Source organism: Lonchura striata, chromosome 6, assembly GCF_050655825.1.
Source record: "Lonchura striata isolate lonStrDom1 chromosome 6, ASM5065582v1, whole genome shotgun sequence".
In the NCBI taxonomy this organism is placed as follows: domain Eukaryota; kingdom Metazoa; phylum Chordata; class Aves; order Passeriformes; family Estrildidae; genus Lonchura; species Lonchura striata.
In genome coordinates this window covers 5405912-5545578 of record NC_140708.1, presented here as the reverse complement: position 1 = coordinate 5545578, position 139667 = coordinate 5405912, and the positions used below count along the sequence as shown (strand labels likewise).

At 47.7% G+C, this 139667-nt stretch overlaps 4 protein-coding genes across 7 annotated transcripts; 3 read left to right on the top strand and 1 right to left on the bottom strand.

Annotated features, from left to right (window-relative positions):
• Window positions 1–36: 36 nt before the first annotated feature.
• MINPP1 (multiple inositol-polyphosphate phosphatase 1) lies at window positions 37–16409 on the top strand. The gene is made up of 6 exons (XM_021537079.4): window positions 37–121; window positions 427–983; window positions 1563–1751; window positions 2625–2722; window positions 3672–3805; window positions 12741–16409. The coding sequence occupies exons 2-6, from the start codon at window positions 443–445 to the stop codon at window positions 13138–13140; spliced, it is 1362 nt and encodes a 453-aa protein (XP_021392754.1). The 5' UTR covers window positions 37–121; window positions 427–442; the 3' UTR covers window positions 13141–16409.
• A 9962-nt stretch (window positions 16410–26371) lies between these two features.
• PAPSS2 (3'-phosphoadenosine 5'-phosphosulfate synthase 2) lies at window positions 26372–55653 on the top strand. Its single transcript, XM_021537080.3, has 12 exons — window positions 26372–26524; window positions 40804–40909; window positions 42334–42569; window positions 43277–43415; window positions 43680–43798; window positions 43918–44031; window positions 44650–44761; window positions 48461–48666; window positions 50785–50920; window positions 52055–52323; window positions 52778–53007; window positions 53700–55653. The coding sequence occupies exons 1-12, from the start codon at window positions 26504–26506 to the stop codon at window positions 53839–53841; spliced, it is 1830 nt and encodes a 609-aa protein (XP_021392755.2). The 5' UTR covers window positions 26372–26503; the 3' UTR covers window positions 53842–55653.
• Window positions 55654–57137: 1484 nt separating this feature from the next.
• Window positions 57138–71352, bottom strand: ATAD1 (ATPase family AAA domain containing 1). Of its 4 annotated transcripts, none has more exons than XM_021537081.3 (10): window positions 71191–71352; window positions 68805–68978; window positions 67508–67606; window positions 67160–67280; window positions 65123–65323; window positions 64427–64533; window positions 62641–62730; window positions 61042–61092; window positions 59433–59569; window positions 57138–58610 (listed from the first exon to the last, which is right to left on the bottom strand). In XM_021537081.3, the coding sequence occupies exons 2-10, from the start codon at window positions 68964–68966 to the stop codon at window positions 58490–58492; spliced, it is 1089 nt and encodes a 362-aa protein (XP_021392756.1). In that variant the 5' UTR covers window positions 68967–68978; window positions 71191–71352; the 3' UTR covers window positions 57138–58489. The 4 variants fall into 4 exon arrangements, with proteins under 4 accessions (XP_021392756.1, XP_085440097.1, XP_021392757.1 ...); XM_085583971.1 differs by having other exon boundaries at window positions 57177–58610; window positions 59463–59569; XM_021537082.3 differs by having other exon boundaries at window positions 57177–58610; window positions 68805–68973.
• Window positions 71353–74982: 3630 nt separating this feature from the next.
• On the top strand, window positions 74983–119959 carry PTEN (phosphatase and tensin homolog). The gene is made up of 9 exons (XM_021537083.4): window positions 74983–75193; window positions 90766–90850; window positions 95208–95252; window positions 99677–99720; window positions 102861–103099; window positions 108449–108590; window positions 111049–111215; window positions 117927–118151; window positions 119424–119959. The coding sequence occupies exons 1-9, from the start codon at window positions 75115–75117 to the stop codon at window positions 119607–119609; spliced, it is 1212 nt and encodes a 403-aa protein (XP_021392758.1). The 5' UTR covers window positions 74983–75114; the 3' UTR covers window positions 119610–119959.
• The last annotated feature ends 19708 nt before the right edge of the window (window positions 119960–139667 follow it).

The following is a 139667-nucleotide window of genomic DNA, read 5'->3' as shown; positions in this document are numbered from 1 at the left end:
CGGGCGAAGGCGTGAGGGGACGCGAGAAGCCGAGAGGGGTCGGGGGAGGCCGGGATGGAGCGGGCGATGCCGTGAGGAGCTGTGCTGAGCCGAGCGGAGCCGGGGCAGCGCGGACGAAGCGGTGAGGGGCCGAGCGGAGCCGGGTCAATGGGAACGAAGCGGTGAGGGGGGAGCGGAGCCGGGACAGCGCGGACGAAGCGGCTCGGGGGGAGCGGAGCCGGGTCAATGCGGACGAAGCGGCCAGGGGGGAGCGGAGCCGGGTCAATGGGAACGAAGCGGCCAGGGGGGAGCGGAGCCGGGTCAATGGGAACAAAGCAGCCAGGGGCCGAGCGGAGCCGTGAGGGGCCGGGCGGGGCCGGGCTGGGCGGTCCCTGAGGCGGCTGGAGCCCTGAAGAGGCGGCCCCGCTCCGCCTCTTCCTGCGGCAGCCGCGCAGTTGCAGCCATGGCGCCTCGCTGCGAAGCCGGTCTGCTGCTTCTGCTCCTCGCCCTGCCGCCGGCCAGCGCGGGGCTGAGCGACTACTTCGGCACCAAGTCCCGCTACGAGGAGGTGAACCCGTACCTGGTGAGCGACCCGCTGTCCCTGGGGCCCGAGGCGGGCGGCTCGCTGCCCGCCTCCTGCACTCCGCTGCAGCTCCGCGCCGTGCTGCGGCACGGCACCCGCTACCCCACGGCCGGGCAGATCCGCCGGCTGGGCGAGCTGCACTCCCGGCTGCTGCGCCACGCCGCGGCGGCCGCCGCCTGCCCCGCCGCCGTCGCCCTGGCCGACTGGCCCATGTGGTACGAGGAGAGCATGGACGGGCAGCTGGCGCCGCAGGGCCGGCGCGACATGGAGCAGCTGGCGCGGCGCATGGCCGCCCGCTTCCCCGCGCTCTTCGCCGCCCGCCGCCGCCTGGAGCTGGCCAGCAGCTCCAAGCACCGCTGCCTGCAGAGCGGGGCTTCTTTCCGCCAAGGGCTTGGGCCCACCCTCGACTTCGGCGGCGACGGTGAGTGCCGACACGCAGCCCTTCCCTGGGGAGCCCCTGGCTTATCCTGAAGGGCTCCCAGCTGTCCCACGGGGGTGGGGGGCTCCCGTACCTTCCTGAGGGCCACCAGGTGCTCTTTGGGGACCTGCTCCTTGAGGGGGTGAGGGAGATCTGTGCCCTGAGTGAATGACTCCCGTGTCCTCCCTGCGGGGCTGGGACAGCCCCTGGGATTCCTAGCACCGCCGAAGGTCCCTCACACCCTCCCTGCGGGAGCTCCATCCCTCTCCTGAGGGAGCCCTGTGCTGTCCCTGAGCGCTGGGGGAGCCTCGACCCAGCCGAGGGAGCACCCTGACCTCGCTGAGGGGCTGGGGGACTCCTGATGCCTTCATGGGTGACTGGAAGAGTCCCTCCCTGAGGGAGCTCCCAGAGGCATTGGGGATGTACCTCCCTGCCCTCCCTGTGGTTGAGGGCCACCCTGCACCCCCTCCGTGGGGACACGGCTGTGGTGGCTGACGTGTCCCTCGGAGGCTGGCGTGGTGGCCACGTGCTGGGGCCCTTGGGGATGGAGGTGCTCTGCTTGAGGCCCACGTTTGCTTTCAGAGGTGGAGATTGAAGTTAACGACTTCCTGATGCGGTTCTTTGATTACTGCGCCAAGTTTGTAGCCATGGTGGAGGAGAACGACAAGGCCATGTGCCAGGTGACCGCCTTCAAAGAGGGGCCTGAGATGAAGAAGGTTCTGGAGAAGGTGGCCAGTGCCTTGTGTTTGCCAGTGGAGGAGCTAAATGCAGGTAAGGAATTCCTGTTAGAGGTGGCTTTGGCTCCAAGGCTGGCCAAGAACAACTTCCAAGACATATAGTTATGCAGAATAGGTAATTTGAAGTGGCTGTAACTTGGAGATACAGTCTCTAATTAAGTACACAAGTCTGTAAGTCTGTGTTGGTGTTGCAGTAATGAATGATTGTTGGACAGTGGTCAGAAGAAAAAAGATACTTGAAGACATCTTTCCTGTAGATGAAATCAGCTTTACCTGGTTTTGGAGGGATTTGAATGTTTTAATTTTGCTTTTGTGAAACCCATTACAACTCAAGAACATAAATGACCTAAGGAAAAGCAGGCCCTGTGTGTTAACTCACCTGTCCAGGACAGAAGTGCTGGGTTTTCCTGTGTGGTCAAGTGGTGGGAAAAGCTCCCCAAAATAAGTGTTGCTGTTGGGATTGCAGCATCAGGGACATGCTGGAAACAAAGTTCACCCTAGTGCTGCTTGCGCACAGCTCCTGATGTGGAGGGGGAGTTACCCAACCCTCACATCTGCCCTTTATTGACTTTTGACCTGTGTGGCTGACATCTATTTCACATCAGCAGGTGGACAGCATTTAAAGTGAAATGCTCTTGTTTTCCTCTTATAATGATGTAATGTGAAGAGCTTGCAGTCCAAAATTTGGATTTTGCACAATAGTTCTGTTAAACTGTGTATTTTTTGGTGCTTGATCTTTGTCCTGCCAAATATTTATTTTATTTCATTGTTTGTATTGCCAAAGAGTAACTGCAATTCATTTCAGAGGTAAAATGAGGAGAGGAATTTGCCACTTGTGTAGCAATGGTTTATCTCTTGCTTGTGTAGCAGTGGTTTATCTCTTGCTTGTTTGTTGGCTTTATTGTAGATCTTGTTCAAGTGGCTTTTCTCACCTGCTCATACGAGCTGGCCATAAAAAATGTGACCTCCCCATGGTGTTCACTCTTCAGTGAAGAAGATGCCAAGGTATGTGAGTGAGACTTGGAGCAACCTGCTCTAGTGGAAATTACTCCTGCCTGTGGCAGAGGGTTTGGAATGAGGTGATCTTAAATGGCCTTCCATCCCAAACCATTCCATAATGTGTGATTTTCATGTGATACAATCACGTGGCAAAATTCACTCCAGGGTACATCAAATGAGGTCTTCCAGGGCCTCTAAGACTCTGTTCGGTTTTGGGCACTATCAGCTCTCTAAACCAAATAAATGCCTACTGACAGAACCAGATAAATGAGACAAATGTTTGTTCCTCTACTTTCAAAATTGTTTGATATAACTTTTGGTGTTCAGTACGGCTCTTAAGGAAATCTGCACCCCTGGGAAAAGAGGAGACCTTTGCAGAGGTGGGTGTTTGGCTAAAGGGTGGGCAGTTAGGGGCAAGTGATCTCCTGTCTGAGAGCATCAGGCTCACCATGGGCTTCTGCTGAGACCTGCCCTGTTCAGTCTAGTTATTTATACCCAGCAGGGAGGTGGGAAATGACTTGGATGCCAGGAATTGTCAGGAAAGGAACAGAACAAGGAGAGCACAGTGTGCTCTTGAATAATTCCAAGGCACAGTTCTGTCTGCTTGAAATGTGTGCATGTCTCTGGAACATGAAAACAGACACAAAACAAGCTGGACTAAAGGTGTGGAATGGATTCTCTGAGAAGAATGATGAGCCAAAGGCAAAATGAGAAGTGCTAAAAAAGCAGTGGATAGTGGTTGTCTCGTGATGTGCAGTACTTCAGGGGGTTTTTTGGTGATTGTTACCAGATGCTGAATTTGGTCACTCTTTGGTCTGATCTGTTGTCTGGCTTTAGGCTGCAGTGGTTTCAACTGGAGCCCTGATGTTTGGGGTTGTGTTTTTGTCATTGCTCCAGGCTGTGAGCTTTTTGTTTTCCCTTGGTGCAGTAATAAAAAACTGAGCTCTAACTTTAGGTGCTGGAATACCTGAACGACCTGAAGCAATACTGGAAGAGAGGATATGGCTATGACATCAACAGTCGCTCCAGCTGTGTTTTATTCCAAGATATCTTCCAGCACTTGGACAAAGCAGTGGAGGAGAGCAAAAGGTAAATCAAGAGTCTTCAGTGCTTTGGGTGTGAGCTTTCTGTGCTCAATCCTGAGCTGGATTTAATGTGAAAGGAAGTTCAGTACTGTACTTCTGAATGTGGCAACATTTGGAGAGCTGGAGCTAGGAGAGTTTTAACAGTGAGAATACAATTTTTACTGGAGCAGTATTACTTTGTAGAGTATATTTTTTTTTTCTACTTTTGTGCTCAGCTAAAGTATTTCCATCTTTTAACTTGCTGATCCACACAGGCCTTCAGAGGACAGCCAGCTGCTGTCTGAGAGTAGTATTTTCTTACTGCAGTTTGAGGAGATACTGAGTTAAAATAATTCAGCTTTTATAATACAGCTTTTTATAGCTTTTTTATTAAAAATAATTTATTGCTTAAATTAATTTGCAGTCTGTGTTTATGTTGTTATGTAAACTGAACAATTAGAAGTTCATGGTTAATAATCAGTCACAGCAATTAATATCTTAGCAGATTAGTATGAAAATTTTATAGAAGTACAGGATATCAAGTATAGGGCCATAAGATTGTATAATGAAAGGAGAGTGATCAATTCTGTTCCCTTTTAGTGTCATTTCCTCATTGAGCAGCAAGAGCCTTTCAATCCCTATATTACACACACTAGCTGCAGCTGTGTGTCTCACCTGTATATAAAACATCTGTGTGAGTTTAATAATAACAATTTTTTAAAACCCAAGAGCTGTAGTTGGAAGAAACGGATACAGATGGAGATTTCAAATTGATTTGGAGCGGGATCAGCAGTTGCTGAACTGGGAGGTGGGAAGGCAGAGCTCCCAAGCACTGTGGTTTTTCAGCATTGGCTGTGGAAGTAGTTGCACCACCTGGGGCTCTCGTGTTGTTTTGCCATCTCAGTGGGAAGCAGGCAGTGAGTGTAAAGGATCAGGACCCTAAATCTTGTAAAGTTCCAAGCTGGGTGAGCAGTCTTCAGGGTGAGCCTCATCCTAAACAGAAACGGGAAAGCCGAGTGCCGCAGGAATGTGTTACTCCCTTCCTCAACAGAAGGTGGCACTCGTAAAGCACTGGAGACTTGGGAATAAACTGCGCTGGGTAACCCTGGAGAGGATGTGGGAATCTACCAGGGCCGCCTTGTCTCTTGGAATCTAGGCAGCAGAGATGCACCTAATCCTATTTCATCTTCAGAGTGAGATTTATCTCTTTTTCATCTATGGAGAGAGACACCCTCTAGCAGAATAAGAGTAGAAAGAAAACATACAAATTAATAGATACATAAAACTTTCTTTTTATGGTGATGGTCAACTTCAAGGCAGCAGGTTAAACATTTTAGCAGCATTTTCAGAAAATGAACTTTTGTGACAATTAAATGTCATTCAGTGGAATGTTTAAGTTTAACAATGTTTAACATGGATTTATAACTGGCTGCTTGCTCTAAAAATTTAAGAAAAAGTTACTTCCAGGGCATTCTCTTTGCCCCAAAATCTTTTTCTTTTTGGAAGGCTTAGATTGGGCTATCCAGAAGTAAAAAGGGAAGCATTTCTGTTCTGGGAAGAAGCTGAGGGATGTGAATTATCTGTGCTGCTCCAGACTTGACAGTGGAGAGCAGTGTTGGCAAAGCTGTATTTTTGTAGCATGCTTTCTGCCTTTATGTTCAATAGCTTTGTTCTGTTTTCATTCCCAGTTACAGTGAAATTAAAAAGAGAATCTGTTTCTTCCATGAAGTGATTGTTGCCCTTGTAATCTTATCACCAAACTTAGTTGCCTTATCAAAGCTTGGTTTTATTTCTCTGGTGGAAAACCCTTCCTTCTGGTTAGTCTAATCTTAGGAATATGACGGTGGTGGTAATAAATACCTATTGCTAATTAGTCCCACTTTCAGTTTGCAGTGCAAAATCTTCAGATGTTTTTAGGCTCTTCCATCATATGAATTCCAGTATCACTCTGGGGTTTAAACTAGCAATAGTGTCTTCTGTGCAGTCTTGCTGTTAAAAGCTGTGAAAGGGATAGGTTGGGGGCCAGGATTCTCTTTTCTTCTGTAGAAATTTTCTTAGTTACAAAAACATGAGATGTATATAAAATGAAACTATTTGTGCTTAAGAAATAGGCTCTGGTTTAAAGTTTCATTTGTTCCCTATCAAGCCCATGTGATTTTTCTGTACTGAAATGGCATAGTTGGGCAGTGTCTTCACATTTATAAAGAATTGTGTTTTTCCCAAGTCTGCCTTCTAGGGATAGAAAATAGCCAGAGAAGCTGGTGAAGAATTACTTTCCAGTGCTGGTTTTCCCAGCAGTTTAATGAACAGTATTTTGGCCACAGGAAGTCTATGTATGTTGAGAAAATCAGGTATTTTGGTACTTAATGCAATATGAATGTGCTCATCTGATTTTAAAAAGCTTTGCTTCTGCATGCTTGGGCAGAGGTGGATTTGCAAATCAGCTGTGGCACACTTTAAAGCACATCAGGTATTCACTAAAGCTGTTTTAGACTTTCCAATTTTTTTTTTTTTCCTTCTAGCTTCAAATATATAACGTTACTATTTCCTGCTGGTGAAAGAATATGAAATACCTATTATTGCTTGTAGTGACCAAATGGGGTGACCACAAGGCTCTGGAAATTGGGAGGATGCTTTGTGCAGCCATCTCAGCATTTACAGTGTGTACTGATAATACCAGCCTAGCTGCACATATGCATTGCAAAATATTTGGTGATGGTTTCCTCTGAGAGAGTAAGCAGATCCAAAGTATTTTAAAAAGGGCTTATTTGAATATGATTCAAGATCAATTGAAGGTGATCTTTGTGAGTTATGGTAAATGGACCAATTTAGCAATTTATTGGTAGCTTTTATTGTTCCATGTAATTTGCTTTCCTTTTTGCAGGTCACTTCCCAACACAATTGGTAACCTTTCAGGAGTCATTTACTGCCTGTGTCCTAATTGTTCTTTCCAAACCTATGACTCAGTACAAAGTAGTATAATGGATGATCTAAAACCACTTCACAGTTCAAAATAAAGGGAACTGAGCAAAAAGCTTCTACATATGCAGTAGCAATGAAATAATTAGATTGAAAATCCCCTTTTGCTCAGGTTCCAAATGTTCAGTCAGGTTTTTAATGAAAACCCCTTCACTGCTGCTGGGATGACTTTCATTAATAAAGAGTCAGTGTCTCAGTCAGCAGCTGTGTGTGGCTGTCATATCATAGTGTGTGGTTGGCTTTGATTGCTCCATCTTTCAAAGGTGGCGCTTCTGACATGACTAAAGGGAGCTTCTGGGGAAGCCAGAGGTGTGAAATTCACCACAGATGCTTGTGGCACATTCAGCAGCATGCCTGTGTCTGCATTTCTGAAGTGTTTGTGTTTGCTGACTTCTATCTCAGAGAGCTGGGCAGCCTGGAGTCTCTCCCCTGGCACTGTGGCTGTTCATCTGTCTACCCAGAGCCAGAGATGTAAAGCTTCTTGGGCCTTTCAGACTCCCCAGCATGTCCTCAATCTCACATTAATTAGTTAATATGCTTGCTCAGGATTGGTCTGAAAGAGTATCTGAGCAACCCTGATAGTCATATCCTTTTATGTAAGAATGAAAAACCCAAATTAAACAGTATCTAGGCAAATAACAAACAAATTAACTGGTCTGACCAGTGTCAGAACCTTGGGCAGAAAGGGTTTGCCAAGTGCCAGGAGCCTCTTGGTTTGGTTTTGGCCCTTGATGGATCAACACTGAGCATTATTGTGGTGCTGCTGCAGGAATGCATTTCACTCTGAGGTCTGAAACAACGGGAGAGGTGGTATCAGCCAGGAAAGAGCAGTAGCTCTGCAGTGAAACACAAGGCCTAGCCTAATTAGCTCCAGCTGATAAAGTGTTGCAGGACTAGATAAGAGCCTTTTAATCAGGGTTTTTAATGAGTTTTATGTAGTCCAGTCAGCTTTTCAAATTTGCTTTTGTCATGAGGGAGCTTGTTCCTTCTTGCAACAGAAGAAAATTTTCTCCGGTCAGTATTAGTGGTGGCATTCTCTTGTGTTGGTGCTGATTCTGGGAATGATTTGCTGTCTTCTATTTATGGTGGAAGTTTGGGCATATGAGGACTTAATACTGTTTGACAGATATATATTTTTAACTTTCTTTATTCTTCTTCCCACTGGTGAAAACCCTCTGAGCTTTAACACCGTTAAATATTTCTGCTGCCCTGAGTGCCACCACTGCCTTCCCTGATCTCTGCTGTCTCCTGCTATATTTAGGGTTTGTCCAGCTTTTTTTTTTTTTCTTTCCTGAAATAAATCACAGGGGGAAGTGAGAAGGATGAAGAATTCATCCCATAGTTGAAAGCAGGTTTTGGAGTCCTTTGACCTGGCTTTTTTATTAGGGAGAAAAGGAACAAAATGCTTGTTAAACAGGTGTTAAATCTTGCCTTCTGTGCAGTTGTTGGAGGGATTTGTACATGAGGTTTGAAGGTTGGCTGGTTGAGCTTTGCTGCAGGAAATGTTTCATCTTATCCCACTTTTTCCTGGGGTCTGAGTTATTTCTAAGTGAAAATCCAATCAGTGCTTGGGAAATAAACTTTGGTCAAAAGAAAGTTCACTTTTTCTATATGGAAAGTGAACTAGCAGTAGTCCTGGGAAGAGTAGGAATGATCTGCTCTTGAGGATGGGTGAGCTGATGCAGAAGATTCAGAGTTAAACCCAAATCTGCTGAGATCCAGGAGAGCTAGAATTTACCTGGATGATAAATCCCACATCTGTGCTTTTCCCTGATGCCTCTTTTCCCCACCATGGTGAGACTTAGCTTTTGGGCTTGTGCTGCTGAATTGTTCAATACTTTTTTCATTTTCGTCTGTGGTCAGATTTACATAAAAGGTAAAAAAAAAAAACCCATAAAACACCAGTGTGGGCAGTTCAGGAGTTGGCACATCTCCCCAGTGAAACCTGTTTGTTTCCTAGAAGCCACCTTTGTCCCTAGAGACTTCTGAGCTGGAAATTGCAGGAGATCAAAGGCATGGCCTTCTATTTCCTTCCATAGACATCTGTGTCTTGCTGCTGTGACAGGAGGGATGTGAATGTGTCCTAAAACCTCTGCCTACTGGGAGCCCTTTCTGCTCACTTGGAAGTGCCCCATGAAATGAATATGAAACCAATCACTTTCAGACAAGCTCCTAGTATTTTGTGTCAGAGTTTTATGCACAATTCCTTCATCTCCCTTCAAAGGTGGGAATGAGATTTCCTCAGTGGGCTTTCCCAAGCCATGTACTAGTAAATAAAAAGCAGGGGAAAAGTGGATTGAAATGCCATTAATAATTGCCAGAGTACAATGTTTAGAACTTTGACGCTTTCAACAAGACACTGAGTCATTGATAAACAGGCAAATTGAGCAGGGAAGCATCTGGCCTGCCATTTAATATTTTATTAGCCTGTGCTACTGTTTATCACTGTTTTGTTGCTTGTTCTGCCTTTATCAGAAATACAGGGGCAGTGGTAACCTTTGCCTGTGGGTATTCTCTGAAGACAATCTGCTGTCATTCTCCCCACAATTAAAAATATCGCAGTTTAACCTTGATGGCCGTTTCGGTTGTCATTGCTGGGTGATAGGAAACCACATCTGAGCTGGAGTGCTGACCCTGTCCCTGAATAGGGAGTGCTGGAGCAGTTTGGGAAATCACCAGTACTGATGAAAGATCAGGCATTCAAGGGGCTGTGGAGATCTCGGGGTTCTATCAGGAAGCAGTTTTAATCCTCATTATACTAATCCAGTGAGATAGCACTGAGTGGGAGAGGTTTGTTTTGCCTCCCAAGGCTGTTTGGCCTGTTGGCATGAGGATTTCATGAGACTAAAGCAAGTGAAGGAAAAACTCAAGTTACACTGAGAGTGAGCAGCTTGTTCAGTCCTTCTTCCCTTGTTCTTAAAAACTTGTCTGTACCATAAATTGTTTCCTTTGTAAACATATGCCATGCTGGTTTTTTATGATTTCTTTTTTGCCCCATTTTTTTGTGGTTTACTTTGATTTCAGCATTCCTGCTTAGCATCACCTGGAAAGTAAAGCTGAACTTGGCTTAAAGTCAGCACTGATAGCCAGAATGTTAATTTTTTTTTTTCTTAGCAGTTCTGAAGCAATTTTTTGAGTGGTGAAATGTGAAATTCATTCCCTGTGGAGTCTGTAATACCTATGTAAGGTTGTTTTGGAGATTCTAGCAGCATATTTGCATTCCCAGCTTCCCTCATAGTTAACAAAACAAAGACCACTATGTAGCTGGGAAGACATGAAAACACAAATAAATAAGGGAAAAAATTTAAAAAGCAGCTCCAGGAGAGAATTAGAATTCCACGGCAGTCTTGTAGAAATAATGCTCCAGACTAATACTGCTGAGCACCTTGATGAATCTGATACATCTGAGAAGTGTTAGGATGGCTCTTTAAAAGGAAGACATTCCTCTTGGAGCTCTTGGGAGGGATCAGCAAATAGAAAATAGGGTGATATGGTAGCTATGGTCATGATATCCAAACATCCTTCTTATCTAAAGAAATCAAGCAGCAACGGTTAAGGGGAAAGGTCCTTACAGAGGGAAGAAATTGATAAAATTACAAGAAATGGAGGGTAGGGACTCCTGATTGACTTTTCCTAGCAGAGATAGAGCCGGAAAGATCTGACCTGTTTGGAATGTTGAGAAGAGCTGACAAGTTCAATAGTATTGCAAATGTGGCACTTTTATTCAAGATAAATAAGATGAAGTGTTTCTGGTAGGAAGATTGTGAAAGAACCTGGTGAGAATGACTGGGCTGGAAAACTGCAGAGCTGTCAAGTAATCCACGGAAAATTATCTTCTTATCACCTGTTGGATAGAATCTGGGAGAGCTATTGCTCAGGGGCTGTTGTGAGGTTGTAGCTGTCTGAGATATCTCAAACTTCAGGCACATGGAGTTTGGGGCAGCCTGGCCTGTAGAAGGTGTCTCGGACAGGGAGTTGGAATGAGATGATCTTTAAGGTCACTTCCCATCCAAATCATTCCATGTTGGATATCAGGAATTAAGCAGAGAGCTCATGGGTGTAGCATTGATTTCTGTGTAGATTATGGTTCTGGAGCACTGTGCATTGTGATATTCTGATATAAAGGGATATAGCTCATGTGGAAAATTGTGGAAGGACTATGGTAGGAATTCTCAGCTTGGAAAGAACACTATTGTGAAGCTGTGAATAGAATGGATTAAATGGGACATGGCATCTGCAGATAAAAAAAATTAAAAGCAGTCTTTGAAGCTGTGCAGCTCCTTGCCACAGGACATTGTGTGTGCTAGAAATGCATGTGGCTTGAAGGAAAGATTTGGCAAAGCAGTGATTCATTACCTTGAAGCCACCTCTGTGCCTACAGACTTCTGAGCTGGAAATTGCAGGAGATCAAAGGAGCGGCCTTCTGTTTCCTTCCGCAGACATCTGTGTCTTGCTGCTATGACAGGAGGGGTGTGAATGTGTCCTAAAACCTAAAAATACTTCCCTGCAGGTGTGTGTGGATGGGAAGGAGAAGTGTGAATTGGTCAAGTGGGTGAGAGAGGGAAGTGAAGAGAAAGGGACTCGAGAATTCTAAAGTGAGTGGTCATAAATAGCAAGAGGAGAACACAAGCAGGAGCACTGATTTTGGAGGAGCTGGAAGAGTGTGGTGAATGTAAAGATCTTGGTGCAACAAAGGCATAGGTGGGAAAAAATACAGTGTCCTCCACAGAGAACTTTTACATGGTTTGAAGGCTGCTTCTTTTGAGCATAAAACAGAGGCAGGGTTTGGATGTATTTTTTAAGGGGTGTTTTGTCTAAGGGGAGAGGCTGAGGAGTGGGGTCAGAAGGGCTCAGGCTCACCAGCAATGTGGTACAAGGAGTGTGTCAGACTGCACAAACACCATGGTTGCACTGAGCTGGCAGGTCCCATCCTGGCCCAGCACTGAATTCCTGCTGAGCTGATCAGAGTTCCAATCCACAGGCACGTCTCCCAGTTAACCATTTCTCCAGTGCTTTGGGTTGGAGCTTTTCAGACCAGTCAAGATGTGTCTTCTGGAAGCTAAACCTCTATTTACCTGCGCTAGATTTATGTGGACCACTTGGAAATGGTCTCCAAAAGCCATCATCCTTCTCTCTAGAGCAAGGGTCAGATTTTCTTCTTGGCTGGTGCTTCCTGGCACAGCCAGCTGGCTCTTATCTTCCCTTTGGCTAACAGTGTGTAACCTTTTGTTACATAAACTGTCCTAGGTCATGGTATAAGTCAGTGCCTTGATTTGCTGACCTGTTCTGAGGGAGACTCATCTTCTGGAGTGCTTGGTGTCCTCAGGAATTGGTAATAGCAGTATTCTTGCTGGTCATTTGGACTGCTAAACAGGGGAGGGACAACTGTTGCCCTGCATCACTGGATCTGTCTTCAGGCTAAATTTGGTAAATGCTGCTGATGATTTGAGGGAGGCTCTCTCACATCTAATGAAGGGCTTGGCTGTGTGAGCTCCAGCCCCTCCAGGGCCCAGACTGGACACAGCCCTGGGGTCCCTCAGCAGGGCCAGCCCGGGGCACAGACCCTGCCCTGGCCTGTGGCCACCCCATGGCTGGCACAGCCCGGGGCCATTGGCCTCGTGCCCCCCTGGGCACCCCTGGGCTCCTGCCCAGCCCTGGCACAGCCCCCAGAGCCTTTCCCGACGGGCCCTTTCCAGCCCCTCTGCCCAGCCTGGAGCTGCAGGGCCGGGGCTGAGCCCAGGGCAGGACCCGGCACTGGCTGACCCTCACTGCATTGACCTTGGATCAATACTTGGACAAAGTTTAGGAAGCTGCATTTAAAATGTCTGTAACAGACTGAAATTCCCAAAGAGGCTTTTCTCAGGAGTAACACAGGTTCAAGGTGTCCTTCAGCCATGGTTGCTGGCAGCTGTGCTACGTGTTGGTGTTTTGTTTTATAGTACAGCCTCTTGCTCATCCCTTCTGCTTCTTTTCTTTTTTAGCTCCAAACCCATTTCCTCACCTTTGATTGTCCAAGTTGGGCATGCAGAGACCCTCCAGCCCCTGCTTGCCTTGATGGGTTACTTCAAAGATGCTGAGCCTCTCCTGGCCAGCAACTATGCCCAGCAGGCGCAGCGGAAATTCCGCACCGGCCGCATTGTGCCTTACGCAGCCAACCTGGTCTTCGTGCTCTACCACTGTGACCACGTGAACTCCTCCCAGGAGGAGTACCAGGTACAGCTGTTGCTCAACGAGAAGCTGCTGCCCTTCCATCACTCCAACGAGACCATCTCCACCTACACGGATCTCAAGGACTACTACAAGGACATCCTGGAAAACTGCCACTTCAAAGAGGAGTGCGAGTTGTCCCAAGTCAACGTCACTGTTGTCGATGAGCTGTGAGAGAATGAAGTGGAGCGGGTGTTCTTCAAGTTGATCTGGCTTCAGTTCCGCAGGTGTTGGGAACAAGCACTTTGGATGATTTGCTGCTGCTGTGTTGACTTTTTAATCTTGCAGATTTGGGGGGTTGTCTCAGCTCAGTGCACTGGTTCATGGTTGAATAAGCAGAGCTGCATAAACAACTGCTGTCACAGGGAAGTTGTAACAAATGCGTGATGCAAGGCACAAATACCTGTGTGTTTATATTTGCAAATAAGCTGATTTCATTGGTCACTGCTGTTATGAATGGGCCATAGGTGGATTTAAGAGCTGGGGCAGCTTCTATTTTGTTGGATCTGAAGGTGGTTGGACTGATTCAGTGTTGCTTTCTGCTGCCTGTGTTTCTAGCTACTGTTTTCCTGTGCCACGCATGAAATACTTCAGACCTTTTTTTGATCCTTTTCTCAAGCTTCTAGAAGGGAGAGGGTACATAGTTCTTCTCCACAGCTGAACAACTTCTGCCTGGACAGCACCATTTCTATTTTGGGCATTTTAAAGCAGGAGGAGTTCCTGCATGCATCACCTGCTTGAAAAGGGGCAAGGAATTAAAAGTCTTAAGGTCGTCATCGACCAATCCTGCATAGTAAGTTAGTCTCCAGGGTAAGTAAATTATCTTTAAAAAGTAGGGGAAAAAAGTGAAGGTGTGGAGACTAGCCACTCTTCCTTTTATATGCTCTGGGAAATGCAGCAGTTATTGTCTAAATATTCTGGAGTGTCCTTTCACTAACACCATCTATTTCTGGTGTTTTTTGGGCCAGGGCATTCAGATTAGGCTGTGCCATGGCTCTGAATGTCTTGGTCTTGGCCAGGTACTGACAGTTTTCCTACCAGCTCTGGCTGGAAAACACCTCTGATGTCTCCAGCCTCCTGCTTGAAATGGAATTGTTGCCAACTCTAAATCCGGGTTTTTGAACTGTATAAAGATTGGACTGAGGCTTGACTTTGTTAACTTTAAGGCACCAAAAAAGCTGCCACTTATGTAGGCATTACACATTTGATGTGCCACCTTGCTTTTGAAATGAAGCTGATTTTAAAGAGGTGAATGGCATAGAAGGACTGATGGCATTTTAAAGGAAGTGCACTTTAGGTAAGTTCCATTATGCCTGAAACATGGGAAGTATTTTAGAGCTCTGCAGTGTGACAGTAAAAGGAAAACTGAAGATAGCTAATGAGAAATGTCTGAATTAAGTCAGAAAAAGATTCCTTTGTCACCTGCAAGGGAATGGATGATTGACCAAGTTGGCCCAAAGCAAATGAGGATAAGGATTTATGATGCTGGTAGCTCTTGAAGTGTGTTCTCACACTATCTAATGAGCATTCAGAGCTCACCTTGTAAAGTGGAGTTGATTTTGCTGTTTTTCCTGGGCAGGAGGTGAAGACGGGGAATAAGTGATTACCACAGCATAGCCTGCAGCAGTTGAGGGTATAAATGTCTATAGTGCACCTGATAAGTCCTTTTTGTAGGTTCACCCCCAGAACTGGGAACTTAACTACTGCAAAAACAGAAAAAAGCCAAACTTCAAGTTGAGAAGTTGCACTTAGTGCATGTGGATTTTAAAAATGTTTTTCTTGAGGACTCAGTCTTTGGTCACTTTTTTCTTAATATAACTGGTATAAAAGCACTTTGTGTTTACATAAGTTAAGGAGCAATTGAACACCTGGTTTTTGCTGCTGTTCTCCGAGTTAAGGGCATTTCCCTACCTATGTTTGTTTGATTAGTGTTCCACTTGCTGCAGAGATCACTGAAGATACTGATTCAAGTATTTCAGCATTTGCCTGTGTAAAATCCACAGCTCTTTCTGAAGTTGAGGAAATAGGGAGGAGTTCAGTGCTGCAACAACCAGAGGAATATAGGTCAAGATAATTGTCAGCCCCTGCATATGACTACTGCTCAATCACCTTTGCATGTCTCCTTTTTCACATGATCCTACCTGGAGACTAAGGCAACTGATGGAAATGGTTGTGACAGAGCCCAGTTAAGAGCTTTATTGCAACATTTGAGTCAGGCTATAAAGAAATGAGCCTTTGTTTAAAGGCAGTTAAGTTTGGAAACAGCAGATAGGAGAGTGAGAAAATCCACCTTTGAACAAATATTTTTTTTCTGAGTCAGTGATGATTCATGAACAGAAGGGATAAAAGCCTCACTATGTGAGATGAATGGAGGATTCTGTTGTCAGTTCAGCAAGACTGATTTTAAGACCTCACATTTGTTAAAAGATACATCCTTCTTCCTTATGGAGGGAGGAATGCATTGCACTTGACTGCTTTTTTGTTTGTGTGCCAGGTGAGGTGCAGGAACCAAAAACCTCCTGCTGTGGAGTACCCTTTGTGCATTAGCAGGTTGATTGTATGTTTAAATTCTGTGAGTGATGCCTCAGAAGCTGTTCTGTTTCACCTTGGAGCCTGGGTCCCTCATACCACCAGTGTAACAGATCTCCAGTGCCTGTCAGCAGTTAACTGGAGAGGAAAATGTGCTGCTGGGGCTCTGATCTGTGTTTAGAGGATGCTCTGACTCACTCCTTTGGCAGAATTAGAGGCTCAGCGTGGAAATCTTACACCATTGTAGCACTATGGAAGTGTTGGGACATGTAAATACTCCAGGCACTTACTCTGGTTTTTAGCACTGGGGAGGTGACTTCACTCTCATCCTTTTGTCTAATAAACAAAGACATTTGTTTAGCTACTTACAAAAAAAAACCAACTAAAATGGATCAAAACACTTCTCCAAAGTTGTGCACTAGCTCAGTATGTAGTGTTTGATCAGGCTGCCACATCTCCTGGCAGAGCACATTCCCACATCCTGCAAAAGTCCTGTAAGACAAATAATGCTTTCTCCTCCTTCCTGTGGCTCTGGAGGCCTCATCTCGGACATCTGTCAAGGACTCTCTCTGCAACTGGAAGCTTTCACTGATGGGAAATACCAACAGTGTTCTTGTATGCTGGCCTTCAATATGTGTGAAGTACATTTTAATTTGTGAAATGGTTAATCTTTCTGGCAAATGATTTTTTTTTCTGTCAATTAAGAGCTGCTGTTATGGTTAGTTTGGAGCTGTCAAATGCAGATTTGTAATGATCTGGTAGTAACTGGATGAATTTGGAGAACTTGAAATGTGGATTTTTAGCGCTGTGCAATAAAACTGCACACTTTCTTCATCTGTTTTCTGAGCAGCAATAATATGATCTTTAGAATCATGGTTTTGTTTTTCTTCAAAATACAATTGAGGTTGCTGTTACCTGTGTTGGTGTCTCTGATTATTTTAAGTCATCAGCTTTCTCAGTGGTTAATAGAAAATGCCTTAGTTATGGAAAAACCTAACTTTAATTAAGTTTTTATGCTCACATTTTGAGGGGACTAAAGATTTACTCTTGTTTCCAGGAACCCTGGTATAAAAAGCAGCAACAATTTCCTGACAAGGTTTTTGCAGGTGCAAAAAGGGTGTGGTGGCTGGGATGGCATCATCTTCTATTAGGGGCTGTTTCTGCATTTTCTGTGAAGGTGTATTAGTCTGTAAGATGGCTGGAAATGGAAAACCCAGAGAGGGTGCTTTGTTTAAAGCAGGGAAAAGCCCCCCAAACTGCAGTCACTGGCAAAGAGGGAAATGCCTCTCAAATTAAGACACCACATAGAACCCTGGGGGAAGGAACATGATCAGCATTGCCCATTTTTGGGTCTTTAATACATTAAAGAGTTGTGTTTATTGTCTAACTCTTCAAAAGGACAGTCATATTGTCAGGTGCTGCTGAGGCAGGAATAGTGGCTTATCTTTAAAGTGCTACATTCTTGCTTTCCTGGGCTTTAAATTATAGATTTTCTCCTGACCTGAGTGGCCTGGAGTGAAGGTCAGGGATGGGGAGGTTCAGGCTAACTGTGTTTATGATGGTGGACTCATTTATTTAATTCAACTATTCCTTTGAGTTGCAAGGGACCATTGTTTCTCGGACAGTCTGCTGGAAGGTTAGAGCACGCCTGTGACTGTGTTCAGTTAACAGAAACAAATCCCTTATCTTCAGGGAAGGGATTACTTTGAAGGAACTGTATGGAGGAAGCAAGGTGAATTTTGCATTATTTATTTAGGGGTCAGAAAAGCTCTGCAGGCTTGTCCACATTAGGGATCTCTAGCTCTCAAATGCTTCCCTGGCTGTGATAACAGATCCTGAAACTCTTACAGAAGTAGAAGGTGCCCAGGTGGTCTGGGAACCACTCCAGAAAAGAGGATCCAGGTGGGATCAGGCTCAAGGTCCTTTTGCTTGGTGCCCCCTGACTTTTGGTGGGACGTGCTGCCTTGAGCATAGGGACAGAGCAAACATTGTCCATCCACTCCTGATTGTGCCTACAGGGTTTTATTGAGCTAAGGACACTGGATGTGTGTTTAGCTTTATATATTTCTCTTAAGGAATTTATCTTCTACACAACTTTTCAGGATTTCCTAACCCAAAGGCAGGATTCTGCCCCTTTGCTCTGCTCAGGTGAGACCCCACCTGCAGAGCTGCCCCAGCACAGGAGGGACCTGGAGCTGCTGGAGAGAGCCCAGGGCAGGCACCAGGATGAGCAGAGGGATGGAGCAGCTCTGCTGGGATGAAAGGCTGCACAGCTGGGATTGTTCACCTGGAGAGGAGAAGCTCTGGGGTGACCAAATTGTGGCCTTGCAGGGCCTGAAGGAGCTACAGAGGAGATGGAGAGAGATTTTGGTCAAGGGCCTGCAGTGGCAGGATGAGGGAGAATGGTTTCCCACTGCCAGAGGGCAGGGATGGATGGGATATTGGGAAGGAATTGTTCCCTGGGAGGGTGGGCAGGCCCTGGCACAGGGTGCCCAGAGCAGCTGGGGCTGCCCCTGGATCCCTGGCAGTGTCCAAGGCCAGGTTGGACAGGGCTAGGAGCAGCCTGGGATGGTGGAAGGTATCCATGGCAGGGGTGGGGTTGGATGGGCTTTGAGGTCCCTTCCAACCCAAACTAGTCTGGGATTCCATGCCTTGCTTTGCAGTGGGGTGTGGTGGATGCTGGAGCTCAGCTGGAGCTTTGGGAAGGTCCAGCTCCTCTCATTTGAGTCTCCTGCTAGACTGAAATTTCAGCCACATTTCCAGGAGCTGTGATTTGAAAACAGTGAGAGCTTCCAGCATTCTTAGCTAGCAGAGTTAGTTACCATATGCAAATGGTGAGGCTTGGCATGTGTTCTGCAGCAGCTCTTGTGATACTGATCTTGTTTCAGTGTTGTTTTTCTCAACACCAGCAATTCATCCATTCCTTGTAGCACTTCTATTGGGAGAGGAGTTAAACACTTGACCTCTTTCCATTGCACTTGTGCTACTTGTGACTTTGATTTTCCTTTCCCCACATGGAAGGGGCTCATCTTGCTTCTTTATTCCTTGTGCTGAATATTGTGTTCTTATTGCTACTTTGACTTTTGGCTTGGTTTTACCCTGTGCCTATAAATACATTTCCTGGGCCACACTTGCACACACTGTTCAAGGTGAGGCTGTGCTGTTGACTTGAAAAGGAGTGAAATGATAATTCTTGTGAATTTTTCTAGGTTTTTATTTCACACTTCCCCCACATAAAACAGCATCCCAAAGATGTCCTCTGTGTATGATGTATTGCTCCTTCTTGCCATTAATGCTATTTTGTTGCTCTCTGAGGGCTTTGGTTGCCTAAAAATACTACTGAAAATTGGAACAACTTTCTAATATTTATGCATGTACAATATCCTGTGTTTTTTAAATTATGGTAGTTTGAAATGAATCATTAGTTTGTGAGAATAAATATACAAGGGATGAGGTAGATGAAATGTTTTCAAACAATCAGATAGTTCTGTCCTAAGCACAGGGAGGTGGCTCTTGGTCCTCTGTGATCCCACCTTTGTGCTGGATCAGCCAGGACAGAGTTGCCTTTCTGGGCTGCCAGGTCATGTCCAGCCTCTCATTCACCTATCAAATTAAAAACCCTGAGCTCCAGTTCCTGGTTTATGTGCCAGAAGGGAGATTTGAAGTCCTTAGGGGTTTGGTTTGCAGCCTGTAATGTTACACTCACCCTTTGTCTCCCTGTTGTGTCCTGACACAGCCATTGACCTGATCCCTCTGGAGGTGCCAGTTGCATCTCATTTCAGTCTTTGCTTTTCCAGATCCAGTAAGTTGGTCCCTCTTCATCTCTCCTCCTCACCTGACTTACTTCATGTGTATGCTGGCTGGTTTCACTTCAGTTCTTTTGAACTTCAGTGACCACCATTGTACTTGGTTTTCCACACGAGGTCCAGCAAACAGCTCACTGCTGGCAGGGAGATCTCCCTACCTTTTTTTGTCAGGAAGGTTAATCATTAGGCCAGTGAGGTTTTTATATTTATTTGGTTGGTCAAGGGGTGTTTTCTGTGGCCCTATGGAGGTTTTGTGCTCTGGTTCCCATCTTCTGCTACAGAACTTTCTCACCAGATGCCACAGGTCATGTCTTGCACATGGATTTATGTAGAACAAATTTCATTTTTTTGCATTATAAATTGTTGCTAACTATGTCCTGCATTTCCCTGTTTGCCTGCATGCCTGCTGCTTGTATTATCTAGGACCTGCTTCCTTGTGCTCCCAGCCCTCTCAACCATGAAGTATATGCAAAATCCTGCTGGGTCTTGGCCTTGCAGGAAAGCCTTTGGGGTTCAGATTTCATCTCCCATAAGCCAGAATTATCAGGCTGTTCTTCAGCTCTGCTGGGCCTTGGTGTGGCAAAGAACAGCACATCTTTCCTCTGTAGGGAATGCAGCTCTGCCCTGACCCCACCAGTGAGGATGTTTGGGTTTACAGGGGTTGATTATCCCTGGGGATAATCATGAGGTTCCCCTTTGCCTTTCTTCTCTTGGCTTTGAGGTCAGGTGAGATGGATCCTCCAGTGTTCCCATGGAGCTGATCTCCCATCTCCATCTGCATCCTTTCCAGGCAGAACTGGGAAAAAATGCCACTCCCAGTTCTGCCTGGAACCATCATGCCATGGCCTGACTGCCCTGTGCCCCTGTGCTCCACGTCCCTGCCCAGGCAGGAACCAGGTGGTGACTCAAGGGGGTTCATGATAGGTTCAAATTCTTCCTTATCTTTTTCTTTTCCCCCAGGAGATGCTGCATGTGTTGATCAACCCAGCTTTGGGCACAGGGCTGGAGTTGGGTGTCAAAGCCAAATCTGGGGGTGTGCTTGGAGCTTCCAGCTGGATGAGGCAAGACAAGGAGCAGCAGAGGCTTGTGTGACCTACTTGTTCAGCTTTCACACACAGCCTGCAGAGCAGAGACCTGGGCTGCAGGAGACAGCTCTGCTGGGAAATGAGGAATTGTTTTCATCCTGTGAGGCAATGGAGAGCTTTCAGGAGCTTTGAGCTCCATCATGGTTATTGGGCCACTTTGTCCAGAGCAGCTGTGGCTGCCTCTGGATCTCTGGCAGTGCCCAAGGCCAGGCTGGATGGGGCTTGGAGCAGCCTGGGACAGTGGAAGGTGTCCCTGCCCATGGCAGGGGTGGGATGGGATGGGCTTTTAGGTCACTTCCAAATAATTGCTTGAATAAAGCACCTAACGCCTGTCACAAACAGTAAATAACACCCTGATATTTTAAAGCTTATCACCTCTACCTAAGAGTGGCTTTTCTGTAATAGTGGTAAAAAGGCTTCTCTGGATTATTCTAAAAATAGTGAAGTTGAGATTGAGTTTAGCAAAGCAGAAGAAGTTTCCCTTCACATGGTTTCCTGCGAGAACAGTCACTTAGTTGGTGGCAGCACACATCGGTCATGGTTGACAGCTTGTCTGGAAATCTGTGTGACAAATCCCACTAGGGAATGGCACAGGGGGGAAGGTACTACAATCCAGTCATTTATTGCAGATCCTAAATCTGCTTCTGCACAGGAGTGAAAACAGGTGAGGACTGTGGGGTTTTCCCTGTGCTACCTGGAAAAGTGCTTGGTGCTCCTCACAAGTGTCGGGAGATGGAGGGAGTGACAGGTAGGAGCTGCTGTCACAGCCGGCTGCTTTGTAAAAGGATTAGGATGAAGTTACACTTCAAAATGTGGTAGGAGCTGACATCCCTACCTGTCTGGGCTTATCTAGCTCCAGCACTGCCTGGCCCTGGAGAGGCTGGGTTTTAAATTGGCCCTTCCTTAACTCATTCTGCTTCAATCACCAGTTGTCCTGGTGGCAGTTTTAGCCAGCCTGGTATCTCTGTAGATGTCTTTGGCCTTTTTTTCTGCCAGCCTGCTTTTGGAAGAAGACATACATGGCTTCTGATCTGACTTCCTGAGTTCCCAGATTACTATAGGGAAAGTGAGTCTGAAAAAATTTCAGGAGCTGGCATTTTTATTCTGGCATTGTAAAAGGAACAAGGTAGGGATACAGGTCAAAGTCTGTGATAGGGATAAGAAATCACATAGGGCAAAGGCAACAGGCCAGTAGCAGATAATTACGCTCAATAAATAAATATCTTTACTGCAATATGACACACCGCAAAAGGATAAGAATCCTTGTTTTGCTTCCGAGCAAAGATACTTGAAAAATCAATAGTCCCTTCCTTGTAGAGTGTTGTCCAGGCCCTGGTAGGGATATATATTTTATATATTTTTTATCATGGAGCTGTGGTGTGCAATCAGAAGGAGAGCATGAGGTCTGTCTGCAGGTGGGAGCTGGGATTGCTCTAGGTGCTGTGGGATTGGCTGGAAAATCTCAAAGGCACTGCAAGTTTATGGACAGGCAAAGGGAAAAAGAGAAATAATGAATACCAAAAAAAAAAAAAAAAAAAAAAAAAAAAAAAAAAAAAAAGGTGAGTGAGAAAAATCAAGGACTCCTGAGAGAACTTAGTTTACAGATCTGGTGGGCAGAAGCTGAGCCCAGCAATTCCCCCTGCACAGGAGGCACAACTTCTTCCCTGGGCAGTGCCAGCCCTGAGCACATTGTGCACAGAGCCTGGGGGCTCTCCTCCCTGGGGCTGGGGCAGAGCTGTGTGCACACAATGCTGTGCCCTGGGATGGCCCTGCTGGAGCAGAGAGGTGCCACCAGCTGCCCACTCCGCTCCTCCAGCCTCGCCCACCCTGGGGTGCTGTCCTGAGCAGAGCTCAGAGGACAGGAGGTATTTGTACCCCCATCCTAAAAAAGAAAGTGACAGAAGCAGCTGTGGGAATTTATTGTTTTGCATTTTTACCATTTCCCTAATGATTATGGGGATTTGGTATGTGTGAGATGCCATCCCCAAGGCTGGACCAGTTGCACTGGGAACCTTCAGAACTGCCAGTGCAGCCCAGAGGGTGTGTGGGAAAACAAGATACTGCTGGGAGCAGGAGTGGTTGTGTCACTGGGGCATTAAAAACCTGGCCTGGGTTGTTTAAAGTGAGCTCTGCAGCACTTTGAGAAAACCCAGATAGGTGTAGAGCTTGTTCCTGGCTTGGGCTCCTCTCTCTATTGTGAAATCCTGGCAAACTGGTTTGGAACTCAGTTTCTGGCTGTAGCAGTCCCCAGCTGCAGTGGGTGTTGCCAGTGCTGGAGGCTTCAGTGGCTGATTTCCTGTCACTTCTGGCGCTCTTGTTCTCTCAACCAGCTTTCTGAAAGTTGGGGATGATCCCATTTGAATTATAGAAATAGGAAAGGAAAAATGTTTCCTGTTCTCATTAAGGTCCTGATTGCTGACTCCAGGAGATAATGCCCTAACCTGGGATCTCTGGTGCTTCCAGCAATCTGTGCTTTACTTTCATAGCTTATTTCTGATTTGACATTTCACAAGTGAGGCTTTAGGGCTGCAGATCCACCCTTGACTTATGCACAGAATTCAACCCCCTTTGTGCAGAGGGTGAAAGGTGAGGTGGATAAGCTGGAAGTGCTTGTTGGGGCAGTTCAGTATCTCTGGTATCTCTGCAGGCTGATGCCAGAGGAGTTGCGTGTGTTCATTTGGGGAACATTCAGATTTCAAAGGTACCTAATGCACTGGGGACATGATGAACACAATTTGTCCCACTCCCAGTGACTGCAGGATGCTCCATTAACTGAGTGACAGCTCCTCCTGGCACTTTGCAAAAACAAAGCCAGAGAATCTGAGAAGAAATGGTGCTGAAGGCAGCAACGGTGTCTCCATCACTTGAAAAAATAAGCAAGGGACTGAACCTTGACCTGCAGGTTCCCCAGTGCTAGGAAAGCAAATTAACAAAAGCAGAGGCAGCAGCAGAGGAGTAGCTTGAGTGCAGGAAGTAGTGGAGTGCTTTTCCACCTAGCAGTCATCAAATAAGGGAATTCCTGCAAGGATCTCCAAGGATAGTTGTGCAGCTTCAGAGACAGTGAGCTCCCCCTGTACCTTCCATGTGGGAGAGCTCTGCCAGGCACAGCCCTCTCCTTCCATGGCCCTTGCCCAGAGGCTGCAGCACTGCTGGGGCTGATGGCTCAGAGCAGGAGGGATGTGGCCTCTTCATCTCCACCTCTGCTGCCTGGCAGGTGGCAGAAGGTGTTGGTGAAGGTATCCCACTGGTTGTGGCCAGCTCGCAAACACTGACGTGAGCGTCGGTGCTTTGGGGCAATTTCTGGGATAGGAATTTGGGCTAAGAAGGTGATTTGGAATGGGGAAGATGGATGGAGCAAATGCCTCACAAGCAGCTGCTTGCTGGGCCTGTTTGGGGGTGTTATATATAGATTCTGCTCTCTGTTAGTGTAGCAGGTTGCACAATGGGCTTCTGAGAGAGCTTTTTCTCTAGGGATTTATTGTTTCTTTGAGATCAGGGTGTCAGGGCAGTACAGACTTTGCAGGAAAATGCTAAATCCCAGTGCACAAGGGCATGACTTTCTTTTGTCTTTCCCAGGAAGGAGAGGAACAACAGTCTCCTGTGAACAGATTGAGAATCCTCACAAATAAAAATATTCCTCATAATCATAAAATCACTGAATGGTTTGAGTTGAAAGGGATCTTAAAGGTCATCCAATTCCACCCTGTGCCATGGGCAGGGACACCTTCCACTGTCCCAGGTTGCTCCAAATCCCATCCAACCTGGCCTTGGGCACTTCCTGGGATCCAGGGGCAGCCCCTGCCTGCTTTGCTGGGATGCTGCTGCTTTCCCTGATTGTGTGAGGCTGAAGCTCTTGTTCAATAGCCCAAGAAGTTATTTGATGAAAATTGAGAGTCACTAATTTTCGTGTCTCTTGAAGTAAGCAGCTAGATTTATTTTTTTGCTTGCTTTGTTTGCTCAGTTACTTCTTTGAAAAGCCACATAAAATTAAAACTTGTGACAATGGCCAAATATAATTAGTTATTATAGCTTAATGTAATGAAAGTTCACACCATTCTTTCCATTGTGCTTGGGAAAAATGAGTGAAAAATAGGTGGAAAACCCTTGGATGTCTTATACACAAAATGTTATTTGCTTGAATTCTCAGGAAGGTTATGAGTAGTCAGTTTAATTCCTAGAAGGGACATAACTTTGATGAAGTTAGCAGTGAAGAATGATGCAACAAATGGAGATAATGTTGACTCATTTTGTCTCCCTGATGGGTATCTATGGGAAACATGGAGGTGTTACATGCTCTGGATGCTAATTTTTCTGTTACATTGTAGCACTAGTTTTCTGTTTTCCCCCTTTCTTTCTATAGCTCACTTTTAATGGAAAAAATATGTTCACCTTCAAAAATGCCCTCTCTAGAACCACCTGTGTGTCAGGCCAGTGTGGTTTAGAGTGGTCTGTTGTTACAGAATCCCCTCTTTGTGCCTCTTCTTCTTCACAATCCCCTTTGTGCTGCTCCTTGTTCTTCAGTAAATGTGTTTCCCTGCTGGCCTTGCTCTGTTGGGCACCTTTTCCACCCTTCTGCTTTACTGAAGGTTCAGAAAGGCAAGGTAATTCACAAATATGTGAATTTAAATGTACCACAATGGACTTTTCCAATGGATATTGTGTTCAGCCTTCTTTCCCTGTTCTTCCAACCTTGCTCTGTTGTTTCTATGGCAGAAATGTAATCTGCCCTTAATTGAGAAAAACAATTTGAGGAAAATCAAGGAGTGAGTAGTGCTCAAAAGCAACCCTGGTATTATTAACTGAGTTAATCCTGAATGTAATGCCATGGGTTTAACTGGAATTACACTGGGGATTAGTTCAGCTGATAGCTGATCACACTCTTAATAGCTGGCTGGTTTTGGGAATTGGTTGAGCAGGTGCTGCTGCCTCCTTCCAGCCCCATTCCTTCACATCCATGCTTTCCCACAGTGGGCCCTGTTCTTCCTGCAGCAAGACGTCATTTGGGGAACCCCATTTATGTCTTCACTGTTCTCTTGGGGTTTCCTATTCCGTTCAAGAGTTTATCAGGAGAATGGGGGGGCACTGCAAAATCCCAACACCTTTTTATTTTTCCTTCAAGAGGCTTCACTCAGGGCTCAGTCAGGGCATCAATGAGCTCAGTCAGGGCATCAATGATTTTAAACTCTGCTGGAAGGAAGGACAGAGATGAAACAGGAGTATTTTGTGCACTGCTGGTGATCATGTGCTGAAGAGTTAAGGTAGGCTCAGCACGTTGGACCTGGAGGGAGCATTTGCTGTTGCAGGCACAATGAGAAGTGAGGCATCTCCTCCTAGAGGAGAGGCAGCACAGCTGGCACAGCCATCCTTGTGGCCCTGGGAGGGATCCATGGATGGGTATGGAGCAGGAGGCAGTGGTCCAGGAGGACAAGTGCCGTGCTGGATGGCACCGTTCACCCTCAGGTGTAGAATTATTCACCCGCCCACCAGGATCTTCCTTTCTCTCTCCCTGGCTCATGGGCCATCCCAGGGTTGTACTGCAGCTTCCCTTCCACCAGGACACTGCCTGCCTTTTCCTCTCTTTCAGCAGAGTTCAGGAACCTGAGCTTTTCCAGTAGTGAAAAACTGAGGATTTGGGGCAAAGCTGTCAGTCACTGGGGCAAAGCTGTCAGTCACTGGGTTTCTCTTCCACTTTATTTGCTGAGAGGCTCCTCTTTGTTTCCTTTCAACTTTTTTTGGTATTTTGGCCAAACTTTCAGGGACCAGCCTCCAGCACTCCTTAGTTTTAACCATCATTTTTATCATCATCATCATCATCCTCGGGAGGTGCTTTTTCGCCAGCAGCGTTGTGTGGGCTGCTGTTCCTCCTCCCTCTCCTCTCCCCGGCCGTGGCAGGGGAGCCCCAAGCGCCTCATGCCAGGGCAGGACTCCGTCGGGGCTCCCCTGCGCTCGCCGCCCGCTCCTTCGGGGGCCCGGCGCGCCCTGCCCGGCTCTCCGGGGGCCGGGCCGGAGGAGGCGGCGGCGGGGGCGGGCGCAGGGCGAGAGGGGCCGGCCCAGGGCCGCGCTACGTGTCCCGCAGCCCTTATAGCCCCGGCCCGCCGGGCCCGCCGCAGCAGCACCATGTCGGGCCGCGAGCACACGGTAGGGACGCGCCGGGGAGCGGGGGGCGGGCGGTCCCTGCGGTCCCTGCGGATCCTTCTCCCTCTCCTGCGCTGGGATGCCCGGGCAGCGGCAGCCGCGGCGTTCCGGCAGCGCTCGGGAGCTCGCCAGCCCATCCATCACTCGGGGATGGGCGCGCTGGCCGGGCGCTCCGAGCATCCTCCGCTGGCATTCGGCCGCATCCCGCACCTGTCCCGGCGGGGCCGGAGCTCCAGGCAGCGCCTGCCTCGCTCGGGGCTCTTGGCGTGTCCCCTGCCTCGGTGGCAGCCGGGGAAGGAGCTGGCGAGGCGCTCGCCGCCGCCGTCGGGCTCTCAGCATCGCTGCGCACACGGCAAAGCGAAGTAATCGTAGCCAGGGCACAGCTCAGTTAGAAATTAAAATTGCAAATCGCAGCCGCAGCCAGGCATCGCGTTCCGCTTGCCGGCTGCCCTCCCCTACTCCTTGGATCTAGGATGGGAGCTCTGGGTCCCTCTGGCTGTGCGTACGTTTTCCAGGTTTTAAATCAGAACCAGAAAAAATCTTGACGTAAGTCTTTCGGGCTCCTTTCTGCTGGTTGATTTTCTCTCTTTCTCTCTTTCTCTCTTTCTCTCTTTCTCTCTTTCTCTCTTTCTCTCTTTCTCTCTTTCTCTCTTTCTCTCTTTCTCTCTTTCTCTCTTTCTCTCTTTCTCTCTTTCTCTCTTTCTCTCTTTCTCTCTTTCTCTCTTTCTCTCTTTCTCTCTTTCTCCCTTTCTCCCTTTCTCTCTTTCTCTCTTTCTAAGTTTGCCATAAACTTTTCCGATGGATTTGATGCATTTTGGACACAGTGGTAATGTGTCCGGGGAGGAATGCACCCAAACCCACACGGAACAAAGCGCGCCTGTGCAGCAGGGCGTTCGTGGAAACGCAAAAACCTGTGGCTTAGGGATTATTTCAGGCAGGGGAGGTGCGAGCCGTGAGCTGTGTATGGCAGTTCTGTTTATTGCTGTGACGGGAGAGAGGTATTGCTGAACTTCCAGAATAATCCCTCTCCTTTGCCTCCACCCTGGGGTGGAAAAATGACCTTTATAAGCGAGTTTGTGGCTGACCTTTGTGCCGTGACTGTCAAAACAGATGCTATCACCTTGACAGTTGTAGGCGGATTTTTGTGTGCTTATCTGCCAGGTATCCGATGGAGTGAGAAAAGGCGTGATTTTGCTAATTACAAGAGGTTTGGGGAGTGATGGTGAAATGGTGATGTCCCATTAGCGATCTTCCTGTTCCTTGCCAGGAAGATGTGGTTGCACAGTGTAATGGAAGCTCTCCAAACTGCAACCTCAGCAGCTTCTTGGTTTCAACCATCTCCAGTTTATATCAAAGGCCTGGATAAAGAATTTCACGTTGGTCAGGGTGCCCACAGACAATTTGTCGTGACACCTGTTGTAGCTGCAACAGCCAAAGGTGTTGCATTTTAAAATGAAGCCACAATAATTTTTCCTGTTGCGATCCCTATTTATACAGCAGTAGAATCATCCTTCTGTAGCCCCTTCTTGTTCCCCATTCTTTGTTTGTGCAACATTTGTTCTCCCATTACGAATCCTTATTACTCCTCAAAATCCTTGCTGCTACTAAAACCTCCGTTTTATCACGGTTTCATGGTGCGTTAATCTTTGTCCCAGGTTTTGTGAGGCTGGACGTTACCAGCTTTGTTCACCAGCTGAGGGGATGTCAGAGCTGGGTTTTGCAGGTGATGTTGATCAGCTGTCAGTTTTGGAAAGGCACAGTAGTGCCAGCTGTTGTGAGCTGGACCATTGTGTTATTTGACAGTGCTCCTCATTTTGCAAATTGAATAATTAGAAGCCCAGGATTTAAGTCCTAAATTCAGCCTGAATAATGCTCTCTGGAGTTTGAATCTGTTTTGAGGATGCTTTAATTGAACACCTATTTATTAATTGACAATATGGTAAAGTGTAAAGAAGAAAACTTTTTTTTTGTTTGCTTTTTTTACATGTGTTGTCCTTAATAATTAGCATGGTATCTTAATTCTGCCTTGTGTGAGGACCAGAGTCTTGGTGTGCAGGAATCTCTCTTTGGCTGGTTAATGTGGAAATTCTTTGTGCTCTCTTTCTGCTCATGACACTGCAAGAGGCATGAAGCCCTCTATGTGCCAGGCAGTGCCCTCCTGTTCCCAGCCCTCAGCGACAGAAAGCATTTATTCCTGGCCATTTCAGGACTGATTTTTGGGCAGCTCTCTGACGATGTCCCTCACACAGCCCTCCTGTGTGCCTGGTGCTCTCAGGAGGCAGCACGGGGCGCAGGCAGCGCAGCGAGGGGGTTGCAGCTGTGGGCCTGCCCTTGTTCATTGTGCGGGCTCCTGCACAGCGTGGCTTTCAGGGCTCCTCGGAGCTCTGTGGACAGAGCAGCTCCTGCTCCCCACGCCCGCGGTGCCGCCGGTATTTCCGCAGCCGGCTCCCCGTGCCCGCCGAGCGAGCGGCGTTTTCCTGGCAGCCAGGAGGACACAGATGGAGCACTGTGCTCCAGGGAAGCTGCCCACGGAGCCCGGAGCCACAGCCCTGCCCTGCCAGGGTGGCTGCCTGCGTGGCTCGGTGTCCCCAGGGCTGTGCGGGCGGCGCAGCTCAGCGCATCTCAGGGATGGAGGCGTTGGGAGTCCTGCCTCTGGCCAGTCAAGTTTCTCTTCGGTCCCCTTGCAGGTGCTATGGGAGAATGAGAGCCTGGTACTAAAACTGCCTTTTTCAGAAGTGTTTCAGCTTTGTCGCCTGCCTGGTCTGGCAGCAGCATCTCCAGGAGTCAGACTGGTGTGGCATCCCTGGCTTGCAGTGGGATGTGCTGCAGCCTGGCGGGTCACAGAGCTGTAACTTCTGCTTGCGTTTGTGTAGGGCTTATGTGCAAACGATGTGGGCTTATTCAAATTTATTTAAAGAGGAGCAACAAACCTACAAGATCAAATCAACCCTGAGGAAAGAGGTTTAGTTTCTTTGCCTGAAAACTACTCTCATGTTGAAAAAAACAGAGCTGCAGGGCAGAGTTCAGATGGACTGAGTGATACCCCAGGCGGAGCAGGAACATATGTACATCTCCATCGATTTAATTGCCAAGCAACATGAAAGAAAAAAAAGCTTATTAAAACACCCAAACAGTGCATTCATCTCCTCTCACACTTACTCTTAACTGTTGCCTTGAATGTAAAAAGCAAAACAACTTGAAACTTGTTTATTTTCAAAGCAGTTCTGAGTAGCTCATCACAGTGACACTGCCTAGGGGACAGGGTAGCAAAGCTCTGATTTCAGGGAATTAGCGTGGCTTGCTCTGCACTGAGTCACTCAATCAGGTGAGTTTTCTAAAACTCATGTTTTATCCAGGGAGTCACAAGCTGCTTGTTCTTACAGCATGATTTATTCTGTGGAACACGGTGCCCAGCTCATTGCACCGTGACATCCAAAGGTGATTGTTTCCCAGCTGCTCATAGCATGCTTTCTTGGTTTATTTTCTATTACTTTACTTTATATCTCTTTTCTTTGAAGACCATGGAAAGGTGAGGTGATTAACTTCTGTTGCTTTGTTAATTATAACTTTCTCCACTTTTCTTCCAATTTCTTCTGAAGCCCTTCACTATTAGAAAGTTCCTGTGCTATTTCATTCACTTGGGCTGCCAGTGTGCCAGACCAGTGTTTAATAACCACACTCTGCTCTGTAAGAGCGAGCAGGTTCAGTTTGGGGAATTTCAGGGAAGAAAAGCCAGGAAAAGTTGCAGGTTCTTAATTATGAATGCATGATCCCTCCAGGGGTTGAGGAGTTAACTAACCATCTTGGTGTGGTCTGAGCACCTCTGGTGGTGGTGGTGGTGGTGGCTGGAGTGGTGCTGCCATCCCAGGAGGTGGCCAAGGCATGGAAACCCAGCTGTACCTCCTGCAGCTGAGTGGGAGCACTTTGAGTCAGCGTGTTCCTTCCTGTCCTGCTGCTGGGCTCTGGCACAAATACAGACTCCAGCCTCCTCTGGTTTTCAGGCTGCACAGATCAAGCCACAGCCAGCCACAGGTCCATGCCAAAAGCCCTGCCACAGGTATGGGTTTCCATCCATGCCCTGCAAGAACATTTAGTCAATCAGCAGATGAAGCTGAAGACCCCACACTACCCAGACACATGAACTGCAGCTGCAGCTTAGATTTAGGCCATGGAGATTTTGTTTTTCTGGAGGGTTTTCAAGACAAACGCTGGCATATTTGCTTTTTTTTTTTTTTTTTTGTTATTATTAACTGGGCTGATGTTGATCCTGCAGGGTGCCTTTAGAAATGAAAAGCCCTTGCCTATCTGAAACCAGGTGTTTTAGATAAACTCACAGCTGTACGTGCCCCCAGAAGATAAGTGGCATGCAGGGCCTGTGTGAATGCTTGAACCTGTACTTTGGTCACGCTGCTCGTACACTTTGCTTCTCAAAAATCCATTAAGAAAAAGGCTGTGTAATTCAGGTTGCCATTTATGAATTTGCTGTTATCGTGAGCGGGGTGCCACAGCTGAAGGCAGTGAGAAATAGCTCCTTAATGGGTTCACAGCTTAATCATTTCCAAGTGAAAATTTACACAGAGTGTATCATTAACAAAAGGAGGGATGCAAAAAAGCCCTGCCTGTGCGTCATGCCACGGGATGCTGGGAAGTTGGGATTTGCCTGTGGGGCTGGTAGTTCCCTGCTAGCACTGCCTCCTCTCCCTCCCAGAGTGGTCTTTGCTCCTTTGCTCACAGCTTGGCTCAGTTACAGCTCCATGTGTCAAAAGCTTTGTCTGCTGAGTGCGTGCCAAGATGTGTTTGGAGAGCAGAGCTTGAGGAAGGAGTTGTTTTACACAGATTTGATTTGATTTTCTGTTAGCTGCAGCACTTTGTGGGTTGTTGAGATGAGCTTTTTTTGTGCATTGCTGGAAAACAACCATCCGCACCTATATTTCCAAGACTTTCTGACCTGGAGGTCTTCATGGCCTCTCTGGCAGAACAAAATGTTTTCTTCGATATCAAACTGTATTTTAGCTTCCCATTGTGGTGCAAAAAGTGTGCTTGGGTGGGAGGTCATTTTGCGGGCCTGCCCAGCCCTTCTGATGGGAAGATCATTAGGCTGTGCTGCCAGTGAGCGTGGGAAGAGGGGAAAAAGTCATTTTAGAGGAGGGGTTTTTATAGGGCTGCTATGGGGTCTGGGCTGGGCATCTGCCTCTGGGCATGATGAGCCCTCCAGCCATGGCTGGGGCAGCTCATTGCATCTTTGGGAAGCTGATCTGAGACCCTGGGGATGGATGTGAGGGGTGTGGAGCTCTCAGGGGTGCAGCCTGAAGTCCAGGCAAGCTGCTCTTCAAACATATGTCATAAATATTGTGGGACCTGAAGTCTTCACCTGCTGTTGGCCTTATTCACCACTACATTTCTGTGGTTGTAAAACTGGGGGTGATGCCACCCTCTGAGAGATGCTGGGAGTTTGCACGAACTTTTGAGGGACCAATTAACAATAACCTCCAAGGAAAATGTGGAACTGTTCTTGGACCAGCCTTTGAGCAGCATAGAATGACTAAGGGCTGTGCTTACACCTGCTTTAGGGAGGGGTGGGGGAAATGCTGAGCAGCCACTCGTTCAGGAGGAGTCCAGCATCCTTGGTGCTGACTTAGTCCAGGGTCTGGTTAACCCTGCGTGCACTCACACATTAAAAACCCATCTTGCAGCTTGTAGGGCTCAGATGCGCAGGGAGATGGGGCAGGAAAACTTCATCCTTCTGCAGTCCTCAACTTGGATTTGTGCTCCTGCAGCAGCACATTCAGTGGAACAGCAGTGAAAACAGCCCTGTCTTCATCCAGCAGGATTTCTGAGGGGACTGAGGAACCTGAGTGAGGGGAAGATCTGGCCCTCTCTGTCATTCCCAGTGGCAGCAAGGAAAGAATTTATGGCTGGGACACCAGTGCATTGTCCCCTTTTCCACTGATTTACAACCTGAGATATCAGAGGCTGTGCCTTTCCTCCTGATAGTCCTTGATGAACTTTCCTTCCATGAATTCATCGTAATGGTTTTTTCCAGCCTAGTGAACTTTTGGCCCGCCAGGCAAAGTTCTCCCATTTAACTGTGTCCTGTGTGGTGCTTCTGGCCGAGTTCCCCTGAGCTCCTTCCTGCTGCTGCTTTTGCACTTTGAAAACCCTAAAAAAGGTGCTGAGGTGGACAGAGGTGTCCCGTGGCCTGCTGGTGACCACTGACCACTGCAAAGTCAGGCACATGGGGCACAAGAGGTGGGGTTCAAGGCTGGGCATCCCACCTGAGGCAGGGAGAGGCACTGGTGTCCACGCACTGAGAGCCCCCCAGCCTGGGCTGGAGTCCAGCTTCTCCCTTTCTTCAGGCTGCCACCAGGTCCTGCAGAGGAGAAGCCTCACACAAAAATGAGTTCTTTTACAGAGTCACTGAGGCTGGCAAATCCCTGCTGGCCCATGGAGTCCCAGCTGTGCCCAGTGCCCAGAGCACTGAGTGCCACCTCCAGCCCTTCCTGGGACACCTCCAGGGATGGGCACTCCAAAGCTCCCTGGGCAGCCCTGCCAAGGCCTGAGCAGCCTTTCCATGGAGAAATTCCTGCTGCTGTCCCAGCTGAGCCTCCCCTGGCCCAGCTTGAGGCCGTTTCCCCTTGTCCTGTCCCTGTTCCCTGGCAGCAGAGCCCGACCCCCCCTGGCTGTCCCCTCCTGGCAGGAGCTGTGCAGAGCCACAAGGTCCCCCCTGAGCCTCCTTTGCTCCAGGCTGAGCCCCTTCCCAGCTCCCTCAGCCGCTCCTGGGGCTCCAGCCCCTTCCCCAGCTCCCTTCCCTGCCCTGGACTCAGAAATAGATGCATTTTAAAACCTGATGAAGCTGCTTGAAACACAGATCCTCTGTAGCTCCTGCTGCTTATGGAACCACTGGAGCTTCTCTGAAGACAGTGGATTTCTCTCCTGGGAGGAATAAGTTGGGCGTGGTTAAAGGGGGTTATTTTATCCCCATATCACTGAGACCTGTTCTCAGGTTTAGGGTGCCTGTCCTGCCACAGCAGGAGGTGGGACATGTACAGTGACATATTTACCATAGATAACCACAACCCACTAATTAAATTCCTGATTCTCATATTCGGGAGAAAAAAAAATTATTTACACATGGATACAATTCCTACCTGGAAATCTCTTTGATACTGAAGTTAATGTGTAGTCAGAATCTGTACCTTTGCCCTCTTTTCCTCTTGTTCCTGCAATCTGAGGGACTGATACTCAGTTTCCCATTGCTGTAAGCAGATCTTTTTCTCCAGGAGAAGGTAGAGAAGCAGGGCTGTGTGTTCTGGGTGGTTTTCCTGACAGGCATCAAACCAAGGCAAGTTCTTCTGCAATGTCAAACCTGTTGTTTGCAAAAGGAGCAGAGGCCCACCTGCTCAGGTGGGTTAATCTGGGGGGGATCATTTAGCAGAACTGCTCTGAATATTAAACATTGGGCCACCATGGAGGGGTTTGGTGTTTAAATTGTTCTTTTGGTCAGTGCCTGACAAAATGCTTTGTTTGTTAAATATTTGTTGTCCCTGCAGCTGTCCCTTGAGATTTCAGGAATAAAGATGGGGAGATTGTTTTTATAACATCTGTCCTGGCCTTGCAAGTTTATCCCAAAAATGTAGGAGCACAGGGTGAGTCACTAGCTTTTCTGCATCGAGGAAATTAGAGTAGTGACATCATCTCATTTCAAGATAAGAAAAGGCCTGAGCTGGGAGCCTTCAGGGAGGCAGATTTCAGTACCCAACTGCTGATTTGGACTCACAATGTAGAAATCAGCATCTGATTTGTGAAGTTACTGGAACATGAGCCTGATTTTGTTGATTTTCTTATCTTTTTTTTGTGTGCCAGTGTTGTATAAAACTTGATTGTGACAACCCAAGCTGTGTGAATTTATGCCAAGAGAAAAATATTTGAGCTGCCATCAGCAAATAAGGTCTTGCTAAGAGCTCAGAAATTCTTGTGGCTTAAGAAAACACGGCTTCAGCTTAACAGCAGCTTGAAAGTCTTGTGTTAACGGGGTCTGGCATCTGCAGCTGTCTGTCTGCAGGCTGAAAGGCTGCTTGTTTTGGGGCACTGGGATGGCTCTGCTGCTCTCCTTAAGGTCTGTGTGTTACGTTCCAAAAGGAGCAGGCAGCGAGTGCCAAGGAGAGCCTGAGCCTGCTGGGCTTTATCCAGAGCACGGCGAGGAACAGGGATCCCAGCCCAGCATCCTGCCCAGGCCTGGCAGTGCGGGCAGCCCTCGGCCTCTGCAGGGCCCTGGTGGCACGGGCAGGGGCACTGCTCAGCTGGGTCTGCAGAGAAAACACAGCTCTGCTCACCTCCAGGCCTGGGAGAGGACACGCAGCCGTGGGCAGGGAACAGGGGACACCAGCCTGGGAGCACGGAGGTGCTGGCACAGCGGGGACACCAGTATGGGAGCAGGGAAATTGTGGCACAGAGGGGACACCAGGAAGGTGGTGGCACAGTGGGAACACCAGTATGGGAGCAGGGAGGTGATGGCACAGCAGGGACACCAGGAAGGTGGTGGCACAGTGGGAACACCAGTATGGGAGCAGGGAGGTGATGGCACAGCAGGGACACCAGGAAGGTGGTGGCACAGTGGGGACAGAGCATGGGAGCAGGAAGGTGGTGGCACAGCAGGGACACCAGTATGGGACACCAGGGAGGTGGTGGCACAGTGGGGACAATAGCATGGGAGCAGGGAGGTGGTGGCACAGTGGGGACACCAGGAAGGTTGTGGCACAGCAGGGACACCAGTATGGGAGCAGGAAGGTGGTGGCACAGAGGGGACACCAGTATGGGAGCAAGGAGCTGGTGGCACAGCGGGGACACCAGGAAGGTGGTGGCACAGCGGGGACACCAGTATGGGACACCAGGGAGGTGGTGGCACAGCAAGGACACCAGTATGGGAGCAGGGAGGTGGTGGCACAGCAGGGACACCAGGAGGGTGGTGGCACAGCAGGGACAGAGCATGGGAGCAGGAAGGTGGTGGCACAGCAGGGACACCAAGAAGGTGGTGGCACAGCGGGGACACCAGGAAGGTGGTGGCACAGCGGGGACACCAGTATGGGACACCAGGCAGGTAGTGGCACAGCAAGGACACCAGTATGGGAGCAGGGAGGTGGTGGCACAGAGGGGACACCAGGGAGGTGGTGGCACAGTGGGGACAATAGCATGGGAGCAGGGAGGTGGTGGCACAGTGGGGACACCAGGAAGGTGGTGGCACAGCAGGGACAGAGCATGGGAGCAGGGAGGTGAGCAATACAAAAGATGCTTGCAAGGTTCCCACTTCCCATCTGGACCTGCATCCTGAGGGGTTAAACAGGCAAAATTTCCAGGGTAACTCCTCCTCCTTGCTGGGGTTTTCCCTTGGGAAAGAATGGGGCTGGGTTTGTTTGAAGCCTTTTCTGCCTTAGTGCAGTAAATGAATATTTGGGGAAAGTCCATAGGTTTTGGGTTACAAGAACTAAGCTAGAGTGTCAGAGATGCCAAGGTTTCTCATTGTTCTTCAGTGTGATTGTAATCAAATCTCTGCTTCCACAGACAAAACCCCCGTTTTTCCTCTCTTCCTCCTTTTCTTTGGAGTATCACTTTTGCTCTTCTTCAGCAAATGACTCTTTTACAGGCGGTTTTCCCCCATGGTTGCTCATGGATACAGTTATCACCCTTTTGCCACAGCAGCCCTGGTAAAAGAAAATAATTTTTAGAGGAAAAATTTGATAAATGTAATTTTTATACATAAAATGCAACTGGCAGGAACATTTTTTTTTTTTTTCAGTATGCTGGCAGGAGTTGGGAGGGTTTTTTTAATGATAGGGTAGCTCACTCTCCTGAGGCTTAGGGGAGTGTTTGACTTCAAACTCAGAATCACAGAACCTCCTGGGCTGGAAGGGACCTACAAGGATCATCAAGTCCAGCTCCTGACCCTGCACAGGACACCCCAATAATCCCTTCGTGTGCTTGATCCCACTGTTTGCCTGTGAAAGTGAAGGCTTGCTTGATCACTCTATCATTTTAAAAGCCCATTCTACCATTTGCAAATGGGATTAGCTACAAACATTTCAAAAGCCTCTATTTTTATTTCGATTTAATTTTTCCTTCCTGGAGACATGTCCAGGCTGCGGTACCAAAATAGGGTGTGTGTGAAACGCTTGACTGGAAAAAAATGAATCATATTCCTGCTGCTGTGAGCTTGCCCTATAAATAAAAAGGCAGCTGGGGGAGTCCTGACCCTGCCCTGGCTGCTGGGTCAGGGTTTCCCTGGGGCTCTTGAGCTGCCAGCTGGATGCTGGTGCTGAGTGAGCACGGTGCTCCTCAGCCTTGGCGTGAGCCGTGATTTCGGGAGCGAGCCCCTCTCCAGAGCAGGGTGCTGCTGCAGCCTGCCATGAGCTGCAGCTCCTGGACAGCTTCCAGATCCGTGTCTGTGCCAGCTGCAGCAGGCAGGGGGGAATTGAGGGCACCCTAAGGACATGGGCTTGGTCCTGATGGGCCACCGTGATGGCCAGTGTGGCTTGCTGGTGCCTGATCTCCTTCTGCAGCATCACAGAGCTCTGCCTTCTCTGGGTGGCTGAGGGTGTTGTGTGCACTCAGGGGATCTCTCAAATGCCCTGCTCGGCTCCCATCTGTCCTTCATTTCCACCCTCAGCTGTTGAATGTGGCACTTGCAGTTGGTTCTTGCCTTGCTCCCACTCGTGATCCAACCATGGAGGTGCTGGTTGAAGAACTGGGGATGTGGAGGCAGGAGGAGGTGCTGCCCTAAGGACCAGAGTTTGAATTCCTACTGGGAGATGGCAAAACATCCATGCAATTTGTTGGGAAAACCTTAAACCCAAAAGGGCAACAGAGCTGGGGAGGAGTTCTGATGAGGAGCAGCTCGGGAAGCTGGGAAGGGGCTCAGCCTGGAGAAGAGGAGGCTCAGGGGGGACCTTGTGGCTCTGCACAGCTCCTGCCAGGAGGGGGAAGAGCCTGCAGGGCTCAGGCTGTGCTCCCAGGGAACAGGGACAGGATGAGAGAAAACAGCCCCAAGTTGTGCCAGGGAGGCTTAGATTGAATATTAGGAAAACTTTTTTTGTGGAAAGGGTTGTAGAACTTTGGAATGGGCTGCTGAGGGAAATGGTGAAATCACCATCCCTGAAGTGTTCAAAAAACATGTGGTTATGGCCCCTGAGGACACGGTTTAGTGGTGAGCACAGCAGTGGTGCTGGGTTGAGTGTTGGACTTGATGATCTTCAAGGTCTTTCCCAGCCTTCACATCTCTATAAGTCTATGATTATAAATGTTTCTTGTCTGGTGCATTTTCTATTAGATGTGCAGCAGCTCTGCTCCCAGCAAACATCAGTGATGTCTGGGAGAGGCCCCACAGACCTCGTGCTTTTAACTGTCAGATGAGAAGAGAAGATGCTCCCTGATAAGATCTCCTTGAGCCGTCACACATAATCTATGTGGGTGAGCACAGCTACTCCCTCCCAGGGCCCATTACTTCAGGGGGTGCTGAGGTCACTCTTTGGGATGCTGTGAATTGAGCAATGGTGGCCCTTGGAGCAGAGAACACTGATGGCTCCTGATTTCCAGCAAGACTGCCCTGTTTCAGAGGCCACATCTCTTTATTCAGGAAGATCACTCAGGAAAAACCTCCTGCCTCTGGCTGCAAGCTGCTTTCACACAGCAGGGCAGCATCTTGTCCCACCAGGGTGGCTGATGGAAAGCTTCTTCCCTTGGGAAACTGAGCCAAGAGACCCTTGGCAGGCAGCTCAGTCAAGCCTGATGCTAAAGACAGCCAAGATCTTGGTGTCCCCCTGTTTGCCACCTTCATGGGAAGGGTTCAGTAGGAGGGGAGGCCAAAGGCAGAGTTAGGGTTTGGTTTCTTGGGCTGCTGCAGCCTCAGCCCAAGGTTTGGAGCGACGTGTTTGTTTTTTTTCTCATTTCCTGGATGAGGTAAGGCAGGGTGGGCTGAGCACTGAGCTCATCCAGACAGGGCCAAACAGCAAATTTCCAAGGAATGGGGAGAGCGTGGCAGTGTCATCTTTAACCATCTGTCTGGCACGGGATGCACAGCCCTTCTTTGGAAGTGCTGCTGGGACATTTATTGCCTTGTTTAGGGCTGAATTATAAGTCAGATGTTCCTCTCCCAAACCTCATTTCCTTCACCCAGACTAATCCAGGACATGCTTACCAGTGTCCTAAATTGTCCCTGCTTTAGGGCCCAACATCCAGGTGTTGATGTTGCGATGATGATTGGATTATCTATTTAAATATTTTTGATTTGCAGTGACAGGGCTAAAACTCCAAGAATCAAATGAGCAGGACAGCCCTGCATCTGATTAAACCCCCTCCACTGCTTCTCTCTGCCTCCCAACCATCTTGCAGGATGTGCTCTTCCTAAGCAAAATCTCTCCAGGATTTGCTCTCGGGCCATTAATGAACAGTTTTCCTGGTGCCTTCACTCCCTTCCACCCCACTTCAGCTCTGGCTTCCCAGGCCATTCCTAGCTGGTGGATGATGAGCTGGGAAGTTGGTCTTGCCCATTCCCAGCTAAGCAAGCTCCCAGCCCAGCCATGCAGTTGCTGAGGGTTGGGAAGAGTTTCCTGGGAAGTTTATGAACAGAGCAGAAAAATCTGAGGGATTTGGTACCATCTGGAGCTCCCAGCAGGTGGGAGAGGTGTGACAGTGTTACTGAATTACAAAAATGCCCTCAGTGGTGCTTTCCCAAGCTCCCAAAGGTGCCAGCGTGCAAAATAACAGCTTTGAGATGCTCACAGGGAGCAGATTTATGGCACAGCAACCTGTACTTAGAACAATCTCCTTACATCAGCCGTGTGGGAATGTGCCAGGTCCTGCATCTTCCCCAGGCATGGACGTTAGCGTGGCTCATCTCCTGTGGGACACAGCCTGAACTCCTGGGGATGGCAGAAAATTAATCCATGGTGGTGCTGTCTCACCTTTGAGAGCCCAAAATGTTCAAACTTCTGACAACCCCCTAAAAAAAAAAAAAAAAAAATCCTACAAAAAAGCAACAAAACAGAACAAATTACAGAAAGCAAGCCTTGATCTTTTATTTTCTGAGTCACAGGACGTGTAGCATTCACTCACCTTCTCAGGGGCAGGTCTAGAGATGTTTTGGGTTTTTTATAGAGCACAGACTGGTTTGTGTTGGAAGGAACTTTAAATCCCATCCAGTGCCACCCTGCCATGGCAGGGACACCTTCCACTGTCCCAGGCTGCTCCAGCCTGGCCTTAGGCACTGCCAGGGATCCAGGACAGCCACAGCTGCTCTGGGCACCACTCCCCAACCTCACAGGGAAGGATTTCTTCTGTATAACTAACCTCAGTTTCCCCTCTTTCAGTCTGAACCTATTCCCCTTGTTCTGTTTGATGAGCAGTCCCTTTCCAACTTGCCTGTAGGCTCCCTCAGATACTGGAAAGTTCTGTGAGGTCTCCATGCAACCTTCTCTTCTCTCTCTGCATATATAGCCGGGATATATTTATATCTTTGTTCCCTCCTTGTTCTTTCCTTTGCATGCCTCAGTTGGGAACATCATCCTCACAATTAACAAAGTCTTGTGGATATTTCATGTGGACATTCCTTGTGGAGGTGCTGTTGCTGGAGCTGCAGGGCACAGCCAGGCTGGTTCACCTGCAGCCCTGCAGAGACTCTGGGGTCAGCAAGGTTAGGAACCACCAGAATTAGGAAGCACCAAAATTCAGGCCTCTGGCTCAGTGCTGTGCTGGGAATGGCACATGGACACATCACATTTCCTCTGCCTCCCATCCCATGTGTGCCCAGCTCGGGGCTGCTCCTGCCCCAGCTGCAGTTCTCGTGTTACACAGCCAGTAAATTAGCACCTGAAGTCGCTCTTGTTTTGCAAGCATGATTAAAATAATAGTTGAGTCTGTCTGTGTTTGAAACTGTTGAGAAGGCAGGGAGGGTGTCTCTGCCCAGGCTCTGTGTCCTGCCTGCCTGCAGGGGGATCAGTCACCTGGCAGTGCTCCTGCAGCAAAGCCAGTCACCTTCTCCCTTCTCCCTGCTGGCACAAAGGCATCACCACCAGGAACACCCTGGGCAGAGGCAGAGAGCCTCCAAACAATGAGTCTGGACAGAAATCCAACTCACACCAAAGCACCAGAGTTCACCATGTGAACCGCCACACCATGCTACCTCATTAATGAATTTGCATTTCTCTCCCATCTCTTTGTCCCAGCAGAGATTATCTTGTGCCCTGAGAGCAGCAAAGGTAACAGAAGTGCTTTGTTCTGCTCTGTTTCCTCAGGGATCCACCAACGTGGTTTACCAAGCCCATCATGTCAGCAGGAGTAAGAGAGGACAAGTTGTCGGCACCAGGGGAGGGTTCCGAGGCTGCACCGTTTGGCTCACAGGTATTTTTGTCTGGGTGTGAAAGCGTGGCCTCACCTGTGAAACTCCATCAGCATGGCTGGCAGGTGGGGATTTGGGATCTGCAGGAAACGTCAGCGCTCCCTGCGAGCCGGGGATTGCAAAACATCCCCACGTGGGAAACGCAGACGCGCGGTGCTGGCGCAGCAAGATGTTCTCCCTGGCAGCTGCTGCCCATAACTAATGATTTTAGGGATTTCCCAGCTGCTCTCAGCCTCCTTTGAACATGTCAGAGGCCCACGGGGTAGCACTTGTTGTTCCCAAGTGTGTAGCTGAAGAAGCCTTGGCTCAAATCCAGCCAGTCTTTGGCAGCGGAACGTACCTAGGGTTGTCCAAAACACGGATGTTTTCATTCAGGAGGGGTGGGAAGGTTTTTGGGACGTGTAGGTCTGCTGTGTTTGAGGCAGCAAGAGGCAGTCACCTTGTCTGGAGAATAAACACTCCCAGCCACAGAGTCATGTTGGAAGCAATCCCTTGCATTTGTTTTTTTTTTTTGCCCTTCTCTTCTGCCTTGAAGTAGAAACTCATTGTTTGGGGATTAGGGGCTGCCAGAAATGACAATTGCATTTTACATTTCTAATATTTAGACAAGTCTGTCTTTTGCCAGTTGACCAGTTGTTCCTTTGCTTGTTAAATATTGGCATTTTCTTTGGCTGCTGGAGGATGTTGAAGGACACGCTTGGAAGGATTCGTAAAGCCATTCTAATTTCCCTTCCTGTCACCTTAGGTTGTAGATGCTGGATTAAAGCGCATTTCTCATTTCTGTTCTGTTTTCCTCCTCAATTTTGAAGCGCCCAATCTGCTTTTGTGTAGTTTCTGAAGCCAAAAGCCCCACCCAAGGCAGTTTCCTTCCTTCTTTGAGTGTTAGTCAAAAATCTTGTGTCTGAAAGGTTTGAGCTTACCTGGCTGATGATTATTCTTTCAAATACTGTCCTAGAGAAGGAGGTGATGGGGGACCTTTGCTGCCAGAGCCTGTCCCACTCCACGTGGCTGCAGCAAGAGCCTCTCCTTGGGTTCAGAATGGGAGAGCAGCTGGCTCTTGACAGTGGGAGCAGGGGGAGGAAGAGGAAGATGAGGAGAGACCTGGAGGAAGCAGCATCCTTTCAAACCTCCCCTGCTTCCTGGAACCCAGCGTGGCCCAGCAAGACGCACTGCTGGGTTAGACCCCTCCAGAGGTTGGGCTGTAGATGCTTTCCTCAGGGCATTAATGCCATCCCTCCAATAATAAGGGTTGAAAAGGTGAAGGTTCATCTGTGAAGGTTCATCCTTCATCTGTGAAGGATGAATCCACTTCCTTTAGGAAGGAATGAGGTAGGGAACTTCAGACAGAATGAGTTTGGCCGCCGGTGTCACTCATTTTGACTCTCTTGACCTCAAACCTGACCCCTCGCTTTCCTACCTCCCCGAGGCCTTTCTGGTGCTGGCAAGACAACCATTGGCTTTGCTCTGGAGGAGTACCTGGTGGCTCATGGCATCCCCTGCTACTCCCTGGACGGCGACAACGTCCGGCACGGCTTGAACAAGAACCTGGGCTTCTCGGCCCAGGACCGCGAGGAGAACATCCGGCGCATCGCCGAGGTGGCGCGGCTCTTCGCCGACGCGGGGCTCGTCTGCATCACCAGCTTCATCTCCCCCTTCACCAAGGCAAGTGTCTGAGCACACCAGAGAGGATCTCAGTCTCACCTCAGATGATGGAGATGGTTTGTGGAGAGGGTTTCCCGAGTGCGCTGCTGGATGCAGAGCGCCGCTGACACGCAACTGCGCGCCATCGGTGTTCGGAGGGCAGCGGCCTGGCTGGATAAATTCAGTGTTGCAAATTGATGAAGAGCTAAGAGGAGTTTAAGATCTCCCTCCTATTAACTCCTCAGAGGCAGAAAAGAGTCACAGAAGCAGCAGCCTGTCCTAGACCTCTCACTGTTGTTTTTTTTCTGAAGATTTGACTGTGATTTTCACTTCCTTAGCTGCTGGTATCAGGCTGATGCAAGCAGTTCCTTTTTTCACAGAATCAAGGAATCACTGAGGTTGGAAGAGACCTCTGAGATCATCTGAGAAAACATCTGACCATTTTCACATAGGGCAGATAATTATTCACAATCTAAATTTCTGCTGTCCTGCCTAACGAAAAGATCTTGAGGATTTTTGTGGGAAAAGATGAAAACAGCTTAGAGTTGTAGATTTTTATAATTTTTTTTTTAAGTATCTTTAAAGAAAAGGAGGGAAATGAGATGAAAAACCCTTTTTAGAACTAGTGTACATTGAATAAATCTATAAGAGAGATTAATTTACTTGTGTCAAAATCCAGGGAGGTCTTTTTGCTGCAATTCAGATTTTTCCCATCTTTCTTCTAACAGGATCGTCTGAACGCACGGAAAATTCATGAGGCAGCTGGACTTCCTTTCTTTGAAATCTTTGTAGATGCTCCTCTAAATATTTGTGAAAGCAGAGATGTGAAGGGCCTGTACAAAAAGGCAAGAGCTGGAGAGATCAAAGGTATGGAGGAGTGAGACCTTATTTTGCCTTTTGCTTTCCAAAGCTTTGGATGCCTTGTCCCGGCAGTGCCACACATAGGGCTGGGTGCCTAGAGGCCCTTTGTAGTGCACAAGAGGATCTTATTCCCCTAATCTTACTGTGATAAGTGTCATTTGTTGTACCCTGCATGGTTGAATGCCCCCTGGTTTTTTGTATAGTGTTCTTGGCTCTAAGGCACCGATTATTCTATTAAACAAATTTAATTTGGGGGTTAATTGTCCGTAGGATTCACGGGGATTGACTCAGAGTACGAGAAACCCAAAGCTCCTGAGCTGGTGCTGAAAACAAACATTGCATCGGTGTCTGAGTGCATCGAGCAGGTCGTGGAGCTCCTGCAGGCACAGGTGGGTCACTTTTATGTCACCATCACTGGCAGCTTTGGAACCCTGCTCTGGGACACTGCCTTTTTGGTGTGCCTGTGAAAACCAGCGTGCTACAAGCGCTGCCTGCCTCTGTCTTTCAGAACATCGTGCCCCAGGGCTCAGTCAAGGATGTTTTAGAGCTCTTTGTGCCTGAGGATAAACTCAGCAGTGTCCGGGCTGAGGCAGAGAAGCTGCCAGCACTGGAGATCACGAAGGTACTGTCACACACAGGCTCTGACACTGCTTAGCTGCTCCAAGGGTGGAAGCTTCCAGGAGGATGTTGCCCAAGGGGCCTGTGTTCTTCTGATGGCCCTGACCTTTTGTGGCTGTGGTTTATGGCGAGCTGAGGTGGGTTCCTGATCCTCAGCCATTGCCTCCCCACTGTGTGCTGCAGGGTGTCAGCCTCCTCTGCTGTGTCCATACAGCCCCACAGGTTCAGCTGCCAGAGGGCAGGGTTAGATGGGATATTGGGAGGCCCTGGCACAGGGTGCCCAGAGCAGCTGTGGCTGCCCCTGGATCCCTGGAAGCGCCCAAGGCCAGGCTGGACCAGACTGGGGCAGAGGAAGGTGTCCCTGCCCATGGCAGGGGTGGGATTGGATGGGCTTTAAGGTCCCTTCCAACCCAAACCATTCTGGGTTTCTAAACTGTGCTGTGAAACTATGAGCCTGGCTTAAAAAGCCCCAAGATACATCCTCCATGTCTTTCTCCCCTTTATGAATGTCCTGTATTTGAAGCAAAAGAAAATGAAATGCTGTTTCAGCAGAAGGGAAGGAAAAGCAACCTCTGAGTGTGACATGGTGACAGGAGTGTGACCCTCTGGGTTTGTTTTGCAGCTGGATCTGCAGTGGGTGCAGGTGCTGGGCGAAGGCTGGGCCACTCCTCTGACAGGATTCATGCGGGAGGCAGAGTACCTGCAAGTGCTGCACTTTGGCACCCTGCTCAACGGTATGGATCCCCTGTGTTCTCCTGTCCTGCCCTGTGGCACACACCAGCCTCCTGAAGGTGGCCAAGGTCACCCTGCTGTGGCCGCAGCCCTGGCTCACAGCTCTGACATCTCACATGGTGCTGCTCAAACCTTCTGGGAGTTGTTGTGTGGCTCTTGCCGTGCTTGGCTGGGTGGAAATAGAGATGCAAACCCAAGGCCAAGGAAGCAGGGAGGTTCCCAGGCTCAGCTGGAGGTGAGAGGAGAAGGCAGCTGCTTCTTGGAAACAGGAGCAGAGCCTGGTTTTGCCCCCCACCCCATTTCCCTGCTTCTCCAGCATGGTAGCTTGAAGTACATCTGATTTATCTATGCATTAGCATCCTGTTAGGGGTGCTTCATCCCTGGAAGAGGGAAAGAGGGCTCAGGTGATGCCATCCACAGCTGAGACTGGGGCACAGATGTTTCCACCCCGTTTCTCAGCTGTGGATGCCGTTGCTGTGACTTCATCTGCACATGGGGTGCTCACACTGGGGTTTGCAGACCTGGCAGTGATCTCTGCTTTCTGGGATCTGGGTGAGCAAGTCCCTTTGAGCCTTGCATGCCTTCTAGACGATCCTGTGGTCCCACAGGGCAGCGATTTGCTGCTGTTGCTCAGATTTGGGCACCGTGCAGCAGAGGCAAAGCTCAGGAGTGCTCAGTTTGCACTGTGGGAGTGTCTGCGTGGGGGCTCTGCTCCCAGACACGCCATAGCCTTTCACCTCTGCCCAGTGTGCAAACAGCATTCAGGAGCACATGTCCCTGTTATCAGAGCCTCCCCTGTGGTCTTTGAGCTGCCTGTTGTGCCTGGGGAGGTCGCAGAGCGCCCTGGGATGGCCACATTGCCCCAGAGCCCCGTACTTTGTGCCAGAAGCTCATCCCAGAGCGTGTCTGCTTTTGGGGTGCCCTCCCAAAGCTGCCAGCATCCCTGAGCACATCTCCTCTGAGCTCCATGGGCAGATGGTCAGGGTTTGCAGAGCTCTCTGGGGAGCAGGACAAAGGCCAGGAGAGCAGCTTTGCAGGGGATGAGCTCTCCAGAGTGAGGGCTGTGTAGCAGAGGGCAGCAGCAGCTGGAGATCCTGTCTCCATGGGTGTCTCCATGTGGCCAGGCCCTCGGGTGACATCTGAGTGGGACAGAGAACACCAGGTGCTCCTGGAGAAGCTTTGGGAAGTGGTGGAGGGTTCCATCTCCTGGTGCTGAGGCCAGGACACGGCACTGCCAGGGAGAGGCTCGAGCCTGCTCTTCCCAGAGCCATCGGCACAGCCCTTGTGCCCTGGGGTGGCTGATGGTTTGGGCAGCTCCCGTGGTGTTTTGGGGACACTTGTTCAAGCCAGTGCCCTGCAGAAAATCCCTCCTGGATGCCCCAGCAGGGTGATGTGCTTTGTGCAGGGCCGCCAGGAAGGGGGGTGGACCTGCAGCAGTGCAGCCCTGACTCTGTCACAGGGGTGGCAGTGACAGTGCAGGTGTTGGCTCACACCCCGTGTGAGGCTGTGGTAGGATCACAACCACACCAGCAGGAGCTTTCAAATGCTTTGAGTCTTGAAGTGGTTTCTGTAACGTGCCCCTGAGCGTTAATTATCTTAATTATGTTTGTGTTCTCCCAGGAAAGAGGCGCTTGGTAGCTGGTATGTATGGAACTGTTCTCGGGCTCTGCACAAACTACCTCAACTGAGATTCTTTCTGCCTATAATGATTTGAGATTTACCAAAAAAAACAAAAACCCAAACGACCAAAACCAAAAAAAACCAACTTGAAATTATTATGAAATTATTACAGCCATGGCCCATTTTTATGATCCAGGCAGTTGTGACGTGGCCTGACACACCCCTGTCCTATGGAGCAGCCTGCACAAAGATCCCAGTTGTGTAATTTTATAATTACCTCTGCTGGAGTGATCTTTTGTTACCTCTCCATCCTGCATTTGGGAATGGAGCTGAAGATACTCGCTTTCAGCAGCATTTGTTGGTTTCATAATGCAGCTTTATTTCTTTTTTTTTTCTGTGCCAGTTTCATTAACTGATCATTATTTATATGATTTAAATGTATGAAGTTGATATTGATTGGATCCCCTGTGAATATAATTATGATTATTCATGAAAATTGCTGCCTGACAGATGAATGATACCCAGTCATGAATTTAAAGTAAATGCAAATAATTTAATAAAAATTAAAGTAAAAATCTATATCACAGTCAAAATCCTCAAATTAAGACTCTCAAGGGTCCAACCTGATTTTGGTCAGATCAGAATGAATTGAATCAGTGATTTGTTTGTGACTAGAAACCCATCAAAGAGATCAATTCTCCTGTACTGACATTGGAATATTGTTAACATCCAAAAATCCAAGGAGAAATGGGAGGACCTTGCTGCAACACTGGGGAATTGGGAGAGTTGGGTTAAAACCAACATGATTTCAATCTGCTTCGGGACAACATTGAAATTAGAAACTGGGTGTGCACTTGCAGACTCACACAGAAAACAGGTTTGAAATGGGCAGTGCAGAGATGTAAAGGGGCAGCAGTAACAATATAGAGATAGCCAGGAAAAAAACCAAAAAAGAAAAAGAAAAAAAAAATTAAAAGTGTGGTAGAAGAGGCAGCCCAGGAGGTTGTGCAGGGAATGGGGTGCTCCATGGAACACCAGCCTGGAGCCATCTCCACAGAGGTGGTTCTCCTGGAGGAGAAGGCTTTTTCCAAGCACACTGAAATTTTTCAATTGTCTAGGATTGCATTTTGCCAGCACATTTAAATTTTTCACCTTCACAAGCAGCTAACAAAGAAAAACCAGGGAAAAGGAGAGTACAGGAACTGAGATGCTCCATGTGTCTAGGAGACACCTCTGGCCCTTGGATAAGGAGCTTTTATATTCTGCTAACATCACCATTTATTAGCAGTGCAGAGAAAACTGCTGCAATGACTGATTTTCCATGAAAACCTCTGTTTCCTGTGCTCCTGGGGCTGGTTTAAAATTTTTGTTCATGCAGGAGGGTGTTCAACCCCTCCCCTTCAAAGGTTGTGAGCATCCCCACGGTGCTGCTGGTGTCCCTTTGTCCTGGTTTAGGGCAAATTTGGGAGAAAACCTCCAAAGGGGTTCCTCTTCAAGCAGCCTCTCCCCCAGCTGGTTCAGGAAAAGATTTTCTTGGAGAAAAGTGGAAAAAAAAACCTGTTTATTTAGCAGGTAAAGCATTCACCAGCAGAAAAAATGAGCAATATTAAACAGTAGAACCTCTGGCTGTTGGAAGAGATGACAAAGTCAGGAAGTTCCCTCAGCTCAGCTCACTCTGTCTCTTATCAGTCCCTTATCAGTTCCCCTGGCACTGGAAATGCTGCGGCCAATGACCAGCCTGGTGCAAGATGCTGCTGCTGCTCTGGGTGTTCAGTCCAGAGCAGGTTTGACCAGGTCTAAACAAAAGGAAAAACCTCAGTGCAGGGAAAACTAAAGGCAGCTAAAAACTAAAGGCAGAGGCGAGCTCTGTCTGTGAGAAGGATGCAGGGGAGCAGCTCAGGGTGTGAAAACAACCCGCTTCTCCCGCCCTTCACTCTCACAACCGGTCCTAAAGGCGCAAAGCTGATTTCCAGGCTAAATGAGGATTATCCCGCAGCGAGCAAGGCAGGGATGCGGAGTGAGCAGCCCAGCGTGCTGAAGGCACCCCGCAGGGCGCTGAGGCGCTGTCGCTCTCTCGGCAGACGGCGTGGTGAACCTGAGCATCCCCATCGTGCTGCCGCTGTCGGCGGAGGACAAGCAGCGGCTGGAGGGCAGCGCGGCGCTGGCGCTCAGCTTCCAGGGCCGGCGGCTGGCCGTGCTGCGCGGCCCCGAGTTCTTCGAGCACAGGAAGGAGGAGCGCTGCGCCCGCGTCTGGGGCACCGCCTGCCCCCGCCACCCGCACATCCAGGTGGGCCCAAGGGGATGCCGCGCCCCTTGTTGGCGGAGCGAAACGAGTTGGTCTTTGTGCGCCGGAGAGCATCCCTGGGGGCTGGCTCCGTGTGGTGGGAAAGTCTCTCCTCCAAGCCGAGCTTCCAAAGAAAGGCTCAGCAGTCTCTGTTGTTTGGTCTCAAGGCAGTTTATTGGAAGTTATCTAAAAGATTTTCTCCTCGGGCTGCTGTGGTTTGCTCAGAGCTCAGGCAGAGGCACACACACACCCTGACATCCTCTCTGACTCTCCCCACCCAGGGCTGCTGCTCTCTTTTATATGGTACATTACGTGTTACATGGTTACAGTTTTCCCCCAATGCCTATCACCTATATTAAATGGTGATTTTCTATCTTTTATATGGTACATTACGTGTTACACGTTCACAGTTTCCCCCAATGCCTATCACCTGTATTAAATGGTGATTTTCTATCTTTTATATGGTACATTACGTGTTACATGGTCACAGTTTCCCCCAATGCCTACTACCTATATCAAATGGTGATTTTCTATCTTTTATATGGTACATTATGTGTTACATGTTTACAGTTTTTCCCCAATGCCTATTACCTATATTAAATGGTGCCTTTCTACTCTAAACCAATCTGTGAGTGACAACATCACCAAGAACATGGAGGTAAGGAAGAAGAAAGAGGCAGGACAGGGCAGGCCCAAATCCCAAATCCATCTTAAAACCTCTGACCCCCATGTACAAAACCAAAACCCCCTGTACAGCACTCAAAATTTCTTCCCTTTACTTTGTGACTACTTCTGCTATAATATCTAAACTTTTGTGACTTCTTGTTCTCCCTGCAAGGCTGGTAAATTGTTCCATGGTTCAAGCCCAAAATCACAGCTGTTTCCAGCTGCCTGCCAGGGTCTCAAATGCTTCTGACCTGGGCCCGGAACCTCCAAAAATGTCTGAGGGACATGTTGAGTTCCGACATTTGTCAACTTAAAAAAAAGCCCAGAAGTTTCTCTCCTCAAAGATGCCTCATAGGACTTTGGGGACTTCACCTCAAACTTAAGGACAGCTAAATAGACAAAAGCAAGTCCCACCTAAGTAATTCACTAGAAAATAAGAGAACACAAGAAGTAAATTGCTTTTGTGAAGTGTTTTAGCAGGAGCAAGAACTTCTTCCCTGGCTCGGTTTTTCTCTCTATATAAAAACCTGGGTTGATTTTTCTCTCTCTTTTTTATTTTGCCTTTTATTAAAACTTTTCTGTTCCCAACACTGCCACAGGAGCCATCCTCATACTTTTATGCCACCTGAGGTAGCTGAGCTATCAAGGGTGTAATACTTGTCTCTGAGAGCTTGTAAGACCTGGCTCAAATAGACAGTGTTAGGTCCAGCCCCTCCCTGCCACGGGAAGCACAGCCTCGGGGGTGAAACATGGCCAGGGGATGGAGAAGTGAATTTTTCCAAGGTTTTGAGGGTGATGGGTTTCCTGTCTGCATTTCCAGCCCAGCTGTTTGCTGGGAACCTGTCTATCCCAAGTAGGCAGGACTGATTTTTTTGGTCACCAGCCCATCCCAAGCTGGCAGGAGTGAATTTTTTTGCTTTTCCCTACAGGCAGCCAGCAGGGTTGGTGTGTTTTTGCAGCTTCTCTCTTCCCACTCAGTGTGTGGCAGTACAAGGAGCATCATCTCTCAGAAAAGGAGAGCTCTGAGTTCCACACAGTGACTTGAGTTTCTGCTTTAAAAGGCTGTGGTAGTTCTTTCCCCTCCCTGAAAATGCCTGGTTTAATTAATCAGCAGCAGGTGTGTGCCTTGCAGGAGGCTCATTCCTCCTGTGTATTCCCAGGAGGAAAGCAGAGAGGGAGGTGGAGGAAGGTTTTGTGCCTTCCTATGGACTGCTGGCTGCCACAGGGGAGTGCAGCACCCAGCTGGGTGGGGACTGGGTGGCTGCTGCCCCACTTGATGAGGTTTTGCTGCCCAAGACATTCCTTCATGTGGTCACTGTGATGATGTTTTCCACCTGAGACAAGGGAAGGTCCTTCTCCAACGGGGTTGAGCCTCACACCTTTCAAATGAGACTGGGAGAGGGAGAAGGAAAAGTGTGCCATCCCCTTTGCACTGAAGGTGTGTGTCATTCCCAGATGGTGATGGAGAGTGGAGACTGGCTGGTTGGTGGAGACCTGCAGGTCCTGGAGAAGATCAAATGGAACGATGGGCTGGACCAGTACCGCCTGACCCCGCTGGCTCTCAAGCAGAAGTTCAGGGAAATGAATGCTGGTGAGTGCCCTGGCTTACACCAGTGACAGGGCTCTTCCTGCCCCACTGGGCCTTGGTGTGATCCATGACTCCTCTCAAGCTCACAGCACTTCCAGGTGGCTTCTGGATGCTCCCAAAACAGGGCTGTTCGGGAGGGTGGGCAGTCAGGGGGACTCAGGGCACGGCACAAAAAGTGGCACAGGGCTGCTTGGTTAGGGCAGTGCTTGTGATGGGCTGTGTCCTCAGTGTGCTGCTCTGAGGGCTGGGAAGTGCTGAGCATCCTGCTCGCATCCCCCTGGCAGGTCAGATCCTCTCTGCACTGGCATTCTTGGCCTTCACACCTGGGGCACAGCTCAGGTGTCTTCTCCCAGCTCTCTGTCCCATGGAATCCCAGCATGGTTTGGGTTGGAGGGACCTTAAAGCTCATCTCATCCACCCCCTGCCATGGGTAGGGACACCTTCCACATTCCCAGGTTGCTCCAAGCCCCGTCCACTGGGGATAGCAAGGGTCAGACACCCACCCTCACTCTGGAGAAAGAGCACTGGCCCTCCTGCAGGTGCCACTGAGCTTGGGGAGGTGACAGATCACTTAAGCCATCAGTGCAGGTGTCCAGTGCCATGCACAAACATTGCAGGAGAGCTGACAGGGCTGAAATCAGCCCCAAAGCAAGGGACTGCAGTGAAAATAACCTTGGCAGGGTGATGTGTGTGTGTGAAACACTCAGCTGAGGCGTTCAGGGCTTTGCTTGTGTGGAGACAGGACACACAGGTCTGTCAGGGCTGAGGGGCACACACAGGTCTGTCAGGGTACACACAGGTCTGTCAGGGCTCAGACAGGGCACACACAGGTCTGTCAGGGCTGAGGGGCACACACAGGTCTGTCAGGGTACACACAGGTCTGTCAGGGCTCAGACAGGACACACAGGTCTGTCAGGGCTGAGGGGGCACACACAGGTCTGTCAGGGCTGAGGGGCACACACAGGTCTGTCATGGCTCAGACAGGGTACACACAGGTCTGTCAGGGCACACACAGGTCTGTCAGGGCTCAGACAGGGCACACACAGGTCTGTCAGGGCACACACAGGTCTGTCAGGGCTCTGTGGAAGCTCAGAGTGTGGGATTGAGCCCTGTGACCCCCCGACCTTTCCCTTCCAGACGCCGTCTTCGCCTTCCAGCTGCGCAACCCGGTGCACAACGGGCACGCGCTGCTGATGCAGGACACGCGGCGCCAGCTCCTGGAGAGGGGCTACAAGAACCCCGTGCTGCTGCTGCACCCCCTGGGCGGCTGGACCAAGGACGACGACGTCCCTCTGGAGTGGCGCATGAAGCAGCACGCGGCCGTGCTGGAGGAGCAAGTCCTGGACCCCAAGTCCACCATCGTGGCCATCTTCCCCTCTCCCATGCTCTACGCTGGCCCCACGGAGGTAACGCAGCAGGGCAGGGCAGGCAGCCTGTCCGTGGGGGTTGTGCTGGCAGCCTGCCTGGAAAACCCCAGGAAGGGGGATGGAACCATGTCCTCACTTTGGATCCCTGCATGGTTTACCTGCGCTTGCTGCTGCAGCATCCCACACAGAGTTCTGCTCCATCAGCTCCCTTCCTCTCCTGGGCTGTGGAGGGCTGGGGAGAAGGGATACACAGGCTTCACCTTTTTCTGGTGGGCAGGGGCGCTCATTTGTTTGCCCCCAGGGGTTTCCCTTCTCTCCCTAAACCAGTGGGATGGAAGGGGCAGATGCTGAACCTCCCCTCCCGTGTGCGCCGCTTTGGCACGCCGCAAAATCAAACTGCCGCCAGATCGGAACCAGCTCAGCTGCCACACGCTGCCCGAGGATCCCCGGGGCCTCCCTGTCCCCAGCCCAGTCCCCGTGTCCCTCCCTGCAGGTGCAGTGGCACTGCCGGGCCCGGATGGTGGCGGGGGCCAACTTCTACATCGTGGGGCGCGACCCGGCGGGGATGCCGCACCCCGACACCAAGCAGGACCTGTACGAGGCCACGCACGGTGGGAAGGTGCTGAGCATGGCCCCCGGCCTCACCTCCGTGGAGATCCTCCCCTTCCGGGTGGCTGCCTACAACAAGCTCAAAAGAGCCATGGATTTCTACGACCCCAAAAGGTAACGCAGCAGCCACGTCGCGCTTTTCACGACGTGCGGTTTGTGGGCGCCTGATGTTTCTCCCCTCTCAGCCCCCTGAATTAGCAGGCTAGCCCAGAGATTTGAGGCTTTGAGGGGAGGAATATCAGGAGATGGCAAAGATTTCCAAAAGAGGCTCTTACCCCAATATATGATGGTGCAGCTCTCTTTATTCTGTGATGTCCAAAGGGAGAGCGGGGCAAAAGAGAATGAACAGGAAATGTCAGGGGTTTATCCAGGCTTTGGACAGGGAGGGCTCCTTGGCTCTCTGACAACCCTGTCAGGGCATGAAGGAGAGTCCAGGGTTCTGTGATCAGAGTCACAGGGTCCCAGGGAATGGGGGAAAGGCATATCCAAGCACACTGTAACAGGCACCTCGGGCTCGCAGCGTTCCAGGAGACGGGGAAAAGCCATGTTCCTCCCTAGGAGAGGAATGGGGGCAGAACCTGGGAAAGTCACCTGTGTGTTCCTCCAAAAGCTGTTCCCAGGTGTCATGCAACTAAAGATGCCACCAGGGAGGAAAAGCAGCACAGGCTGGGTGCTGAGAGGCTGTAGGAAGGCAGCCTCCCTGAGCTGGGAAGTGTTATGGACACTGCAGCTCCTCTGGGATGAGGCGCCCTGGGGGGGTGACTCGGGCCAGCTGTGCTGATGTCACCTGTCTCTGTTTCACACAGGCACGATGATTTTGACTTCATCTCAGGAACACGCATGAGGAAGCTTGCTCGGGAAGGGGAGAACCCCCCGGACGGCTTCATGGCCCCCAAAGCCTGGAAAGTCCTCACCACCTACTACCAGTCACTGGAAAAAACGAATTAACTCCTCCTCCTCCCTAGAAATACCTGTATTAAGAGTGAGCAATGATCAATTGATTCCCTGTGACACAGATCTCCTTGGCATGACCCTGGGATTTTCCTACTCGGGTCAGAGTGTGTTTTACCAATCAGAAATACTTTGAGCCTGATCCTTCTCCCCCTAAAGCTGCTGGGAGTGTCCCATGGAGCTGGAAGGGATGGGAGTGGGGCCTTTGTTCCCAGTGGTGCCAGGAGGTGCCACTGGGATGGCCACGGTGCCGCCAGGGCCCCCCAGCAGCTCCCAGTGCAGAGGGGACTGGGATCAATCCTGCCTGTGCCCTGCCTGGAGCAGAAATGAAGAAGTGCCTTTCCACCTTGTGCCTTAGACAGTTTTTGCTAATTAACAGCAGAATCTTTTTAATGCCCCTTTTATAAAAAGGACTTTTTAAGATCAGCTGTAACCACCTCCAGTTCCTTGTGGCTGAGCCAACTCCTCACTGTTTCCTTCCTTCCTCCTGCTTGATCTCTTGGGTCAAACAAATCCCAGGCTGAGCATTCCTGCTGCTCCAAGTTCAGCTGCCTGTGAGGTTGTGCCATGGTGATCCCTGCATTGCAGCCTGGCTGGGGAACCTGTCCTGGGAGGCACCAAAACCCTGAGATCCCTGAGAAAACTCTGGACAGCAAGGAAAAGTCAGGGATGCTGTCACTGTGTGGAAAGGTGTGGAAAGGAAGTTTCCACCACGTGGCAGGATGGGATCCCCTTTCTCTACCCGCAGTCCTCCCACCCCAAAGGCAAATCCAAGCAAAAGCAGTGCGAGGTGGGTCTGGAGAAGCAGCTGAGAGACAGCCCGGGGATGGCAGGGAAACCCTGGGGACAGCCGGGGGATGGCAGGGAAGCCCTGGGGACAGCCGGGGGATGGCAGGGAAGCCCTGGGGACAGCCGGGGGATGGCAGGGAAGCCCTGGGGACAGCCGGGGGATGGCAGGGAAGCCCTGGGGACAGCCGGGGGATGGCAGGGAAGCCCTTGGGCTGCCCAGCCCTGTGGCTGCTGCTGCTGCTGAGCCAGAGCCCGGAGCTGCTCCCGGCTGCCAAAGTCACCGCGGGCAGCATCGCCTTCCCATTCCCACCTTGCCGTGCCTGAGGCTTTCCTGAGGAGCCTCCGAGGTGCCAGAGCAGTGACACACGAGGGACAGACAGTGTGGCTTCCCTGCCGGGAGCCCAGGACCCACCGGGATGTTCCCAAGGATCGGCAGTCACTCAGTTCCTCTCCTCTTGTGCTCCAGTTGGAATTCCAGATGGATCCACGCTCAGCCAAACCAGCTCCTGCTTGGTACCGTGAGCTGCTCTGCTGTGGCCAGGGCACGGTGCCCAAGCCTTCCTGTGTGACTGGAGAATATCCTTGCAAAAGGGCCTTTTGAAGTCTTTTTTAAAAAGTATTTGGAGTAAAGCTGTGTTTTACCACCAAGGCAAATGCTGCAGCCTCATCCAGCCAGGCCCTCTGGCAGCTAGCCAAAAGTGATATTCCAATTAGGGTTTTTTAGGAGTGAAACAGCACTGTTGCTGCTCATCGTAAAATAATCCAGTGTTGGAACCTGCCCCCCCAGTAAATCCAGGTAGTCACAACAAAGCACAGATGTTGTATTATCATTTTAAACCAGCATTGTGTCCTAATTACCTCTGATTAAAACACATGGACTGGGGGGTTTATAGTCTATTTATTAAAGACATGAGACTGGAATTTGTACCTCAGCTGATGCATCTCATGATTTAATATATTCTGAACTCGATACTCTATGAAACACTCACTTTTAGTACAAATAAATATTTATATGTGTAAGTAGCTCTCACTTGGTGTTTTTTTGGGTGGGACTTTGCTGGGGGCTCGCTCAGCCTTGGCAATGCTGTGCTTGAGGTGTCCCTGGAGCCGTGGGAGAGGGTCAGGCTCTTCCCCCCTTCAGAGGGGCAGGATCAGGTGCTGAGGCTTGGACCGAGCCTCTGGAGCCATGGAATTAAAGCAGCCACATCCCAAACCACGCTGCTTCCTCAGCCTTGGACAAGGACTCCCAGAGCAGCAGCAAGAGTGGCTAAGTATGGAAGGGTTCCTGGAGAAGTGGGAATTGCACTCCAGCTGCAGCAACTGCCCCCAGGAGCAATCAGAAATAACTCCTTGTGCCTCTTCAGCCAGCCCCTGATGAGTTTTGGGCAGCAGGGAAAGGCAGCTCCGTGCCCAGAGCCGGGCTTTGGGAGACACCAGCAGGAGATGGGGCTCAGACAGCGACCAGGGGCTGTCCCCGGGTTTGTCCTGCTCCTCGGGTGACATTAACCCCTGAGGCACACTTCACACTCAATTAAAGCCAATTAAAACCTGCCTGCGCTGGGGTTTTACGGGGGACACAGCCTGAAAAAGGCAGGAGGTGCAGGAGGAGCTTCCCAGGCTGGCATTTCTCAGGTGTAAGCATCCCTGAGCAGGGTGAGAGCAGGGCCTGACCACAGAGAACTTCCCGGGCACAGGAGCCATTCCATCCTTCCCAGGGAATCTGGGAAGTAGCACTAATGGCAGGTTTAAGGTTACTCATGGAATCCCAGACTGGTTTGGGTTGGAAGGGACCTCAAAGCCCATCCAGAGCCACCCTTGCCATGTCAGGGACACCTTCCACCATCCCAGGCTGCTCCCAGCCCTGTCCAGCCTGGCCTTGGGCACTGCCAGGGATCCAGGGGCAGCCCCAGCTGCTCTGGGCACCCTGTGCCAGGGCCTACCCACCCTCACAAGGAACAATTCCTTCCAAATATCCCATCCAGCCCTGCCCCCTGGCACTGGGAAGCCATTCCCTGTGTCCTGTCCCTCCATCCCTTGTACAGAGTCTCTCTCCATGTCTCTTGTAGCTCTTTCAGGCCACAGTTTTGTCACCCCAGAGCTTCTCCTCTCCAGGTGAACAATCCCAGCTGTGCAGCCTTTCCTCCCAGCAGAGCTGCTCCATCCCTCTGCTCATCCTGGTGCCTGCCCTGAGCTCATTCCTGAACCCCAGGCTCACCCAGCCCCAGCACTAAAGTGAATTATGGGATTGATATCCCAGATCCCAGACTTTTCCCATTTCCATATCCCAGCAGTTCTGCTGTGACTGAATTCCTGCACCCCTATGTTAGACCACTGTGCATCTCCCATTGCTTTGATACAGGGAAGAAGTCTAAGCAATTATTAGCAATTATTCAATTATTTTTATCCTCCCCCTCCCATTTGTTTTTCAGATTAAATTGGGACAAACTCAGCCCTGCAGCATCACCAAGGCAGCATTCCAGAGGGCAGGACAGCAGGCAGCAGGCTGAGCTTGAGGGACACTGCCACCAGCCCCTGACACCGTGTCATGGCAGGGCTCCAGCCCTCCTTATTTCACTTTATTTTCCTTTCCAGTGCATTTTGTTTTACATCATTCTCCAATGTTTCCCTCCCCTCACAGGCAGCACAGCTGTGACACAGCATCCCAACCCTGGGCTTTGAACAAGTAATTCCCTTTACAGATTTGGGGTCAATTAGTGCACAGTTCATAGCATTATATGAAAAAACCTTAAGTTCTTGACTATCTCTGACAATAACTTCACAAAAAAAAAAAATCCAAAACAAAAAAACCCAAACATTTTTGCCACTCACATTTGTAACCCTTGGCCTTAATCGCAACAGAACGTTACAGGAATTCACCAGAACTGGTACCAGCAAGGACAGCACGCTGCTAAACCACATCAATAAGCCCCAAACCCATTTCCTCCTCTTCAAATTCACAGATCTGAGCTTGGGACAGTCAAACATCACACAAGTGTCCCCTCTGTGCCTCAGGGCTGTGACACTTTGGGGCTTGCAGAGACGGAGGGAGAAGCAAGTCCTTGGGACAGTGCACAGGAGCTCAGGAAGCTCAGGCTTCCGAGAGCTCAGAGGACGTGGGGCTTTAGGAAAGAGCAAGTGGGATTCTACTCTAACTGCTCGCAGCAAGGGAGAACCAAAAATAAAAGCAGCCTTCATTTTAAAAGCCTTCAAAAGCAGAATTCATAAAAAATTAAAAGTATTCAAACATTCTTACAGAGTAGTTTACTATCTTGACTAAATGGCACCAGATTTCAAGTGGTCATGTGAAGAAAAATCAGTAGCATTTCAAATGTTGCTTTGTTCTAGGAGCAGTTTCTATCCTGGTATTTGCTGCTAAAAGGTAGAAGTGAACTGAGTATCGAGGAATCTTTCCCCTATACAGCTTCAGATTTGGTTTGCTTCAGGAAGTAGAAAAGATTTTCCATACTCAAGTTATCTACAGATTATGTCTATATATAAAAAAAAGTGTGGCTATGTACAGGTCCTGCACTCACACACCCATCTGTACACACACAGCCCGTGCCAGGTCCTGCCCCTGGCCCTGGGACCACCCACTCCTGCTGGAAGGCTCCCAGGGACCCCTGGGGACAACAGGCAGGCACTTGCTCTTGGTCTGGGCTGAATTGTTCCACTCATGATCTGTGCTTCCACTTCCAGTTGGAATTGCAATAACTTAAGAGGTTGTTGTTGTATAAAAAGGATTCCAGGAACAGAACTCCCTTTGCCACCCCTGCTCCCACCCCCAACACTGGTTTCGCTAACTGATTACAGAAGTCAAACTAAATCACATCAGGAACTGCAAACACACTCTCTTGTCTTAATCAAACACGATCTCCATGGCCAGGTTCTGCATCGAGACATCCTTGGATTTCCTCATCTTCTCGATGGCCCTGTGGAGATCCTGCTGCTGCACGGGCCGGATCTCATCTTCATCGTGGCTGGGGGAGAGAGAGAACAGCCAGGTGAGGCTCCAGGGGCTGTGTGACAGCAGCCATCCCTGCAAACAGCAGCTCTGACACGGGTCCAGCTGGAATCACAGAACCACTGAGGCTGGCAAATCCCTGCCAGCCCATGGAGCCCCAGCTGTGCCCAGTGCCCAGAGCACTGAGTGCCACCTCCAGCCCTTCCTGGGACACCTCCAGGGATGGGCACCCCAAAGCTCCCTGGGCAGCCCTGCCAAGGCCTGAGCAGCCTTTCCATGGAGAAATTCCTGCTGCTGTCCCAGCTGAGCCTCCCCTGGCCCAGCTTGAGGCCGTTTCCCCTTGTCCTGTCCCTGTTCCCTGGCAGCAGAGCCCGACCCCCCCTGGCTGTCCCCTCCTGGCAGGAGCTGTGCAGAGCCACAAGGTCCCCCCTGAGCCTCCTTTGCTCCAGGCTGAGCCCCTTCCCAGCTCCCTCAGCCGCTCCTGGGGCTCCAGCCCCTTCCCAGCTCCCTTCCCTGCCCTGGCCACACTCCAGCCCCTCAATGCACCCAGGATTGCTGCAGGCATGGCAAACACCAGAGGGATGTCCCAGCAGCACTGAAGCCTGGCATAACCACTGCAGCAGCAGGATTTGGTTGCTCAGGCCACCTCCAGCTTGGGCACCTTGGAACAGCCAAGGCGCTGAGCTCATTTCCAGAGCCAAAAGCAGCAGCAGTAAGAGAGCTGGGGGGGTGTATAGTGGCAAGTGGGCAGGCAAAGAGGCCAGTGCTGCTGTGTGTGAGCCTGCAGGCGAGCCCAGCTCCAGCAGCAGCAGCGAGGTGAGGTGCAGCACCCACGTACACGTCCTCCTGGCAGGCGCTGTTGACGTACTCCCGCACGCAGAGCAGCGCCGCGTCCCGGCACATCTCCTTCAGGTCGCTGCCCGAGAAGCCGTCCGTCTCCTTGGCCACCTGCAGCAGGTCCACGTGGCTGTCCACCTGTGGGGAACTCCAGCTCAGCCCACGGGCACTCCAGAGCCAGCTCTGCTCTACAGCAGTCGTCTCCGAGATCATCTTCATTTGACATTTTGGGGAGGTCAATGATTCCCCTACTCTTTGAACTTCCAAGTGCCTCCACACCGTTATGGTTAAATGTTTCAGCTAATCCAACTCTGCCATTGGTTCAAAATCCCACCAAAACCCCACCCAAACCCCACCCATCCTGTACTAACCTTGGCATATCCTTGTTGATATATCCTTGGGACCCCTAAACATTGCTATATCCTGTACTAAGCACGCTCCTGCCTGCAAAAACTGGATCCCAGGAATAGTGACTCCTTTTCCCAGGTGCCCACATGAGTTTTCTCAGAACTCTGCTGTCTGCACACCTGATCCTGCTTTACACAGTCCCAAACTGGGGGATTTAGAGGGAAAATTATGTGTCTAACTCAGTGCACTGGGTCAGGCTGAACTCTTGCCAGTCAAGACCTCAGGTTTATTACATCTTTTTATGGAATTTCTGATTTCTTTCCCACCATGTGCATCAGTATTTTCTTTTCTAGAAGTTAAATCCAAGGCAGTCTAATAAAAGCCTGAAATTCTGGGATGATTTCTATCAAGAGGTTTAAAATTATAGTTTAAGTCAGGCAAGGAAAAGGGAGGACAGGACTCCCCTTGCCCTATGAAGTCTGGGCTCGAGAGATCCAATTCCTCCTCCTGTGGGATAACTGATACAGGCTGGGTTCTTATCTCCCTGAGAAACTAATTTATGTGGTTCTCTGCCAGATGCTGGTGAGCTGCCATTTTTCAAAAAAAATCAAAAAATTTAAGTTGGTTTTACTAACAAAAATATTTGTTAGGGTGGAGCTCAGCCTACAGACACTTTGCAGCATTAACTCAAAGGCAATTAGTGCTGCTGACTAAATTTGGGAGGAAGCTCTGAGGACAGGGATTGCCTATTCTGCCACAGACACTTCCAGGTGTGCTCACACCTCATCCTTCCCCTCTCCTCTCCTCTGAAGGAAATCTGAATTATGGATCAAAAGCAGCACTTTTAAAAAAAATCATTCCTCCTTGCTTGACTTAAGAAAGAGTTAGAGAGTCAACATCTTGCTTTCCTTGAAATTTCTTTCCCTGATCTAAACATGATTCACGTTCACCTTTTTCAGAGAGAGAAATCTTTTCTCTTGTAACAGAACAAGCAAATGGAGACAGAGAAATGGAGTCATTCTGCTCAGAGGGGGTGATTCACCACACAAGCCAAGGCTCCTGCTCACAAAGGAGCCTACTGCAGGGCTTTAATGTAAGGCCACACCTAGACTCACAAAAGGTTCCCAAGTTCTCAGCAGAAATGCCCTTGCAGATCATCTCAGCCCCACTGCAAGGCAGGCAATTACAAACCACACCTGCAAGGCCAGAGCTGCACTGGTGGCAGTAATGCAGCCATGAGCCACTAACAGGAGGCTACTCACATTTTCATTCTTCAAAATCAGCTTCAAGATTGCCTCTCTCTGCTTCAGAGCCTGAAACAGAAGAGACTGAAGTTACCAGGGGACAAAAATAAACACTTGTGACATCCCAGGGTTTTCAGTCCCTTCAGTTCCCTCGCCCAGGACATGTGAGACACTGAGGAAACCTCTCTGATGGCAAATTCAGTTCCACAGGGGATGCTTGGGAAATTCTAAACCAGATAAATCACACAACTCTGTGTGAGGAGGTTACTGATGAATCAGCTGAGGCCTGAGCAGATCCTTCCTAGGAAGGTCAAACACAGGCAACAAAGACTGGGTTTTGTGCCTGCCAAACCTCACTTCCATCATTAAAAAGGGAAAAATTCCCCCACAGATAATCTGGCAGCTGAGCAGTTGCTACTCTGTCCCAAAACCCACTTCTGCCATTTCCCTCTGCTTTGAAGGTAATTCTTGATGAGCAATTTGGGGCCTTTTCATCTCAAACTCAGTTATAAAATCTGAAAAGCTTTCCCTCCTGCCCCAATCCTGTGCCTGTTCCCAATCCACAGCACATCAATTATTCCACCTTCAGTAAGAGTCAGGGCCAGTCTGGGCTGACCACAAAGCAAGAGAGAAGCAGTAAGATCATGGCAGGGCTCTAGTGGGTTAAGGAAAATCTGCTCCCTAAATGACACCTCCTGTGGTAACCCTGATCCTGGGAGAGGGAGCCAATCCCTATAAGATCCCAGGAATGAATATAATTCATCCTTCTAAAGATGGGGCTATAAAGAATGACACACAAAGTACTCAAATCCACATCCTTGCCCCTGCTAACTCAGGAGATGCTGGAGAACAGCAGGAGATGAGGGAGGTGTGTGGAACAGGCATGGAAGCACAGCAGTTCCCAGGCTATAAATGCTGTTCCCAAAGGGATCCACTCCCATGGAGTGAAAGTGAGTTCCAACAACACAGGCGTGGGAACACAACTCCTCTCTTGCACAATAAGAATTGTACTCCTCCAGTTTGGTCTCTGGGTTTCAGCAAAAAGGGATAATGATTTCTGTAGCCAGAAGGGAACTCAACCACGACTGAACTCCTGATAACACTGACACAAAAATGTCTGGTCACATCAGCAGGCATTCTAAGGTGACTGAAATACCTGGAAAAGGCTGGCAAGAGCAACCTTTGGATTAAGGACAACCTCGTGACAGCTGCTTAATTGATAAAGAACTTAATGACTGGGGCATAAATCATAGTATCATGGAATAGTTTGGGTCCTGAAAGACCACCTCATTGCAAGCCCATCACAGGCAGAACAAACCAGGTTTTCCAAACTGTCTGCTGTGGAGAGGCCTGAGCAGAACACAGTTACAAATCAGCCCTTCCCAGTGTGCAGAACACAAACAGCTCCATTCCCATACAAGAGCAGGGGTGGGAAGCTCATGGTGTTGTTTGTTTCAGATAAAAGACCCAAGAGATCAAAAGTTCACCTTAAAAAGCCCAGTTATGGATGTGCTTCAAAAAACCCTAAGCCCAGCTGAGCAGAAGGCAGCATTTCCTGGAGGAAAAGCCCCAGAGGTGTGGATTTGCTGGCTGGTGGGCAGGGCAGGCAGGACTTACAGGCTGGTTGATGTGGAAGCGGGTGGGCATCCTCCTCATGATGGCAGAGTCCAGGTCCTGGGGCCTGTTGGTGGCTCCCATCACAATCACCTGTGTGACACCAAGAGACACCACTGAAACCAGAGCTGGGAAACATCCACAGCCTGGGAATGGCAGCACCAGCCAGGGATCTCCCCCACTTCATCAACAGCATGGACCTTCAAAGAAGTTACATGAAGGTTTCCTGGCAGTGATCTCAGCAAGGGCAGCCCTGGTGCCACAAATTCCACCTGGGGGGAGATTTCCATGAGTCCAACTTGAAATTTCAAACCCCAATGAGGAACTAAAAACTTCTGCTTGTGATGTCACTTCTAGTTCCTGGTGGAATTCAAAAGGAGATGTTTTGGGAAAGTGTTTAAAAATGTGGTGGTTTTCTGCTTGCTGAAAAAAGAATCACAGAAGGTTTTGGGTTGGAGAAGACCTTAATTTGTCATCTTGTGGTAAACCCTCCATGAACAGGGACACCTTCCAGGAGACCACCATGGCAATGAGTTCACCTGGTACCCAAATGGTGTCTTTATTCTTTTAAACATTCGAAAAACCATTCCAGGACCTACAGGTCAGCAGTGGGTTAAAGGTGTCCAAGCCAAGCCCAACACCAGGACAGTGTTTACCTCCCTGGAGCGCTGCAGCTCTTAACCCCAGAACAAATTTACTCCCCATTCACAGCAGCCTTGTTTTCCCATTTTTTACTCTAAGCTGTGTACATGGTAAACAGCCAGGCAGGAGAGTGACAAATTGCAGGATGATTAATCTGGGCTCCAGGGGCTTTCCTGCCCTGCTCCTGCCTTTGGGCCAGGCCCAGCAGCTGCAGGAAGGAGGGCCAGCAGGGCTGGTGGCCCGGCAGTGTCACCCTGCCACCTAGAGGCACTGGGGCTGCTGGCTCGGGCATGAGCCACACTTCTCTGGGCATTATTGTCAGCCAAAAGGCACATTCTTCACCTGCCACACCCCAGATCCATCCTCAGCAGGTTAGCCCACAGCTGAGTGTGGTTTCCAGGTGGAATCAACACATCCACCTCAACACTTCCTTACAGTTTCCTCCAAGCATTTGGGATTCTTTTTTTTTTCTTACAAAAGGCAAATACTGCTGAGCTTGAGAGACCCCAAATTGTCTCGCTGCAGGGAATGAATAATTTCACTTGCTTCAATGAATTGTCAGTGTTTTGGGTAAAAAGGTAATACACTGTGCTTGGGAGATGATATCAGTTTCCAGTGAAGGGTTCATACCACTGGCTTTTTACTAATAAGAAGCTGTAACCCTCCTCAGTACACATACATCATTTTTTACTCATCTGGGGGAAAAATCAGCTGAAAAACATCTTTAGGACATGCTTGGGAGAGAAGGAAAAGCCATTTATGGAAAAATACACATTAAAACGGCTGAAAATTTTCAACTTAGAGAACAAACATCCTGTTTAAGGGCTTTAAGAAGATCATTCCAGGTGACAGTTCAGAACCATGGCATGCTGGCTTTCTGCTACGTTCAAGTTATTTAGAATCCCAGAATGGTTTGGGATGGGAGGGGCCTTAAAACCCATCCCATCTCATCTGGAAACGCCACTTCTTGATTAAAACCAAACTAAGCACAAAGCCAATCTCCTCAGGAAGAACAGTGGCCTGTGGCTACAGCTCCCCTCGCTCCCATGAAGTGACAGGTAAAGAACCCTCTGGCAATCCCTGCTCTCAAGCAGCTCTAGGGCCAATATCCCAGCTGAGGGATCCTCCCAGCAGCCTGAGGACTCACCTGGCAGCTGTAGTCAGTGTCCAGCCCATCCCACAGGCTCATGAACTGGGCTTTCATCATGGCTGTGGCCTCGTGGTCGGTGCTGGATCGGTTCCGCAGGAAGGAATCTGTGCCAGAGCAGGGAAGTGTCACTGCCAATCAATTCCTCACAGCAATGCACACCTGGGCTGCTCTCTTACCTCACCTCTTTAATCACCTCTGTCAGCAAACAAGTGCTGCTAAGGGTGAAAGTGGATTCTCCCTCATTCCTAAGCCCCCCTTTCAAAGGACACCACACACCCATCACAGGAGATTGCCCCACATCTTGTGCTCCAGATTTCCACCTTCCTGAATTCATGCAAAGCAGCCTCCCCTCCTATTCTTCAGCCCTATGAAACCACTATTCCAGAGCTCTCCTAGAACCATATTACTTCCCAGTTGTACCCTGACAGCAGAAGCACTGAAGTGTATTTGTTGCTGGGTTTCCTCATGAACCAAAAATAAGTAGGAACTTGTTTTACTTGTGAATTCCTCCACTACCACAAGGAAATAAAACCTATTTTTTTCCTAATGTGCCACCATTCCTTTACCATTCTATTTCTCTTACTGAGCCTTCACTCTTTTGAAGGAAAAGATGACAGCAGATCCATACATCACTGAGCCCACAGTTCAATGTCACTCTGCTATGGCTACTGATAAAAAAAAAGAGATTTTTACCTATTTCATCAATAAAAATGATGGATGGCTGGAGCTTTATGGCCAGGGAGAAGACAGCAGCAGCCAGTTTTTGGGATTCTCCATACCATTTATCTGTCAGCGTGGAGGGCTGGAGGTTGATGAACCTACATCCCGCTTCCTTGGCCGTCGCTTTGGCAATCAGGGTTTTCCCACATCCAGGGGGGCCATAGAGAAGGACTCCTGGAAAATTCACAGTGTTAATGCTTTGCTAGGACAGGCCCGGGGGTGTCCAGGCTTGAATTTAATCCAGGTCTTAAAAGGTAAGAAACCAAACCAAGGAAACACTGTTCCATCAATCAGAGGTTTTAAGATAATCCCTATTAAATTACAGCTCAGAACAGCCAAAGACAGGAAGGGTGAAGCTGAGAGGAGGCATTTGAAAGATGACTGGTTTATTGTGGGGGTGGAACATCATCTTTAAGGTCCCTTCCAACCCAAACCACTCCATGATTCCACTTTATTCCATTCCCAGGTCTATAAAGGGTACACAAAATTAACCCTTATTTCTGCCCTGACAGGCTTTGTTTACAGCTCCTTCCAGTGCTGCTAATAAACTTTAGCACAGGGGAGTGAGGAAAGGAAAAATCCATCACACAACAGACCCACAGACAGTTTAAACAAATTACCCACAATTAAACATGACATCTTGTATTATTTTTAAACTTGTCACAGTGCAAGAATTCACAGGAGTGTTTTTCTAAACACAGCTATAAAGAAAACAATTTCAAGAGCAACATTCAGTCAAAAGAACCCAAACCACAGGGAATTATTAAGGTTTTTTTCTCTGTTTATGTGAGTGATGCCCACAAACATCATTACTCTGGAGCAGTGACTTCCTATTAACACCCAGCACAAGCCACTCATTAAACCGGGGAGCAGCCTGAGCTGGAAAGTCTGCTTCGAAAAGATAAATAAAAAAAATCATTTTTTCCTTCAGCTTATTAGATCATGACATTCATGTAATTTTCCAGACAGCTTCAGTTTGTGACTTACAAAAAGCAGCCTGGAAAAACTAAACCAGCTACCAAAGTGCTTCATTTTCCATCCCTTGGGACACAGGACTGAGGTGCTCACAGATCCAGGCAGCAATTAAGAGCTCCAGAAATCAATATTCCATGGAACAAAGCTGTAAACTTGGGTGTTTTGTCCAATATTTTTGGTTTAAATTCTGCTTTTTTCCTCTCTTTTTCTTCAGTAACATACAACAAATATGGCTGCAAGAATTTCAGCAGAGTCCAACTTCTATTTTACTGTGGAAAAGGAATCTGCCACCTGCCTTAACATTGTGTAACCCAACTGCTGAGAGAATCAAGGGATCTCCAGAGGAAAAATGGGATGTCTGTCTTGCTGAATGATTGCAATCTCTAGGAGTGTCAAAGCTGTAGAGCAGAATTAGAGCTCAACTCTGCCAAAGGACAACACGGGGTGTAAATACAATGAAAATGACAATTTAGGCAGTTAAAAATGCAGGATACATGGGTTATAATGGCCTGGAGTGACAGGACCAGGGGAATGGCTTCCTGCTGACAGAGAGGAGGTTTGGATGGGATATTGGGAAGGAATTGTTCCCTGGGAGGGTGGGCAGGCCCTGGGGACAATTTCTTCCCAATATCCCATCCACAGAGTGCCCAGAGCAGCTGTGGCTGCCCCTGGATCCCTGGCAGTGCCCAAGGCCAGGCTGGACACTGCAACCTGGAGCAGCCTGGGACAGTGGAAGGTGTCCCTGCCCATGGCACTGGATGAGCTTTAAGGTTCCTCCCAAGCCAAATCATTTCATGATTCTGTGATCAGTGCACAAAAAAGGAGCATCATAACCAAAATCCAGCAACTGCTTCATTATGAAGATGAAACTTCTTCACCAAAGCAGGGGAAGAGGGAAAATCTGAGGGTTTTCCCTGGCATTGGTTCTAATTTTTGCACTTTGACCTAACAACCCACTTCCTCTTCCCTTTCTGAAAAACTGCACTTTTTATATTTCAAAAAGCAAGGTGTAAATCCATCACATTCCCTTCCTACCTTTTGGGGGCTGTAAGAGCCTGGAATTCTCAAACAAATATTTCTTCTTGATGGGCAAAATGACAGTGTCTTTCAAATCTGTGATGACATCATCTAAGCCCGCAATATCACTCCAGGTGACCTGCAAGGGAAAAACAGTGTTGGGAATGATCAGCATTGATCCTGCCAAGGAAAAGCACCCACCAGCTTCAAAGAAGTGCCTTGAAATTAAAAGAGAGAAGGGATGAAAACCCTCTGCTCTCAGTGATGCAGTTTTAGATCACAGGAGTATTTCCACAGAGGTGCAAAGAATGTAACCCAGGGAGCAAGGGGAATTTTGGAGGCCTGAGGAGCAGGGAAGTTGCTCACATGCATGCTGAGTGGGTCCACCAGGTGGGCAGCAATGCTCATCTCATACTCAGTCAGCTTGACATTCTTCACTCCTATCTGCTTCATCAGCTTTTCAGCCTGGGGAAAACCAAACACCAAGCAAATCAAAGGAAAGAAATGGAATGCTTCTCTCAGAAATCAGCTTTTTTAAAGAACTGCTGGTTGTGGTTTGAAAAGCTTCTCCCTAAGAGGTGAAATCTTGTTTTAAGCAGAAGGTTCTGCTGTTTCCTAATGACTTTGTTGTCACCTGAGTGAAACCAAGTCAGATGTCTCAGTTCCCATCAAACAAATTCTCAGACCCTCACATGCCTAACCCACAACTCCTCTGCTGTGACCTAAGAAACAACCATAACAAACCTTAAAACAGAGTGTGCCCCACAAGCCTCCACAGCACTTGGAGGGATTCATGTATCTTCACATGAATCAAGGGGAAATCAATGTATTTTTAAATTCCCAGAAGCCAGTCACTTTCTCATGTGTGTTCAGTGGGTTTTCCCTAACTTACAAGGAAAACTCATTGTGCCAACACACTTGCACAATTCAGTTTCTCTTTCTACTCAAACTTGCAGTAAGTCTAACAAGGTTTTGGGACAGTGCAGCCTCTTAGGTAACAGCTGCCACTGAACCCACAGGGAAAGCTGGTTTTCAACTAAAAAGCCCATTACAGAAGGAAAACCACCCAACACAGGCTTAGGTTGCTCAAAACCTGTGAAGTTCCTGCCAGTCACAAACCAAACCAAAAGAAAGCTGCCACATTTCCAAAGCAAACCTATAACTTTTGCTTCTGAAGGGCCCCTAAAGCTTTTGCAGAGCACAAGTTGTTCCAGTTCAAGGTAAGGAACGAGACTTTTCATTTTTCCCCTCCTCTTTCCAAGGCATTTTGACTGCTGGTGAAGGTCTCTGCCACTAAGTTGCCAGAAATACAGAGTTTTCAAGTTCTCTTTTAAGCTAGGAATTATCTCTGCTCAAGGTTTCCAAAAGCAACCAAGAGCTTGATGATTTAAGGTCACTGCTGCTCAACAAAGTTGTCAGAAGCAGAGAAGGCACCAGGCCCACAGACTTGCTGAAAATCAGAGCCAACAGCAGCCTCCAGACCAACAGCTTTGCCACCACATCAAGCCAGAAACTGTAATTTCTTATAAACCTGTCATTCGTTCTAGACTGCAATTTCTTATAAAACAACAGACCAAGAGCCTAAACCCTGACTAAAAAACTTCAGCTTCCCACCAGCACATTCCTCAGGATCCCAAGGAAACGGCGCGGAGCGCAATCCTACCTGCTTCTGAGCTTCCACCTTCTGCTTCCTGGTGGGGTCGATGGCATCCACCATCCATTTGATGGTGAAGTAGGTCACGGCCCCGAAGATGGTGAGGCGGAAGATCAGCCCCACCACCTCGTTGCGGCTCAGGGGCCGCGAGAACGCCTCGGCGTGCACCATCCTCCTCCTGCCCTGAGGGGAAAGGGAACACAGGGAGGGGAGGGAAGGCAATCAGAGCTGGAAACAACACCTGCCTCGTGGTGGGATGTTGCTCGATAAAAATGTTTTGCAGTTGGGGAAAGTGAATGAAAGACAGCGCGCAGGGAAGGGATTCCCAGTGCCGGAGGGCAGGGATGGATGGGATATTGGGAATTAGGAATTGTTCCCTGGGAGGGTGGGCAGGCCCTGGCACAGGGTGCCCAGAGCAGCTGGGGCTGCCCCTGGATCCCTGTGTGAAAAACGCCAATCACATAGTTTTTAAAACTTTTCAAAGTTTAATAATAATAAAATGGTTATAAAAATAGTAATACAATTAGAGTAATGAAATTGAAAGTTAGGGCAATTACAAGACAATAAAAAGCAAAGAATTACAGACGTCTGGATGCTCTCGGACACTAAGTCAGGAAAAGCATCCCTTGTGAATAAAGGAATAATCTTTAAAGCAACAGCCTGTTGCATATTCATGTATCCTTCATGGTTATGCATACATTCTATTTAAAACAAGAAACTCTGTATGTTGTATGTCAGCTGTTTCCTTTAATCCCCAAGGTGTCTTCGAGTCTGAGCAAGGCCTGAAGAAATTAGTTTATTCTGATAAGAAAACCATAAATTCCTTTTCTTTGGAAGATTTAGGTGTTCCTCAAATCGAGTATCTCATTCAAAAAAAAAAATACACCTCCCTCCACATACATAGTCTCTATTTTAACATTATGTTGGAACCTAAAACTACATTTAACACAATACTTAAGAGAATTAATAGAGCATAACTTTCTAACATTACACACAGAACGTTCATTGTAACATTTGCAAAAAGCCAATCATAAAATATGCATTTTTCACACCTGGAAGTGCCCAAGGCCAGACTGGTGCAAGCTGGGAGAGTGGAAGGTGTCCCTGTCCAGGCAGGGATGGCAATGATTGGCTTTCAGGTCCCTCCCAACCCAAACCAGCCTGGAATTCTGTGCTCACAGAGGGCACAAAGTTGACATTCCCACTGAGACTGACATTTTGGGGTGCTGCTGACCCTGACTGCTGAATCCTGGAGCCAGGGAACTCCATGGTTTAAGCAGAGAGGTGTTTCCCTGAGAGGAAGCTGACAGGAAAGGCACTGGCTGCCACATTAAGGAGCAATCAGCGACTCACGTTTGATTAAAACGAGGTTAAGAGCTGGAGCCTGCACCTGGCAGGATAGATGGGGAGTTATTAATATCCCTGGAAACCTGAAAATGCTGGATGTGGCACACAGCTATCCAGGGAAAAGCCTGACTGCTGCATGAGCCAAGCCCAGAGAGCACAGCACCCTCAGCCTTGGGAACAAAAGGCACAGAGGAAAGAACTTTGCTGAAACACTGGGACAAGAGTTGTAAAATCAGGGTCCACTTCTTCCTCAGCTGCTGGGGGGGACCTGCTTGAGAACCCCCAAATCACTCTTTGGGCACTGCCCCATTTTCCTTCTACAAGGACAAAACCAGCAGCAATTCCTTTGGCAGCTCCTGCCACTCCCTGGCCACCCTCCAGACCAAGCTGGCAGCCAGGGCAACCCTGCAGCCCCCACAGCCAAATTCTCCCTGGATCCCCCTCCCCAGGGGGCCCTGCAGCACCCACAGCCAAATTCTCCCTGGATCCCTGCTAAAGGGTCTGAGGAAGTGCTCTGGAGCTGGGGGACTGACGTGTCCTCGTCAGTCCAAATTTATGAAAATAAAAGGGCTCCGCAGTCACTGGGCAAGGAGAAAACCTCCCCAAAATCCCCGTGCAGGAACCTGCTCCTTATGCAACCCGTGCCCTGAGCGCCAACCGAAAGGAAAAGCTTGAACACGAGAGAAGCTGAACTCCTGACGACACCCAAACGCTCAAACCCGCAGGAACTCAGCGTTTGCTTTCCCTGAGGCGAGGACTCCTCACGCCGGGCCCGCAGCGGCTCCGCTCTCCCCGTTCAGGCGCAGAAGGGAAACCAAAAGCGGCAGCGGCGCTGCTTTCCGTTCCGCCCCGAGGGCAAACCGAGGCACTGCCGGGAAAGCCTGGCCTGCCCCGGGAGCCCCTGCAGCGCGGGGATTCCCCCCGGTGCCGGGCGGCCCCGTCACGGCTGCCCCGGGCCGGGCCGGGCCGCGCCGCCCGTGACCTTCCCGCCGCCCGGCTGGTGCGGCGCGGCGGGGCCGCTCCGCCGCCGTGCCGCCGGGTCACTCACCGTGCGGCGGCTCTCCGGGACGCGGGGCGGGGCGAGCCGCAGGAGGAGGACGGAGAGGAGGAGGAAGAGCGGCGGGAGAAGCGGAGCGAACGCCGGCGGCGGCGCCCAGGGCCCGGCAGCGGCGGCGGCGCGTCCGGCGCTTCCTCCGTCCGGGCGGCGCTCGCCGCCCCGCCCAAAGGTTCCGGCCGGCGGCGGCCCGCGCGAAGGTTCCGCCCACCGGATGCGGGGCCGGGATCGGCCGGGATCGACCGGGAAGGGCCGGGATCGACCGGGAAGGGCCGGGAAGGGCCGGGATCAGCACCGAGCGGCTCCACCGGCACCCCCGGGCACGGCTCTCCCGGCTGGAACAGCGGGAGCTCCGCTCCATCCCCACTGTGAAAAATGCATGTTTTATGATTGGCTTTTCGCAAATTATACAATATTATATGTGTAATGTTAGACAGTTTTGCTGTTTTAATTCTCTTAAGTAGTGTGTTAAATGTAGTTTTAGGTTGCAACACTATGTAAAAATAGAAACTGCGATAAAGGATTTGTTGCAATCTCAAGCAGGCGGATGAGATAATCAAGAAACTCTTCACACAGAGATGTCAGCGAAAGAGACCCATAAAGAGTTACAGCCTCCTTATTGAAAAAGACATTCTTCCACCTTCTCTCTGTCTTTATGGAACCACCAGGACTAAGGGGAATAAGTTGACAAAAACTAGAAAAGTTCTTAATTTGCAAGGAATTTATGCATCAATTATGAGATATATGAATATGCAACAGGCTATTGCTTTAAAGGTTATTCCTTTGTTCACAAGGGATGCTTTTCCTTAGTATCCAAGAACATCCGGACCTCCGTAATTCTTTGCTTTTTATTGTCTTGTAATTGTCCTGACTCTCGATTTTATTACTCTAATTGTATTACTATTTTTATAACCATTTTAGTATTATTATTAAACTTTTAAAATTTTAAGAACCAAGTGATTGGCGTTTTTCACACCGCTAACACGTAACATTTGTGTTCATAACGTATACATCGTGTGAAGAGAAATATAAAATTATAAATATAAAGCAACACATATATGCATATATAGGCATATTTCATATAGTTATATATTTTATACATACACATGTGTACATAACCGATATAAAACGTGTCTCACGTATTCCCAACATACACATAGTGAAAGAACATCCAGGAAAAAGGTGGAAATGACGAGATCTAAGAGCCGTAATTAACCCGGAGTTTTGGCAGTTTCTCCTCAGCCCTTCTCTCCAGCCAAGGTTTTCCAAAGACAGGACAAGGGGAAATGGCCTCAGGCTGTGCCAGGGGAGGTTCAGGTGGAACATCAGCAGGAATTTCTTCACGGAAGAAATTATTTCGATTTGATCAGGCAAGTCCTTCCCTTTCACGCTGCTCCTGCAGGCTTTGATGGTAAAAAAAGATTATAATCTTCTGGGGGTTTTTGTTTTTCAGTTCGTGTGGACCATTGTGCTCATTCATTCCTGGAGGAAAATATTTAGGACCCTTCTGGTTTTCTTCCCACTCCTGGGAAAAAAGTGACATCTGTTTTGGTGCAATTAAGGAGAAACGCAAACACACACACAGGAGGAAAAGCAGCTCGAAACTTACGGTTGTGGTGGCAACCCCTGAAAGAAATCCCATGGAAAAATACATCTCCAAGACGTGGGGAAGTGCAGTTTTTCAGGGTGGTGGGGATGCAGGAGGTGTGGATTGGATTGGGCTCCAGTTTACCCAGATATTGAGGGATTGTGCCCAGGGTCGTGACTGATTTCCTTCCCTGAGTTCACGTGGGTTTTCCATGCATAGCTCCAGTGCAATGGGCTCTCTGGAAAAGGAATGCACTGGGAAGTATGGGGGAAAAGTGTTGGTGGCAGCTCTGTCCCCAAGCCCTTGGCATGTTGGAACACTTCCCACCTGAAAACAGAGCCAGGAGGTGGGAACACAAGTTAAAACTCAGACACAGAACAAGCTGGGGTGGCTGGGAACCTCCACCCAGCTCATTCCACCCTGTGCCACCTTCCACTCCATCCCACCTTGCTCCAGTCTGGCCCTGGACACTTCCACTCTCTCAGTTTGGGGTTTGCAGCTGGAGGGAAGGAGGAATGTAGAAATCCAGGGGGCTGACAGGGATCTCTGTGCCCACAAAGTGCTCCTGGAGGCCAGGCTTGGCACGAGGATAAGTGGATGCAGACCAGCCCCAAATATATTTGGCCTGAAAACCAGGAGGAGGTTCTGGGAATAGTGGTGGTAAAACATCTCAAGATGCAACTTGATACGTTGCTGAAAGGAATTATATAAGAGTATTTGCAAAGGCTGGAGGCTGCAGCAGCCTGGGAAATCCCTCCACCTGATGTTCCACTTTATTTTGAGTCCTTAAAGGTCATTTTCCTGCAAAACATTAAATTCCCAAAATTTACAGTTACAGTTCTCAGCTTAGAGTGCAAAGAGCCTTGTACAATGGGGTTTCTCCCCTAATGTTTTTAGACAGTTATAAAGACTGCTTTAGACATTTGTAGACAGGGTTTTCTCCCTGCCAGGATAACTGTGATCACTGTGGGAAGGAGAATGGACAGAAAGCTCCATGGAAATACCACGGGCTGCTGGGCCAGCCAGCCTGACCTGGGGGGACTGGCATGCCCCTGTCCCCGAGCTAGGCTACCCCGAGGATATCAGGAGGAATTTCCCCATGGAAAGGGTGCTCAGGCCTTGGCAGGGGCTGCCCAGGGAGCTTTGGGGTGCCCATCCCTGGAGGTGGCACTCAGTGCTCTGGGCTGGGGACAAGGTGGGCACTGGGCACAGCTGGGACTCCACGGGCTGGCAGGGATTTTCCAGCCTCAATGACTCTGCCATTCCGAGGGCAGCAGGTGGCCCAAAGCCCCCTTCCCTCCGTGCCCGGTGGCTGCAGGGGGCGACAGGCGCTCGCTCACCGCCGCTTCCCCCGGGCTGCGTAAGGGGAGGACGACAAGCCCCTTCAAGACGCCGGGCTGAGCACCCCCCCGTTCCTTTTCCCCGCGGGGCCGCACCGAGCCCGTTCTTCCCCCTGCCTTCTTCCCGGCCAGCCCGGCCGAGGAGGGCGGGGAGGCGAGGGGCGGCAGTCCCGGCTCGGGGGGCTCGGCCCCTCACGGCCCCTCACGGCCCCTCACGGCCACTTCCGCCCGCGGGGGAGGCGCCGCCGCCAGCGCCCACGTGACCCAACGCAGCACCGCGCCGCCTCACCTTACCGCCCGTATCCTTCCGCTCGCCGCTCCCCCCTCCCCCGCCCACTCCGTGCGGCGAGGGGAGCCGGCGGGCAGAGGGGTACGGACGGCGCCCGCACCGCGATCCGCTCCCCCGGTGCCCCCGCTCCGCCGCGTGTCCGCTTCTCCGGCGGCGGGGTGGGAGGGACTACTTTGTGTGTTGGCGGATGCGTCGCGTGGGCGTGGCGGCGCCGCCCGCCGTCCCTCTCGGAAGCCGCGGCCATGATGGGCGCCCCGCGCCGGCGAGCGCTGCGGGCCGGGGGATGAGCGCGGCCGTGCCGCCCTGAGGAGCCGCCGCCGGGAAGAGCCGAGGGAGCGACCGCCCGGCCCCCGGGGCGGGGAGCGGAGCGGGGCCGGGCCGGGGGCGCGCCCCGCGCCGCTGTCACCATTGCCGGGGCCCGGAGCGCCGCAGAGCTGCTCCCCCCGCCGCCGCCGCGCTCGCCCCAAACACGGCGGCGGCGGCGGCACCGCCCGCAGGGGCTCGGCGCGGCTCCCGACGCGCTCGGAGGAGGAGGAGGAGAAGGAGGAGGAGGAGGGAGCGGCAGCCGGTGCCGCCGCCGGGAGCCGGGCCCGCCCGGGGCTGAGCCGCCGGAGCATCAGCGCCCGGGGCCGCCCGGTGGTGCCTCGCGGCCGCCGCCCGGGCCCTGCGCGCTGCCCCGGAGCGGCCCCCGGCTGCCAGACATGACCGCCATCATCAAAGAGATCGTCAGCAGGAACAAAAGGCGATACCAGGAGGATGGCTTCGACCTGGACCTGACCTGTATCCTCCTCCCGCTCCTGCTCCCGCACGTCCCGCGATTGCATCAGACCCGCGCGGCGTTACCTAACGCGCTGCCCCCGGCCGCTCCGCCGCCGGGGCTCGCCCGGGCCGCCGCGCCCTCCCCCGCCGCCGCCGCCGCCTCGGCCGCCTTTTGTCCGGGCCCGGCAGATTAACGGGAGCTCCAGGATTAACGCCAGCGCTCCTTGCCGGCCGGCCCGCGGCCCCCCCGAGCCGCCGAGGGGCCGTGCCCCCCCGGCCCCGAGCCCCTGGCCGCTCCGGAGCAGCCGCTTATCTCCGGCTCTGCTGCTGGCTTTTGGGCTCACGCAGCAAATGCGCCCGACCCGACGTGATTTGCGTGCACAGCGCTTTCTAGATAGATATTTTTTTAATTTAGTAACTCGTCTTAAGTTGCGATTATAATCGTGGCAAGGCCTGTGGCTTTCCTCGGGTTGCTTCAGTCGAAGCCTGTGTCCTCTGCCCTGATTTCCAGCCCTCCACTAAGGCAGAGCTGTACCTTAGGATACAGCAAGGCTCTCCATGACAAGAGGTGGCAATCACTCCTTCTAAATTTAAAAAAAAAAAAAACAAAAACCAACCAGAACCCACCATTTTTTTCCCCGGTGAGCTGCACGAGGATGTGTCACAAACGAGAGCGCGTCGGGTCTCATCGAGGAGGATTGTATAGAATACTTATTCTGGAATAAGTAATTAGCGTGCAATTACGGCTAATGAGGCAAAAGCCGGTGTGTAGTTTTAGTGGCCTTTGGAACAGATGTGTTGGAGCGGAATCAGGCAGATGTTTAGCTTGGAATGCCCTGCAGCGTTCATGGTGGGTAGGGGCTCTGCTGGCGCCAGGGTCTTTCTCCGTGCTGGTGAAAGATTGGTGCTGTGGGAGAGGTTTTGGGGCAAGAACTTTGCTTAGAAGTTGGGAAAGTGAGTACTGACAGTAGTGCTCGGAGCTGGACTTCTCCCTGTGGAGAGATGTTTTCCGTTCTGCAACGGGATTAGGTGGAAATTTATTGGGTTTTGGAGCAATTACAGTCTGTCTGAGCAAGTGCTCCAAATAAATCCAGTTTTAGAGCGGGATAAAAGCTGTAGCTAGTACAGAGCTCTTGCATTGGGCCTTGGCCTAAAAATTTTGGTGGCTTTAAAACAACCTGAAATGTTCTGGAGTTTAGCAAGTGGCTGCTTGGCTTTTAGTTAAAAACCCAGAAGCTCTGGCTTATTATTCCTGCGTTATGTTTGTGATAGAAATACTTTCAGGCCTGGATTTTTAGGTGTTTCCACTTGGTGATTTTGTTGGCTTTATGGAAAAAGTTAAGTGGTAGCAAAACCAAAAGGTTTTGCCTTCACAGTTGAAGAGTTTGGTATTTCAGGAATCTTTGCCCAGATGTGCCTTTGGTAGGGAGAGAGATTTTGTCCCAAACGCATCTTTTTAACTGGTCATATGCTCCCAGCAAGAAAATTAGTGAATGCTGAACCTCGACTTTCTTGCTCAAGATTGCCTAATAATGTGACAAATGGAACTGATGGCTTATTTTTAATTTTTTTTATTAGAATATTGTGTTAAGGCAGGCCATTACACTGGGCTTAGGCTGGTATTTCTAAAAGGAGCAGCTGGCTGCAGTTCTGCCGTGAAATTTGTGGAAAAGATGGTGTGGTTTCTTTAATGATAAAAAAATATCATAGGAAGAAATGGAATTTTTTTTGTAGCTGCACATTTTGAACAGATAATTAATGAATGAAGACTTCTGCCTGTGCAGTGGCTTTGCTTGAAGGCTGATGTTGCTGCGGAAGTGAAAGTTGAATTTTTTTCATCACTTTGTGCAGGATTCTTTTTGCAAGGCTCCAATGGAGTTGTTACCCACCATTCCTGGTAGCTGGGAAATTGCCTGTGTATTCCTTATACACATGGCCATGGATTTAGCTCTCCAACCGTGTCATATAAAGGGGAAAAAAGAGAAAACCTGGAGCCCAAGTGAGCTGTTCAACAGGGCATGGCAGGAGGACCAGGTGTTAGAGAAGCCTGGTTAGTTCAGGGTAGCTGCCTCTGTCCAGCTAAAAGGGAGAGGCAGCCAGGAGTTCAGCATTTGGCTGGGAATGGGAAATGGAGGTCTGGGTTCCTCCTGCAGCTCCAGAACACTCAGCAGCTGCTGCTCACCTGGGCTTTGGGAGCTGGAGAGTGAAGGAACTGCAGTGAGTCCAGGTGAGGTGCCTGTGTTCTGTGCTCTGCCCTTTCTCCTGCCCCTTCCTGTCTCAGTGTCCCCTGTGGCCAGAGACTTTTGGGCATGGATATTATCCAGAGGCAGGCTGGATGAGGTGCTGGAGTGCCAAAATCCTTGGTTGGGCTGTGCCAGATCCTGTTAAAAGTGATATTGATATATGTGCAGTACAGGACATTGTGCTTGGAACCCTCAGTTCCTGAGGAGCTGCTTAAGAATCCTTGTTTCAGCAAAGTGAGACAGCATCTTCCCAAAATCATTGCAGAGCATGAAAATGGGCCTGTGTGTCTTTAAAAACCACACTGCTGCTGCTTGTCTTCTAATCAGATGTTTTCTCTGAGCAGTATTTATGCACATCTTGGAAAAAAATTTTGAACTTGGAAGAAAAGGTTTTAAAGGTGGAGACATTAAATCAGCTGTTTAATGCTTCAGATGTTTTTCTGGTTTATTTGGGTTTTAATTAATTTCTGCAGTACTGTATACTTTTTGGTGCACATGGGTGAGAAGGAAGGTTTGGATTAATGTCTTTTCTTTGATGGTTGCATTTCTTGATGCTGCAAGCACCAGAATGTTTTCTGAGGCACTCTGTGTGTTACTTCTGAAATTGTGCAGTTTAGTGATGTCCCCTTTACTGCAGGGAACAGCAGAGAGAAAACACTTCAATGCAGCCTGTGTCTTAAGAGCTCTGTGTGTGAGTTTAGCAAGTGGGAAAAAAATCATGGAACTGCTTTTGTGCCTGTCCTAGCTCGGGTTAAACTTTGTCTCGTGTCCCCAGGCCTTGTGGTAGGGGTGCAAACGGGCAGCTAGGCTGAGCCTAGGGCTCGACTGAAGCATGTGGAGCTCGTGACCTACATAGTGGTACAAACTGCAGCAACATTCAGGCAGGATGAGATGTTGGGTGCAGTTTACACGTCTCACACGTCGTTTGTCTCGTGGAATGAAAGGCAGGGAATGCTGAAGGAATTGCTGGAGGAAGCTCCTTAGAATCTCTTACTGCTATATGCTATTTGCAGTCCTAAAGCTCTTTGCATTTTTAATGAAATTTTAAATTATGGGACTTGACTCAAAATGGCTCAGCTTCCAGGGGAAAAAAAAAGTGAATTAGTGGCATGAGGTCCATACTGTGTTTAAAAATAGAGGCTGAGCTGGAAATGCCATTTGTTTAAAAGACTTGGTCTCATTTTAAAATTGAAGTTTGTTGGAGATTTTGTAACGAGTTTGTCTTGCACACAAGCACAAGGGAGGGTTTAGAAGAAGCTAGAAGAGACCAACTGGCAATGCCTTTTATTGGTGGGAAAGTATTTCTTTGTTCTGAATTAAACCATGTTACTTAGCAATGTTTAGAGCCTGACAGACTCATTTTGCTCCTGGAGCCTGGGATGATGTTGGGGTTTGGACAAGATGAGTGCCAGTTTTGCTCTGAATTCATCTCAGCAGTCTGTTAGCATAGACAGCACTGCAGCGACCCTGCTGGCTGGGGACTCATCAGAGTTTCAGTTCCCTCCTTGTTACAGGATGTGTTTGATCCCAGGAAGATTGTTCTTTCTGCACTTAGCAAGGATGAAGGGTTTTGACCTGTCTAGGTGGAGAAAGCAAGGTGGTGATTGCTGCAAATGTGTTCCTGCATTTTCTCTTCTGGGGTTTGACATGGGCTAGGTCGTTCACTGCTCCTCACAGCCCAGAAAATCCCAAACCTTGTGCTATAGCTGTGTGAATAGGGGTGTTGGGCAGCTGAAGCCTTCAAACCCCACACTCCAGCAGGTGCTGTGGTGTGCAATCCCATCCAGAGTCACCCAGCCCCTTCCTGCCCTGCTTTTTCACTGCTGTTGTTCAGAAAGAGACTTTAAAAAGCCCTCACAAATTACAGCTTGTCCCTTTGCACTTGTTTAAATGTAGTGCAGGATTTGGGAAATGCTTCAGCTTGGATCATCAGAAATTTTCAGTGCATGTGGAGACTGTTTGCACAAGTTAAACTCCAAATTAAAAAATGTGTGCCTGTGCACACTTTGAAGTGGATAGAAGCTGCTGGAGTGGTGGCTGTGAATTCTTCTTGAGGTGGGCAGAGAAATGAGTGGATCATGCATAATGTTTCTTGTATGGTGACCTCTTAGAAGATGCCCAGCCAAAGTGATTAATGATTGGAGCCTGGTTTTAAGCTCAGTTAAGTGTGTGAAGTCTTCAGAACATTCAGAGCTTTGCTGTTAAATGTGAAGAGGGTAATGCTGAATCAAGTGCCAGCTTTGCTAGAACCAGCAGTGGGTATGTGTTCATTTTCTAAGGAAAAATCGAGTTTTCTCTTGGTTGTACTAAGACTGATGAGGTGTTGGCACTTGAGGAGTTAGGTTGTGGGGTTTGCTCGCTGAGGATAGTTGTGGCACTGTTGAGGATTTGTGGAAATCCCACCTCACGTCAACCCCTCTGTGTGGTTGGCTGGCCAGCCCCAGCTCTGGGTCCAGCTGGAGTCTTGGAGGGTGGTGAATTTTGGAAATGCATCTTTCTAGGAATCTCTGCTAGTCAGGAAGGCCTTTTTGTCCATGGGATCATTCCATCTGCCTTCCCCTGACCTGGGAGAGGATGTAGCCTTGAGTGTGGAGCTTATGCAACACTGGAGCTGCTGTGGTTGCTGCAGAATAATGCATGCACAGAGATTAGTTGGCTCTAGATAACTGCTAGGCTGGGGCTGGCACATTTCTTTGGGACAAAATTCCCGTTGCTACCCAGTGCTACACTTGGGACACCAAGAAGAACTTGCTTGTCTTACCAAAGTGTTCTGGAGCCCAGTGACTGCTGTAGAGACTGTGAGTATTGATGTTTTAAAACACTGTATGGAGGAGTATAGAATTATCTTAATTTTCTCCCAGAAGACAGGTGGCTGTATTTTCCATTCTCTTCCTTGTAGGCTGGCTTGGACACCTAAGTCCTCTTTGTTGTGGAAGCAATTGATATCATTTATTCAGTAATAATATGTCTGAAAGGATGTTGTGTTAAAATCCCTCTGTGCTAAAAAGCATAAAGTCAAAACTAAACTTCAAGGAGTACAAATACAAAGTTGAAATCTTGTATGTAAAGCATCTGTCCACCAAGTTTTTGCAGGTTGTGAATTGCTGAATAGTTCCTGAAATGAAATTATATTTATAATGGATTAATGTTGTTGCCATGTTAATGCTGCATAAGCTGACAAATGATACCCTGGTACCTTAGCCAGAGTCTTCCCCTACAACAGGTTTAAACATGAAAATGGTTGTTGTATAATGATTTAAAGGACAATTGTTGTGTTCTGACAAACTGGAAGAGAAGGGAGGGAATAGGCAGCTGAGCTGTCAAATCCCTTAATTACATTAGAGACCAAAGATACTGTCATTACTCATAACTAACTCCCAGAGCCCAGCTCCTTTCTAGTTTGGAGCAACTCAGAGCTCTGTGTGATTTTTATTCATTTACTCTACCTGATACAGGGTGGATGTTGAAGGTTAATTTAATGCATGGCTTTTCATGAAGGAAAATAGGATATATAGCTTGGAGTTGTGTATAGTAATTCCTGGATGTGCCCTGTGCCTCATCTTAAATCCTAGGGGAGGTGTGGGCTCCTTTGGTCTGGCACTTGGGTTTTTGGGATTAAAGCTGTGGAAGTTTGTGCTTTCCTGTGAGTTACTGCAATGGTGATTTCTGGGCTGTAAGAAGGGAATTTATATGGAAATGTGTGGCCCTGTAGAGCAGGATGTCTCCTGAAACATGGATTATTTGTGGGTGGTTGACTCTCCTTTGGGTTCTGTTAGTTTTTGGATGTGTCTTAGGCCCAGGTTGATATTTCAGATGTAAACAAATCCTTGTTCCAGTTTCTAATTCAAGCCAGCATCCTCTTTGCTCCTGTCGTCATCTGCCTCGTTTGCTGTCTTGCCTGTGAGGCCCTGGGAAAAAAAAAAGGCATTTTTGTAGAATGGAAGTAAATAATTGTGCAATTAGGCCCTGTATCATGCTGCATAAATCTAGGTTATCTTAATAACGATTCTTAGGCAATGTAGCTCAAGTGGTGGCTCTGTGATTCAAATGGTAATTGACTGTGCAGCTAAAAAAATTAAACTCAACTGCTCTGTGTTTGGGATGATGACTATTGCAAAAGCTGGCATTGTTCCCTTTAAAGATGAACTCCCAGCTCCACAGCCCCAGCGTGCAGCAGTGCAGAAAAACTGCTTAATATCCAGTTTTTTGTAGTGAAGTGCTTAAGAAACGTCTTTATAAACTTAATTCTGCCTTTGTGGAGCTGTAGTATAATAGCTTTTAATTGCATGATTAATTTTCTTAGAGGCCTCTGCTTAATTCATTGCATTGCCTGGGTATATATAGAGCTGCAACTGAAGAGTTGTGTATTTTATGTTCCTTTATTTCTTGTGTGGGTGAGTTAGAGAAGTAATGTCCTTTTTTATGCTAACATTTGGATGAGGGAAACACCAGATCTCATTCAGATAAAATTATCTACTTGGGGCTTACTGTTTGACTAATGGTTTATTAGAATGGCCTTGTGTCTTGTTCTGCCACTCACCTTTCATCTTCTCTTGATCCACCTCTCACAGACTGAGGTTTGATAATTCCATACAAACCCTGCTTTTTGTAGTTTCTGTTCTAGGAAGGTTTTTAGTGTGCTGTATTTGTCCTCAAGCTCCACAGCTATTTTAAATTCCCTTGTCTCTGAAAGTTTTTGGATGTTCTTTCAGGCTTGCAAAAAGTTGAGTCTGAGCCATTTTTCACTTCCTGTCAGTAAATATCAAAGTAGTGACTCTTCTGTGCTGGCTTCTCTTTACTGAATAAAATTCCTGTGTTTTTCTGGGGGTGTTTGAGGTTAGGACATGCTTAAGTACACAGTGGTGGTTCAGGGAGATCCTGCAAAGTGGGGTGGTGTGCTGGGAGCACACGGTGACATCTCACAGCTCTGCTTGAAAGCTCATACTGAGTTTGGTTGATGGCTAAAACAGGTCAGTTTGGCACTTAAAAGCTCAAATTGAGAAGTGGTAGTCCAGCTGCTCACAGCATTGGTTCCTCTGGAGGGGATCTGCTCAGTCCCTGTCTTGCCTCATGTGCACACCTGGATGTGGCACCCAATGCTCTGGTTTGGGTGACAGGGTGAGGAATCAGTCACAGGTTGGATTTGAGGGTCCCAGAGGATTTTCCAACCTCAGTGATCCTGGGATTTTCCACCATCATCCTTGGGCCACCATGTGTTGATGCAGCTTGTTGGGATGCCAGGCTGGCTATGGAAAGATAGGATGTGGCCTTTCCAAAATGTCAGCAGAAACAAATAACTTTCTTTACTGGACCTCTGCATGTTTCCCTCTGGAAATCTGTTGGGATTGTAGGTCTGGATTTGGGGTTGAATTAGGGAGTTCAGGCCCAATCTCTGCCTTCACAGCTGAAGAGTTCTGTCAAACTTTGTATCAAAAGCACAGTCTGATGAATCATTTATTATGTTCCTGTTTGCTCTTAGCTCTTTGTGACTGGGAAGGGCAGCTTTTCTGTCTTCAACATGATCAGCTATTTTAGAGGGGTTTCATGAGTTGGAAGAGATTCACAAAGATCATCAAAGTCCATCTCTTGGCCTTGCACAGGACACCCCAACAATCCCACCCTGTGCCTAAGAGCATTGTCTTGCTCGTGTTTCCTTTACTCTGCATGCTTTTGTATCTTATGATTCTAGACCATTTTAAAATGGAAGTTTCAGGTGTCTTTTTCTCAGCCTTTGTCAGTACAAGCTGTTCTCTAGAGCAGCCATCATCTTTCATGCCTTTGTTAACCATTTTTTCTATTTATGCTGTGAGGTCTGTGGGTTTTCTTTCCCCCCAATCTTAACATGACCCTGTTAGCTCTTCAGCAAAGCCTCCATGTGGCTGAGAGTTCCTGGACACATTTACTACACCTCACAGAGGAAGGGAGAGACTCTTGCTCTGGGATGACTCCCAAATGCAATATAATGAGCAGGTCCAGAAGTGACTCGTGGATGTAGACAACCTGGCATATCCTCCTGAGGCACCTTCTGATTTATTTCTTTATGCTGTGGGAATTTGAGCTCTCCTCCAGACCTACAGGTCAGCCCCATGACCTCATGTGTGCAGCTTTGCCTCCTGGATATGAAGGAGTTGCAGTTATTCCTTGTCTAGGTTGTTGCATTTAAATTGCAGGCTGAAAGCTTAAAAAAACTAAAATATTGGGGGAAAAAATACTCTTGTTGGAGTATGGAGCAACAAGGGGTTAAATGCATTTCTTCTAAATTATAAAATGTTTCAGCCACATCTGAGTTGGTCCCTTTGCTTGTTGTTTAAGGCACAGATGGTAGAGTTGACAAGTGCAGCTGGCTGGCTACAAGGAATCCTCCTTTGCTCTGAAGAACTTTCTTCCTGTTCATTTCCTCTATACTTCCTGATGATCCGGGCTCATAGAAAATACTAAACTTATTTTGCATTTCATGCTGGCTAATAGAAATGCTGCCTGTTAAATAAAAAAGGCACTCATGGGTACAGCTTAAACAGCATGTATGTCAGGAAAGCCTTCTAGATTTGTCTGGGTATATTTTCCTATGTCATTTTCTTTTTTGTTGTTGGGATGCTGTCAAGCAAATGGCACTAATAAGAGCTTGGCCATTTGTCAGGGCTCTTAAATCTGTTTGAGGATGGAGTGTGGACACTTCTTGTAACACTCCCCCCGTAGCTTCAGGCTGTCAAGCTGTTGAACACTTAGAACAGTGCTGGTTTTTTTTCTCCCTTGCTGTTGCTCTGTGGACTTGTTTAAGCTGGAGTTAAAGGGCTGGAGGTCAGCAGGCGAATGTTTCGGCCCAGCTGCGCCGCCAGACCGCCTCACACGGCTCCTGCAGCCAGAGTTGTGAAACCTGCAGCCTAATTCAGACAACAAAGCAACTGGGGGAGGCTTCAGAGCCACGCTGTGCCTCTGCTGCTGGGCTTTGCTGTCAAACGGGACTTGGCAGTGACAGCTTGGCCACCCTGCGCTGGTGGCTGGGTCCCCTCGCAGGCAGGAGGGTGAGGGTGACACGGAGCAGAGCTGGCAGCACAAGAGGAGTGGGCTGGTGGGGAGCAGATTAAAGCAAGGCCAAGCCTCCCCTAGCCTGAACTGGAAAGGAAAATTAGCATTCCTGGCAGTTGTGAAGCTTTTTTCAGGCTGTAGATTCCTCGATTTAAGGCTGTTCTTTGTTCAGTGAAATTCCAATTTGGGAGCTGGAAGCTGAGGGTTGGCTTGCAGGTGTCAGGTTCAGGGTATGCAGTAAGGTTTTTAGTTCCAGAGCACAACTTGAACAGCCCCATCATTCACAGCTTCAGGGATACTCAGTTTCTTGGAAATTTCCTTTCTAAAGAAAGATGAAATCTAATGTTTGCTTGGTCTTCCTGAAGCCTTTGATTCGCAGAATCCCAAAATGGTTTGGGCTGGAAGGAACCTGAAAGCTCACTCAGTCCTACCCGCTGTCCTGGGCAGGGATGCCTTCCATGATGCCAGGTTTCTCCAAGCCCTGTCCAGCCTGGCCTTGGACATGCCAGGCATCCAGGGGCAGCCACAGCTTCTCTGGGCGCCTCTGCCAGGGCCTGCCCACCCTCCCAGGGAAGGATTTCTTCCCAAAAGCCAATATAAACCTTCTGTCTGTCAGTGGGAAGCCATTCCCCCTTCTCCTTTTGTTCCAGGCCCTTATAAATAATATTTGAAGCATTAAAAAGGGCTACAAGTTTTAAAGTTTTTTCATTTGTGTTTTGATGTAAAACCTCCCCCAGTGTTGGGTTTAAAAAGCTGTGTGTAAATTCTGAAGCACTGCATGCTCTGGCCTGCCTATAAAATAGGAGATGGGGTCATTTGCTCTTTGTTTTCCTGTTATAGCCACCTTAAGAGTGGAGTCAGGATCAGGGGTTAAATACTTGGAAATACAGAACTTTATAAAATCACTCAGACATTCTAATGATGTTACAGTTCCGAACTGAGGGTTGATCATTGCAGGAAAAGCTGCAGCTGTTGGTTTTTGCAGCTTCCTTGTGACTGTTTAAGAATTAAGAATTGGTAAATGTTTTGCTATGCTTTTTTGGCCACCTTCCATTATTAGGAAAAAGTCTGAATTTGTGAGCAAAATCAGTTACAGGACCAACATGAGTAATTTACTTTTATATATCTATGTATGTAAAAAATTGCAAGCGTACACTGCATATTCTTTAATTTGGTCTTGGCATAATGTGAATATATAGACAGCTATTTTTGAAAGTGATTATAACAACTGATTTGCATAATGATCCAGGATTTTTCTCATAGCAACTGGAAAGACTGTCATCTTCAGCAATGTGGGAATGATTTCAGGCTTTGAGGAGCGTGTTTTGTTCAGGCTGTGAGCAGCATTAGAGCAACGGCATTTCTGCAGTGGCACATGGATTATTTGCATTGGTCTGGTTTCAGTATTGACAAAGCATTGTTGTGGCACTGGGTGATTGAACAGATAATTGGGTGTTGTGATTTTAAGATTCCTTGGGCACAGTGTTGTCTTGGCTCCTTTGGAAGTGCACTTGTGTAGCTGGTGATAAGAACTTGAGTGGGGGATGTTCTGGTGCTCTGCCTTGTGTGCCATGGGGCACCAGAGTACAGAAAAGGTGTAAAGCTGCCAGAGAGTGACCAAAGGAGGGGCACAGGGGTGGGGAAGGGTCTGGAGGGGCTGCATGAGGAGCAGATGGGGGCACTGGGTTTGTTCAGCTGGAGGAGACTCAGGTCAGACTCACCAGGGGCTGCAGCTCCCATCTCCGTTCTCTGGGACAGGGACAGGACCCAGGGAATGGCTGGAGCTGGGCCAGGGGAGGTTTAGGGTGGATTTCAGGAAAGGTTCTTCCCCCAGAGGGTGCTGGCAGTGCCCAGGCTGCCCAGGGAATGGGCATGGCTGCCAGAGCTCCAGGAGGGTTGGGACAGTGCTCCAGGGGTGCCCAGGGTGGGATTGTTGAGGTGTCTGTGCAGGAACAGGGGTTAGACTGGATGATCCTTGGGGATCTCTTCTAGCTTAGGATATTTATGGTTCTGTGATCATGGGCCTGTCCATGGTAATTTTTTTTTTGTTATCAGCATTAACTAAAATCCCAGCTTCCATGTTTACAAGACTGAGAAAGGAATGAGTACTTTAAAAACTGCTAGAACCATTTTTGGGAATGAGTATCTTAGGAAAGAGCTACTTTGGCAAAATGTGGTGGGGTTTATTTTATGGTTTTTAGAAAGCCCATTTCAAATCCTTGTGGGTTCCTTCCAACTTAGCATATCCTATGATCCTATGAAATTTTGGTAGTTACACCACTTTGGTTGACTTTGTTTTTGCATGTGTTGAACAGCCTCAGTAAATGACGGAGACTTTTTCCATTTTTGTTTTCCTGTCTTAAAAAAAAAAAGCTTGGAATTGATAATGAGCTTGTTGCACGTTTTAAGTGATCAGTTCTCCCAGATTTCTAAAATTAGAAGTATGGTTACCAATTTCATGATGACTCAGAGTTCTTCCTTTGAATGGAAGCCCAGCTTTCCAAGCTCCTGTGTCAGAAATCTCATCTTGGTAGTGAATATCTTAATTTGAGCTTTGGAAATTGATGTTAAATTAAGTGAGGTGTGAAAAGGGGTGTCTGTGAGCTGTTGTGCTTGGCTGGTGAGACCAGAATCTGCTGAAGGTGATGTTCAGTGGCTGATTGCTCCTGAACTGGTCCTTGCAGTGATCAGGGGCTGTCCCTGTCCCTGAAGATGAGTTTCATTCCCCAACATAGAGATAAAAACAGGCTGGGAGGGATGCAGGAACAACCATACCCTCCACTTGCTGCAGATCATGGGGTATCTTTTCATAGGATGGGTGGAAGAAGTTGGCTTTATGACAGCTTTTCCATTTCAGTGATGAAACTTCAGTTTCTGCTCAGAGATTTAATTCATCTGTGCAAACAGCAGCACCGCTTCCATTCTGTTCTTCATCTTAGTGCTCCCTAAAGCAAAGACATTCTCTAATTGTTTGAACCACCACAGGAGTTTCAAAGCAGCACGTCAAGGCTGCCAGAGCTCCAGGAGCACTTGGACAATTCTCTCAGGGATGCACAGGGTGGGATTGTTGGGGTGTGTGTGTAGGGCCAGGGTTGGGCTGGATGATCCCTGTGGGTCCCTGCCAGCTCGGGATATTTGATGGTTCTGCTTCTCTTCACCATGCTGTCAGGAGTATTTATATCAGCATGTATTGAAAAGACCCCAAATTCTGTTTGTCAGCAGTAAGAATGGGTTTGTGATTGCTGCTCCTGCTTTCCTTGGGAGCAGAGGGAGCCTGGTGCCTGGAAGGGCGGTGCTGGGGCCGTGTCCTTTGGCACCAGCCCTGTGCAGACACCAGGGTGAGTCAGCAGTGGCTGTGAACTGCATTCCAGTCTAATGCTTTGAGATAATCACTGAGGTGCTTCAGGACGATTATATTTAGGTGGGGGAGACATTGGCTTGCCTGTTTTAAAAAATTATCGTGCTTTTCTAAAAACAGCCCTTTCCTCCCCATGAGGCTCCCTGTTGGATATTTAATTTTGAGCAACAGTTGAGTTGGGTTTTTGTGCTGTCAGGTTGCAAAGCCCCAGATCACAGAAAATGCTTTTAGTGAATCAGCATCACAAGCTCACAGAATAGTTGGGGTTGGAAGGGACCTCTGAGATCATCCAGTCCAACTCCCTCTCCAGGCTGGGTCACCTGGAGCAGCTGACACAGGAGCACTTCAGGTGGGCTTGGGATGTCTCTAGAGAGAGAAACTCAACCTCCTCCCTGGGCAGTGCTCTCTTGCCCTCCAGGGTAGGTGTTCTTCCTCGTGTTGAGGTGGCCTCAGTAAATAGATTCATATTTCTCTCCCCCTCCCCATATGAAGTATTTTTCATTGCCTTTCCTTACTGGCATATTGGGTAACACCTTTTGCAATTCCCACATTTGATTTAAAATGTAAAAATAATTGTAATGGTCACAGAATCATGGAATGGTTTAAGGGACCTTAAAGCTCATGGTTTAGGGGTCCTTAAAGTGCCACGGGCAGGGACACCTTTGACCATCCCAAGCCCTGTCCAGGCTGGCCTGGGGCAGTGCCAGGACCAGCTTGAGCGATCCCAGTGATTCCTGGTTGCCAAGGTGGTGCTCAGTCCGAGGCTGCACTCCTGATCCTAGAGGGCTTTCCCAGCCTGCTGGATGCTGTGGGCAGTCGTGCAGCAGTTTGGGAGCAGGAATGGCTGGGAGCTGTGCCCTTGAGCAAGGGAGAGGGAGGAGCAGGGGCAGCCAGGAGCTGAGCAGGAATCACGATTCCAGCAGCCTGGGAGCGCCCCGGTTATTTTGGAACTTCTTATCTGCCTGTGCCTGCGTGTTTGGAGGCTTTGGTGTTTGGAGCAGTGTGTGAGCAGGCTGGGAACACTGCTGTTAAGATGTTCTGTTCCCTTGGCTCAGGGGGTGTGTCTGCCTCTCTCCCATCTTGCACCAGCTGGGAATCCTGGAAAGTGTCTCCTGTCTCAGCCCCTCGGAGAGGAGAAGCATCTGAACATCAACCACGGGCTGCAGTGCCTGAACAAATGTAGGAGAGCTCATGCTTGCAAATAGAAGTGGGAGCAAGTCGCTCACAATTGGGTGAAGTTTGGGCATCTGTCCCACGGGTGATGCTGCAGCTGAAACTGAGTTTTGTTTTGATGTGTCAGAATGAAATTGTTTTCCCCCTGTTGCCAGCATGAGGGCTTGTCTTCCATGAGAAGTGCTGTGGAAAGCAGACTGATATACTGGATTATTTTGCTGTGGTAATTTATGGTTTGTGTAGCCCTGCTGCTCAGAGCAGGATGCACGAGGATGGGCTTTGGAGGATAAATGCTGGAACTGGGAGTAGGTAGGAATCAGGCTGAAACTGGGAAGGAGGAGGGAGTGATGGGGTGTATTAGCCCAGTAATTCACAGTTAATATAATATAGAACCAGTTTCTTCTGCTTATGGCAGGGAATAACGGATAAAACAGTGAAGACATTGCTAATTATGTCACACCTTTTGTTAATTAAAGAGGTGTGTACTGCTTGCTGAGTAAAATAGATCAGAGGGAAATTCAAAGTTTGTGATTTGAGGTTATCCCAAGCTCTATAAGTTAAGCACTTTAATGTTTGGTTGGATTTTTTCCCCAATATGTTTTTTTTAGTGTTTGGGCAAGTACAGAATAAACTGGAAACCAGACACAACCTGTTTCAGTGTCTGTATTTAAAGCAGCCACAAATATTTATTTGGCTTACTCCAGAGCTTTTTCATATTTTTCTCTTTGTCTGTACAAATGATCTTTTGAATGGCCTAAGCAGACCAATGTCTATTAATACTTGGATTACAACACAGTAAATGCTAATTTTTTTTCAAGAGTACAAAACATTATTTCCGTGTATTCAGTTCCTAATGTTTTTCTGAAGCCTTGCAGTTAATGGTGTCAATGCAGAACTTGGTCTGTGCTGCTCTGCTCTTGAGGACTTGTGGGAATTTTGCAAGGGTGGAGTAGAGTAGTTTGTGTCCTACTTCAGGCTTTTCTTTGTGCACAAGTAGCTGGAATTTTAGTATCTTGGAAGCCAGTGCAGTGTCTCCCATTCTGATGTGATTATTCTTTGGAGCTTTGGTATATTTTGACCATGAAAATAAAAAGGAATCTTAAAAGGGTGGGATAATTTAGGTTGAGAGGCCCCTCTGGAAATCACCTCCTCCAGCCCCCCTTTTTAAAGCAGGGCCAACTTCAAACATATCATTCTTTGTTCTTGCTCCTGCTAAAATTAGTTTGAGGAGGAGTATGTTAATGTGGCAGTGTATGGGTTGTTTTGAGCTGCTGCTTTCATTTCTGGTTCACTCTTCAGCTGAGCTTTTTCACTACATTATCATTTCTAATAATGCTTTAAACTTGGGAGGACTTTCTTTTCTGGAACTCTGTTAAAAAAAATATTCATATATCATTTCACCACAGGGAAAATAAATACCAGTAATTTTCTAGCAGTTGTGAGTTCTTTACTAGATCAACTCTAAATGTAAACTTGAAAATGTCTTATTTGCCCTTTTTCCTTAGCATTGATTTTTTTGGCTAAGAGGTACTTTTCTTAAATTCTTTTATCCTGGGTTGCTTTTGGCAAGTAGTAGCAGCAAGCAGGTAGTTCAGAAGTGGGTAATTGCTGGAGGTATTTTTATAAGCAAGGTATAGAATCCTTTTCAGATCTGCACATTCCCACCTATTGCATGCGGTCTGTTGAGCTGTTGCTCTGATTTGGGTACAGTTAAACATTTGATTAATATCAATTTAATGCTTGTGTAGACATTTCACGTGCTTTATAAATATTTCCATAACTTGCATATTCAGATATTTATCCAAACATAATTGCTATGGGCTTTCCTGCGGAGAGGCTTGAAGGAGTGTACCGGAACAACATTGATGATGTAGTAAGGTAAGGCTTTTATTTTTCTTTTCCTTCACTTATAAAACTGTGAATAATCTTTTCTATGCTCATTTATGTCCTGCTGAAGAAAGGCTGTGTGTTCTGACTTGTAGATATGCTGAGGGTTTTTTTGCATCTTGTAGATGTTGCCTTAATAGCTATCCTGGAAAATGTTGGAAAAAACAAAAAATGGCCAGGCTGCTTTCCTGGGTTGATCTCAAATGCATGTAATCTGCTTTTTTAGTGGGGAAAAATTGATTTCAGTAAGTTGTGATGGAGTGAAAAGAGCTTATTTGCTTATAGAAAGACATCAATCCAATGGCTCTCTTCAGCGTCAAGAGTTTCCTCAGGTAACTGATGGTATTTCAGGCTAAGTTTGCCCTTATCCTTTCTTCAGTTGATAAATTAAGTGCTTCATTAGTAAACTTTGATTTCAAATAATAAACGTAGTAAACATTTGTTTCAAATAGTAAATTTGAAACATGCATTTAAAATAGTAAATGTAAAAATAAATTATTTTAAATAAAGGCTTTTGCATTTGCTTGTGTTTAATAATTATGGACAAGGAGAAAGATGACATAAATCTTTTACTGTTGGTAAAAAAGCCCTTATAGGTTGTCATTTTTAATTTCAGATGAAGTCATTATTCTGAACTGCTGGCTGCAATTGAGGAAGAGGTGGAGAGTGTTGTAGGAACACTGTTGTAATTCATTTAGTTAAAACACTACCTGGAGAGTTTGAGAGGTTGCATTAAAAACTAAACACTTGGTAGGAACTGCTAAAAGTTTGTGGTTTCAGGAATCAAAGCTGTGATTTTTGTGAAGCCGTGGTGCTTTAGAGATCATTTGAAGTCATGAGCTCAGTAGCTCTGTGGGAGACACTGCCTTTGGGGTGAGGGATCATGCAGGAAGGTTGTCAGGGAAGGTGTTGGGTGTGTCTGGGTAAGGAGGTGCTTCTCCCAGCTGGGAGGTGCCACCCAGGGTGTCAGTGTCTCATAAATGCCGTGCTCCCCCATGGCATCCTCCTGTCTGAGCTGGGCGTGTGGATTTGATGCACTCCCTGCACACAGGACTGGCTGGATGGCTGCAGGCAACGTGGTGTGGGCAGCAGCTCCTGGTCCCTGTGGAGACCAGGGGACAGCTGGGGTCTCTGAGGGGCTGGTGCTGCTCAGCAGCTCTGAGGGTGGCAGTGGGACTGAGGCACCCGCAGCACATCCAGTGGTGACACCGAGCTGAGGGTGTCAGTCACATGCTGGATGGAAGGGATGGATCCAGAGGCTCCTGCACAGGCTGGAGGGCTGAGCTTGCACCAACCTTATGGAGTCCAGCAAAGTGAAGTGCAGGTTCTACACCTGGCTCTGGGCAACCCCCAGATCAATCCAGGGGATGAGCAGCTGGAGCAGCCCTGGAGAAGGACCTGGGGGTGCTGGGGGTGAGAGCTGGGCCCCAGAACTCCCCAGTGCCCTGGGCTGAGCCCCAGCGTGGGCAACAGGGGAGGGGGGATTCTGCTCCTCTGCCCCTGTGCTCAGGTGAGACCCACCTGGAATTCTGGTGACTCCAACATAAGAAGGATGTGGAACCCTTGGAGCAAGTCCAGAGAAGGCCACTGAGTTCTGGTGGGGATGGAGCCAGGCAGGGGTGAGAGTGGATGGACTTGAAGGTCTTTTCCCATCCAAATTGTTCTGAGATTCATTGACTCTACAGTTGCTGGCAGGCAGAGCTAGAGCTGCAGGAATCTCCATGGGGATTGAATCCAGGCTGGGACAGAAGTGAGCTGAGCTCCTCCATTCCCCCTGGGAGGACTCATCAGCCTCACCTGACAGTCAGTGCTCTGGAGGCAGTGGCTCCCTGCACAGCTGCACTCAGCTGGGCTCCAGGGGGTTGGTTTTGCATGTTCCACTGTCATGACGAAAATCACCATCCCCAAATAGCACTGAGGGTGTCAGAGCCTGGAGCTGAGCTGGCTGGGGGAAGTGCAGTGCCTGCATTCTCTGCTGCCCTGGTGAGAAGTCATCACTTCTCCAGGGCTGGGCAGATCAGTGAGGGTCAGTGCAGTAGGCAGGAGACACTCCTGGGGTGTGTGTGTGTGCCTGGATTTTTAACAGAGGGGGAAGTTGTGTTCTCTAGTTCACACAGGAAAACGTTGCTTGGAGAAGCTGTGGCTGCCCTGGATCCCTGGCAGTGCCCAAGGCCAGGCTGGACTTTGGGGCTTGGAGCAGCCTGGGACAGTGGAAGAATTCCCTGGCCATGGCAGGGGTGGAACTGGATGGGCTTTAAGATCCTTCCCAAGCCACAAACTCCACCTCTCCAGCCAGTTTTCTTTCCCAGCAGTCAGAGGCACCTTTTTATCAGCTGATGGAATATCCATTCCCTGGATACTCCACCTTTGAAAACTGTGGGTTAGGAGCAAAGGCTGGACTTTGGAAAAATCACAGAATGGTTTATGTTGGAATGTATTTAAAGCTCATTTCCTTCCAGCCCTGCCATGTCAGGGACACCTTCCACTGTCCCAGGCTGCTCCAAGCCCTGTCCAGCCTGGCCTTGGGCACTGCCAGGGATCCAGGGGCAGCCCCAGCTGCTCTGGGCACCCTGTGCCAGGGCCTGCCCACCCTCCCAGACAAGAATTTCTTCCCAATATTTAATCTAATGTGGGAACAATGTAAATAAATATTATAGGCAGGAGTCTTTGAAGGCCCTCTATCCATTCACTGCCTTGATTTCAGTAGCTTCTTGATGAAGGAAAATACATTTTAGTGGTTGAGTAGGTAGATATGTGTAAATTAGATTTTGGTACTGGAATGGTCTATATAATTATTAAGCTGTCCATAAACACTGATCAAAAGGAGAAGTGATCACCTAAAAGCATCATCAGCCAAATTAAGATAAGCAGAGATGTAAATTAAGTGGCTGCAGGGAACTGGATGCTTAAGTATTATTACATTTGTTGCCTTCTCTTTTTAAACAAGAATAAAATGTGATCATGCAGCATTCTGCATGTTGCAGTCTTCATCTGCTCCAGTCATCTTTTTATTGGGGAGTTTTTTTCCAAGTGATTTTTTTGCAGAAATCCAAGGTGCTCGAGCTCCCCAGCAGCTGGTATTGAGCCAGGATCCAGCAGTGGGCTTTTTCTGAATAGCTGGTACCCTGACAAATTCCAGGCTAATGCTGGATGGAAGTACAACCTGCACTGCTGGCTGTCTCCTGTGACTGACACTTGGAGATGTTTTGGATGGAATTTTGTCCTTAAAAACATCCTTGCCTGGAAGCTTATACTCCACAGTGTGGATATTCCTGGAAGAGCAGAGCCAGCTCTCCTCACTCTCTGGTGTGTGTTAACAAACAGGAGCGTCTCCTGAAACAAATCCCCGTGTCCACCATCTTCCTGAGGCTCTCCAAGGCTGCCAACAGGGGCACCAGTGGCAGTCTGGGTATTATTTTCTGCTGCTCTTAGAGTTTCACACTCATAAGGAGCAGTCACATCTGTTCTCATTTTAGTGCAGGCCTTTAACCACAGAGCTGTTCTAGGTTCTTCTGGAATATTATGACTGATAACCAGAACTTGTTTTTGCTTGAGCTTTCCAGGATTTTAGCAGCTAGTGTTTCTTTTCAATTTGAACAGCATGTTCTGTCATGGCTAATTAAATTCCTTCTGGCTGATGTGCAGATACACACTGTTGATGATGTTAAGTGTAAACATTTGCATGTTATTTCTTCTTGCACATTGCCAGGTGACACATCATATATAATCACAGCAGTTCTGATGAATCATGCTTGCAGTTTGGCTCGTCGAGGCTTGTATGGGAAGTTTGTGTTCCAAAGTGAGCATGGAAATGAAATGAGTGTGAAAAAGTGTAGTGGTCCTCCTTCCAAAACCCAGAGTATCACTGGGAACAGACTTCAGTAGCAAATAATAAAAAAACTGGGGTTAAAGTGAATGATTCTGTCTGGAACTGAACACAAGAGTTACTTTACCTGCTTTTCTTCCTTGTGGCAAAATATTTGGCATAGGTGATTAAATAGGAAGTGTTGCCAGATACCTGGTGTGGTCAGTGCTTTCTGCTTAAAATAACCAAGCCTTCCTGAGCTTCTTACAGTGACCTGCAGGTGTTTTAGGAATCAGGAAATCGGTCCATGTACAGTAAATATTTAAGTTTCAGGTCAGACCTTGCTTCCCTTAGTTACATTAGTGGTGTTATCCATGCTGTTGGATTATTTGGAGGAGTGAGGTTTGCCTCCTTGATTTTTGGGGCACTGCAGTCTGGGACTGCAGAACTGCACATGCTGGTGCTGCTTTAAAGATGTTGCAAATTAAGGTCAATATTATTCAATGTATATTCATGCATACATTTTTTTTTTTTCTCTTGAAGGTTTTTGGATTCAAAGCATAAAAACCATTACAAGATATACAATCTGTAAGTATTCTCTTAAAAGATACATTCTCCAAAATAATGACTTCTAAAAATAGCTGAAGAGTGCAAGTGGCTTGTTGCTGTCCTGAAGCAGAGCTGGAGATGTTTTGCACATTTCTTAAAACAATTAAGCCTGATTGAGAGCCCTGGTACTTCATTTAGTGGAGCTGAGTGAGGTTAAATGAAATGCTGGTGTGTATTCATGTTACTTGAACGCTTTTAAATGACTTGGCATCCAGCCCATCTGGAGCTTGGGCCATGTGATTAAAAAGTGAAAAGTAATTCACAGCAGGCTTTCTGTTCATGTATTAATGTCCAATTGCCAAATGAATATTTTCCTGTTTTTTTTCTCTATTTATTTTTTAATCAAACTGCATTGGTACCAAAGTTCTGTTTGCTTCCTCCCTCTTCTTGTGTGTCCCTGTTTATTACTTCAAAGAAGCTGTTGGAGCAATTGGCAGTGGTTTCTGACTTTTCTGAAAATTTAGTTCTGCAAAAAGCTGTAACTGTTACAGGAGTTTTCTGGTTTTGGGTTTTTTTGGTTTTTGTTGCTGTTCCTTCATCTAATTTATTCGTTAGCTTAGTCTAATTTAATTTGTATAAATGACTTAGTGATGTCGAAGAGTCGTGGTTTTCCTACCCCTCACTTTTTTCCTAAAAATGCAAGTTGAAGATTGAGTCTCTGAACTGTTACAGCTTTATTATTTTTTAATGAATGTTTTTAAATAGCTACAATTAATAGAAAATTTACTGTAGTACAAGTGCAGGTAGAGGAGGTAACTCCTGGCTCTCTACCTTTGGAATCTTCTGGAGCTCTGGATCATTTAAAATCAAAACTCCCCTGGTTCATCATTCCCCCCAAAGCCTCCTGGCAGCCCCTGCTTGTTTGAGCAGCAGAGCAAGGGCAGCTAAAGCCAATCTCCTGCTGCTGCCTGGGGCCAGTGCAGCTGTCACCTGCTGGGAAGGGTGGCTTTGGTGTCCTTGAGAGGCTCTGGCTGTGCTGAGCCCCTTGTTCCAGTGTGGCTCCAGAGGTGCCAGGTAACAGCCAGAGGCTGCTGGAGTCAATTTGTCAGAAAGCAGGATTTTTAGGAAGACTGATGAGCATCTTTTCAAGTACCACCTCTCTGAGGAGCTCCTTGCTAAGTTTCCACTTTGCTGTCTGCCAGCTGCCTCATTTTACTGTAAAGTCCCCCAGCCCTGCACAGGAACAGCTTTTTAAAGTTTGTGAGAAGAGCAGTGATGAGACAAATGAATTTGACATTTTTGTGTTTTCAGCTGTGGAAAAAACATGTCCAGGTGTGCCAAAGTTTTTGTCTTTGGGTTCCTTATATAAAACTTTTTCTTGTTGTTAACTGCAAAACAATCATAAATGAATCTTGCTAGAATTACTTTATTCATCCTCAGATGAAACATTTCAGAGGGTAATACTGTCTGGAGATATCTTAATGCTTATGGAGGCAAATTTTATACACATAATAAAATGCCATCAGGTGAAATGTGGCAAAGTTTGGTCAGGAGATGGGAAGGAATTGCATCTATCAGGTATTCCAAAGAACTCCATTTCTTCAGATTAAGCTGATCCTTTGTAAATAATGATCTATTGTCTGTGTTTCAAAGGAGGAGGTGGGAGTTCAGAGGAGTTACATGATTATAGTCAGAATTATTTCAAAAATCTGTCATGGGATTTGAGTTCCCTTAAGGTAGCTGTTCCATGAAGTTGATAAAAATGTATGTATTGAGCAGTTTTATCTAAAAGGATTTAGAGATTTTTCTGAAACGATGTCAGTTATGTCCCATCCTCACATCTTGGCTTTTAACTTCCCAGCAGTTTGAGCAGTTTAATTTTCCTTCTTGTGTTGCTCCTCTCTTGTTTGCCTTTGCTATTTCTTCAGTATTCTCCTTAAATCTGTTTTACATCTCCTTTAAATCTGTTCTTCCACTTGGATCTCCTAACTTCCCATGCTGATAGTTTGTCACCTGCCCTGTTGTAATCATCCCCATCTTCTCCAGTGGGTTTCCTTGAGCTGTCCTGCAGGCAGGTGGTTAAAGGAAGGAGCTGTGATGAAAATGGGGATTTTCTGTGCTTGCTGTGTCCCTGGGGCTGGGCTCTGGCAGAGGAAGCCCCAAGTCCTGTCAGCAGTGGCACCATGGCTGATCAGGAGGGTGCCTGGCTGGCAGCACTTTGTTTCTGGGTTGCTTTAAACTCGCTTTAATCCTAAGGAGGATCCTAATAACAGCCAACCCCTTCCTTAACCTGAAAAAATGCCAAAAAATATTCAGGTTTCATCTGGAGATCTGATGCTATTTGAGTTATAATAGTGTTTAAAACCCCCACCCCAAATGGACTTGCAGCACTAAGCCCCACCATATCTCCAGAGTGTGTCTTGGTGGGATTTCTGCTGCAAATACCCACAAATTCAGTGCAGCTGAGCCAGGAGCTCTGCACTGGTTGTGTTCAACCATTGCTTGTGTATCCTTGGCATCAAGAAAACTATCTTTTAATCCCTCATGATATTCTGCTCAATGATACTCTCTCAAAGTTCCAAATTTGATGGGTTTTCTGCCCATTTGTGAATTCAAAAAATGTTTTGAAGACTTTCATCTCTTACTGCCCATATGAGCTGGGTGTTTCTTTAGAAGGAAGCAGGAAGCTTTCCTGGCTAAGATGCTTTGTGTTAACTGCTTTGCTTCCTAGCAGCTCCCAAAGTTTCTGTGCTGCTGGCTGCTCCATCCCCCTTGGATGGACATCCTGCATCCAGCTCTTTTCTCAAAGGCTCCAGTGCAGATAATATTTCTGGGAGTCCCCTCTGCCAGCTTAACGTGGTCACTTCTGACCCAGATGAAGTGTCAGCAATGTGATTGGAGCTGTGAAAGCTGCCAGGCTTTTCCCTAGCAGAGGGTAGAGCTGAGAAGGCTCTGGAATTCAGGGAAAGGGAAGCCCTGAGAGCATGTACAGCCCCAGCAGACCTGCCTGTGGCTGTGTCATGGGCAGAGCTCAGGGCAGCACTGGGAGGCTCCAGTTACAGTCACACAGGGAGCAGCCCAGTGGCTTGTGTGTCTGAAAGTGTCAACTAAGCTCCATGTGGCTCCAAAGGCTGCAGTCATGTCATACCTGGTAAGCAGAGATGAGTTCATAGCAGTCCTGAAACTGCTGTGGGAATTGGAATCCTGTGAAGAGCACAGGCTGTAATCAGAACTGAAGATCTAGGTGTGATTTGTCTGCTGAAATGACTCCAGCAGTTGTGTTTCAGCCTGGTGTCCTCTTTCATAGAATCCCAGAATGGTTTGGGTTGGAAGGACCTTAAACAGCATCTTGTTCCACCCCCCTGCTGTGGGCAGGGATGCCATTCTTTAGATCAGGCTGCTCAGGTCCCCATGCAAGCTGGTCTTGGCAGGATTGTTGTTAATTTTCCTTTCTGAACTGCACTTTCACTCACATCATCTTCCAAGAGAAATTCTGGAGGGTATGCACTCTTGCTTTCTTTCCCCTTAGCCCAGGATCTGATTGTTCCTTAGTGTGCTGGTTTGGCTGGTTTAGAGCCCAGCTGAGGGGTGGTTTGTGTCTCATCACTGCTGTTTGTTCCTGGGCAAGGCAAATCCTCTGTGGTTTGCTGTGTTTTTGTTTAGCTGGAGAGGGTCTCTTCGAGTTGGGAGAGACTGATGCAGCTCCAGAGCCTTCAGAAATGTGCTGCAAATACCCACAAATTCAGTGCAGCTGAGCCAGGAGCTCTGCATTGTCTGTGTTCAACCATTGCTTGTGTGTCCTTGTTATCAACAAAACTATTTTTTAATGTCTCATGATATTCTACTCAATGTGCCATTTTCCAGGGGAAGTTTCCCACATTCCTGAGGGGGAATGTGGCTACCTGGCCTTCAGGGGTCACTTAAATTCAGGAATCAATGCCAAGTGGCAGAGCAGTGCCACAATCTCTGCTTGATCCAAGTGATCTCCGTGATAATATTAGTGGGGTTTGTGGTGGATATCCTTGTGATCCCCGTTGCTCTGAGCACCCTCACTGCTGCTGAGGCACCCTGAGCTGTGTTCTGGGTTCAGCATCCCTGCATGAAGGTCCCAGCTATCTGCTCTCCATGTGTTTGGCAGCACAAAGCTGCTCCAGTGCTGGAGCTGCTCTAGCACAGGGTTAGGAAGTGCATACTCAACTCATACTTGCATGAATTGAGTCACACTGACTAAAACATAGCCTTGGACTACAATTACCAGAGGGTAAGTATTTGCCTTTCAGTAAAATAATTCACATTTTACTGAGCAGTGTGCTGCAAAACAGTTTTGGTTTTTTTTTTCCTGTGTGTAACCTCTAGTTTTAAATCATAAAAGGTGATGGGCATGCATGATTTTCCAGGGTGTGACAGATGCTGGGAGTGCCTCAGAGACTTGTGTTGAACTCTTGTCTGTTTTTCTTTTTCAGATGTGCTGAAAGACATTATGACACCGCCAAATTTAACTGCAGAGGTACGTTTTTACTGCCTAATGTGTGTTCTCTTTAAACCTCAGTGAATGAAGGCCTAAAGGAGGAGCTGATGAATAGTCATGTAGGAGATTTGGGCACAAGGAATGATGTCAGATTGCTTTGAGTCATTGGAAAAATTTGCTATATTCTTGGTGCTTTCAAAAAAGTGTGTTCCTGACAGTTAAAGATCAAGATCTAACACAAAGTCTGCAGTTGCAAAAAATTTCTGCAGAATGGGTTACACGGAAGTTTCAGTTCAGTGAAGTACAAATTCCTTTTACAATTTACATGTGAGGCTTGGAGGAGTCTGGTGCTTATGAAGGATGCAAATGGAGAACGTTTAAGCCATTATCACTATGTGTAAAAGCAACTTTTGGGAGATCTTGCCAAGCCTTCAGATTCTAAAATAAAAATTAATTCCCATGTGATCTCTCTTAGAGATGATCAAAGACACTCTGCAGAGCTTCCAAAAGCAGTGGGGAATCTTTCAGGGGTGTCTTTTGACTTTGTGAGTGGCTACTGATGTAGCTGTTATGTCAGAATTACCTCCCCAGGCAATAAATAAATGCAATTTACCTTTTTTTCCTTGGGCAGAGGAGCATTTCTTGCTCAGAAGTTGTAGTTCCCCTCAGATGAGGGTAGATGAGGAGTCCTTGTGCCTATGGAATTGTAGGAGATGAACAAATTTTGGTCTTCTTCTGCATCATAGCAATGGCTCAGCTTCTATTTTCCATTATTATTATTTTAAACCATCCATCTAGTTATGGAAGAGGGTTTAGAATGTGACCAAAATGTAATTGGCTGCTTTAATGTCTGAATATAGAAGGACTGAAATTGTCTTGTTGAAGTCGTCAGCGCTTCTGATTTGCTCTTCAGATGGATGTTGAACGACAGTGCCCTGAAAGCTCACTCCATACTCACCACTAAAGGAAAAAGTATTTTAGGATCTGCTTGAGCAGTGCTTTGTGGGAAACAAGAGAAGAGGACATGTTCTAATATGGCCACAACATATGTTTGCTTGAGTTTCTGCTTTTTGATACGGGGGAGCTCAGCTCCCTTCACTGTCAATCCCAGCCCCAAATGCTGTTTGTGACAGCCCCTTTCACAGCTCCTCTGCACAAGACATGCTGGGTTTTTTAATTTTCATCCCCGAATTAGTTAACCTCAGATAACCAAATTGGTGACTCAGGACTTCCCTAAGCAGAGGAACAAAAGTTGTACTTGAAAATCTCTTGAAGTGAACTGACTGCAAAGGGAACTTCTGATTGTACCAAGCATGAAACACCAGAATAGTTCATTATTCACCCAGGATGATCTTGCATCACATTAAACTCCAAACACTGAAAGCTCTTCATCTTCTTTGGGAAGCAGCTTTATGTCCATGGTTTTTCCAGTTTCTGAAATCCTTCCACATGCTGGAATTGTCTTCTGCTTTGCCACAGATTTTCCTATTTTTTCCAACTCTTCTGTGTGCTATGGGATTCTTCTTGCAATGTGTAGGGGCTGGGGGAGAGAGCAAGCAGAATTATTGTCCATTGTAAGAACTGTACCATTGAGGAACTGCACCTTCTCAAGGTCCTGCTCGAGACTGTGCAGCTTAATATTTCTTTCCTCCCTCCACACCATCCCAGGGCACCCATATCCTCTTCTCACTCCAGCTTTGAAGAAAGTACAACAAGGTTTGCCTTTGATTCCAAATCTTGGAGAGCATCTTCAGCATCCTGTGACTGCTTGGGAGTTTTCAGGCTGTTCTTTCAGGACTTCTTTACTCCCCTTTTCATGGAAACATTGCTGGCTCTAGTTGTGATAGACTCAAAGCTGTAAAGACAAACTTGCAGCATTTTTGCAACTTCTTTTCTTAGGGATTTCTAAATAAATTCCATCTTTTAAGTTCACATAAAGCTTTAAGGATCATTTGGGAAGCCTTTGGATCTTCCATGTGGAAGAGTTTGTGTGTTGATGTTTGTGAATATATGTTGCCTCTTTAGCAAAGATTACTCACTTCATCAGCTTCCCCATTTGTTCTGGGAGATGAAGGGGGCAGTCTGTGAGTGAATAAAGTTGGTGATCATTCCAAAAGGCTGTGGACTCGTCCTGCAATCCTCCAGCAGTTCCATAACTTCACCCCTCACTTGTGCTCTTGCAGTCCTTGGGGATTCATCAAAAGCAGCCTTGTATGTGTGACTACGGAGTGGTGCTTACAAAACCAATACAGACACTTGCCAAAAAAATGAAATGTATTCATTTTTAGCCCAGAAAAGGAAGTGGTGTTTCTAGATGAGAATTTTGAAGTGTACCAGAGTTGTGTTTGTACAATCCCAGCGCTGTCCATGGAGAATTGGGGTGCACTTTCATCAAGTTCATCTGCTGAAACCAGAACATTGTGTGTAGTTCTGCTGGTCAGGGTGATACTGTCCCTCATCTGATCTGAGGTGGGAGAAGTTTGGGTGCTGCTCTCTGCTTAGTACTTATTTTTAGCTTTCACAAGTTTCCTTGCATTTCCTGCATCACTTGAAATTCTTTTCATCCCTAGATGGAAAAGTGTGTGTGAATACAGGACAGGACAGCATTGTTCAGTGCTTTGACTCTAAACCCCATAAGCATTGCCAGTGTTTTACCTGAGATTTCTCTCCCAATTACCATTTTTGAAATATGAAAATGGCAGGTTTTTGTTTCACAAGGCCTTTGAGCAGCTTTTGAGACTTTGTTCCCAATGTAGACCCAACCGTGTTCAGTAATTTTTCACTAAAGTTCCTGTTGTCTGCTCAGTGACTGAGGTCTGGCCTTGTTCTCTCTCAGCAGGTAGTTTAATTATTGCTGGGATAATGGCTTTTCACAAGGTTATTCTGTGTGCCAGCACGCTCTTAAATTCTGGAAAATTCATGTTACAGAGCCTGTGCAGCTCAGCTTAATAGAGGTGTGAAATAGTTGCTCCACGGAGCAGGATGTCTGCTTACAGATTAATGGAGAAATGTCAGCAGTGTTTATGATACACTGCATAATACTGGAATTAAAAATACATATCAATATGTGAGATGAGGGGGGGTTATTGAATAACTGAATTTTTACATGCTTGTCACAAAGGTGACCTGAGCTTGCTTTGCCTTTTGAGGTTCTGATGAACATCTCCTTCTCCCTGCAGTTGCACAGTACCCTTTTGAAGACCATAACCCACCACAGCTGGAGCTCATCAAACCTTTTTGTGAAGATCTTGACCAGTGGCTAAGTGAAGATGACAATCATGTGGCAGCAATCCACTGTAAAGCTGGAAAGGGACGAACTGGTGTAATGATTTGTGCATATTTGTTGCATCGAGGCAAGTTTTTAAGGGCCCAAGAAGCCCTAGATTTCTATGGGGAAGTAAGGACCAGAGACAAGAAGGTGAGCTGTTGCTGTTCTTCTGTCCTTCTACCTGTAATGTGCTGCTTTTCCTCCTTGAGATCCATTTGGGGCTCAAACCCTTTGTGTTGTCTGATTTAGCTCCAATAGGGTTGGATCAGTGCAGCTGGAAATGGAAAAGCTTTCCTTAGCAGCAGTAGCCTTTAGTCACAACACTAAACCAGCCTGGTTTTAACATGTCCTGTTCAAGAAGACCTGGACAGCTGATTTTAAATGGCTTTTTCAGCATGTTCTGCTGCATGGTGCATCAGAGGGGCAGTGAACTTTCTCATTCAGCTTTTTCAACCCAAATAAGAGGATTGTTCCAGCTGATTTTGCCTGAATGGATGAGTTGTTCATCTCTTCATGTTCCCTTAACTGCTGTGGTGGAGTTTGGAGATGCATAGGGGAATATTCCAACTGGAAGGCCCTTACTGTTGGATGCCCCTTTTCAGTAAAGGGTAGTTAAGGATCTTTCTGGCAGGGTTAGGCCTCATTAATGAGAATTTAACCTCCTTATTTGAACTCTTCTCCAAAGATGATAAGGTGTGACTTTTAAGGTTGTTTTAGCAAGTTTCCCTGCTTGTCTTCGACAATTTCCCTGAGTGTGGTGGCTGAACATCCCAGGGGGATCATCCCTGCAAGCCAGTTTTAACCTCCTCAAGCACAGAGCTCTCCCTGTTTCTGGACTATTTACACAAAGTATTAATTTCAGTGTGTTGGTCTCTAATAAGAAGACCTTCATGTTTGAAGGCTCTTGAGAGTGTTACATAAAGAATTTTAGAATTTGGCTGGTAATTCATTGGAAGGAGTAAGAAACTCCTCAGTCTCCTCTGCTGACAAGGTGGAGCTGTTATTTATTCCATGTACTGCTGAGTTGGTTGTGGTGTAATGCTGGAGTGGAGACAAGATCAAGGTTTCCCATCAAAACTTTGTGGCTTTTGGTAAAAGTGCATGAGAGAGGCTAGGAAAGAGCAGTGAATAAACAGAGTAGATTGCTCCTGCTGATAAAGGTTATCTCCAGAGCTGGATAAAGCAGCATGAAAACGACAGAACTGAACAAATAGACAGTGAACTGCTGTGCCTCAGTTTCCCTTTTGTGAAAAGAAGGTTGTATTTCTGCAAGTTGGGGGTAAGGCCAGTTGGGTGTTTATCAATATCCCAAGGGTACCTTGGACATCTTGGAGGGGAGAGAGAACTCGGCAAACAGGAGTAAGGAGAGCCTTGTTTACTTGACTGTAAACACTGTCTGCAACCAGCAACTTGTTTTGGTTTCAGTGTCTCTCCTGCAAGAGTTGACTTTTTTCCCTTCCCAGCTCCACTTGAGCATGGTTATCTTGCTGTGGCCAGTGGACAACGTGTGATTCACATAATCCTTCAGTAGTGTTTATAAACAGGTATTCCAGTGCAGGTTTCTGGAGCCTTTTCTTCCCCTGTGGCCCATATTTCAGTGTTATATGTCAAGTGCTGCTCTCCGATTTGATATTTCACCACACCTTTGTATAACTGACTTCCTCAATTCAAAGTCAATGAGGCATCAAAAGAGCTCTCTGCACAAAGGGACAAGCAAATGGCTTTTTTCTTTCTTTTTGGGCCAACATAGATATGATAAAGGAAAACTGGCTTGAATAGGGACCAGATTTTCTTGGTTTAAAGCAAGGACAACTTTGCACCTGTAGCTGCTGAGAACAGCCCAGCTACAACCAGTGCTGCCATTAATGCTCCCAGCAGAGCGCTGCTGCGAGGGCTCAGGCTGTGCTGGCAGGAAGCGTGAGTCTAATTGCAAGAGGAAGTATGACTAATTGGTCAGGAGCACAGCCCTGAGTACTTCTGGAGCCAGCTTTTCCCAAGTGCCTGCTGGGGGAAGCAGCTCCGGGGAGGCCTTTGCACCATCAAGTGAGAGTTGTTGTAGGTGAGGCTCAGAGTTGCTGTTCTTGTGCTGGGCAACAAGATATGGCAGAGCCCAGGCTGTCTCTGAGCAAAACCTCTTGTGGGGTGTTTTATTTCTTCTACAAGCTGCCTCTTTTGGCTTCTGAAAGTCATTGTAGTGGAGGGAACTTAGTCAGAAGAAGGGAGTGGTGAAGATTAGGAAGTGTGGGCTGCATGGTAGTGTCTGTCAGTCTCCACCACTGCAGAGTACGAGTGACTTTTTTCCTTTTGAACCAAAGGAGACAAAGGGTTTTCTGAAATGGGGTAAAGAACTGTACTTTTCTGTTGTCTAGAGCTGGGGAAGAAGTAACCTCCCCAAAAAGTCCTCTAAAGAAGCTGCTGCTTCCACTGTTTGAGGTGATTAGTTTATCCCACTTTTCCCTTATGATAGATACTGACACACTACTGTGGTGACAAAAACTGGCAGCTTACCTTCCTACAGCTGGAGAAGGTCTTCATTCATTCCTGCTTCTGCCTTGGAGGGTTTTGTGGTGAGGATTAGGCTTGGAAAGAAGCTCAGTGGATAGGGATCAGTTATTCAAATGCTGGAGATGATCCTCTCAGGAGCATTCTTTGAGCACCATAGAGTTTTATTTTCAAGGATGGCTCCTAAGAATTCTCATATGGGGACAGGGTGAGAGAATTGGAGTTCTTCAGCCTGGAGAAGAAAAGCCTCGGAGTGACCTGATTGTGGCCTTCCAGTACCTGAAGGAGCTGGCAAGAAACATGGACAGGGACTCTTTACAAGGGATGGAGGAACAGGACAAGGGGAATGGCTTCATGCTGCCAGAGTAGGATTAGATGGGATATCTGGGAAGGAATTCTTCCCTCTGAGGGTTGGGAGTGCCCAGGGCAGCTGTGGCTGCCCCTGGAGCCCTGGAAGTGTCCAAGGCCAGGTTGGACACTGGGGCTTGGAGCAGCCTGGGCCAGTGGAAGGTGTCCCTGCCCATGGCAGGGGTGGCAATGGATGGGCTTTAAGTCTGTTCCAGCCAGACCACGCTGTGTTTCTGTGGTGTTGCTATAACTGAAGAGGAAGTGAAACCCAATTACTTTGGTGAGGAAGCCTCAGAATGACCCTCTGAGCAGGGCAGAGTTCCCATGTCTGATGTCAGAGCTCCTCAGTTGTTGTGTCTGTCTGTTGGACATGCTCAGGTGCCAACCTCTGCTAAACCTGATGCCCTAGGCCTGCTCTGAGGCTGCAGCTTCACTCTCACAGCAAGGTGTGTTCCTAAAGGGAGTGTAGGAATATCATTTCCAAAATATTTGTTCTTCATAATCCTGCCTGTGCTACGTTGACAGGAGAACCAGGAGCAGCACTTGGCAATGTTTAGGATGCCCTGGGAAGCTCTGGCATAAAGGCACCAGAGGAGCTTATCTTACATCTATTTAAAAATGGTGATAGATGGGAAGTACAAGCTTGAACTACTTCCCTGTCCTTATTCTTCTGGAGGAAAAGTGAGTGGTGGTTGATTGCACCCCTTGGAATATTGTTAGTTTGTTAGGAAAGTGTTCTGCTTGGAAGGCAGACCTTTGGAAATTGAGAACTCAGAGTTCTGCTTCAGTGGGACTGCTTTTAGGGTCTCAGGATTTAAGGGCTGTGTCTCCAGGGACTCAAACTGTGGCTGCAGGGCTAAAACTGCCCTGTTGGACAAGAACTGGCTTTGCTGTGGGGTTTGCCATCAGTGTGAAAGCATTCCCTTGGTTCTGGTCCCAGCCTTGCTTGTCCTGGGGTTTTTCCATAGGACACATCCACTATGGCCTGAGGAAGCTCTGGGCAGGCAAGGATGTGTTCTCCTCACCTCTGTGCTTTCCTCCTGCCTGGCAAGCACTGCTGGGGCTGGGATTTGCTCAGTCCTGAAGCTCAGATCCCAGGAAGGGGAACTTTAGAGCTCCCTTAAGGAGTGAGGGGGTGTGATAAGCACTGAGGACATCTGAGCCAAAACCAGGGCCAGTGTACAAGGCTGCTTGGGAAGGTCATTGTGCAAGTGCTGCAGGGAAAAGGCTTTTGTGTAGTTTAGAAGCAGCTCAAGTGATAAGGAGACATAATAATCAACATTTTTTAAAAAATGGCAGGAAGTGACTATTTTCATGTGTGCATAATGGAAGTTTACTAAATTAAAAGCACTCTGGTTACTCTTAGCTCCTGGCTGTTGTGAGGTGAAACTAAAAGTTTACAGAAATATAAGGTCTAGGTTGTGTCACCAAATACTCAGAGATTTGTGTATGAAAATTCTTTATCTCCAGTTTATTCCAATTCCACATGCAGTTTTAATCAGAAAGATTCCTTACTGATGCTGTTGCAAGTCTGCAGTTACAGGTTGTTCTAGACCATGTAATGCATTTTCTGGGAAATGAAACAAGTTTTTATCTCTATCAGTTTTACTTGAAAGTGTTGGCTCTAAAAGCTTTAAAACTGTTCCCTTATGTGAAGCTTTGAGCTGATTTAAAATCAGTAATAAAAGCATTCTTAGGTTTTATGCTCTCAAAGCAAATGTTTACCTCGGAGTTTGAACACTTTGGGTTGTTGGGCCTGTTTTAATGAAACTTTCCACATTTTTGGGAAAATATTCCAGGATTTTTTGTAAAGAGAAGGGAGCATCAGTCTTGAGTACAGTGATATTAGCAAAAATAAGTCTTTTGACTTAAAATGCTGTTAAAATGTAATTCCTGTAGTGCTAGATTTTAGAATTCCTTAATGTAGTGATGCTTTAAAGTTCGAGTATGTTCAAGGCACCTCTTGTTAAACATTTTTTGCTTTCCATCCCCAAAAGAGCAGCAGCATGAGACTATTTTTGACATGACCCTCAGGGTGTTTGTTTTTAAGAAATGAGAAAAATTTGCATTCTTTGCTTCATTGCTGGACAGGAGTGTTTGGAGAGCACAGAATCACAGAAGGGTTTGGGTTGGAAGGGACCATAGAGGGCTGTTCCAGCCTTCCTGCCATGTCAGGGACACCTTCCACTGTCCCAGGGTGATCTAAGCCCTTCCAACCTGGCCTTGGGCACTGCCAGGGATTCAGGGGCAGCCACAGCTGCTCTGGGCACCCTGTGCCAGGGCCTGCCCACCCTGCCAGGGAACAATTCCTAATTCCCAATATCCACTTTGGCAGAGGGAAGCCATTCCCCCTTTCCTTGTCACTCCAGGTTCCTTCTCCATGTTTCCTGTGGCCCCTTCAGGCACTGGAAGGCCACAATGAGGTCACCCCAAAGCTTCTCCCCTCCAGGCTGAAGGATCCCAATTCCCTCAGCCTTTCCTGGTGGGGAGGTGCTCCATCCCCTGGGTACCTGGCAGAGCAGTGCCCTGCTCTGTGCTGGGGGCTGGTGAGCAGTGCCTGAGCTGTTCCTTTGGGCTGGAGGGCATGGCCAGGAGCCCTGGCAGTGATGCTGGTCCAAGGTGTTTGACACTTGTTTTCCCTCTGTTTAGGGAGTGACAATTCCCAGTCAGAGACGCTACGTGTACTACTATAGCTACCTGTTAAAGAATCACCTGGATTACAGACCAGTGGCACTGCTGTTCCACAAGATGATGTTTGAAACAATTCCCATGTTCAGCAGCGGAACTTGCAGTAAGTACCAGCAGTCCTTCACCTCTGCTAGGGAGCCTCTTGGCACTTGGGATGGGGTGATGGCACCAAGAGCTGCACATCTTGGAGGAAGTCCCATGTAAACACCTCCCAATCCAAAATCTGCTGGCTCTGTGGGCTCTGTCCACTGGGATCTCCCAGGTGTAGTTTGTGAAGGACTCATGATTATTTTACTACACGTAAGAGTTTGAATGGTTTGAAGATAAGTGATTCCATATGTAGAGCCACTGAGGCTGGAAAAGACCTCCAAGATCGAGTCCAGCCTGTGCCCAGTCCCCACGTTGTCACTCAAACCAGAACACTGAGTGCCACATCCACTCATTCCTTGTACTCCTCCAGGGATGGGGACTCCACCATTTTATGTTTATTTGGGTATTTGCTCCTTACTTTAATGAAAAGCCTCTCTTTTTTTTAACACAGCAACTCTTGGGAAACATGGATTTCTGAAAAACATTTGCCTAATGGCATGTTGGCTTCCAATGCAGCAACATCATTCTTCCCATGATGTTCAAAAGAAAAAAAAAATAAATGAATCAGTTCAACTGGGTAAATAGCTAATTAACTCTGGAATAAACTTTTCTTTATGTGGAGGTTTCTAAAGCATTAATACACCTGTAAATGATTAATCTCATCTGCTGATACACTGTTTAGTGAGGAACAGCAGATTTCATGAAGTTTTGAAATACAAAAATAAATTCTGCTCTGTCCTGTGAGCTGTGTTACAGGGCAATGACTGCCTTGTGTTGCGTGCTTGGTTTTTGTTGGTGGAAAAAATCTGATGGTTTTGCTTTGGGGATTACAGCAATGTGTAATTAATTCCAGTGCCTCCTGTGGCTTTGATTAAAATTGCCCAGTTAATATTGTTGTGAGACAGCACCTGAACATGTAAGACACACAAGAAACAGTGGAGCAGCTTGTCAGGCTGTAGAGGAGGAGGGAGGGAGCAGCCTCTGCCAAAATCCCTCTGCCTTAGGGAAGAGGTGTGGAGGTTACAGATTTCTGCAATTACCACTTATTTCATGTTTTGGATGAGCTGGGCTGTACTTGTGAGGCTGAACTGCCCAAGTGAGTGCTGACCTGTGTGTCCATTGGAGGCTGCTGGGGTGGTGTTTACAGCCATGGGAGGATGTTGGGCCAGATAACAGATTGCCCAAGCACCTGAGAAGATAAAGTTGCTATCAAGCTTGGCAGTTGTATGCTGCAATATTTTCAGTTTCTGTGGAGTTCTCAGTGATGTTTCAGAATACTAAATCGATGGTGGTGTGTCTTTAGCTGTGTTGTCAGCTGTGATGGCAGTAATTTTACCAGTGTGATAACTTTCAATCTGCCTTCCTTGGTATCATTCTGCTGCTTGAAAGGCACTGACAGGGCAGGGTCCAGCCTCTAGGGCTGAATGTGGGGATGACAAAGTTTCACAGCCCTGAGGATTTGAGGGAGATAAGGGCAGGAAGAGAAGGGTGTGTGGAGACCTCACAGCACCTTCCAGGGTCTGAAGGGGCTACAGGGAAGGTGGACAGGGACCCCGCAACAGGAGCTGTGGTGACCCTGCCAGAGGGGAAATTTAGGTGAGCTCCACAGAAGGAATTGTTCCCTGGCAGGGTGGGCAGGCTCTGGCACAGGGTGCCCAGAGCTGCTGGGGATTCCCTTGAAGTGTCCCAGGCCAGGCTGGGCAGGGCTTGGAGCAGCCTGCCCATGGCAGGGGTGGCACTGGATGGGCTTTAAGGTCCCTTCCAACCCAAACTACCCTGGGATTCTCTGAGCCAGTAATAGTGTCACCACTGGGCCCTTCAGCAAGACAGTGTGGTGTGTTTAGCAGGGACTTCCACAGCTCTACAGGGCTGTCTGACCTGACCATTTCCAAAGCACCTCTTCTAAACTGGACCAAAACCCCCTTTTAGTTTCAGTGTTAGCCCTGCAGATTTAGTTGGGGAAGTTATGCCATGGCTGGCACTGGTGATGGTGATTTACAGGACCAGCTTTTAGGCTCTTCTGATTGGTTTTTGGTATTAATGTTCAATTTTGTCCTTGTTTTTGCTTGTTTGTGTAAGAGTAGAGTCAGTTTGTGCTGACATGACCAGCCAGTCTACAACTGGAAGAAGAGGTGAGAGAGAATAAAACCTCTCACTTTGATCTGTGCAATAGAGAGGAGGGAGAAAATCAAAGGAATGTCACATTTTACAGTCATTATATTAAAAAGAAATAATGTTTTAGGAACTCCCTGGTGGCCTGAAAGCATTGGCATGAAGGACAGAAATCTCTAAGGTTGTTTCCAGTAGCATCTGGCAAAGTTTGATCCCCTGTGGTGTTAAACCCTTAATAGAAATGTAGCTAACTTTGAAAATATCCTAGCTCACGATTTTGTTCCTGCTACCAATGCTGTGCTTTTTTTTGACACTTTGGAGGCTTTTCTCACCGAGTGACACTCTGTTTTGTCCCACAGATCCTCAGTTTGTGGTGTACCAGCTAAAGGTAAAGATATTCACCTCCCCTTCAGGACCCTCGCGACGTGAAGACAAGTACATGTACTTTGAATTCCCTCAACCTTTGCCGGTATGCGGTGATATCAAAGTGGAATTCTTCCACAAACAGAACAAGATGTTGAAAAAGGTTGGTTTCCTTGCTTTGTCTGGGAAATGTTGTCAAGCCAGCCCCTGATGCTGGGAGTTAGGAAATGTTGGTTATTTTTCAGGTATGTGTAAGCACAGCATTTAATTCTTTGATATCAGGTTTTCCCAAGGAGCCAATCGACCACAAAATGAAAGTTGGATGTTTGGGGAGTTGTGAGATTAAGTGCACAGATTGGGTAAAAATGATCCTGGGTCTGTATTGCAGTCGTTTGGATAGTAGTGAGTAATCTAATTGAGGAAGAAACATTCACCTTCTAAAAATAGACTTGCATACTGAGCAAGTTAACTCCAGCTGTTTTCTTCAGTAAATTTTCCTGAGGATTGAGCAGGCACAGAAGATCCTGTCTGTGCTGTTGGCTGATTTGTACCCATCTGTCAAATTTAGCTGAATTTCTGAGATAATTGAGTTCCCACGCACTTTGTAAAAGTATCTCTGCAATCTTTTCCACCACCTCTCTGTTCCCAACTGCAGTGCCTTGACATGAGAGGTTTAGAGAATTCCCCCAGGGCTGAGGATTTTGTTAGGGTCTCAGTTGTGGAAAAATTAACCTAGGACTTACTTTGAAACCAGAGTCAGCCAGTTCTTAAAGCTGCATCCTTGAGTTTTGTTAGTTCTGGTGCTTGTGGAGCCACTTTGGATCTCACAGAGTAAAAGGTGAGGATGAGATTGTGCTGATTAAAGGCTACCTTGGTGTTTGCTCCTTAAAACTGTTCATCAGTAGTTACTCGTTGTTGAATGGAGGTTAGAAAACTTAAGAGCATTCAGTGAGTGAATTCATGAAAGGAAGAAATGCTCAAGTGGATCAGGAGACAAAGAAGTGATGAGGTAACATCACTTACAGATGTGCACACAGGTTATACCTGCCAGCTGTGTGTGAGTAAATATGCACACTGTTGTGTGGGCTGGCTTGTGTGAACAGGTTCAGTTCATGTGCTGGTGCCTGCAGAAGTTTCTGGACAGTTCCTTAGTGGCCCTGCTTTCCTTCTGTGCCTGTTTGAGGAGAAGTTTTAGTTGGTCAGTGCAGTTATGTGCAGTACAGAGGCTGTAAAAGCATTTTAAAAGTAGAAACTCTGTTTCAAAGCTGAGATTATTAACATGCAAGCAGCCAGTTCTGAGAAGAGACTTCTAAAGGAGCACCCAGATGAGTCGTGTGGGCTGAGCATGAGGGATGCAGGGAGGAGCTGATGCAGAGCCTCAACATCTGAAGAACTTATCTACTCTCTCCTATCTGGCCTGTGAGTTTGGTGTTCCTTTGCCATTTCCAGGAACATGTGGATTGCAGACAGACCTGATGGGAAGTGCTGTGCTGCCCTGCCCATCCCTGAAATCCCACTATGCAGGTCAGGATCTTGGCTGTGCAGCCCCAGGAACAAACTCCTGTATTTGTTTTACCCCTGGAGAGAGCCCTGAGATGCAGAGACAGAGTAATGAGAGCCCCTCATGAGCACCCACAGTTTCTGCAGTATGAGTTGAGTCTTCAGGACTGTACAGAACAGCAGAACCACAGCAGGAGGATTACTGTGCTGGAGTTTCAGACTGTCAGATTGTGGTTTCATTTCTTAAGAATCTTTGTAGTTTCTGAGTAGCTGCTTGGGTTTTTTTGTGTCTTTTTTTCCTTTTTGTCTCTTCTTATCAAATACCCAAACTATCTGGGTTCTGTGGATTACAGATAGTGCAGAGGTGCTCAGTTTCTCAGTGTTTTTGACCTGGTAGAGCCAAAGAAGTGGCAAAGGTGGTTCTTTTCACATCTGCAGACTTTTCTGAGATGGAAACTGCCATCACCTAGTAAAAAAAAATCTTGATAATCTCTGTGAAATATCTGTTGAATCAAGCATCTTATTGGCTCAGCTTTCAGTATGAATGGAGGACAAAGGAAAATAGGTGTGAGATGTTCCACAGTTGTGCTAAGATCACCTCTCTCACCTCTGCTGCAAATGCAGGAGCTGATCCTTCCACATGGTCCTTAAAAACCCCAGAAATGAAGGCTCTCCACTGGGGAGACTTGTATTTTAAAGGTCCCTTTATGCAATGATCACCTGATTCAAGAGGAGCAGCATCATGAGAAGCAACAGCACCTTATCTTTCAGAGATTCTGCTTTATTAACCAGCTTTATGAAAAGTGGAATTATAAATCTGTTGCTTGCCACTGGTTCTTGTTCTTCCCATGTTTTCTGTTAGCAGATTACAGGTAGCTAAAGAAGTCTTAAAGACATCACATACTGACCAGCCTGAATTTTAACTTTAGCATAATAAAAAACATCGTAAGATCAGTTAAATGTCTAATTCTTGATCCATTCTGAGTCTCAGGCTGGAGAATGGCTATGTCTCATCTCTGGAGATGAAAAAAACTTCTTTGCCCTGGCTCTGGTTTGGTGTTTGATAACACTGATCTCAGCTGAAGTGCCCCAGATTCCCTCACCCATATTTGCTTCCAAATTTCCCAATCCTTTGAAGAACAGTGTTATCTGCAAAGCTCTCTGTAGGGTGGCTCCTCCTCAATTTTGGATAAAATTATTATCCATAAAGCAGACCAAACGACTTCAAACACCTAATGTTGCAGAGTCGGTGTGAGATTTAAAGCAGCCATGTGTCCTTTATTTTAATGGCAAAAAAATTAATCAGATTCAGTAGCTTTTGGGAGCTGACCTCAGCCACAGGATCATTGGTGCCACTGGGGTGTTGGTACAGGGCTGACAGCCTTGGAAAAGTTTCATCTCTTCCATAGTTTCTGCCACCTGGCATCAGTTAGGAAGGCCCCAACTCTTGGTCTTTTCTTGTCTAATCAAGTTGTTTACTTTAGTCTCAGACTATTTCTTCAGTGAGCTGTAGCTACTTCCTTTCAAGAACGAAATGCATGCCCACATGAGAACAAAATGGCTTGAGGCTCAAGTGCTGTGACTGTGGATGAATTTCTGATGGGTAAACTTAGTAATTTGGGGATTTTTGATTTGAACATGGCTTTTTCTTGTAGCTTGACTGTTCTTCCATCCCAGACTGCTGCTGTAGTCACTCTAGTTTTGCTTCCACGGTTCTCTGCAAAACCTTTTTCTTCCAGTTATTGATGTTGACATGATAATCTAAAAGTATTTCAGAGTATCCTTAGATCACTCTAAGGTTCAATGGGAGTCTGTTTAAAAATAATACAGAAATTTCCTCATCTTCCTGCCTGCAAAGCCTGGGGGTGAAGGAGACCTTTTTCTGGGAGTCCTCCCAGTACAAATGAGAGGGAATTGTTGATGTGGGTTTAATTTGTGAGAGTCAGTGGTGTTTTATCCCCAGAGTCCAGCGTAGGAGGGCTGACAGCATTGTTTGAGCAGTTGCATTTCATCTCTGAAGTGTAGAGATAAGTTCTGCTGCAGAGTTCAGCGAGACTTTGGGCAGTTGCTGTTAAGCAAACGCTGAGGAATGAACTCTGAAAATGTCAGAAGACTCAGTGTTGATCTGCAAATGGTACAGGAAGTTCCAGCAGGCAGCCTAGGGAACAGGCTGAAGCAAGATCCCCATTCTTGGAGAGCATCTCCAGACCCTCAGCAGGTGCTGCAGAGTGACTGTGAGTGCCTGTGGATCTCTGCAAAAGTTGAATTCCCAGGAGGACATGGGAGCTCCTGATTGATGCCTTAAATCTTGAATTTGGATCCCAATCTGAAGCTAGAGACCAGCTCTGTAGTGGAGAATGTTTTTTCTGTCAGTCTGAGAAACTGCACAAGGTGGGAACAAGCAGTGTTTGTCAGAATTGTGGGATTAAATCAGCTTCTGTCTCATCTGATACTGCACTGGAGATTTATGGCACAGATTTGGTTATGGGAAGCAGTACATCTGTGGTTGAGGTTTTTTTTTTTTTAAGACAGATGTCTGTGATGTAACTGGAAGTGAAGCAAAACACATTGAAAAACAATCTCTAATACTTTTTTTTTTTCAGAAGTCTATTCATTAACTTGTGTTATGTGAGCACTTAGTCTGGTATTTTGATTTGCTATATAAAGCCTGAGTTCAGTTCATGCCTTGATTTTTAAAATTCCTATCTTTGGCCCATATTACATCATCTTTCTTCCTTGTCTCCCATGAAATATCTTGGGTCCTGATGTTTCATCTGAATCCTGACTTTTAATAATGGATTTGCTCTTCTGTGAAAACAGTGACACAGTTATCAGCCTTAAGAGCTGATTCCAAAAAACATGACCAAGTCTTCCCTCAATTTTAGTGGCCATGCCATGTTCCAAGACCCATGAACTCAGTTTATTAGGCTAATTAAGTTGTGTAGTGGGAAGGAAAGGAAAATAACTTGATGCTTCAAAAAGCTGGAGAGAGATAAAAGGAGAAATGACCAGCTCAACTGAGTTGTATTGTTTAGTTTGAGTCCCTGAAGACCTCTGCAAATTTGTCCTAAGGAACACAGATGAAAAGCTGTCTAGAGAGAGGTTTGTTGTCTGTCAGCCCCTGTCAGTGAAGCTGAGTCCCCCCAGCCCTTAAAGTGCCAACTAAACCCCTCCTGGTTCTGCACTCATGGAGCTGAAGGTGAGGCACAGCCAAACTGTGCCTTCTGCTTCTGCTGGCATTGATTCCCATGCAGGAGCCTCTTGAGCTGTGCCACTGCTTTCCTGCTGCTGGCAGGAGCCATCCTCCAGCCACCCATCCCTGTGGAGGGGACCCGGGTGGCACTGGGGACCAGCTCCAGAGGGGTTTCCAGCAGGAAAGCTGCTGCTTGGCTCTTTTGACCTGAGCAGCTCCTTTGCTTTGAGCAGGAGTAAACATCTCACCTCCATGGAGTTTTTTCTGAGGGATTCACTGTGTGGGTGAGGAGGAGCCTGGGTTGGGGTTCCCTGAGGTTGTCTTCACAGGGATTTTGTCCTCTCCTCTTCCTGTGGGGCAGAGACATCAGCAGAGTGAACCCAGGATATCCATCCTCAACTCCAGACCCAGGCAGGGCATTTTTAAGGCTGTTCTTGGGGGAAAAAGGAGGGTGTGAAATGTATAAGCAGGGCCTGGCAAGAACCTGCTAAGTGCTGCCTCCCATGGATGGGCTCCAGCAAGGCTTCTGCAGAGATGGTGTGGCTTGAAGGGGCTCAGTGGCAGTGGGAAACATCTGTTAGACTCCCCAAACAGCTCATTTCCTAGATGAACTTTGTTCCCAAAGTGCTGGAGAGAGGCACGTGGTGAAGTGGGGAACTCAACTACCAGAAGTGTTCCTGGCTGGATTTTTAATTTCTGTCTTGGGGTCTCTCAGGTGCTTACAGAAATGCAGACAAGCTGGAAGTGGTTTTATAGGCTTTACCTAAAATACTGAAAATCAGTCTGCTGACCTTTGGCAGAGAGGGACACTTGTGCATTCCCAGTATCCTGTTGGAACAAATTTGTGAGGAGAATGAGTGTGAGTTAAGAAGTAGTCCAGCTCTTCCCTGCCCTCTTTCATTGGCTCAGGAAAATGCTGTGGTATTTTGCTGGTGCCAAACTGCCTTCAGCAGGAGGCCTGCTCATGTCACACACACTGGAACCACTTCTGTTCCACCTCTGATTTCCCCCTGCTCCTTACCAGCAGAGATGAATAGGAAGATAGGGCAGGACATGGATTTTTCCAGGAAGAAATTGGAATTAGAGCACCTTGGTAAACCAAAATATGTGAGTTAGCTCAGAAGGAGTGAGTTTGTGTTCTGGTCCTGTGTAATACCAAGAAGTGTTAGGTTCTGCAGTGGCTTACTTCCCCTGCAGCTTTAGCAGCAATGCAGGAATACTGACCCTTGTGGGAAGAACTGGCCATTTGCATCTTGGATCTTGAGCCTGAAAAGGCACATCAAAGTCAAAGAGAAGATTTTGTGTGTAAAGAGCAAGTGGATGTAGCTCAGTGTCAGAAGGAGAGGGGGTTGGTGTGCCCTCAGGACCAAGCTGTCAAGGAGAGCTGACCTGGGAAACATCAGCTCTGGGCTGGCAGAAAGCTGCTTCTCCAGAGCCCTCCAGATCTCTGATACAGGGATGTCCTGCCTCTTGGTGTGGCTGGGGCTGTGGCAGAGTGGAGAATCAAACTGCTGATGCTCATCTGTCAAATTCTGCTTGAGCTGAGCATCCTTCAGCTGCCACTGCCTCAGCTTCTCCCTAAAAACCTTCCTGCAAGGCAGCAGGCACTGGCTCTGCCTCCCTCTCAGTGCTGCTCAGCACAGGTCTGAGTGGGTGAAAGCATCTCAGCAAAGCACCCATGAATCCTTTACTGATTTGTGGCTTTGCTTAATTGTAAATATTTCCGTATAAAAATAAGAAAAGCTTTCTGTTACAGGGGAGATTGAGTATTACTCACTTCAGCTCCTTCACAGGTTGTCTGTTTGGTTTAGGGATTGCTTGGCAAGGTATGAGCAAAAAAAAAAAAAATCTACTTATGCCTTGTGATCACAAATTTAAGTTTATTGAATTTATTATCATCTGCTTTTATTGCAGGTATGATAGTTTTGAGCCCAGCTCTCCATGACTGAATTCTAAAAGCTTAATTGGTTAAAATTGAGCTTGATGAATGCAGATTTTTGTGTGTTGTCCAGATGTGGTGAAAATATCTTTGCATGCAATGTAACAAATAACATACTGTTGTCCAACCGAGTTTTGCCTGATACTGCAAATCTGTTTTTGACCAGATGCTGATAGCAGTCTAATTAATGTGCCATTAGTGAATACTAAAGAAGAATGTTTTCTGTGTTCTTCCTCCCCCAGGACAAAATGTTTCACTTTTGGGTAAATACATTCTTCATAGGACTGGATGAAAATTCAGACAAAGTAGAAAATGGAAGTCTAGTTGCAGATCAGGAACTTGATGGTATTTTCAGTACAGAGCGCTCAGATAATGATAAGGAATATTTAATCCTTACATTAACAAAAAACGATCTAGACAAAGCAAATAAAGACAAAGCCAACAGATATTTCTCTCCAAACTTCAAGGTCAGTATATTTTATGTGTGAACAAAGCTGAAAAGCTGCATGATTTGTCTGTCTTGCCTGTGGAGGGACCATGTGAAACTGCTGTGTAGAAGCTGAGTTCATGTGTTGGTATTACCATCACTTAGCAAAACTTTGAGCTTTGTACTTTGATCTGGTTTTTGGGGAGCTGATGGATGTTGAGAAGCTGGGGTTGAAGTCTTCAGGTTGTTCCAGGTGTTTGTCAAAGCCATCAGGGGCTGGGAGAGCCGGTGGCCAGGTGGCATCTCCCCTGCTCCAGCTGCATTGCCTGAGCTGTGGGCTGGGCACACTGAGCAGCTGAGCTGGCTTGCAGCTGTGCCTGGTCCGTGGGAAGCAGAGGGGGCCACAAGGATGATCTGGGGTCTGGAGCATCTCTCTGATGAGGAGATGAGCTGGGCCTGGTCAGTCTGGAGAAGGAGGGCTGAGGGGGGATCCCATCATTCCACACAGACATCTCCAGGGGCTGGCAGAGGAGGCTGCCAGGCTCCGTTCTGTCACTGTTCCAGTGACGGGATGAGAAGCAAAAGCCAGAAACTGAAACACAAGTTCCACCTCAACACGAGGAAGAACTTCTTTCCATGAGTGTGGCAGAGCCCTGGAGCAGCTGCCTGGGCAGGGTGTGGAGTCTCCCTCTCTGGATTCATCCCAAGCCCACCTGGAAGTGCTCCTGTGCCTGGACTTGGACTGGATCTTCCAGAGGTCTCTTCACCCCCAGCTGTCCTGTGATTCTGGGAATACCTTACCCTGGCACTTTAGCTTTGGTTGTATGAACCATTTCCAGCAGTGTTTGAAATGTGCAAAAGGCATTTGTAAGAATTCCAGCATTTTCTGACTTCCTCCTAAAAGATCAGGCAGAGCTCATTTGAAGGTAATGGTCATAGCTGCTTGCAGTATTGCTTGGATCAGACTTCCCACACACAAGTCACCCGTTAGAGTGTTTTGTTCATTCCTGTGCATGCTTGCTGCAATCTCCTGGTGCTCTGGGAGTTGTGGAAGGCAGAAGGTGTGCTGGGATGTCCTGCTGCTGCAGCTCAGGAGCACCTGAGCACTCAGCCAGACACAATTCCTGCAGCTGGGCTGGAAAATCCTGCTGCTTTGCCAGGTCTTTGTTTGGCAGGGGTGGTATTGAGAGGCTGGCAAACCTCTGTCTGGGGAGAGGAGCACAGGTGGGACTCAGGGTAGCAAAGGCCTGTGCTGTTAAAAGTTGCTTTTTTTCTGGGTTCCCTTTGTAAATGTTGTTTTTTCCTTCCCCAGGTGAAGCTATTTTTCACAAAAACAGTAGAAGAGCCATCAAACCCAGAGGCTAGCAGTTCAACTTCTGTAACACCAGATGTTAGTGACAATGAACCTGATCATTATAGATACTCTGACACCACTGACTCTGATCCAGAGAATGAACCTTTTGATGAAGATCAGCATACGCAGATTACAAAAGTCTGAATATTTTTTTTATCAGAGATAAAAAAGAACCATACAGAAAAAAAAAAAAAACAAACCATGAAGAGAGGCAAACTTGAATAAACTGAAAAAAAAAAAGGACCTTTCTAAATGGCAAAAGGACATAGTGTCAGATTACCAGTTATAGGAACAATTCTTTCCTGACCAATCTCGTTTTGCCCTACAAATCTACAGGGTTTGACGCTTGTCCAGTTGGGGGGGTAAAAGAAAGGTTACGTAGCTCTTATGTATATACCTTTTTGTGTCAAAGGACATTAAAACTTCAATTAGGAACTATAAACATGGCACTTTCCCATTTTATTCCAGTTTTATAAAAGTGGAGACAGACCTAATGTGTATGCGTAGGAATTTTTCCTTTTGTGTTCTGTCACCAAGCGAAGTTTCAAAAACTGAAAAAAAAAATATTTACAGGTTCACATCCTGCCCCTTTTTTTGCACTTGTGTGGCAACAGAAAAGTCTGCAGTTGGCTAAGAGATGTTTCTAGAAGGTTTTTCCTACATTCTAATGCATGTTTTTTGGATGGGGGCTGGAAGGTGATGCTCGGAAGGGAGCGTGGCCTGTGTACCATATCCGGCTGTTCCATGCACCTTTCCTCAGCATGCTGCCCTAATTCATCCGGGACAATGGGTGAGGAGTCGCCGCTGTCACTGCTTGTTGTTTGTGCATTTTTCATTTTTTTTAAGTGTAATGGTGCTAGAAAAGGCAGCTAGAGAGAGTGATTCTGTCTAGGGGTACAGGAATGAACCTTCACGACACCCACGAGACCCGCGCTATGAAGGGAGACAAGGAATTGGGGTCACGAAAAACAAAACAAAAAAAATAACAAAAGGAAACACAGCAACAATGACTTAACCATACAAATGTGGAGGCTATCAAGTAAAGTAAGAGCTTGAAACAAATGGTTACAAAATTTGACAATGATTTATTGGGATTTTTTTCTGAATTGTAATGGCTGCTCCATCTCCTGTGTAATCAAGGCCAGTGCTAAAAGTCAGATGCTCTTAGTGCAAAAACATCAGTCAACATCTTACATTTATATTAGTAGTTTTTCAATCATATTCCTGCTGTGAATACTTCATGTGCTGCCTTGCAAGCTTTTTTTTTTTCCCTCTCATGAATATAAAAAGATTTTGTAATGGTGCACAGGAAATGTCATTGGAGATTCTCCAGGTTAGTGTTTGTTTGGAAGATTTCTGATGCATTTATTCAATCAAACCTCTGTCAGCCGTTCCACCCCTTTGACCTTACACATTCTATTACAATGAGTTTTGCAGTTTTGCACACTTTTTTTTTTTAAAAAAAGTCATTAACTGTTAGGGAATTTTACTTGAATACTCATTTACCTGCAATGTTTAAAAACGGACATTACACACCGGAGACAGGAAACCAGTGTTGCAGTAAATTCTGAACGCTGTAGATGAAGATTAAAAAGCAGAACTTGTCCCAAATACATTACTATAAAGAACAACCACTCAAAACCACCCAACAGATCGTTCTTCTAAACCAAGTGGCAGTGTTGGATTATCTGTTCCTAGGGTAGGGCTCAAAGTTGGCTCCTGGTGGATGATTGTCACGCCCAGCCTGAGGTGGCTCTGGAGTCCAGCTGCTGGCACATCCAGATGTGAAGTCACTGCCCAAACAGGCCCCTCTAAGAGGGCTGTGAACAGCTGACCCCAAATTGATGCTTGTTTTAGGGTGCAGAACACACATCCCCCCCGCTTAATTAACTTCTTGGTGCTGACATGGAAGTTCATGAGCTGTGTTCTCAGCCAGAATTACGAATGGGATCTGTCAGAGCCCTGTACAGCAGCATTAATGGTTGGAATTTGAACCACACAAGGCAGGACTTCCACTAATGACAATTGGTAAACCAAGGTGTAAAGGGCTTTTAAAGAATTTTTTTCTTATCTGGTTTCTGTTGGTCAATTCCGCTCCTCAGATCCATGATTCTAACTTCTAACAAAGCTGGTAACCCGTTCTGACTTACAGGTTTAATTAGACTTTAATGGATCAAGGTTCAGTGCTCATTGTGACGAGCAGGAGGTGGTTTTCCCTTGGGAACAGGAATTTTAACTCTTACCCTTCCAATCGTGTTTCACCCTGTCTGGTTTATAACAGTTGAAAGTTGTGTTGTGCTTAATAAAGCAAACTGCTCCTGCTTGGATAGCATTGGGATCTTGGCAGTGCTGCGTGTCCCACTTTGGATAATCAGGATTGGATGGTGCAGTTCCAGTCGGTGACGCCGGATCGGGAATCAGGACGCAAGGATGGGCTTTTGCACTGTTATTTTTCCTTTGGAATGTTAAGATTGGAATGAGGGTTTTGATTTTTTTTTAATTTTTGTTTTGTTTTGTTTTTTAATGTTTCAACGTCTTTTGAGAAGCCTTGCTTACATTTTATGGTGTAGTCATTGGAAATGGAAAAATGGCATTATATATATATATATTATATATATAAATATATATTATACATACTCTCCTATACTTTATTTCAGTTACCACCCCCATAGAAGTTGACAAGAATTGCTATGACTGAAAGGTTTTTGAGTCCTTATTAAAACTTTATTTATGACAGTATTCATAATTAGCTTGAGCTGCATTCTGTAGGTAATCTTTCCTTGAGTTTCTGGACTGTACGCTTCAGCCTGTTGGGATGTGCAAGAGCTTACATGTCTGAAACTACTTGAAGGCATCACTTTGGTAAGAGCTTAACTGTAAGGCCCTGAAGCATCCCCTGGGCTTGGGCAGCCCCAGTGGAAATCTTTGCCACAGCTCCTCCAGGGCAGCTGTACAAATCAAGCCTCCAAATTCCTCCCCGGGGCACACATTGTAAACTGAAGTGGAGTTTACATGCAGCATCAAAATTAGCTTTCCAAATTAAAAAAAAAAAAAAAAACAAACAAGAAAAACCACCTTCAAATAATCCAAAAAGAGGATGCTGGTGTGCAAGTTCCATGTTTAGTCCTAGCAAATGTGTGCAATATGTTAACGATGCCTGTGGTTGCCACGAAGTGCCTCGTTTACCTTCTCAATACTGTTGGAAAGTGTCGTGCATGCAGATGGATGGGGTGGGACTGTGCACTAAAAGGGGCTCCAACTGCAGCGTTTTGGCAGAGCTGCCTTTCTCTGCCAGTTCAAATTTCCAGTCTGTTTTCATATAGCATATATATATATAGATACTAAAAGAAAAAAAAAAATCAGTCTGTTAAGCAGCCTTACTCTGATTCAGCCTCTTCAAATACTATTGTGCTGTGCAACAGTGGCTCTGTGTGTAACTGAGAATACACAAAAACCAAGTATGACATGTACAGGATAATGCCTCATACAAATCAGATGTCCGTTTGTTATTGTGTTTAACAACCCTTTATCTCTTAGTGTTAAAACTCCACTTAAAACTGATTAAAGTCTCATTCTTGTCACTGTGTGGGTGTTTTATTGCAGCGCTCTGAGCTTGGCAAGCAGCTGAGACGTTGTGCTTGCAAAGCTGTGGAATTTGGAGCGTGGTGCTTGGAGCCAAGGGTGCTCCTTGCGCATGCAGGGGTCGGAAGGGAGCTGCAGCTCCAAAGCCTGCTGTGTTCCAGAGGTTTGACCAGTGCAGCAGTGGAAGTCCAGATGTGTGCAGGGATACCAAACCCTCACTTTGTTGTCCTGGTGAGGGGCAGGGGCACCTCCTGGGGCACCAAACCACACGGGCAGGTGCCTGTTCCCAGCGCCTGAGGAGCTGCAGGAAAGATGGAGGCAGACTTAAGGAAAAGGGGAATGTGTCCCAGTGCCAGAGGGCAGGGATGGATGGGATACTGGGGAGAAATCCTTCCCTGGGAGGGTGGGCAGGCCCTGGATCCCTGGCAGTGCCCAAGGCCAGGCTGGGCTTTTGACCTTGGAGCAACCTGGGATGGTGGAAGGTGTCCCTGCCCATGGCACTGGATGGGCTTTAAGGTCTTTCCAAACCAAACCATTCTGGGATTCTCTATTTAGTGTCCAAGAGAACTTATTTCAAAATTCACCTTGTAAGTATGGTAATGCATCTGCTGCATAATGAGACCCGAGTCCCACCTGAGAATTTTAAAGTAGCTTTACATTGACAAGGAAATGCATTTTTCCCTATGGAATCATAGGATTGTGAAGGTTGGAAAGGCCCTTTGAGATCATCAAGTCCACTCTCAGGACAGGTCAAGTAGCTGACCCTGGGGTTCTTCTGGTTGCTTGGCTGTTTCCAAGCCAGATTTTGAAGTGGCACTTCAATCCTAGGTGGTGTTCCCTGTTCCCAGGGTTACCCTGGGCCTGCAGGGTGTGGGAGGGATGGAGAGGAGCCAGGGTGCTCTGCTGCACCCCCAAACTGGGTGACTTCAGGTGGCTTTTGTCACTCCTCCTTCCTTCCCACTGCTGCTAACACCAGCCCTGGCCCACATTTGGCTGAGCATCTCCAAAACTCCAGTTCTGATGGGACAGGGAAGGTTTGAGTGCTCTGTGGGGTGCAGTGTTGGCCAGGTGAGGCGGAGCCCACAGGTGAGTGGCACAGGTGAGGGTTTACACCTCAGCTGTCAATGCACGTTCCTTTTGCCCTGGTGAGCTTGGTTTGCATCCAAAAAATAAAGTTAGGGTGGGAAGATGCAGGGGAAGGGCAGGAAGCTGAAAGGAGAGTAGTCTGAACAGGGTTCAACATGATGAGGAATTTCTATAAATACAGAGATCTCTATGAAAGGATTCTGCTCTGGACACAGGTGGGCAGTGCTATGGACAGAGAATTATATTTGACTTTGACACTCTTCTCCCGTTGACTGCAAGCCCCATTGCCCAGCCCCCAGCAGCTAAATGTGGTTTCTAGGCAAAAATGCTCATTTTTTCCACTCTGGTGACCGATGTGGTGGCCAGGGAGGTGCTGGGTGCCAGCACAGAGGACAGTCCCTGTGCTTTCCTTGTCCTCGGAGCCCTCTCCAGCTCCAGGGCCTGGCTGAGCTTTCCCAGCCCCAGGGAGCAGCAGCTCAGTTCATTCAGGTCCCTTTCCAGGCAGCCACGGAGGGGTGGTTAATAATTAATTGTGTCTTCTTTTAAAGCTGCAGCAGAGCTATAAATTGAACCCTTTTAAGCAGGGAAGATACCGTTTGGAGAATTTGAAAGTGTTTTTTCTGCAGCTGGGTTGTTCTGAAATGGGTGATGGCACCTGCCAGTGATGATCTTTGTGCTGGTCTGACCTGGTTCCCTGAGGTGACCTGGGTGCAGTGGGAGCTGGACTGAAAAAAAAGCCAACAAACCATCCCTACAGATGGAGATTGATGCAAAGGGAGCGAGGTTAAATAAGGAGCCAGCTCAGTGTCTTCTCAAAACCAGAACTTGAATTGCTTCTTTGGCTTCTTGTCACCCTCATTCTTTGGTGTCCTGTCAAACCCCATTTTTCCACATCTGTTCCTGGTAATTCTGCTCCTATTTTTTTTTTTTTCCTATACAGTCCTGTCCTAGGCAGATGAGCAAATCTCTTTATTTTGAACTGATGGGCCCACTGAAATAAAAACCATTACTTGTTTCTTTGCCTTTTGCTCCTTGTTCTTTCTGACTTTTCCTAGCTGGGCTTTTTTATGGCATTTCATTGGTTCTGCATTTTTCCATATCTTTCTTCTCGTTTTCCACTTATCTTCTGTGCTCTCAAGCTTTTCATCCACTGCTCTGTGTAGAACAGGTAATTATTTTCTGCCTGGGGTTTTTTTAGGGTTTTTTTTTGTTTATTTGTTTGGTTGTTTTTCTTCAGTTGTGGGTTTTTTGTTTTTTTTTTTCCTTTTTGTCTACCAAGCTTTTTTCTGAAGGCATAGCAAAGAGAAGCACTTTTAGGTTACTTTTTTTTTTTTTTTTTTTTTTTAAGAAAGAGCAGCTCTGAGAAACATCAGGGTTGTGCAGATTCAGCAGATGTGTTTGCCTTGGTGAGCTCCTGGTGCTCTGCACAAACCTGGATGTGTTTCTCCAGTCTAATGGGAACAATGGGACTTGTGATGAGCAACCTGAATAAAAAAACTTGCTAAGGAATTGCTGGGCTACACTTTCCAGCTGCAATGCTGCTGTATGGGCTGTAGTGGCCACAGAAATTGAAAAAAATGGGCTTAGTGTGGTTTATTTTTACTGTTTGAGGGTTCCTGTGCTTGGTAATTTACTTTGTTTCCCATGGCTAAGCCCTGAAATAGGTGTCACTTTGCCTTCATGATTTCCTGTTCATGGAGGGGTTTTAATCTGATAAAAGGTGATGTTTCGGAGGCTGAGCTTTGTGCTTCAAATTACCCTTTGTGTAATTCAGGCTGCTTCAGGCCCCACTGGTGTTTTTTTGGTCTTTGACAAAGGAATTGTAGCATGAAGGTTATGTGGGGTCTGGAAGAGGCTGAGAGCCACTGGGAAATGCTGGATTGAGGAATTCCAATTCCTGCACAGGGAGATCAGGGCTGCCCCATCCTCCTGTGGCAGCAGGAAAATGGGAAGGATTCTGTCATGGAAATGTGTGCAGGAAGGAGCCTTTTGAAGGGGAATTAATGAGTTTGGAGGAGAAGGCAGCAAAGGCTTTCATGTAAAGCAGGATTTGGTAATGGGAGAGTGAAACCTCGTGGGTGGAGGCATGGAACTTGTGAGGAAAGGGTGATGGCACATGTTTATAGAGATTTGCTGGGGTTTTGCAAGGATGGGATGGAGCAGCTGATGAGAGGTGTCTGAGAGGCATCTGGAGGGCGTTTGAGAGACTGGCTTGGGCATCCTTTGCTTTAAAAAGTGTTTGAAACTATGGAAACAGGAGGGCTGACAGCTCCAGACTGGAGTTGGGACTTGCAACCAGCTTAGGAAAACGTTGGAATTTGCGTTGGAGGATGGTAAAGATCACGCAGCAGTGAGGGGAGACTGCTAACATCCACTCACCACACAGAAAGGAGTTATTCCCCTTCCCTGAATATCTGCACTTGGGAAGGACGTGGCTTTTCCCTGAAATCTGAACGTGCAGAAAAGCAGCTCTGCTCCATGACTTTTGAGTGGCTGAAGGTTCAGTGGTTCTCAGGCCTCACTCACAGGTGGGCACCCTTCAAACCAGCCTGGGGAGGGCTGGGGGCTTGGAGAATTCCTGGAGAAGCTGCAGCACCCCTGGGAAAGGGAAAGGGCTGGAAGCAGCTGGGCACTGAGCTGACGAACACAGAGCAATGATAAAAAGCCAAATAGGAAGGTGGGCATTATTTTCACCCCAGCTTGTCCATCCTTTTGGCTTTTAATTTGTCTCTTTTGTGTTGAAAGGATGGAAAAGCTTTGCCCAGCAGCTCCCAGCTCATGTGTTTGTGCCTTGCAGCAGGAGAAGGGATGGCACCCGAGGTGTCTGTGACCTTTTCTGGGGGTGGGCTCTGTGCTGCAGCACTCCACAGAATGCTCTGGCTTCCCCTGGAGGTTGAGGCACAGAAGAAACACTGCAAGGAGCATAATTTGTCACCTTCATCTCTTTGTCAGTTCCCCTGACAAACTCCTTTCCCCAAGAGTAATAGTTGGAGAATTTATTGTAGAGGAGTATCATCGGATCTGCCAAACTCAGACATTCAAACAGGATAAAGCTCTACCTGTTGGACAAAAAAACCTGAGCTTTGGCAAGCATCTCCTGACCAGTATCTGGAAGGCAGCTGGATGCTGGATGGGGAAGCATGAATGACCCTGAGCCTGCCCATTGTTCACGTTGCATCCTTCGTGTCCTTGCTGAAGGTCCCAGCCTGTGATCAGGAGCTTGCCCAGCTTTGTGTGCTTTGCAGTTTCCCCTCTCCATCCATCCTCATCCCTCTTCTCCCCTGTCCTCATCCCAAAAAGTTTGGGAGTGGGAAGCTTGGATCGCTTTGCTTCAGAGCAAGGGCAGCATTCCAGGCCCCTCTGGGGAGGTGGAGTTTGTTTTTTAGGGATGTGACAAGGTGCTCACAACAGCAGGAGGTGGATGGGTGGACACAGCCTCAGGCAGCCCCTGAGGTGGCTCCTGGCAGGGAGGTGGGAAGATGCAGCATGAGGAGGAGGATGTGGAGTCACTTCACTGGGCAGAGAGGGGCTGAGCTAAGGGGCTGGGAAAGGAAATCCTCTGGGGGATCTGTGAAGCACAAGGCAGTCCTCTGAGAGCAGCTGGGGGCCCTGGGGCAGCACCTACACCCTCACCCAGAGCTGGCCAAGAAGTGCTGCCCTAAACCCCCATTACCCCCATTCCTTTAGTTCAGGAGATGTTTTTGCTTTTCTCTAAAAATTACACAGCGCAGCCAAGGTTGTCAAAAAGGTGCAATCTGGAGCAAAAAAAAAAAAAAAAAAGACTCATGCACATATTTCACTGTGTTGCAGAGGGTAAAAAAGCATCTGAGTCTACAGCAGCAATTCTCATTGCTGTCAGTAGCATCAAGGCTGTGCAGAAAGCACCACCCATGCATGGCCAGGGTGCCCAAGGTGTGCTTTGGACACGGGCCGGTGGCTGTGACCTGATGTCCTCTCCACAACACCCTCCTTCCCTTTGAAAGGTGCATCCTTCTGCCGAAGCTCACGACCTTTTTGGGATGACCCAGTGCCCAGCTCCTCTGCAGCCGAGCTGCTCAGAAAGCAGCCACATCCTGCAGCAGCTGCAGGGGGCTGGGCAGCCGTGCAGGCTGCGAGCCCCAGTGCAGCTCCGGGCTCAGGCTGCTCTGTGCTCCATCCCTGCAGCTCGGGCAGCTCCTCGCCATCGCCCTGCCCAGGAGATGACCCAGGAGTGGCCCTGCTGCTGCTTGGGGCTCTTCCTTCTGCCAAACCCCTCGGTGCTGGGCTGCTGTGCACAGCTCAGCCGTGCTGGGCCCGCAGGGGTCCCTTTGCAAGCCTGCAGCAGCGTGCCCAGCAGAGCCTGTGAAGTGCTGCCCGAGTCCTCTCTCGCCTCTTCCCACATGGGGCACCTTCTTAATGAGGAATTAAGAGACCTCGAGGACCGAATGGAGCTCAGGGATGGAAATAGTTGCACAGCAGAGCGTTTGATTAATGCCTTCTGACTTTTCCAAGAGTCAACGTCCTCCGGACAAAGCAAGCTTGGCTTAACTGCAGGGAAGAGGAGAGGTGAGAAGTCTGGACAAGGAGGTGTGAGGGAGGTAAAAGGAGCTGAATGTCCATGTAACAATATCTGAAGGAAAATCTGAGAGGAATCCAATGGCCCACTGCTGACTACTTGCTTTGGGTGCTTGGTTTTGTGGTTTTACTTAGCCCACTGTCTTGCTGTAAAGCCTTAAAATATAAGAGGAACAGTTGTGAATGTACAGCTGTGTAACTGCAGAACCCTTTGGGCTTCTGGCTCACTGAAATGGGTGTCCTGCCCTGTGCCTGGAGGTGGCTGCTCAGGGATGGGTGAGAACAGGGGATGCACATCTGAGACCAGCCCTTCACCAGAAGCAGCTGAGGGACCTCCTGAACCTGGGCTGGTTTGTGTATTCAGCAGCCTCCAACACGTTCATCTGCAAGGCACTGCTCCCATTTCCCCTCAAACTGATGCAGAAACTCTGGGCGTCCTCTGCCTCTTTGGACAAGGGGTTTCACAGGTGCTGGGGGAAGTGAGGGAACATCTCCTGGATTCAGTCGGCCACTCCCAGTCCTTGTGCTGCAAGAGGCAGTGGCAGGACAGTCCTTCCTCCTCCTCCTCCTCCTCCGTGCCCTCTTGGAGATCTCTGGCAAAGCCACCTCCAGGCTGAAGTCTCCAAGCCTGAATGCAATCTCCAGGTTTTCTGCCACGGCAGAATCCCCCTTCCAGGAGCCAGGCTGGTTTTGCCCTGGTCCCTCGTGGCACAGCTGTGGCTGCTGGACCCTTGGCCTTCCCCAGGAGGTCACTCAGTTTGTCACCATCCTTGTGACACGAGTTTGGTGGTGGCACAGGCCAGGCTGGCTCTCCCAGGAGTTCTGGAGTGGCACAAACCCTGTGTGGGCCATGGCCACAGGTGTCCCTGTGTGTGCCCTGCTGAGCTCTCTCCCTCTCTGCCCTGCGTGCTGGATTTCAAATCACCAGATCAAAGTCAGCACTTTCTATCTCCAGCATCTCCAGCACGTGTTCCCTTTTTTTGAAGCCCATTAAGTAGTTTAATTGGCAGACTGGTGCTTTGAATGAGCATGTGGAATTAATGAGCTGCTTTTGCCATGCTCGTGCCTCTCGAGGATGTTTTGCCTCACTTGACAGTCGCTCCTCACCTGTTTTCTCCCCCTTTGCTGCTTTTGGGAGGTGACCCAGGCTTCCATTCCTTTTGTGTGGCTGTGGCACTGTGCAGGTGGCTGGGGAAGGGTTAATCCCCCCCTTTAGGGGTGTCTGAAACAAGGGTGATGTTTGTGCCCTGCTCTCAGCTGTCAGCCAAGCCCCAGGGAGGATTTTACTCCCAGTCCCTGGAGGTGCCCAGCGCTCTTGCAGCCAGGCTGCAGCCTCTGGACACCTTGGTCTCACCAGGGCTGCAGCTCTTCTGCCTTTCTGTTCCAGCTGCTGCCAAAAGCTGACGTTTTATCTGATCTGTGGTCTTTCACCACGAGCTGATGTGGTCCCCGCTCTGATTTGTGCCTCGGCCCCGCCGTGCTCGGCGCAGGTGGAGCTGTGGTCTCTCTCTCAGAGCCTGTTTTCCTTCAGCCTTTGTGGCACAAATCAATAGAAGCAGAGCCACTCACTGCTCTCACTCTCCTTACCTTGATATTTATCCCTTTGGGGTTGTCATCAGCTGCACCCCTGTGATCTGACCTCCTCACCCAGCTGGAGCTGCATCCTCAGGTTGAGCTACAGCATCTTTTTAAAGGTTTTTTTCTCTCTTTTCCCAAGAGACATCGGACCATTTCAGCCTGGAGGTGGCAGGCACCTGGCTTCCATCCAAGGGCTTTCATGGCAGGAGCCAAAGCTTGAGGTTGAATCCAGTGCCTGTGGACATGAAACCTGTGCTGATCCACAAATCCCAAAATCCACAGGAAATGCCAACGGCCTGGCTCTCTCCTCCATGGACATGGCCGTGGAGCACAGGGTTTGTCCTTGGTGTAGCAGCAAAGACCTAAAAACGAAGCCATTCCCACTCCTGCTGATGTCCCACCACAGAGTGTGTGCTCCTGAGGACTGGTGTCCTTCCCATCTTCTCCTTTTCTGTTTTCCCTGCTTTTCTGATTTACCTGGATTCCTGGTAGCACATCATCATTAATGATTTAATGAGTTAGACCCTAAAGAAGTGGCCGGAGCTGAATTTTTTTTTCCTCTCCCTCCTGCCCTGCTCTGCCTGTGACACACTGTCAATGACCCTGCTGCTTGCAGAGAAAAATCCCTGCTCAAATGGATGTTTTCCCATGAGAAACTATCGCCAAATCTGTGATTTTTTTCCCCCCTCCATCAAAAGAAAAATAAATCCTGAGCTGGACAGATTCCTCACCTGTTCAGTTCAACAGCAGTGAGCTTCCAGGCTGTGCTGTAAATCTGCCCACAAGTCCATTGAATAGAATAGGAGATTCTTTTTCTCCTCCAGTAAATGGAGATATTTTCAGGAGGCATTTGGAGGTATTTTCTAGTACAATTTTTATTCCAAATTCAGCTGAACTGAGGAGGGACCAGAGCGTGCAGAGCACTGAATCCAGCCAAAGGGCTGGGAGCTGATGCAGCAGGAGATTATTTGGGAATTAAATCCAAGAGAGTGGCCTGAGGGGACCTGGTGCTGCTGGAAATCACAGGGGCTTATCCAGACATGTCTGCTTGAGCCACCCTGAGCTCTCCTGCTCAGGGATGTGCTCCCAAGCCTGCTCCTGCTCTGGGGACAGGGCAGTGCTCAAAGGTGGCAGCTGTCCCCACAGCTGGCCTGGGTAGAGCTGTGCTCCTTTACCCCCCAGCTGCCAGGGGAGGATTTTGCTCTTTCAAAGGTGAGAAATCTGTGCCATGTGCTTGAGGCTCTGCCCCAGGAGTGGAAATTGTGCCACAGGTTTTCCACATTCCATTCATGAAGTCTCCAGTACAGGTCCTGAGAACCCAATCTGCCTGGAGGGATTTCAGTGTAGCTGAGGGTTGGTGAAATTTGGGATTTGCCCTTCCTCTCCCTCTCAGAAAAGAGCCCAAAGGCTCCCAAAGCACTGCAGATGTCTTTGAAATCGAAGCTCCCCATTTGCCTTGATGTAACCCAAGCTCATGTTGCTAAAGAAATTCAATTAAACTGAGAGCAACTCCTAGTGAAATTCAAATTGGGTGATTTGTGACTGACTGGAACTGAATATTTTCAGTTGGAAGGGACCTACAATGATCAAAAGTATTTTAAGTTCTCAGAAAATTTCTCTGAAAGTTTCCTCTCCACAAACCATAAAACATGGTTCCATAATTACATACTATTTTCTTCACTATTATATATAGAATCACTATTATAGGTAACTTGTATTGCATGTAGTCAGGTGAAAAAGTGTATGAAATATTCTAACAGGAAATCAGAAATGGTGTTTTTACCTTGGCAAAAGTACCAGTGCTGGTGATTGTGCTCAGTGAAGGCTTGTGCTCTAAACAGCATCACATTTTAGCCAGGAGGCATTTTCTCTTTGAAATTAAAAAAAAAAAAAAAAGTAAAAAGTCTCTGTGGAGAGCAGCCATCCTTTCTCACGGAGCACGATCAGAAACAGGCTCATCACTTCTGATTTCACCCCTCCGAGTGGGAGCAGAGGGATCCCAAACACGTTCCTGCTTCACAGGACACCGGAGCAGCTCTGGGATGTCACTGGTGTCTGTGAGACATCTCCTGACCAATGCTATTTGTCTGAATTCCCAGGAATGCTGCTGCTTGTTCTTCGGAGCGGAAAAATGTTCTATTTTTGGCCGTGACAACTTTTTTTTTTTTTTTTCTGGGAATCAAATGATTCAAACAAAGCATGGCAAGGGTTTGTGTAGGTCTGAGTGGTGTGGGATGGGGCTGGAGCGAGGCAGAGCTCCAGGCAGGGACAGGAGGAATCTATTACTGCTCTCCTCGCAGTTTCAGTGGATGGTGATGGAGATCCTGGCGTGTCAGAGTGGAGGCAGACGTGGATATGTGGGAAAATGTCTCTTGGAGCAGGAAAAAAAAAAGATCAAAACAAACGGGTAAATAAACACAGGAGCATATGTCTCAAGACTGGGGGGTGAAAAAAAAAAAAGATATTGGATCAAAATTCAGCATCATTCCAGAGCCTGAGGTGGCCCTGGGTGAGCAAAGGCACTGCAAGGAATTGTGGCTGCCCCTGGATCCCTGGAAGTGCCCGAGGCCAGGCTGGGCAGGGCACTGGGATAGTGGAAGGTGCAGGGGTGGAATTTTGGGTCTTCAGGGTGCATTCCACCCCACACCATCCCAGGGTTCTGCGACTCTGATTGCTCCAAACCCCAAATTGCTTTAGGCTTTGCAGGTAAAATGGAGCTGGAATCCCAAGGTGAAGTCCCAGGGAAGGACCAGACTGGATCATCCTTCAGCAGCTGCTGCCTTAGGGGAGGACTTGACTGATCTGGTGTTTTGCTGGTCTCCTCCCCTGTTCTATGTGATGCCCTGTGCTAAAGTGGTTCATAGATGAAGCCTTTTTCTGCCCACTTTTTAAACAAAACCAGCGACTGGAGAATCTCAGGCGCGTTTGGCGTCGGCGGTGAACGAGCCCCAAAAAAACACCCTCCTCCAGAAACTGCCCTGTGCCAGCTCTGCTTTGGGAACTCGCAGAAACACTTTGAAGTAGGGCTGAAGCAGGAAGTTAATTAGAGCTGCTTTGATATCTTCCAGCGTGTTTTAACAGCTGCTTCAGAGGCAGATCGAGCAGCAAGAGCAGGGTTTGGTTTGCGCCCCTGAAAGTCCCTGCCGAAATTCCTCTGTGTGTCATGGCATGGCTGCTTTTTTTCTTTCCTGAGAACTCAAACTCGCTTTCACGGGGATCTGGGAAAATGAAATGGCCAAACATTATTGACTGTGGCCTGTAAAATTCTTTTTTTAAGTAGTAATAATAATAATATTTAAAAAAAAATCCCTTGATGCTGGGATGTTGCAGCCACAGTCTGAAATTTCCCCGTTTCTCACTTCTGTTTTCAGTTGTCTTTCTCCCAAGTTCTCCAGCAGGCTAACATTTTCCATGGCTTGTTCACATCTAAATGACTTCCCAGGATATTTTAAAATGAAATCATTGCAATGAGGAGGTTCAAGCTGTCTCTTTGTGGTGAGGAACTTCTATAAAACCCAAAAGCAGAGGTTTTGACCCCGTTGGTCCAGCCTCTCAGGGAGAACCCTCAACCCTCAACAATTCCCTTCTTTTGCTGTGGTGATTAATGGTTGATTGGCAGTGTGCTGCTCTGTCATGGAAAATAAATGGTTCCAAAGGTTTTCCTCACTGCAGATGTAACCTTTATCCTCCTTGCTTGTCTTCTGGTTGATCTTAATTTTTATGACTTGGTTTTTGTTATGTTTGTTACATTTTTTTTTTTTTAATAATAAAATCATAGAATCACGGAACGGTTTGGGTTGGAAGGGACCGTAACAATGTCGGGGTATGGATTTTAAAAGAGAAATGGAATTATTTTGGTGGCTGTAGAAAGCAAAACAAATAAAGCAAGAAAAAACAAGGGGGTTCCCAGCTTCCCACCTCTTTTAGCTCAATGCATTGTCCCCAAAGTTGGGGAATGCACACCTGGGGGTCACACAGTGGGACTTCAAATTGGGGCATACACATCTGTGGGTCATACAATTCAAACCATGACTTGCTCCATCATGGAAGAGTGGGAGATATCTGGGTTTCCCCATTGCTCCTTGGGCTTTGTGGGAGTTATAGGAAAATGCCTGGCCCAGGCTGAGCTGTAAGCATGGGGCAGGCCAGTGGAGGCCATGGATTTTTGGGTCTGTGCTGGAGTTTTTCAGTCAGCAGTGGCAGGAGGCCCTGGGTTCACAGGGATTCACAGGACTGAGGCGTGTCCCCATCCCTGGGAGCATGAGCAGCCCTGGTGCCTTTCTCCTGGAAGTGCCTCCTGAGGTGAGGCTGGAGGACAAATCCCACCCTGTGGCACCTCCTGAGTCTCTCTCTTTCCCTCCTGGATCACTCCTGCTCACCCCTGGCCCTGGGCCTGCTTCTGCAGCCAGTGGAGCAACATCTGCTGTGCCCATCAGTGCCTCTCCTCTCCTGGTCCCCAGCCCACGCTGTGGCTGCCATGGATTAAGGACAATTTCCTTCCCCAACCTGGAAGCAAGGCTGGCTGGGGCTGTGCTGGAGATGGAGGGTGTGTGTGTGTGTGAATGCGCAGCATGGAATCCTACCCTGGCAGGAGTCTGGAGAACTCTTTGCTCCCCCTGAATTTGGGATCACCTTCTGAGTAGAACTTATTTAATAACCCTGCACCTCTGACCCCCCCTCAATCCAGTTCTCTCCACACTTTCTTCCAATTTTCTCCAGCAGCCGACCTGAAGTCACTTAGCAGTGACTTAACTTCCCTGGAGCCACTTCAGTGAGGGACAAATCCCCCCTGGAAGAGCCAGGATCTCCTGTCTGGCTGCTGGATGCAGAGCCCAGCTATTCCTGGAGCCATAAATCCTCACACCTCGTTTGTCACGGGCCAGGGCCGGGTCATGGGACCGGCGTTAATGGCACTGGGGAAATGAAGTGATCCCGAGCCATCTCCTGGGTTGGTGCAGTGACCAAAGGCATGGTCAGGCAAAGGGTTTGGGAAGGAATTTGGAGTCTTTCTGTGCTGCCTGGAGAAGGGTTGCTCTTGGAACAGATGCTTCTTTTGGGGGTGAAAATCAATGCTGCTCTTCTAAGTGTCCCTGGAACCTGCTGTGGATGCCTCTGGATGGGCTCCAGCCAAGGCTCTGCAGGGTGTGGGGGGAAAATACAGGAAAATGAAACCCCTTGGAGCTGATCACCTCACAGAAGTCACCACTTATCCTTCTGCAGTCTTCAAACCTGCTCTTTATTGCCATTAATTATGAACTCTCTTTGTTGTGCTATTTGTATTTTGCAGGAATCTTTGCTGGTTTGTCTTGCCATGGAAAACCAAAGTCTGTCAGAATCTGTGAAACGCTTTTCTTCCTGGAAAGAGAAAGAAGTTATTAAAGTCTAACTTGTTTTTTACATAAACAATCTCTGTCACCTTGAAAAATATTTTTTCACCCAGTGCCACAGCACTGCGACCACTTCAATCTCTAGAAAACCAGTTGTGTTCAGATGGTTTTTAAATTATTGAGGAGTTTTGGCACATCCCCCGTGAGGAGAGAGAACAAGAAGGAGTAATTTGGTGAAGTGTCCAGTGCAGGAGAGGATGGGGCCTAGAATCAGAGAATAATTTAGGTCAGAAGAACCTGCTGGGGGTCTCTAGTCCAACTTTACCCAAAGCCATGCCAGCTGTGAAGCTTCATGGTGCCAGTGCTGCAAGGCTGTGCTTTCCAGTGGCGTTATTTGGATCAGGTGGGATGGCTTTCCTGGGATGCCCCACTGCTGAATTCAAAACCCTGCCTAGAAAGGCACTTGGTCTTCAGGATTCTGCTTCTTGCAAATAGCATCTGTCACCAAACCACTGAAAATGTGGAGAAGGAAGGGAGAAAACCCTCTCCAATGCCTGCAGGTCAATGTCCTTCCAGGAAAATAAAAAAAGGGAATAAGAATTTGGCTCAGGCTTGAGAACAAACATGAAAGCTCCCCTAAATTGCCATCTGTAGGAGAGGGAGAGGGAGAGGGGAGAGCGTGTTTACCATGGCAGGCTCCAGGGTGATGCAGGCTGTCAGAATTATAAAATATTCTTGGAATTGCTAAATGTTATAGACAGTAATTCCACCTCGGAAAGTCTCCCAGTGCAAATGAAATCCATTAAACGAGGGCTCGGCACCAAATGAATCTGGGCACTGCTGTAGGAATTCGCTGCTCTCTGCTCCCACTCCGTGGGGAACTGCTCAAGGACGTTCCAGTGGAAGGTCCAAGGCATGGTCAGGAAAGCTGTGCTGGCACAAAAAGCTGGGTTGGTGTGGAGGGGAAGGCAAGAGGGTTTGACTTCCCTTCCAAGGGGAAACCACAGCAGGCCTTGAAACAGCCTGCAGGAGATGGAAGGGGAAACAGGGAACAGTGGTGTCAGTGGGGTTAGACCTTAGGAGAGAAACTGCTTCAGGATTTTGGGAATTAGGAATTGATCCCTGGAAGGTGGGCAGGCCCTGGCACAGGGTGCCCAGAGCAGCTGTGGCTGCCCCTGGATCCCTGGCAGTGCCCAAGGCCAGGCTGGACAGGGCTTGGAGCAGCCTGGGACAGTGGAAGGTGTCCCTGCCATGGCAGGGGTGGCACTGGGTGGGATTTAAGGTCCCTTCCAACTTAAACATTCTGTGGGATAAATCGACCAGGAAGGTATTGGAGGCTTGAAGTGAGGAAAATCTCCTTTGGGACACCATGGGGGAAAGGCCTGGTGGGCCAACACAAAAATGCCCTCCCATGTCTCTACTTGAATGGAAACCAGCCAAAATTACACCTCTGGCTTCTGGATAAGGAGCTCCTGGCAGCTTTGAAGAAAGCTGAGGAGCTTTTGGAGAGGGATGGTGGCAGCTCCCAGAGAGGCTGCAGGAACACAGCTCAAGGTGGAGGCTGATCCAAGGCCTGGCAGCAACGAGGGGAAACACAAACGCCACAGGGTGGGAAATCCCAGGAAAATGCCCAGTCCAGCCCTTCCTGCTCAGGACTTGGAATCTGAGGTATTGATGATTCCCAGATTGTAGAAAGTCTCTGTCTCTCAGCCCCCTGCCAAAGCAGAAGCCATAATTGGTCTGTGCTGTTTCCAGGTTGTTTATTCTGTTTATCTCTCACATGTTCTGCTGCCCTGCCCAGCTCTGTCCTGCAGGGCAGCGTGTGGGGCTCTGCCCTCAGTGGGATGTGACAAACATTAAATACCAGAAACTCCCTGGGCTGGATTTACAAGAACGTGCCAATATCTGTCACCTACGTTGGACAGTGTGTCCCCAGCCTGAACCAACAGAAAAATGCCAACACCACAGTGAAACATGGAGGGCATGAAGGAGGAGAAAAAGGACAAGGCACACCCAATTTCCTCCATCTTGTCCCCTTTGAACCCCTAATCTAGAATCCTAAAATTTGACTTTTGCACCCGTGCCACATTTAATTATTACTTATATCAAACACTCAGAGCTGGTAATTCATGTTGTAAGATTGAAAACTCTTTTCCATGGGCAGAGATCACAGCCAGTGTCTCTGGGGGCTCTGTCCAGGGGGTTCCTGACCCCTGCCAGGGTCCCAGGGCAGCCAGAGGAATGCCCTGGATTCCCACAGACTGGCAGGTTTTAAACACTGAATCCCCTGCAGATGAGACCTTTGGCACCTCTCAAGGTCTTATTTCTGTCCTTCGAGACAGACTGAACGTGACACATCCAAAGGTGTGCAAGGCACATGTGAACAGGCTGAAATTGGCTGCTGGGTCTGGCCATGCCTTGAACTGAAAACAATCCCAGGGCGTGATTCCCACAGCCAGGCTCTGCTCTGGGTTGTCTTGGTCATGTACTCAAATCCTCACACAACAAAATAAATAAAAAACAACAACAAAAAAAGAAACCCCCCCAAAAAAAACCCCCAAAACCCCCAAACAAACTAAAAAAAAAAAAAAAACAAAAAAGAAAATTAAAATTCATGGTGGTATCAGCTGCTCTAATGAGGAAAAGCTTTGCTGCCATGCTTGTCAGGTGTTCATGGACTTTCTTTGTGCTCCTGAGCTTTTTCCAGTCCCTGGAAGTTTCCTGGTCCCAGTCCCATGGCAGAAGTGCTGGGGCTGTGTTCAGCCCTCACAAGTTTTTGGCCATCCTGTTGTACAATTCAGGGTGGTTGTTGTTGCTTCTACCATGGCAAAAAGTCCTCTGGAAATTGAGAGGGGAGAAAAATAAAAAAGCTTGATGGAAGTGGTCATGTAAATAAGAGGTTGCCCGATAAAATTTAGATATTTTTAAATTAAGTGCTCAGAATTTATTTAATATTGATTTATATAATATTAAACAAATATATATTTATTAAAATATTTATTTTAATATTAAGAATATTATATTGGTTTTATTAATTCTACTATAGTAATAATATTATATTAAAGTGATTTATATTAAATTTATAAAAATGTATTTTAATGATAATGTCTTTAATATTTAATTAATTAAGTGCTCAGAAAAGGTGAATAACTTGGGATTTGGGTAGGTGCTGCTGAAGCCACAGACTGCCACTGCTGTGGAGCTGAATAACAGCCCTGGGAGCAAGCAACCAGATGCTAATTCTAAAATAAAAAGTTACATCGAATTTGTTTCTACCTCAACTTACTTCAAAAGTAACATTAAAACAATTAAACCAATAATATATTGACTAAATAAAAAAATCAATACTACTTCCATTGCAATTAATAACATAATAACAAATGTTAATACCATCAAACATTCAAACAAAACTATCAGAAAACTAAACTAACAAACTGAACTAACAAACAAAAATTATCAAAACTATTTGTTTTAAAGCAAAACAACCATCAATTTTCCTATACTAGCACATTACCATAGCTATAAAAACTTTTTAAAATTTTGTTATACAAACTTATCTAACCATTCAGAATCCATCCACAAACAACTTCAAAAACTAAAAAATCTAACAAATCAAATTAAAACAGACAATAGATCATAATTAAACAGCTTACTTAAACAATAAAATTTTACACCTTAACTAAAAAAACTTCACAAAATAAATTTATATACGTTAATTATTATAATAACAATATTAAGAAAATCCCTCTTTTCCAGTCCCAAGTATTAACGAATCAAGAAGCACCTCTGTCAGCACTTCAATTTGTAATTTATATTCCACAAAGAGATTAAAATTCCTGCTTGAATGTGTTGTCCCTTTGTGAAATCAAATCCAGCTCATGGAGTGACAGAGCATGACCTTGCTGAACTGTGATTCCCTACGAGCAACCAAACCACTAATGAGGGACATGTGGTTATTTTTGGATGGGGAGTTCCTGTTACTTGGTTTGTTGTCACTTTCTCTTGAGTGAATTTGGCCATGGAAATAAGTTTTTTACTGAATTTGATAACAGGGACCAAACTGAGGCACTCAGAG

What these genes read in the sequence shown, in the direction of transcription:
- MINPP1 (XM_021537079.4), top strand. Translation starts at nt 443, where the DNA reads ATGGCGCCTCGCTGCGAAGCCGGTCTGCTGCTTCTGCTCCTCGCCCTG. An exon ending in CCTCGACTTCGGCGGCGACG is followed by an intron (nt 984 to 1,562) that starts GTGAGTGCCGAC and finishes GTTTGCTTTCAG; the next exon opens with AGGTGGAGATTGAAGTTAAC. An exon ending in TCAGTGAAGAAGATGCCAAG is followed by an intron (nt 2,723 to 3,671) that starts GTATGTGAGTGA and finishes CTCTAACTTTAG; the next exon opens with GTGCTGGAATACCTGAACGA.
- PAPSS2 (XM_021537080.3), top strand. Translation starts at nt 26,504, where the DNA reads ATGTCGGGCCGCGAGCACACG. An exon ending in CTGCACCGTTTGGCTCACAG is followed by an intron (nt 40,910 to 42,333) that starts GTATTTTTGTCT and finishes TACCTCCCCGAG; the next exon opens with GCCTTTCTGGTGCTGGCAAG. An exon ending in TCATCTCCCCCTTCACCAAG is followed by an intron (nt 42,570 to 43,276) that starts GCAAGTGTCTGA and finishes TTCTTCTAACAG; the next exon opens with GATCGTCTGAACGCACGGAA.
- ATAD1 (XM_021537081.3), bottom strand. Translation starts at nt 68,966, where the DNA reads ATGGTGCACGCCGAGGCGTTCTCGCGGCCCCTGAGCCGCAACGAGGTG. An exon ending in AGGTGGAAGCTCAGAAGCAG is followed by an intron (nt 67,607 to 68,804) that starts GTAGGATTGCGC and finishes GGTTTTCCCCAG; the next exon opens with GCTGAAAAGCTGATGAAGCA. An exon ending in ACACTGACTACAGCTGCCAG is followed by an intron (nt 62,731 to 64,426) that starts GTGAGTCCTCAG and finishes GGTGTCACACAG; the next exon opens with GTGATTGTGATGGGAGCCAC.
- PTEN (XM_021537083.4), top strand. Translation starts at nt 75,115, where the DNA reads ATGACCGCCATCATCAAAGAGATCGTCAGCAGGAACAAAAGGCGATAC. An exon ending in CATTACAAGATATACAATCT is followed by an intron (nt 95,253 to 99,676) that starts GTAAGTATTCTC and finishes TTTCTTTTTCAG; the next exon opens with ATGTGCTGAAAGACATTATG. An exon ending in TAAGGACCAGAGACAAGAAG is followed by an intron (nt 103,100 to 108,448) that starts GTGAGCTGTTGC and finishes CCCTCTGTTTAG; the next exon opens with GGAGTGACAATTCCCAGTCA.